Genomic DNA, 144,179 nt, shown 5'->3' with positions numbered 1-144,179 from the left:
GTTTGTCATCGTTTAGCCAGTTAGTCCGGTCTGTCTCTCAGAAGAAGGAGTATATTAAGAAAGACATTTGAGACGGTTGTTTAACTGGGAATAAAGGAGAGCTGTGTTGTCATATCTTTGACATCCCAGAGATGCTCTTGAGGATGGGGCTGTGTCTGCAGCTGATGTACTGGCCTTGAGATCATATTGCAGTGACCTCCTGGAGAAAATCCTCTAGGATGAGTCAAAGAGGCTTGGGGACCATGTGGTCTTCTTGAGTTTATACAACTCCTGACATTAATAGTAATACAAAAAGGTCACATGACCAGAATGGCCATGGCAGGGATTCTGAAGGGAGACTTGTATGGCTTAAAATAATGTAAACGATGTCTCTTACTGAAATATGTAGTAGAAAACCCATGAAAGATTCACATTATTTAAAAAATCCATGACATATTTGGACAATGGGCGGCACCATTTTGTTCAGATGCACAGTCAATGACGTCAAATGGTTGAACTCGGTGAGCTACTGACACTACCCTGTTGCTATTTTTACTGCAACACAACTCAGAATATAATATACAATGCCACATTGTGCTGCTTTTGGTTGTAATTTCCAATCGAAGGCAACAAGAGAAGCGATGCAAGTCTTCAATGCTTTACTAGCGATAAGAGGAGAAAAGAATGGGAAGTTGTGAAGACTGTGAACGAATAAAACTTCCTAAAGAACCACGTCTTTGTTCTCTTCACTTTAGCCCTGGTGCCTTGAGGCTTTTAGCAGACCACACCTACTGAAAGAGCTTACAGTTGCCGATGGAAATAAGGGTGGGTTTAACCAAATGCTGCACCTGTCATGGAGACTGACGAGGGCAGCCCAAAACACATCTCGATTGAGACAGACTGCCTCAAAGCTTGTGTGTGCTGTGATGCACAAGATATATCTGTGATAGTATAAAAACAGCAGCATCTTCTCAGCATGTTTAACCGTGTGTAATGCATTGACATATCAGACGATTTTTACACATCAATCATACAACAGTTGATTACACATTACACGTCTTCGATGCTTTCATCCTCACTAATTTTGTGCTCTGGCTCAAATCGAAAAGGCTGATCAGGTTTTAAAAGGAACCCCGTGGATATTAAGACTTTGTATGCGTTACTAGATTAACATTACTCCAAAACATACAGATGAAAAGTATCAAAGGCATCAAGGATAAAGTGAAGAGAACAAAGACACAGTTAGGAAGATTTATTTAACTTCCCATTCTTTTCTTCTCTTCTTATTGCTAGTAAAGCAGTAATGAGCATCGCTTCTCTTGTTGTCCATCGACTGAAAAAATTACAACCAAAAGCTGCACAATGTGGCATCGTATATTATATTCCGAGTTGTGTTGCAGTAAAAATAACAACAGGGAGGTGTCAGTAGCTCACCGAATGTAACCATTTGACGTCATCGAGAACCTAAACAAAATGCACCTAAACAAAATGCCGCCGCCCATTATCCAAATATGTCATGGATTTTTAAAATAACGTAAATCTTTCATGGGGTTTCTACAACATATTTCAGTAAGAGACATCATTTATGTTATATTAAGCCATACAAGTCTTAATACCAGGGGTTCCCTTTAAATCCGGGTTTAGCTTGGGTTTAGAGTAGCTCAAACCCTGATCAAACTCACCTACCTGTAACTCTGAAGACATTGACTAGCTAGTTCAAGTGTCTTTGATTAGGGCTGGAGAAAAACTCTGCAAGGCAGATTTGAGGAACCCTGGTCTATGAATTTGGTGGCATTGGATTGGCTATTGAAAGGTTATAGGTTCAAACTTTGCTAGGAACGCGCCTTGGGCTATACCAACACTATATCCTTAACCTGAGGTTTTTGGACATATATACTTGGTGGGGGGTATTTAATAATCAGATGTCGGCAGTTTAACATTCTCAGCACTGCTGCTCCACTATTACAGTGGAAGACAGTTTGTATTTATTCATTCTATATAGCCCCTTGTGGCAATGATGCTTGTGTACCTAAAAGTAACTGTGTTCTCATACTTGCGTAAAGTGTGTTATTTTGGCCTCTGATGCATTTCTCTTTTTTCTTCCTGTCAAAAGGGTGTAAAGAAAACTACAAAATGACTGAGTAAGTATAACAACCATTCAGTATCTAAAGAAAAAAGGCAGGAGTTCTTTGCCGGGAAATGCAAAATATCTCTGGGGAAGTTTCTCTGAGGAACACAAAAGTTTTGCAAGGGAAAATGTAAAAGCATTGCAATATAGTAACAGATTGCATGTAATCTGGATTACGTAATCAGATTCCAAAAATCAAGTACTTGTAATTAGAGTAAACTACTTTTTAAAATACTCGTAATCAGATTACAGTTACTTTTTATGGATTACATGATTGCATATTATTTACACAATGGCAGTAAGCTGTTCACAATTAATTGATTCTTCTAATTTTTAATTTTTTTAACGTTTATATTTTTTTCATAATAAACCTGCTGCTTATTTATGTTTGTGATCTTCAAGTTTTTCTGCCGGTGAAGGGGAGAGGTGTGGAATCGTGCACAGAAATCAGCAACAACAAGAATATTTGTTTTTGTAATGTTGCTGTTTTCTAAATTTACATAATTTTAAGTAAATATGTTTTAAAATCATAAGATATGATTTTGTTTTATTCAGCGTTACTATCAGCAAACACTAACAGGTACATTAGTGTTAGTGTTTTGAAATATTAACTGTCCATACATTGCACTTTAAAAAGAATCTGTTGAGGCTCTTGTTGGTGAATAGAATATATTTTTTCTTTGTATCTATCAAAATAGTACAAGATTATCTTACAATATATATGACATCAAATAAGGGTTAGCACAAAAGTAATCTAAATGTAATCCAAAAGTAGTCAGATTATGTTACCAAAAATGTGTACTCTAAGAGATTATATTACTGATTACAAATTTTGGCATGTAATTTGTAATCAGTAACTGATTACAATTCATAAGTAATCTACCCAGCTCTGTATATACAGTATATATATATATATATATATATATATATATATATATATATATATATATATATATATATATATATATACAGTACAGTCCAAAAGTTTGGAACCACTAAGACTTTTAATGTTTTTAAAAGAAGTTTCGTCTGCTCACCAAGGCTACATTTATTTAATTAAAAATACAGTAAAAAACAGTGATATTGTGAAATATTATTACAATTTAAAATAACTGTGTACTATTTAAATATATTTGACAAAGTAATTTATTCCTGTGATGCAAAGCTGAATTTTCAGCATCGTTACGCCAGTCTTCAGTGTCACATGATCCTTCAGAAATCATTCTAATATGCTGATTTGCTGCTCAATAAACATTTATGATTATTTTCAATGTTGAAAACAGTTGTGTACTTTTTTTTTCAGGATTCCTTGATGAATAGAAAGTTCAAAAGAACAGCATTTATCTGAAATACAAAGCTTCTGTAGCATTATACACTACCGTTCAAAAGTTTGGGGTCAGTAAGAGTTTTTATTTTTATTTTTTTTGAAAAGAAATTAAAGAAATGAATACTTTTATTCAGCAAGGATGCATTAAATCAATCAAAAGTGGCAGTAAAGACATTTATAATGTTACAAAAGATTAGATTTCAGATAAACACTGTTCTTTTGAACTTTCTATTCATCAAATAATCCTGAAAAAAAATATTGTACACATTAAATGTTTCTTGAGCAGCAGATCAGCATATTAGAATGATTTCTGAAGGATCATGTGACACTGAAGACTGGAGTAATGATGCTGAAAATTCAGCTTTGCCATCACAGGAATAAATTACTTTGTGAAATATATTCAAATAGAAAACAGTTATTTTAAATTGTAATAATATTTCACAATATTATTGTTTTTACTGTATTTTTAATAAAATAAATGTAGCCTTGGTGAGCAGACGAAACTTCTTTTAAAAACATTAAAAATCTTAGTGATTCCAAACTTTTGGACTGTACTGTATATCCTGCCATCTCATATTTTTGCCATCACCATGTCTCCTTTAGGTGCTCCGCAATAAAGACAACCATATAAAATGTAAAAGAATATAAGAATATAAAAGAATGCAAATATGTTTTGAATGGCTAATATTCTATATAAGAAAATGGGAGATTCTTCAAATTGTAATCTTAAATGTCTTAAAAATAATCTAAGGGGCTGGAATTCCCTATGAGACTTTTGCACAGATTTTTGGCTTGATTTGCAGCCAAAAAAATGTGGTGCTAATGCGCAAAACACTAAAAAAACAGCAAGATGCATTGCAATAGCCAAACATTGCAATCTAATGCAATGCAATCTGATGCAATGCAATCTAACAAAGCACAAATATTACTAAAATTGCACAATACAGAGGTGAACATCCTAATATAAATTATGTCCTTGTGTCTCCTCTTTATTAGAAAACGAATGTCTAGTAGTAAAAAACACAGCCTGAAGGTAAGAGCTCATGTCTTATTAGCTGAACAAGCCAACATCAAAAAAGTTCCATTTAAAATTACAAGTATACTAGGATTCTCAATGAATCACATTTTCTTGTAGAGCTTGATGCTTGTGGTTGCAAAAGACTTACTGGAAGCAGAGCAGATCGAGAAGAGGGAGGAGAGGAAGAGATACATGGAAGAAAACTGTCCTCCATTGTCATACCCAAGCTCCAAACAAGAACTACAGGTACAATCCGGTTATTATTACTTCTAGAAGGTTTTTTGGAAATTCAAAGCTTAAGTGTGAATTTTATTCTGTCAACAGGAGCTCTGCAAAGAGCTACATGCAAAAATCAATGTGATTGATGAGGAGAGATATATTCTTGAGCACAAAGCCATCATGGTCGTTGATGAGGTAAGATGTTTCTCGTGTATCTCCTTCTATGTGGTCCATCATCGAGGTGGTCAGCTAGATTATTTTTCTATGTTTCAGGTCAAAGACTTAAATATCAAAATCGTTGACCTGAAGGGCAAGTTCAAGAAGCCTCCTTTGAAGAAAGTGCGCATGTCTGCTGACGCTATGCTTCAGGCTCTGCTGGGCTCCAAGCACAAGGTCTCCATGGATCTGAGAGCCAACCTGAAACAAGTCAAGAAGGAGGTCAAAGAAGAGGTGATTACAAATGATGATCGAATTTTCATTTGTAGGTGATCAGGTCTTCCAGATCACTAGATAACTCTTTTTCACAGGATAAAGAACTGCGTGATGTTGGAGACTGGCGTAAGAACATTGAGGATAAAGCTGGTATGGGTGGCAGGAAGAAGATGTTTGAGACTGAATCTTGAAGACGATGATGAGTAATCCACCATGATCTTTTCCTGACTTAGATCTGAATAAAATGTAAAGGTTCTGCAGGAACTGTTTCATTTATAGTTCATAAAAATACTATAGATTGACTGTTTGCCAAAATCATGCCTTTTCTAAATAAACAACCTAACTGTAATAATTGTTGCTCTCTGCTTTATTTATTTATTTATTTATTTTATTTATTTTTTAACTATTACTATAATCTTTTATTTAATAGACAACAGACTTTCTATGTCTTATTGTAAATGATTCGTCTGTGAATGCTGTCAAAAAGAAACTTGTATTTACTAACTCCACCTCGGTTTTGGTTGACATTACCAAGCCCTCTCATCAAACCACAATTGTCAAACCACCTGATACCAGTTTTCACATCTCATAAAGTCCCACCCAACATTATTTTTTACTAAAGTAAAAGGGGTACCAATAAGTTTTAATTTTGACCTTACTTAACTATAATTCAATATAACTAACTTAAATTCTAAATCAACTGCTGCTTGTTGTTTTATCATCAAGGTAAGACTCCTTCCATTTTTTCAAATAAATATATAGTTCTGTCATGAAACTCTAGATGGCACAGGCTGATAGGTCCTTAACTCAATCTGCTTGCTATCACCTCATTCTCTTATAGGGCACAGCTGATTGCTTCCTTTTGTTTCAGTAGCCAATGAGCTTGCATGCTCAACCTTCATATATTTGGTCAGCATTTGCTGTAGCAATTGCAGCGTGCTTTCAGAAACCCTCCACCTTCCCCAGCTCCACCTGTATAGATCTTCTACAGGTAATTCATGTATGTATATTGTATAGCAGTAGCATGTCTTGCTCACAGCAGTGTGTCGTGAATGTATTGGAAGTGGCAATTGACCCTTTGCCGAGAGTTTGATTGACAAGCGATCTAACCAATCATAATGCTGGATCTGCCATTTTGTCCGACAAAGCAGTCAGGAGTTAGAAGATTAACCTTGGTGGACTTAAACTTGAAAATGGTGTGTACTGACGTCTTTCTGCATTTGAAACAACTTTCCTTCTGATGTTCATTCATGTTTATTTGATGCTATAAATTAACTAGTAAGAAGAGATGATCGGTTCACGAGCCTCTTGAGCTGAGGCACTACAGCAATCTGTCACGACACATTAAAGAGCCACAAAACGTTTTTTATTGTTTGAATTTTTATTGTTCGAATTTTCTCTGTCTAGTCTGTCAGCGTGTTGTCGGTGTCCTCTTTGCTCTCTTTTTTCACGCTGTGTGGCATGACAGCGTCATGGCTTGTCGGACAACTATGCAAAGGGTCAACAGTAGCAGCAGTGTAGCAGATCTATATCGCCAAGACCAAACATTGTCATATCCATTGCCATGCCAAACACTCCGAGAGTTGTCATGGCAGAACTTTTTTTGTCTTTAAAAGGTTAATATCCAGTGTGAGGGTAAATTATAATTATAATATTTTATAATTCTTGCAGAATGATGTCCCTTTTATGTCTTGATGGATCATTGGGTGAGTAATTTCAAGACCCACACATCATCTGCCAAAGCATTTGCTGGTGTTTTTCTATATTTAAAATTGTATGCCCCCTTATTAGCTTAATAAGTGAAAGTCGGCATTACTAGCAGTGGTGAAAATTCTACAAATAAGTAGCAAATAAATAATATATAAAAAAGAACATCTTTAAAGGGTAGGTTATTTTTAAGAAAGGAACATGGAAGGTATTTGTGGTGTGAATTTCAGATGTGTGCTCTGATCCACTGGTCTTAGCAACACAGCAGTTCCTTAAAGAGAAATCTGAGGTTTTGCTGAGCCATCAAAGAATGCCATTTTAAAAACCCTCATTGCCTGTCAACAGCACGTGTGAATCCTGCTCGCCACCTTCTTCTTTGGGTGAGCACTTCTTGGTTGATTCCCCTGAATCTTACCTTGGATCTGAAGGATTTAACATGCACCTTCTTTACTGGACCTAAGGGCGAACACCTGCTTTCTGGATTAAACCTGTAATTCCGCTATTAATCTATTTAACTTGTTGAGAAGAGCAAAAATTCGCCATGTTATCTGAGCAGGATTATTAATGAACCGTTAAGTGATTTACTACTGGAGTAATAAATGTTTGGTAGGCATGTGATGATTCAAATATTAAGTATGCAATAATAAAAGTCCTTTATTATTGCATTTGTAAATGTCATGCAAATGTGTGCATTTCAAATGTGTGTGTTTTTGGATTTTACATGATGTGATTGTTATCCTAATGGCATTACTTAACATGCCATTGTGGCAATTATATTTAGTTAAGTCTACTATGTAATATGATTTTCATAGTTATGAATTGTGAATGTAATGAGCTGATCTCTCATAAGAATAAACGTGCAACCTGGTTTAGTGCAGCTAGTATGTTGCTCGATGACTTATGAAGTGATGATTTGACACCTAGAAACCAAATCCTTCTGTGAGGAGCCAATTTACGATATTATTTCACTTGGTTTGCATTTGCTCAAAATTTATGTATGCTAGCATAAAGTTTATAACAAAATGTACAAAAAAAGAGATAATATATGTCCGTCTTTGACTGTTTTCCCTACACTATTAAGTGTTTTTTTTTTTAAGCCATGATGCATTCATGTATCTGTTATAACATCATAATTATGAAACCAGCACTGATATGAAGACCATATACATATACATACCATATGCATATTAGATATACAAATCCTCTAGTTTTCATGCAATTTACTTTCTTTAGTGTTCTTAATGGTGGTTATTAGTATATTACTTTTTAATACTGTATTGCAATGATTATGTCAATATCAATTTCAAATGGCAGGATTGGTAACAGGTCACAGGGTCAAAACAAATCCAAGACAAACATGTCAAAGGGATTGAAGAAGATATATGCCCCTGATTTATAGGCAATGCCAGACTATAAAAAAGTATATATATATTATATATAGTATAGTATATATATTGGTATTGGACGTCACTTTCATCAATTAAAGGCAATTAATTTATTATGCTCTTAATGTACAGTAAATAGGCTATAACATACAGCCTACAATATATAGAAAAATATAGGAAATTAAATATAGATTTTTTTTTTTAAGCTAAACAAGTAACAAGACATTTTTTGTTAAAATAACAAAAAAAGTAAAAGAAAAAAAGTATCAGACCACAGTCCGCATGTATTCACACAGCTTGGAGGTGGCACTCTGCCTGCTTTAACTTATAGCATGAGTTTGGTGCGTTAGTACCTTATGCTTGGAGCAATGGTTTGGGTGTTTTTAATATAACCTTTGATTTTTTTAATCTAGACTTTTGATTCTTCTCTTCAGGGATTAAGGATGAAGGTAATCAGGAAAAGAGATGGATGGAGAGCTGCAGAAGTCTTTAGCAATATCTACTGGTCATGGTGGGAACTGCAGGTAATCTGTATCTTCAAACTGTAAAAAGATTTACATGACCATGTGTTATTATGCATAATACTACATAACATGAAATTGATACAACAGGATACTGATTACTATTTTTTGTATTCAATGCAATACAGTAGCATATGCAATGATAAATGTGTCAATTTTAGTATTCTTGTTGATACATAATACATAGCCTCATTACATTAATTGTTTAATTAAGTCAGTTGAGTCCAGTACCTCTTTAAGTCCTCTTTAAGTACATACTGTGTGGTTATTTAAATTTTTTTCAGTCCCACTTTATATTAGGTGGCCTTAACTACTATGTACTTACATAGTAGTTAAGTGATACGATGCACTTATTGTGTACAAACATGTTTTATGTTGTACTTATATTTTAAAAATTACCTGCATATAATTATATCTGTAATTTCTGTAATTACATTTATAATAACACTGTTGACCCTTCTCTTACACCTCAACCCATCCTTAAACCTACCCATACCACCAAACCTAACATAACCATATCCCACCTCAATAGCAGAAAAGGTGTTTTGCAATAAAATATGAACACAATAAGTACATTGTACTTATTTTTTGATTAAAGTACATAGTAGTTAAGGCCACCTAATATAAAGTGGGACCCTTTTTTCTTCCAATCATGTGTATAAAATTTGGTTTGGTAAAGAGGCAGTTGATGTTACTTTAGGTTCATGTGAATGTATAGTTACATTGAGAGCTTTGCATTGTGGGATACAGTATTCCATGCAGCATACTGCAGTAATTATTCATACAAACAAAAAAGTAGCATAGTAGGCACAGTATAAGTACATATTTATCATGCTATATTGAGTGTAGGGCTGCACAATTAATCACGATTAATCGTTTGCAAAATAAAAGTCTGTGTTTACGTAATAAATGTGTGTGTTCTGTGTATAATAATTATGTATATAAAAATACAAACACATACATATGTATATTTAAAAAAATGTTAATATTTAATATATAAAAATATTTAATATATAAAATATTTATATTTATATATAATATAATATATATATATATATATATATATATATATATATATATATACACATGCATATATTTCTTACATTTATACATGTATGTGTGTGTATTTATATATACATAATTATTATACACAGAACACACACATTTATTACGTAAACACAGACTTTTATTTTGCAAACGATTAATCGCGATTAATCGTTGTGCAACCTTGTTGAGTATGCTGTTCCAAACATACAACAGCCTTTGATAAAGTGTGAGCAAAAATATGCATGACATTACTTGGTTGTTGTGAAGTCTAAAGTGGTTTTTACATTGCTGAGTTACCAAAAAAAATTTAATTAATTAATAAGAAAAAATATATAATTATTACATATATATATATATATATATATATATATATATATATATATATATATATATATATATATATTTTGTTTCACTTGCTGATTCGACACTTTTGGTTCTGGAATAAATTACTAATGGGCAACAAATTGCACCATTATCAATGTTTCACTTCTTGATTCGACACTTTTGGTTGTGGACAATTGTCTTGGAATTTATACTGCCATCTGCTGATGTGGATGCAGTTTTATTCTCGTGTAGCCAGACCTTCAGACGGATGGCTCCAATAGCAGCTTTCATTGGTTACATTGGCCAAGGACCGACCAAGAGACCACCTCACTGAGCAACCAGTCACAGTTTGTTTTGTTCAGTGTCATGTTTAGGGGAAAATGTTAAGTCAATAGGCTTGTTCAATAGGCTTGTGCTGCACAGACCGATCGGCGTATCACATCAGAGTACCACAAGACTGATTGGAGAGCAGATGAATCCTTATGCTTTTGAATCACCTTCGCGGTACTTTGATGTCATAGGACGATCGGTCTGCGCAGCTCCAATGCATCTCGAACAAGCCTAATGTCCCTACGATAACAGACTGGCATGTCAAACTCTTGGACGTCTTCTAAAGAGTCTATGCTATGAACATACTTCCATACTTCCAGTGTTTAGTTGATCCCGATAAGCACTCGTCACAGCTGTAAACATGACAGCTTTCTTCTTTCATGAGGTGGCTTTGTGTCATGATGGCTTTGTTTCCAGACAGACTATTAAGCCAGGGACACATTTAATGACTAGCTGAAACATTCAAAGACTGAGCTCAACACACAAAGACTGTTTCCTTCGACTGAAGCATATTTAAATACTTACACACGGAATTTAAACACCGACTGTAATCACCGACTGAACGCAACTAAAGTCACCAAAATCAATGCTGGAAGTCAAAGTTGTTCGACACGCAGCTCTTAGACAGTGTAAACTACAGAGCAACTGGCTCTGACTAGACGTGTTTGAGCACAATCAGTCATAAGTATGAATTTACATTCGTAATTGGACTTACAATCGTTAAGTGTGTCCCCGGCTTTAAAGAACGCAACACAGATTTCTCCTGGAAATCCTATAGGATTCAACCAATAGGATGGTGACTTCAAAACTCCCAAAGTGTTTCCGTTTTGTTTGTCTTATTCATCAGACGTTCGTTCAGCGTGACGTCTGAGGCCGAGACTAATGCAGTTTCAAGAAGTTTGCAGTTATAGATGCGATTGTTTAGTTATCCTATTTACAGGTAACTTTGTTGCTCGTTAAAGGATTAGTTCACTTTTAAATAAACCCCCATGTCATCCAAGATGTCCATGTCTTTCTTTCTTCAGTCAAAAAGAAATTAAGGTTTTTGATGAAAACATTCCAGGATTTTTCTCCATATAATGGACTTCAATGGGCACCAAACGGTTCAAGGTCCAAATGACAGTTTCAGTGCAGCTTGGATGACATGGGGGTGAGTAAATTATCAGCAAAAGTTTATTTAAAAGTGAACTAATCCTTTAATAATTTATCCCACAGCTACTTAAAAGAGTGTCTGAAAACAGGGGAATTATCAAGATAAAGTGAGTAGTGTTTAGCTGGTCATGTGATTTCAACATGGGCGACCTGCCCCTAGTAGAATAAAACAGCTATTTGTGACTGGAGTCTTCATCTCCTGTAATTAAACGTCAAATTACCTATAAAAAACTTTTAAAAACTTTTTTACAGCTAACAGAGCTATGTGCTGTCTAGATGCCTCAGTTTCTGTTTGATTCAGTTATTGTAACTTTTACAGAGCTGATGATAGTCGGCTACTGATAAGAAGAACATGATTTCATCAGTGGAAATGGTCCAAAGTAACCATGTTTCCTCCTCTATTAAATTTGAAGTTCTGTAAGACACCTTGAAGATGATGGTAAGTTCAATGAGTCTGCTGCTATTTGTTTATGATTTGAAAAGTATTCAGAGCCAATTTGTTTTGTTTTTTTGGCTAATTATTCAAGAAAAGAAGAGCCAAGAGCCAAAAGAGCCATTTCTTTCAGTCCAGTCTGGATAGAACACGAGCTTGAACAAGCAGTTGTGTAGCATTCTCCTATAGGAAGGGCAAATCTGCAGGACTGGGCAGTTGCAATGTGGTCTGTTAAGTTTATCTGACCATCAATTACAACTCCAAGGTTCCTGGTGTAACCCCTCAACCAGGTCCTACTTGCCACGCTTTGCGTGGGCCTCGAACCTCTGGCGTGGGAGTCTGACGCTCTAACAAAGAGGCTAAAGGCTGCAGTCTCTAGCGTCAGTCACTAGAGCATCTCTTGAGATCAGAGGAGTGAGATTACACTCACCCCCCTAAACCTCACTCCCATCCGGGTCAAGGCACCACTGTAACCCCTCACCCAGGTCCTACTTGCCCCTCTCTGCGCAGACCTTGAACCTGGGAGTCTGACACTCTAACAAAAAGGCTAAAGGCTGCAACCTCTAGCGTCAGTTACTAGAGCATCTCTTGAGATCAGAAGAGTGAGATTACACTCACACCCCCTAAACCTCACTCCCATCCGGGTCACGGCACCACTGTAACCCTCACCCAGGTCCTACTTGCCCTGCTTTGCGCGGGCCTTGAAACCGGGAGTCTGACGCTCTAACAAAAAGGCTAAAGGCTGCAACCTCTAGCGTCAGTTACTAGAGCATCTCTTGAGATCAGAAGAGTGAGATTACACTCACCCCCCTAAAACTCACTCCCATCTGGGTCACGGCACCACTGTAACCCCTCACCCAGGTCCTACTTGCCCCGCTCTGCGTGGGACTTGAACCTGGGTCTCCCGCATGGGCGCTCTAACAAAGACTGCAGTCTCTAGCGTCAGTTGCTAGAGCATCTCTTGAGATCAGAGGAGTGAGATTCCACTCACCCCCTAAAACTCACTCCCATCTGGGTCACGGCACCACTGTAACCCCTCACCCAGGTCCTACTTGCCCCGCTCTTCGTGGGACTTGAACCTGGGTCTCCCGCATGGGCGCTCTAACAAAGACCGCAGTCTCTAGCATCAGTTGCTAGAGCATCTCTTGAGATCAGAGGAGTGAGGTTTACTCGCACAGCGACTACTAGCTGGCCTTCATTACACTGGCTGTCTTGGATTGAGTTATTGTTGACAAACCTAGCTGAAATGGAGAAGTTGTTGTAATGAAGTGTTGGGTTGGCTGAGACCACAAGCAGTTCTGTCTTTGCAAGGTTAAGTTGAAGGTGGTGGTCCTTCATCCAGCAAGACATGTCTGTCAGGCAGGCTGAGATGTGAGCAGCTACCGTCAGATCATCTGGCTGGAATGAGAGGTAAAGTTGTGTGTCATCAGCGATAGGAAAAACCATGTTTGAATGACAGACCCTAGTGATGCCATGTAAATGGAGAAGAGAAGTAATCCAAGCACTGAGCCACCCCAGTAGCCAGATGTTGCGCCTTAGACACCTCACCCTCACTTGCGTATTCCACGACACCCTGAAGGACCTACCTGAGAGGTACGACTTGAACCACTGGAGAGCAGTTTCTGATGTTCCCTTCATCATGAGGGTTGACAGAAGGATCTGGTGGTTAACTGCGTCAAAAGCAGCGGACAGATCTGTTAACTGTAGAGTCTAATGAACGTGCTATTATGTCATCTAAAACATCTGAGGATGTGGAGAATTATTCTCAACTGAAAATAACAACATTGCAATTTGATAAAAATAAGAATGTAAAACATTACATAATATACATCATATCCTGTTGGCATGGATTAATGCTAGTACCATCTCTATGACCAACACAAGATGCAGTCTGAGAAGGTTCTGAAAATAGTACACTACCAGCTTAACAACTGTGTAAGTATTTGTAAATGATCTTATGTTTATAATCACTGCTGACTTTGCAACCTAGAAGATCATGTTAAGTCAAAGCAGGGGGAGCACCACTTTGAAACACAATAAATGAGTTGTTTCATTTAATTAAATATATAAGAAACTCAAGATCATTACAAGGCAGAAAAAGTTTTTTTTAGTTTATAACCAAAAAAGGAACTAATGTAACAAAGAAAAACATGTTATTCTCCAACACCCTGAATCTTAATTAATTAATTTGGTAGATGAGCGACTCCTGGCAGCCCTCATCTGATCATATCCAACAACCACCTTGACCTAATTTTTCTTGTTAGTTTAATTATCCTGACATCTGGAAATTTGTCTTCCCATTAGTCTATTTTAAGCAGTGTGATTGGCAGGCATTAGAAGTGGATATTTCAAGAGGTTGGCAAACCAACTGTGTTTAGTGCCTTACCATAAAGAGGGGAGACTTATGATGATGCCAGCCTTATATACTCAAGCGCAGTCCTGCTGCTAGTGGTCTGCTTCCTTCAGACATTCTTCTTTCAGGACTACGCTGCTTAACTTTCTCATATAGGTGAGGACAACGTCTACATTTTTATGTTTTGATTCCATTTAGTCTCACTGAAAGATGATTTTTTTTCTTGCTTGATTTGTTTTTGAGGTGTTGTTCACTTGGAATTTACTGAACTCAAGCTTTGGATCGTCTTTTTTAAGATGACAAACGCATTTCTGTGAGCAATTTATAGCGATTTGGAACTTTAAAATAAATCAAAAGTGATATAAAATATTTTATTTTATTAAGTGATTATTTTAGCATTTATTTTGAAATTAATTGTTATAATAATATGTCATTTTAGAGCATTGTGAACACATTATTTAACCCTAAATTGAGATTTTATTTTCTTGCTTTACTGAATTATATGCCAGTTCAATATCTTGCAATGCGTGTTGGATTGCCAAAATGAGCTTGACACAAAAAATGACATTTTAATGACTGTATGAACATGAATATTCATGTAGTGACATAATTGCATTTCACATTTATTGTTTATAGCATGAAAGGGATAGTTCACTGAAAAATGATGATTCTGTCATCATTTAATCACCCTCAAGTTGTTCCAAACCTGTATTAATTTCCTTCTTGTGCTGAACACAATGCTGTGCTTATATTTTCAAGATAAATTGTGGTTGCTGGTCCTCATTGACTTCCATAGTATAGAAAAAAATACCTTTTTGGTTATCAAACATTCTTCAAAATATCTTCTTTTATATTCAACTTAAGAAAGAAACTCATACAGGTTTAGAACAACTTGACAGTGAATAAATGATGACAGAATTTTCATTTTTGGGTGAACTATCCTTTTAATGCTAAACAATAATTTGCGGAAAAAAACAAAACAAAACAAAACAAAACAAAACAAAACAAAACATCAGCAACAAAAACTCTCCCTTAGATATCTGTCAAATCATCCTAAGCTTTGAAGGGATCTGTTATGCAAGACATCTGAATACAGCAAAACAAGATCTGTGTGATTTATACAGCTGTCTGCATAGATTGTTCCAGAAGAAGGCAGACTGGGATACTGGATATCAGAGGGGGGATCTTCACACCCCTCCCTCTGGATTGCAAGATATTTCCAAGATTCAAATTAGAATGCGGAATACATAGCCAACTCAATATGACGCAGTCTCTCTTAATGTGTATATCATTTAAGAACCTTTGAATTAATCATGATTAAATATTATATACCATACCATATTATGCATTGTTTAAAAAAAGTAAATATATAAAAGTTGTTTCATCTCTCTAAAATGTTTTCTCATTTGTTTGCTCTGTTTGTATAGGGGTAAAGAAAACAGAGGTCCAAAATGTCTGAGTAAGTATATGAATATATCTGTTATTTATATTTAACATCAAAGAAATGGGTATCTATTTTTGTTTTATTAAATTTTATTTCCTTCATCATCCCATCACAGAAAAAAGATGACATCGAGCCGCCGGCACCATCTCAAGGTAGAATAAATAATGCCTTTGATATTATATCATATATTATAAAATATTTATTCAAGACCACATGAAGTAATATTTGACTTTTGTGTCTTTTATAATATAATATAATATAATATAATATAATATAATATAATATAATATAATATAATATAATATAATATAATATAATATAATATAATATAATATAATATAATATAATATAATATAATATAATATAATATATCACAGTAGTAGTCATGCAATATCGTTCTATATCAGCACGGCCTGCGGCCTTAGCATCACAGCCCTACTGATATAGAGCCTTATCACATTTCTACGATTGTGATATTGTGTTATACAACAGTTCGACGGCACAAGTTTGTAAATAATATAAGAAACAACAACGGATTGTCTTTAAAAAAAAAAACTCTTTTGTGAGAAACTACTTCCTTCCGCCACAGATTCAAATCTCAGGTTGACAGTTTAACAGTTGAGCTCAAGCCTCTGTTGCTAATTCTAAAACGTCAATTTAGAACTAGCAACGAAGGAATGTTGAGTCGCTTCATTGAAAGTCACTGTAATATGTAGAGTATTATGAGAGAGAGATCACATGAGAGAGTCCATTACCTGCATCTAGCTGATTTTGTTCAAGTCAATCTTATATTCATAATCACAAAATCAGTTTGAATGTCCGCTAAGGAAAGCGATATCTTTGTCTTTATCCTTTTAACATTTAAAAGAGGATTTCCCATGACAGCGCTAGTCGATGCATTTGTCAGTTGGGTCTCGTAAGATGTTGTTTAAAGTGAAAACAACGTCCTTGTTTCCTTGTTTCAGTCCATTTCAATATAAAAGTCTTTGCGACTGACTCACTTATTCATTCATAAAGACATTCTTTACCGTCATCTAATGGAGTATTAATGTAACTAACAAACTCTTTCTCAATACCAAAAAAAAAATATGGCATGTTATTTATAGAAAATATTTATTAAACAATAATATTTAAATTAACAACAATAGCAATTATAACAGTATGGGAAGTAAAATAGGAAATAAACACAAGCAAAAAAGTACAAAAGCAGTGCTCTAGTTAGTATAGGATTTAATTTCAAAGTAAATATAAAGTTATGAAACTTAATATAGCCCTTAAGCTAACTCTATTAGCTCTGGAACAAGTAATAGATTAATAAGACCAAAGATTGCCTATTTGATATATCCAAAACGAATTATAGGCAAATGAGGCAAAGAGCCAGCAGCAAATCCGAAGATCTGGCCGAGATGAAGCTGTTCTCTGCGGGTAGATGAGCGATGAACTGCCACTGACAGCCTAGAGCTCACATCTCTGAAAATGTCTAAACAAATGTTCAAATAGGCGCTAGGTTTAAATAGCATATCTGAGGTCTAAACAACTATACTCGTGTGTAAAAAACTGGTGAAACGGTTCCTGTGGCGATATTGGTAGAATATCGCATGGCTGGAAAGACCTCTCAGCCAATCAGATTCGAGAACCAGAACGAACTGTTGTATAAAGTTATATAAGTTATATATATATATGTTGTATAATATAATATAATATAATATAATATAATATAATATAATATAATATAATATAATATAATATAATATAATATAATATAATATAATATAATATATGATATGATATAAGCTATTAAAGACCATTTTTGTAATTATTAAAGACTGCATGAAATAAACTGTACACAGTGCAAGCTTTTCAATACACACAGCTATAGAAATATGACATGGTATTTACTAGGGATATGCCTGAAGCCTAAATCCGAATTCGGGAAAAGTCATGGAAAATGAGTAATATAATATGATAATTCCCAATATATATAATTTCCCAAATATATAATTGCGAGAGCATGCAAAAGCATTGAAATATATTTTTTCCTCCCATCTCATATTTTTTTCATCGCCATGTCCCTTAAGGGGCTCCGTAGAATGCGTCATTTCCTTTCCGAACATAGTATTCAGCTTCGGCACATCCCTAGTATTTATTGCTAATGTTACTATTATAATCCTTACATGAAATATTGGGTAACATAAGGGCAAATAAGTCACTTTTATAGAGGTTGTTTTATAGTGTTTAAGATGTTTTTCATTACAAATACTATAGTTTATTATTAGTAATATTATTATTGTTGTTATTATTATAGAAACCTTGTTAAAGATACATTTTTTTTTATAATACTAAGTATTCCTGTGGTAGAAAATGTTGTGGCACCAAGATAGGCTACTATTCTTAATGCAGGCCTGGTCCCACCCATACTTCCTGTTTAAGTGTGAAAGAAAACATGACACGGCATGTACATGGGGTCTTTACAAATAGTGTCTTTTTTCTGACTGCTTTTATGTTTGTCAGTATGTGTGTTCTGATATAAGCACAACACTGTAATGGTGTTGTATGAAATTCAGGGTCTAACTGATGTATTTAACTGATGTATCTAACAGAGTTTGGTGCTGAGCATTGCAAAGGGCATTATGGAGAAAGAAGCCGCTCAGCTCGTTGTAGATAGGCAGGCTTACTTGACAGAAAACTGCCCTCCTCTGTCCCTGCCTTCATCTACAGCGGAACTGCAGGTCTGTTACCACATTCACCAAATGTTCAGTATGCTAAATGAATTAAAAGTCCTTGAAAGTACAGAAAATATGATTTTACATTCTTTCATTTGTTTACATTTTCATGTGGAAGATGGATTTTTTTTTTTTTTTTTGTTAGATTATTTTAAGTACATTCCTTACAAAAGAAGTAATTTGATGATTATATCATTACCATACTCATGATCTCCAGGGTTATTATCATTACCTAAAACTAAAACAATTGAAAACTTAAAAATACATAAAATAAAATAAAACTAAAACAGAAATAAAAATGGATAAAGACATATATATATATATATATATATATATATATATATATATATATATATATATATATATATATATATATATATAAAAAAGAACACTAAGAAAAATGCCAAAACACAGCAAATTTACTAAAACTTAAAGCATAAAAAATATATAAAAATCCCCAGAAAAATAAAAATTAAAAAGTAATTCACAATATTAGTATTTACAATAATATCAATAAAAAATATATAATAATACTGATGCACTCATGGTATTTACATGAAAACGCTTCAAGAAAAACATAGTAAACATCATAGTAAACATATGGAAAACCAATGGAATATATTTAGATTTTGCTCAAATGTTTTGATGTTACAATGGCATTTGAGATTTTTTTTTTTTTTCTTGACATTTATATTTGTGAACAAACAATGTTTATTAGTGTTTGACTTTTGTGGCTTAATATAATGTAATATAATATAATATAATATAATATAATATAATATAATATAATATAATATAATATAATATAATATAATATAATATAATATAATATAATATAATATAATATAATATAATATAATATAATATAATATAATATAATATAATATAATGATGTACTCATGGTATTTAGATGGCACTCTAAAGTACTTCAAGAAAACCCACAGTAAACATCCAGAAAACCAAAGGAATGTATTTAGATTTTGCTAAAATATTCTCTTTTGGATGTTAGAATGGCATTCAAAATATTTTTTCTTTACATTTATGGTTGTGAACAAACAAATATGTTCTTGGTACGTAGGTCTATATCAGTGCTGTCTAGATGTTTCACTAATGTCACATGCGCCTAGGGATGATGAAAGTTATATTTCATACTCTTGAAACATTATGTTATGAAAGATGGTTAGAAAAGAGAGCTTGACACTTTCAATGTCGCCGTTTAGGAACTGTGCAAGAAACTTCACCAGCAAATCGACAAGGTTGATGAGGAGAGATATGACTTGAATGCTAAAGTAGAAAAGGCAAACAAAGAGGTAACATATATAAACTATAATACTCAACATACCTTATTATGATGATGATATATGTGATGTTATATTGGGTATATGTGACCGATGCTGGAAAAATGAGTCGGAATGTGCACGGGCTAATTTCGAGGCAAAACAAGTGTCAATTTTGGTCGAAATTGAGTTTATCACAAAAATTTGCTCATTAAGTCCTCGTCTAGCGATCTCAATGCTTCAAATAGCAATTAAACATCTAAAAGTATCTTTATTTGTACGTTTTCTGAGAGAAGTACCTTTTCTTTGACCATGAAAAATGCTGTTTTTCTCTGCTCGCTTCGGACTACTGGCGCTTCTCTAAGCATAAGTTTGGTATCGTTGTAAAGCGCGGCATTCCAACTTTATGAATATCATTCTTGATGGCATGAGTCTGAACCAATGAAATGTGATTTTCATATTCATAAAGATGTAAACAAAATTATCTTACTCGCGTGGACAAACAGATCCTAAGTGTGTGCACAAAGACGCCTCAGAAGCGCGCAATTCCGTATCTACACAGTATTTAAGAAAATCTGTCTTGGCGAGTATTCACTCAAACATTATCTGTTATGTCTTAAGTGAACAATTGGTTAACTGTTGGGGAAAAACATCTGATATGTAACACTATATTAGAATTAGATCAGTGTGATACAGTATGTCTTAGTATATAAGCTGTCTGTTTCATTAATGTTAATCAAACAATTGTGGAATCATGGAAAAAAAGTTGAATATATATATTTTTCCAATAGATATCGTTTTTTACTTGGTTTGGTTACTTGGTATCGACTTCAAACTGGTGTAGCTCAGTCATTTTTGTCGGATTCCAACAATTTATTTAATAAATAATGTGAGAATAACAATAACTAATTTTTGAAAATTTGCTAATTGCGACTCATTTTGCCAGCATGGGTCACACACACACACACACACACACACACACACACACACACACACACACACACACACACACACACACACACACACACACACACACACACACACACACACACACACACACACACACACACACATATATTAGGTTCTCTGAGGTCCGTTTTGACTGATATGTGTATAGATTGAGGATCTGAAGATCAAGGTGGTCGACCTGATCGGCAAGTTCAAGAAACCCGCGTTGAGGAAAGTGCGCATGTCTGCCGATCAGATGCTTCAGGCTCTGCTGGGCTCCAAGCACAAGGTGTCTCTGGATCTGAGAGCCAACCTGAAACAAGTCAAGAAGGAGGCCAAAGAGGAGGTGAGTGAAATATGATGGTGTGACTATTCCTTTGTGCTTATAATACAGAGCAGATATGAATAGTTATGGATCTAAATCATAATAACCACGAGAGGCCATGCATTACAGAGATTTTACCACTTGTAAAACTCTGGCCTCAAAGTCGTTTATTGCGTGTTGCATGTAGGTGAACATGTAAACAATAATATAAATACTTTAATCACTTAGTATCACTTATCACATAATTATAATAAAATAATATTTATCATTGGAGGCTGTTATCAACCCTAAACCATGGTAAAATTACACTAATATGCGACCTTTATATGCTTTAATAAATATGTTTACTGATATTGATAATTCATAAGTGGTTAATAATGTGTTTTTGTTTGTGTCTCCCTTTGGTTTATATGTCAAGTCACATTTATTTATACAAGTGACATTTTATTTATACAATACAGATTGTTTCAAAGCAGCATTAACAAAAATAACAGTGTCAAAGGTGCAATGTGTACATTTTAAGAGGATCTATTGACAGAAATGCAATATAATATACATACCTATGTTTTCAGTGGTGTATAAAGATGTTACATAATGAACCGTTATGCTTTTATTACCTTAGAATGAGCCATTTCTATCTACATACACCACGGGTACCCTTACATGTTAAGTCACCATTTTGCACCGGCATATTTCTACAGTAGCCCTAAATGGACAAACTGCTCTACAGAGCGTGTTTGCTTGACTGACTACTCTCTGCTGTCTCAGACAACGACATCTTTGGCCTGTGTTGGCCACCGTAAAATTTATGCACTGCACCTTTAATGTTGTCAAATTCATCAATTATGAAACAAATTCAATTTAAGCTGTAAAGCTGCTCTACAGTATACAGTGATATATAATAATACAGTGCCTACAGAAAGTCATCATACCCTGGAAAATCTTTACCCTTTGTCACATTGCACTCTGGAAAATAAGTCTTACTTTTTTGATCTGTATGTACATCATCAAAGTGAAAATAACATTTTAAAACATTCTGAAAGATTATTAAAAATTAATTATAAACTTGCTCAGGTTCAATTTCCAGATCAAACACCAGGCTTATTGCCCCACCTGACATCAATTGTAGTGGTTTTGATTACTTCAGAATAAAACCAGCTGTTTCTTGAAGATTCCACTGTTAGTAGTGCATGATACTGCAAAGAATACACCATGGTTAGGAAAGTGCTTTCAAAGGGCCTCTGGGATAAAGTTTTAGAAAGGCCCAAGGCTCCAAAAACATTTCAAAGGCTTTAGCTATCGTTCTGAGTACTGTTCGGAGCATCATTAAGAAGTGGAAAGCTTATGGCACCACCAACACATTGTTTAGATCAGGCCTTCCATCCAAACTGGATGACCGAGCCAGGAGGACATTGATCAGAGAAGCTACCAAGAGGCCAAAGGCAACTTTGACTTACAAGGCTTTATAGCTAGGACTGGTCAGTCTGTCCATGTGACAACTATCTCACAAGCTTTACACAAAGCTGGCCTGTATGGCAGGGTGGCAAGAAAGAAGTCTTTCCTGAAAAAATGCCACACTCACTCTTGTTTGTGCTGTGCAAAATCACACCTGGAAGACTCTGATGCCATCTGACAAAAGGTGCTATGGTCTGACGAGATCAAAATTGACCTTTTTGCATTGAACTCCAAGAGCTATGTTTGGCGAAAAGCCCAAAACCCAGCATACCACCCAAAACACATCATACCTACTGTGAAGCATGGTGAAGGATTGAATGATGCTGCCAAGTACATCCAAATTCTTGAGGAAAACCTGTGTCCCTCTGCTGAAGATCTGGACATTTCATTGTTTAATTATTATTAAAGAACAACGCAATGGCTTAAGGATCGGAAGGTGAATGTCCTTGAGTGGCCAATTCAATATCTGATAGAAAATTTGTGGATGGGCTTGAAGAGAGCAGTCCATTGGCGCTCAACACAGATTCTGCAAGAAAGAATGGGCAAATATTCCCCAATTTAGGTGTGCAAAGCTAGAACAGACATATCTAAAAAGATTAATGGCTGTAATTAAAGCAAAAGGTGGCTCTATAAAGTGTTAAATCAGGGGATTCATGATTTTTCTAACCGTTATTCTAGTTTTTCATTTTTTTTTATTAATTTTTGAGAACTGTTGCCTTTTTTTCTCTTTTTTTTTTTTGTTGTTGTTGTAAATAAAGCTGGAAAAGGTTTTTTGGAATGGGTTTTGATTTCAGGCTGGATGACAAATAAAGTAACTATTTCAAAGGGGTATGATTTTCTACAGGCACTGTATACACTCATACAAATACACGCAACATTTAGTTTCATTTAAATACCATTCCTTCACACTCAATTCCTCTCTCATAATGCAGGTTTCAGATGTCGGTGACTGGCGTAAGAACGTTGAGGACAAGGCCGGTATGGGAGGCAGGAAGAAGATGTTTGAGGGCGAGGCCTAAATTCCTGGACATTTCATTGTTTAATTATTGTAGGAATTTGTCAGTGCTACGCAAACATTGATCTTTTTGCAATAGGTTTATGTCTTTAGCTTAAATGCCTCAAATGAGCATTTGTTTCACGCAGTATGTACGTCCTGAAAGAGAATTGTGTATCATCGCAAAGCCACGACCATTAAATGAATGCTTCTGAGGAAAAATCCTTAGTTTTATGTTTGTTTTATTATGCATGTTTTGGTTCTTTCAGTCCCTTCCATTCTTGTTTTGACTGGAATAAATAAATACTGCAGTGCTGCTATTACAGCAGTCATTTCTTCTTTCTTTATCAACTTCATTGCTCTATATGTATTAATTTAATTTAATTTAATAATTAAAAATTAAATATTAAATTTAATTTAATTTTGGTGGTACACAACATCCAGAAGAAATATGGGTGGCATTTCCAATCTCCTCTTTTGCTGTATGGTGAGTTTTGTTGCTGAAATATCTCTCATTATTTTGTATATCACATATGTATATTGGTGTCTTAAGCATTGCTTCCGTTTACAGCACACATATATGCGTCTTGAAGGGAGGGAAATTTACGAGTCTTGCCGAGGATGGGCTCGGGATATTTCAGGAGCTCAACGGCCTATTGGTCTGAGCTGGAACCCACTTCCATAAACAGGACTGCCAAGATCTGCTGAGCCATCAGAGTACAACGTATATATCCTATTTAATTTTTCTCTCTCTGAGGCTCACCAGTCTTTCCAGTTCTTCTTCCAAGTGTGTCCTGCCCTCTTCTTCTCTCATAGGTGAGCGTCATTCCAGAACTCTATCTAGATCTGTATGTAAAGGACAAAGGCACGTTTTTTGAATGCAAACATCTGAGCATGGATTTAGATACTGAAACAACGACGGATCTTTAAGACATAATGTGCTTTTGATTTTTGCATCCAATAGATGTCCACACACATATTGTCTATGAATATTCATAAGCAGATAGAATATGTTGATAAGTGTGCTTTTAAATGTAGTTGAATGTAAAAGTTATAGAGAATTTATACAAATATTTTCATGATTTGTTATCACATTTTTTCTTTTGTCAAATCAACTTAAATCATTCATGTAGTTAAGATAACATAATATTTTGAATTTCTGTTGATTAAACCAATCGCCTTCATTGAATTAACTCAATTTTTTAATTTCAATGAACTCAAAATTTTAAAGCAACTTACTTTTTTTTTTAAGTTAAACCAACAATTCTCTTTGAGAGAATTTTAAATGTATATATTGAAAGGAAACAATATTTAACTACAATACAATTTCTTGAAAAGTTAAATATTCTATTTTAATATCCTCTAATTGATATGACAGTCTATTTTGTTTAAATCTGCTGTCTAAGAAGTGCTTAAAATGTATCTTCTACAGTATAGTATAATCTTTAATTGCATTTGTCTTATAGCTTATGAATCTCTGGTATCATGTTTTATGACCTTTGGACTAAAAGTCAAGTGTCAAATGAGCTGTCGAGCATCTCAAACTGTTGGGCTAAACTTATAGACACAGGTGTCCCTGATTGAATTTCATTTCTTACCACACTTTACCAATTTAAAACCATGTAGAAGTGCATGTCCTGGATTATCTGATTAACTCAACTGCCAATATATCTAATGACCAATTTATTAATCTTTGTTAATGTTAATTTCAACATTTACTAATACATTATTAAAATCAAGAGTTGTATTTGTTAACATTAGGTAATGAACTGTGAACTAACATGAACAAACTATGAATAGCTGGATTTTTATTAACTAACGTTAACAAATACAGTATTGCTCATGGTTAGTTCATGTTACTTTAATATATTAACTAATGTTAACTAATGAACCTTATTGTAAAGTGTTAGCTGATTAACTCAACTGCCTATATCTAATGACTAATTTCTATCCAATCCAGGGTGAAAACACACTAAACCACCAAGATGTCAGAGTAAGTATTCTGATTCTGATTGCTGTGGGTTCTTTATAGGTTTAGAACATACTGTAAAACCCTATAGACTACATATGTTTCATTTTAGATGAAGTTATGTTTGTTTTGAATAGAATAATTTATAATAGAATCCCTTGGCACTCACTGTGAACTTGTTTTCATAAACAGAAAAAAGATGACCTCCAGCCGTAGGCATCATCTGAAGGTTAGACAATGTTACTGTCATGTCATAAAACACGTTATGAATTCATGTTTTTGAAACGTGTTTTGTTGATTGTTCTTCTGCTAACCCCTCAGAGCCTGGTGCTCTCCATTGCCTTCGGTCTCATGGAAGCTGAAGCCAAGCAGATTGCTGCTGATAAGGAGGCTTACATGAGCGAACACTGCCCTGCTCTGGATATGCCTGGATCCCAGCAAGACCTGCAGGTGACTACATTATTGTTATTATTTTCACCTGTCAGAATAAATGTTGTTATAAAATATTTAATCAATAATTATTTTGATGGTCCACTAGACATTATACTAAATATAAGTAACTTTGCCAACAGGCATTCTACTGACTAGAAATATATTTATTTATATTTCTGGTCAGTAGAATGTCTGTTGGCGGAGCATCAAACTAACATGTATATGAATTTTAAACTTAAAATTCATATATATGTTAGTTCACAGTGCATTAACATACAACACTCTAAAAATGCTGGGTTAAAAACAACCCAAGTTGAGTTGAAAATGGACAAACCCAGCGAATGGGTTGTTTTAACCCAATGGTTGGGTTAAATGTTTGCCCAACCTGCTGGGTAGTTTTATTTAACTCTACTATTGTTTAAAAATTACTATGCTTTCTTACAATTAACCCAAAGTATGTTGGAAATGAACATTTATTAATATGTTTAATAAATGAACATTTATTAATAAGTTTATTGAATAATTATTGAATAAATTGCTTATTAATAAATGTTCACCCTTTCATTACTACTGTCGCCTCTAGTAATTATGTGTCTGATTTTTAATTTCCAACCTTTTTTGGGTTCATTTTAGTAATTTTTAAACAATATTGGGTTAAATAAAACAGCCCAGCTCGTTGGGCAAACATTTAACCCAACTGCTGGGTTAAAACAACCCAATCACTGGGTTTGTCCATTTTTAACCCAACTTGTGTTGTTTTTAACCCAGCATTTTTTAGAGGAACCTTTTGACATTAAAATGTATTAGTAAATGTTGGTATTAGTCTACTAACAAGACAAAGAGAAATGTGGTTTTGTTTATTAAAAAAGTATTTTTTAATGTTATATATAAGTTAACATAAGCTAATAAAAAAAAAACAATATTTTTTAATAAGCAAAACAGCAATTCTTAGTCATACTAACTTATGTATATTTAATGTATATAATGTATAATATACAATTATATATAATTAAATCATATATATAATTAAGTGACCACATAATCATATATATGTATTAAATGTAATTACATAATTTTATATTAATATAATTTGCCACCTTGGAATTATTAGGTTCTTTCTGCATTCTGAGCAGTTTTGAGACACTGAGCTTCAAAGCTTCAAAAACTGTAAATAAGTTGTCACAGAATAAGAACATGTGAATATTTGACAAAATGTAAGATAGAACCTTATAATTCCAAGGGGACGAATAGTTTATAAAAGCTGGTAGCACTTTATTTTGATGGTCCACTTTAGACATTCTACTAAATATAAGTAACTGCATGTCAATTAACTCTCATTAAACTATTAGTATGCTTAATATCTGCTGACACTTTATTTCGATGCTCCGCCAACAGACATTCTACTGACTATAAATATCTTTGCAAGTACGTCAACTCATTCTACTAACCCGAACCCTAACCTAACAGACTATTAATACTCTTATGGGAGTTAGTTGACATGTAGTTGCAAAGTAACTCATAGTTAGTAGTATGTCTAAAGTGGACCATCAACCTAAAAGTTATATAAAGTTACATTGCATTCAATGTACATGTTTTTCAATTGTTTTACTTGTGAACTGAAGCTACAGGAAGGTTAAAGAAGGCATACATATAGTATTTTTTGATAATCAATATCATGTATAATCTTGTTTTGCCCTTTCAGGAACTGTGCAAGAAGCTGCACCAACAGATTGACAAGGTTGATGAGGAGAGATACGACTTGGAGGCAAAGGTTGCCAAGACAAACAAGGAGGTAAAGACCACGACACCTCAGCGTCATCATTTGTTCAGCGATTCATCCATTTATGTGTTTCTCCGATCATTAATTCTATTACATAATAATACAGATTGAGGATCTGAAGATCAAGGTGGTCGACCTGATCGGCAAGTTCAAGAAACCCGCATTGAAGAAAGTGCGCATGTCTGCTGACGCTATGCTTCAGGCTCTGCTGGGCTCCAAGCACAAGGTCTCCATGGATCTTAGAGCCAACCTCAAACAAGTCAAGAAGGAGGTCAAAGAAGAGGTGAGATTCTTGAGTTTCTAATCTCCAAGTGTAATGTATTTGGGCCTTATGTCAGCACACTGTATTCATGTCTGGTGTTTTTGTGTTCCACAGTCTGCAGAACAAGTTGGCGACTGGCGTAAGAACATCGAGGATAAGGCTGGTATGGACGGCAGGAAGAAGATGTTTGAGTCCGAGGCTTAAGATGTATCATGTTTGTTCTCCCTTATGTCTTACATTTTCTCTGCCAAACATCTTTCTATCCTGTGAACCTCCCGTTCCAATAAAAATATTTTTCCTGGACTATTTTGCACATTGTACATTGTCCCAGTGTTGAATGGCATGGCATTAAAGATTAGTATATTCATTTGCCTTTGTGTTTTTGCTCAGCTCTACTGAACAGCCATAGTATTAGCATGAACACTACCATTCAAAAGTTTGGGGTCGGTAATATTTTTTCATGTTTTTTAAAGAAGACTATTATGCTCATCAAGGCTGCATTTAAAAATATATATATATAAAGTACAGCATACTGTATTATTGTGAACTTTTGTTAACATTTAAAATAAGTGTTTTCTATCTACATATATTTGAAAAGGTAATTTATTCAGAAGTCTTCAGTGTCACATGATCCTTCAGAAATCATTCTAATATGCTGATTTGAAACATTTCAGATTATTATCAGTGTTGAGAACAGTTGTGCTGCTTAATATTTAGTTGGAATACCGTAAAACGTTTTTCAGGTTTCTTTGATGAATCGAAAGTTCAAAAGAACAGCATTTATTTGAAATATATACATTATAAATGTTTTTAGTCACTTTTGTTTAGTTTAACACATCCTTGCTGAACAAAAGTATTAATTTCTTTTTTGAAAAAGGCAACTTTTGAATGGTATTGTAGGCTTCATGTGAAATTTAATACAAATGCCTACACTAAATTCACTTTCATGTATTAAAAAATAACAGAATTATCAGAGTTATTATGGTATTGTGTGGTAATACAATGGTACATTTTCATATGAAATGCTACTAAATAATTACAGTACCATTTTCTTTCCATGGTCCCTCGAGAATACTATGGTAATACCATAATATCATGTCCATATTACATGTTACATTTGGTATTTTTTCTTAATTCAGTCAGCTTTTGAAAACTTTAGTGAAAACACTTTAACCACTAATGTAAAATATTGATAGCGGAAACGGTTATTAATATGCAGTTATACTTCTTGTTAAAATGACTCTGCTACCATGGTACTGTGATGGTAATACCATGGAATTCAGATACTTCTAACTTGGAATGAAAATGAATTACTATGAGGCCCCCTGGTTGAGAGCCACTGATTATAATATAATATAATATAATATAATATAATATAATATAATATAATTAATATAATATAATATAATATATATATAATATAATATAATATAATATAATATAATATAATATAATATAATATAATATAATATATATAATATAATATAATATAATATAATATAATATAATATAATATAATATAATATAATATAATATAATATAATATAATATAATATAATATAATTAATATAATATAATATAATATAATATAATATAATATAATATAATATAATATAATACCCTAGTAAGCTTTGTTTTAGTACATTGTAAAAAATAATACGCTATATGTATTCCATAAAATTTTGGCAACAGATTACAAGCAATATTATTAATTAAATTCAACAAATAGAATAGAGTTAGAATTAATCAAATTGTTTCTTTAAATGTCAACCATTTAAAACGAGTAACATTTAAGTAAAATTTAAACAAAAATATCTGAATAACAGACGTCAAAGATTAATTAAGAACTCTTTATTTTTTATTACCAAAACTGAAGACACCTGATGATAACAAGCTGAATCACTGAAGGAAAGAGAAACACAGCAATGAACAGAGGCTTAGATGTTGAATTTATTGAAAATGTGTGGTCACCATTATTGTGATCAGTGTTTCGTTTATTTGTGTAGTTTGATTCTTTGCTTTTTATGTCAGTTTGTGGTTTTTGAAATGGTGTTTGCTAATTTTACATATTTTAAATTGTTGACTTTTAAGCAATTCATTTGATTAATTCTAACTCAATTCTTATATGTTGAATTTAATTAATAATATTGCCCGTAATCTGTTGCCACAATTTTATTGTGTAGATAGAGCGTATTACTTTTTACAGTGTATCATTAGTCTGTGTATAATTATTGTGAATTTATTAGGTTCCTTTGTAAACCTGAGACTTTTTAAGTATAACTTATGACAAATATTTAGATTTTAAAAATAAACTATCCATCTCATTCCTCCCAGCTGTTCTTACTTAGAAATACTGGGCCTTACCATTTCATTTTTCACAAAGACAACAGAGGAACTCCCAGCACTCTCGCTACAAGACCCTAAGCCATTTCAGGCTGGCACTTTCACGCCCAGCCCACCCAACATCTCCTGTTTCTGGATCCAGGGGACTCATCGCCACCATGTAAGGTCAGGGCGGTCTGTATTTAATGGCTCGGTCCATGTTCAGGGTCCCTCTTAAGTTTCTCCAAGGAGCTCAAGTGTTCAACTGCAAGGAGTCGACTTGCTAAGTATATCTCCTGACCCTGCTGCACTAAATGCAAGAAGATGCCAAACTATGTTGAGGGCGCATAATTTCCACTGGCACTTAGAGAGACACCCTGAAACCTAAAACAAGGGTTATAACATTTGGAAATCTGCAACCGTGAGATCTGGTGTCCTTTGGGACCATCTAGGAGACTGAATTTCAGTTTAAAAACAATTATGTATACTATTAGTAGGCCTATTGTCATCAATAATTTTTTTTTACCCCTCTGAATATTGCATTAGAATCAAATGCAGATGGTAAGGGTAAGAGTTTTTTTTTTTAGCTAATGAGATCCTGATTCCAGGCACTCCTGTGACATTATTGTGTCAGTAATGTCATGACCCATCTGCGCTCTCTGGTCCTTCTCAGTCACGTGAACTTATGAGAAACAGCTGTCTTTCATTGGGACATACAGTATAGGCAACATGCTCAATTCAGGGTTTAACACAGGACTATCACAGCTACTGCACTGAAGTTTTGCAGTAAGACCAGTTCACACCATAGACAATAACTATAAGGGTAAAATGTAATATTCATTCTATGAGAATAACAAAGTCCACACCGCAGCTATAATGATAACGACAGAGGTATGGAAGCCTAATTCCGCCACATTTTAAAATGCTGTGGTAAATTAGAATTATGATATAAAAAGTTACAATAATGACATACTAAGTCATATGAGTAGAAAAATCAAAATTATGAGGTTGCAATTATGACAGTCATAATTATGACATTTTTTTGACATAATTTCGTTTCAACTAATTATTACTTAGTATGTCAGAATTTCAACTTTTTAATCTATTATGATTCAGTGTCATAATTTTTAAATCAGAATTATAAAATAAAGTCACAGTTATATCATAATTATGACCAAAGGTCGAAATTATTATATGAAGTCATAATTGTGACAAAAATTGTTATAATTATGACTTAGTATGTCACAATTGCGACTGTCATAATTTCAACTTTTTGTTATAATTATTGCTTCTCATAATTTTTACTTTTTGTCATTATTATGATTTTATCTCATAATTCTGACTTTGTAACTCATTTTGACTCATTTATACAGATCACAATTCTGACTTTTTATATAATAATTTAGAATTTTTGTCATAATTATGGCTTATCTCATAATTCTTTACTTTTTATTTCATAATTTCAACTTTTTATTTTATAATTATTAGAATGCCAGAATGCCATTTTGACTTTTTAATCTATTAATTATGAATCAATGTAATCATTTTCGCTAAGTCAGAATTATGAAATAAAAAGTCAATCATGAGATGTCATAATTGTGACAAAATGTTGAAATTACTATATAAAAAGTCATAATTATGACAAAATTGGCATATTTATGACTTTGTCACAATTGTGACTTTCTGTTATAATTACTTAATCATAATTTTTTCATTGTGATTTTATCTCATAATTCTGAATTTGTAATCTGTAACTTTACAGTTCAGAATTTTGACTTTTCATATCTCAATTGTGAGTTAGTATTTAATCATTTTCACTTTTTATGTCTTAATTCTGACTTCTACTGTTCTAATTATGACTTACCAAAGCGTGATTTTTTCTTATGTGGTAGAAACTGGCTTCCAAACAGAAGAACAATATTATTGGAATCACTTTCAGATTTTTGTTGTTGTTGTTGTTGATCAACAATATCAACATCTTAACATCTTAACATCTTGATTATTTAAAGCAGCAGACAACATAACGGTAGACAATATAACAATAATATATATTGTTATTTTACCAATGTCCTTTGGTGTGAATGTTATTATAGTTATCAAGCCTTTACAAAGACTAACTGTTGTCGGTTTATACACTTGATGTTATCAATTCAAAATAAAAAATAAAAATGAAATGGTAGACAAAAATCTTTTAACGGATTCACATTGAACGACAGACCCTGAATCGTATCCAGAGACCAGAAAATCCCCAAGAACATCCTAGCAATGTGCTAAAATCCACTAAAAGTGTCTTGCAACAACATAGAAATGCCTTAGAAACATGTCAGAACACCCAAGAGAGAACAGATTTTGGAATGAAGACAGAATTGCAAATGTGCAGTAGTGTAGTTTCAATGACCGCTTCCACTGGACTGCTGCCTGTCTAACTCTACCACCATCTGGTCATTCACAACACAGACATCAGATCAGGAAATTTTCAGCACAGCATGTCATAAGAGGACAGAACCATCTAAACACACCTGCACTGTCTGTTCTGCCAATGGCAACATTTGTCATACTTGTCATTTATTGGTTCGTATATAAAACCAGAAACTGGAAATCCAGTATGTCAAAGGCAAACACATTTATTACAGACGCAGCTTCCCAAATCCAAAACATTATTCTGCAGTTTGAGTGTGCCATCATGCAAGGCCATGAGAATGTCACCTTGTGTCTTGCTTGTGGATATTGCACTTGCTGGGAATCAAAAAATGGATCTTCTGTTCCCATGGAAAATGGGATTGGGATTACATCAGCGCAACAGGAATGTGCCTGGGTCTCATCTGGTGTTTGTGTATTTGGCCATTAGAGGGCAGATTAAGTCATGTCATATATTTGTGTGTTTTTGTTACCACATATAGAAGAGTCAATTCAAGATTAGTACAAATGACATATTTTTAACCTTAGTAAAATAAAGCAGAGGCGGCAATAGTATCTACATTTTTCCATTCCTAATGTGTGTGATGACATACTCTTTTCTCGTGAAGAGGGAGTGTGATTACGTCACTTTATAAGATGTCAAAAAAAAAAAAAAAAAACATAATTTATGCATTTTGAGCAAAAATCTATTTTATTTCTAGGTTGTTGGATAAAAGTTAATATGAATGAGATGCTCATACTTTCCAAGAAATATATAAGAAAACAAACACGTTTTTTCCTCATATTGATTCTCAGACTATAAATATATTTTAGAGTTTAAACTGGGGCATCAAAGAATGATAAACATTTGAGGGCATTCAGAGAGGGTCTGAGAAAATAAAAATGTCATGGGACATTTTTTTTTCTAAATTATTTTTATTATTTTATTTCAGTCATATGGTGGGAATTCAAGTACTTATTCCACATTTCCTTGCCTAAAGCTGTTGGGTTAAAGGTGCTAAAGAGGATGTTTTGTTTTATACATTTTTCCAATATTACTTGAAACTGTCATTACTAACTGATAAAAGACTATTTATTAGGTGCACTGAAAGGAATAATATTAATATACATCATCTGTGCACGAGGTAGGGCCTTAAAACATCAGCCAATCATTTATGCGATCATCGCGTAAACGATTGGCCCTCTGGCTTGTCAATCACTGCCATTACGTTCCTTGTGAAAGACGTGCGCGGATTGGCCCTCTGGCATGTCAATCACTGCCATGACGTTCCTTGTGCGAGACGTGCGCGGCTGCGCGCTCCAGTAACTTTCCACACTCCACAGGCGCCGCATGCGATGTTTTTGTCAGTAGACAGGAGTAACAACTGCAGATTATGAGTTACCTGCGGTGAGTCCGACATAATGAATCCACTAACACGACACAGCGAATGCCGGTGGTAAACACTCGTGTTTCCAATACTCGTGCATAAGTTTTGGGAGGCGTTCCCTCGAAATGAGCTGTGAAGGAAGGGGGTTGTTCTTACGCGTGCGCTCATTTCAAAAACTCACTAACATTCTTTGGATTCTCAGTCGACGAAAAGATCCTCTTTAGCACCTTTAAGTAAGCTATATCCAACTAGACAAGCAAACAGGTGAAAAATAGATTCATGTTTGAGGTATAAAAATGTCCAAATTATGTTAAATAATTACTCACCCTGATGTCATTCCACACCCATAAGACCTTCGTTCATCTTCGGAACTGCATCACCAGCAATAACGCTCCCTTTTTCAATGTCCATAAAGCAACTAAAAACATATTTAAAACAGTTCATGTGACTACAGTGGTTCAACTTTAATATTATAAAGTGACAAAAATAACAAAATTATGGAAGAGGATTAGAGCCAAGCAATAATAAAAAAAATAAAACCATCTCGAGATTAAAGTAGTTAAATTTCGAGAAAAAAGTCGAAATAAAATGTTGAGAATAAACTCGTTAAATTACGAGAAAAAACTTGTTAAATTTCGAGAAAAAAGTCGAAATAAAATGTTGAGAATAAAGTCATTACATTACGAGAAAAAAGTCGTTAAATTACGAGAACAAATTCGTTAAATTATGAGAAAAATGTTGTTAAATTTCAAGAAAAAAGTCAAGATAAAATGTTGAGAATAAACTCATTAAATTATGAGAATAAAGTTGTTAAATTATGAGAAAAAAGTCGTTAAATTATGAGAACAAATTCGTTAAATTATGAGAAAAATGTTGTTAAATTTCGAGAAAAAAGTCAAGATAAAATGTTGAGAATAAACTCATTAAATGACGAGAAAAAAGTCGTTAAATTATGAGAACAAATTCGTAATTTATCTCGACTTTTTTATCAAAATTTAACGACATTTTTCTCATAATTTAATGACTTTATTCTCAACATTTTATCTCAACTTTTTTCTCGAAATTTAACGAGTTTTCTCGTAATTTAAAGAGTTTATTCTCAACATTTTATCTTGACTTTTTCTCGAAATTTAACGAGTTTTTTCTCGTAATTTAACGAGTTTATTCTCAACATTTTATCTCGACTTTTTTCTTGAAATTTAACGAGTTTTTTTCTTGAAATTTAACGAGTTTATTCTCAACATTTTATCTAGACTTTTTTCTTGAAATTTAACACGTTTTTTCTCGTAATTTAAAGAGTTTATTCTCAACATTTTATCTCGACTTTTTTCTTGAAATTTAACGAGTTTTTTCTCGTAATTTAAAGAGTTTATTCTCAACATTTTATCTAGACTTTTTTCTTGAAATTTAACGAGTTTTTTCTCATAATTTAACGAGTTTATTCTCAACATTTTATCTCGAACTTTTTCTCAAAATTTAACGAGTTTTTTCTCATAATTTAACGAGTTTATTCTCAACATTTTATCTCGAACTTTTTCTCGAAATTTAACAACTTTAATCTCGAGATGGTTTTATTTTTTTATTATTGCTTGGCCCTAATCCACTTCCGTACTAACTAGCAACTTTATTCCACAATAAAAGCTGCTTCATGAAGCTTTACGAATCATTTTTTTTCGAATCATTGCATGGTTCAGAGCGCCAAAATCCCATGATTTCAGTAAACGAGGCTTCGTTACATCATAAGTGTTTTGAATCTTCAATAGTTCACGTGACTCTGGCAGTTTGATACACACTCTGAACCACTGATTTGAAATAAAAGATTCGTAAAGCTTCGAAGCTTCATGAAGCAGTGTTTTGAAATCACCCATCACTAGATATTGTTGAATAAAGTCGCTATTTTGTTGTTTTTGGAGCACAGAAAGTATTCTAGTCACTTTATAATATTAAGATTGAACCACTGTACTCACATGAACTGTTTTAAATATGTTTTTAGTAGCTTTCTGCGCATTTAAAAAGGGAGTGTTATTGCTGCCGATGCAGGCCTTACTGAGCCATCGGATTTTATCAAAAATACCTTAATTTTTGTTCCAAAGATCAACGAAGGTCTTACGGGTGTGGAACAACATGAGGGTTAATTTTCATTTTTGGGTGAACTAACCCTTTAAGATCACCCATGCTTGCCACCTTGCTACGTAAAGAACTAAACTATGTTTTCATCAAACCTCAAGAATCTGACAATGAAAATACCCAGAATCCTGACCTTACATGCTCTCTTCTTCTCTTAGAACTGACTCCATCAAGCCAAATATGGTTGTTTTTATTCTTTCACCAAAACTCTGGCTTTTTCAATTGCCAAATATCTTACACAGGTTTGGCATTGGCCTCAATCAGCAAGCAAATTGTTGTAAACATTCACTGACGTCAACCCCATTTGCACCCATTTGCCCACTTGTAAGACGTGAACCACATGGCATGTGATTACCCCATTACAAAAAAGTATCACCTCTGAGCTGTTATCTCAGTCTATTGGAATGCGCTGCACGCTGTTTCTATTCCCAAAACACAGCAGGGTTAACAACCTCTGGAAACTGAATTCCTCATAGTGGGGACAGATTATTGGGGCATTAGTCTGTCAGAACATGATGCTTTGCCTTTGTGCTGTAGAGACAACAAACTATTGAAAACAGGTAGAATCATAATAGAACTACTGCTGTTTGCATTGTTTTGCCCTATTGAATGATATTCTGAGAAAACGGTGAATATTATAACCTGATGTAAAGGTGAATAGGGCTAATTAAATTAGGAAGAAAATTATAACCATGCAACTGTCTACTACAGTATTGCATCTGCATTGTAGTGTCCCTGAGGAAAAATTTCATTCATTTGTTGCTATAGGAGAGGAAGAATTGTCTAAACTCGTTAAAGGGTTAGTTCACCCAAAAATGAAAATAATGTCATTAATTACTCACACTCATGTCGTTCTTCATCCATAAGACCTTCGTTCATCTTCGGAACACAAATTAAGATATTTTTTGATGAAATCCAATGGCTCAGTGAGGCCTGCATAGACAGCAATGGTACTTCCTCTCTCAAGATCCATAAAAGTACTAAAAACATATTTAAATCAGTTCATGTGAGTTCAGTGGTTCTACCTTAATGCCAAACCCCCCCCCCCCAAAAAAAAATAACAACTTTTTAACAATATCTAGTGATGGGTGATTTCAAAACACTGCTTCAGAGCATTACAAATCTTTTGTGTCGAATCGGTGATTCGGATCGTGCATCAAACTGTCAAACTGCTGAAATCACATGACTTTGGTGCTTCGAAGCACTGATTTGATTCGTAAAGCTCCGAAGCCTCATGAAGCAATGTTTTGAAATCACCCATCACTAGATATTGTTAAAAAGTCATTTTGTTCTTTTGCCGCACAAAAAATATTCTCGTCGCTTTATAATATTAAGGTAGAACCACTGAACTCAAACTGATTTAAATATATGTTTTTAGTACCTTTATGGATCTTGAGAGAGGAAGTACCATTGCTGTTTATGCAGGCCTCATTGAACCATCAGATTTCATCAAAAATATCTTAATTTGTGTTCCAAAGATGAACGAAGATCTTAGGGGTGTAGAACAAGTAATTAATGACATTATCTTCATTTTTGGGTGAATCTACCCAATTGAAATCTACCCGATACTAACTAAGCTACTGAAAGAGATGCTTCCAGAGGTCATAGATCCTTTTCTTAATAATATTAATTTATCTTTGTCACTAGGACACGTACCGAAAACTTTTAAGCTGGTTATTATTAAAGCTCTTATTAAAAAAACACAACTTGATCCTAGAAAATTAGTCAATTGAATCTACCTTTTCTGTCAAAAATACTAGAAAAGGCAGTATCCTCACAACTATGATAATTTTTTATAAAGAAATGGTATCTGTGAGGATTTCCAGTCAGGATTTAGACCGTACCATAGTACTGAGTTGGCTCTCATTAGAGTTACAAATGATTTGCTCTTATCATCAGATCGTGGTTGTATCTCTCTTTTAGTGTTACTGGATCTTAGTGCTGCATTTGACACTATCGGTCACAACATTCTTTTGAATAGACTCAAATTATGTTGGCATTAGTGAAATTGCATTGGCATGATTTAAATCATATTTATCTGATCGTTATCAGTTTGAGATGTCATACTGATCACAAGTTCAATATGGAGTACCGCAAGGCTCAGTACTAGGACCGTTGCTTTTCACTCTGTACATGCTACCCTTGGGAGATATCATTAGGAAGCATGGTGTTAATTTTCACTGTTATGCTGATGATACACTCAAATTTGATATAATTTTTCACGCCCTGATGAAACTTACCAATTCACAAAATTAACGGAATGCATGGTGGATAAAAAAATGGGATGACTAGTAATTTCCTTCTACTAAGAACAGAGATTCTAATTATTGGACCAAAAATCTCTGCACGTAATAACCTAGAATACTGTCAAGGAGTTGTTTTTTGTATAAAATGCGTTTAATTAATTCATTTGATTAATCAAAGGTGTGATTTAGCATATTTTATCTTTTCATTGAGTCTTCATGATCAGAGTATTCCTTTGACACATGACTGTGTTATGCTTGGAGTCTCTTTTGAGATTGCAGCTCAAGTTGATGGCATGGCCTCTGGTTTTCACTCTATTATAAAAGGCTATAAAATTGTCCTGCAGCTTTGTCCAAACAAGCTGGAATTTATGGAAAAATCAGAGCAGTTCTGTGAAATGTGTCATGATATTGGCCCACAAAATCTGAACATAAAGTCATTGATGCATTGAAGAAAAGAGAGATGCTGAAGTGGTAGTGTGGTGTGCTGGGCTTGTTTCAATCCCTGCTTGAGCTATATCACACTGTGGCCTTGAGCAAGGAGTAAACCCAGTAACCCTACTTAACCCCAGGTTGCTCCCGGTTGATTGCCCTATAATAAAAATATACAGAAGGTCAGTGTCAGGTCGTCAAATATCAGAAAATCTTAATCTCCTAGGGCTCTATCATACACCCAGTGTAATGCGGTGCCAGACATGATGCAAGTGTTTTTTGCTAATTTCAGCCCAACGCAGTTATCATTTTCACATCCTGCGCCACGTTGTCCCCTTTGTGCACCCATGGGTGTGCTGGTCTGAAAACGAGGTGTGTTCAGGTGCATTGTTGGCGTGTTGCTATTTTGAGGCAACTGAAATAGGCTGCACCATTGACCAACTGAAACCTGGTCTGAAGTCAATGCCACAATATTTGTTTTGTTATTTAAGGAGCATGTTAAATTAATATGCGCCTATATGCGGGTGCACAACGCGCATTCACTCTGCTTATTACACACACAGGGATGCGCAGCAGCACACAAACATGTCAAATATTAAACACGCCAAATATTTAGACCACGCCGACCATTTTTCCCATCTTTAACCTAGCAAAAGTGGATTCGGAACACGCCCTAAGTGCGCTTTAGACCATACACTTAGATTGTTAAAATAGGGTCCATTGTGTTAAAAATATGGCTGTAATGATAAGTGTTTGGATGTCATTGATCCATAAATGACTGGCATCAAAACCTCACTGGTGTTATTGTACTTTATCAAGGGATAATAAACCAGGTAACTATTCAGGCCTGTTTTATAATTATTTGCCTTCTATCTCCAAAATCTAGGCTAGTTGTGTCACAGTTAAGGGCACAACTGCACATTTGCTGAGGGGTATGCAAGATCAGTGTTAAACAGAAGTTAAATAAAAATTTTTCCTTTCATAATTTTACATATCATTTTTGATTACAAAGTTTTAAAGGTGCCCTAGAACTTTAAAAAAAAAGATGTAATATAAGTCTAAGGTGTCCCCTGAATGTGTCTGTGAAGTTTCAGCTCAAAATACCCAATAGATTTTTTTTTTCACTGCCTATTTTGGGGCATCATTATAAATGAGCCGATTCAGGGTACGCTGGCCCTTTAATTCTCGTGCTCCACGCCCACGGAGCTTGCGCTTGCCTTAAACAGTGCCTAAACAAAGTTCACACAGCTAATATAACCCTCAAATGGATCTTCACAAAGTGTTCGTCATGCATGCGGCATGTATGCGTCGGATTATGTGAGTATTGTATACTGTTATATTGTTTACATTGATTCTGAATGAATTTGAGGCTGTGCTCCGTGGCTAACGGCTAATGCTACACTGTTGGAGAGATTTGTAAAGAATGAAGTTGTGTTTATGAATTATACAGACTGAAAGTGTTTAAAAATGAAAATAGCGACGGCTCTTGTCTCCGTGAATACAGTAATAAACAATGGTAACTTTAACCACATTTAACAGTACATTAGCAACATGCTAACGAAACATTTAGAAAGACAATTTACAAATATCACTAAAAATATCATGATATCATGGATCATGACAGTTATTATTGCTCCATCTGCCATTTTTCGCTATTGTTCTTGCTTGCTTACCTAGTCTGATGATTCACCTGTGCAGATCCAGACGTTACTGGCTGCCCTTGTGTAATGCCTTTCATAATGTTGGGAACATGGCTGGCATATGCAAATATTGGGGGCGTACACCCCGACTGTTACGTAACAGTCGGTGTTATGTTGAGATTCGCCTGTTCTTCGGAGGTCTTTTAAACAAATGAGATTTATATAAGAAGGAGGAAACAATGGAGTTCGAGACTCACTGTATGTCATTTCCATGTACTGAACTCTTGTTATTTGACTATGCCAAGATAAATTAAATTTTTCATTCGAGGGCACCTTTAATAAAGTAGATTTTCAAAGAATAATTTTGGTACAATGGCGCCCCCTCTGCCCCTATGCACTGCATACTCAGGTGAAAAAAAGTACACTTCTATAATGTACTTAAAGTGCTCTATTTTTACGCACTAATTTTGTACTTAATATTCTAAAAATTCTTCTTTAGTACTTCTTAAGATAATCTTAAGAACATCTAAGTGTGCTCAACTGTGCTATTTTGAGACACCATGAAATATGAACTAAAATGTGCTTTAAAAATACTTTCTCTGTATGAAAAAAAATATTTTGTTACCACTTGTTGTACACAATGGCTTCAAGTGTACTATAAGTGGCAACTACATAAATTTTTTTAAATACAGAGATAGTATATTAAAAGCACATTTTAGTTCATATTTCATGGTGTCTCAAAATAGCATAATACTATCTCTGTATTTAAAAAAATGTATGTAGTTGCCACTTATAGTACACTTGAAGCCAACAAGTGGTAACAAAATATTTTTTTTTCATACAGAGAAAGTATTTTTAAAGCACATTTTAGTTCATATTTCATGGTGTCTCAAAATAGCACAGTTGAGTACACTTAGATGTCATTAAGATTATCTTAAAAAGTACTAAAGAAGAATTTCTAGTATATTAAGTACAAAATTAGTATGTGAAAATAGAGCACTTTAAGTACATTATAGAAATGTACTGTTTTTTTTTTCACCTGGGTATACTGCATACCCCATTTTTGAGCCACTGGTCACAGTAATGACTGAACATAAACTTTTTTTCTTTTCTTATTTTGTATTTTCCACTGCATCACTTTGTAGAGCTCCGGTCATGATACTTTGACATTGTGTTCTGGTGATGTCATATTGTGAGTTGTTGTACATAATGTTTAAAAGATTGCAACCTCTTTAAAATACTGTTGCCAAAATCCTAAAAGGGAACAGATGACGGACCATCACACCTATTCAGAGAGAAAAAAAGCTGAAAAGCATATCCCCTCATTCCACTAATATATGACTCGTTAAAAGGTTACTTCACCCAAAAAATGAAAATTATGTAATTTATTACTCACCCTCATGTCGTTCTACACCGGTAAGACCTTCGTTCATCTTCGGAACACAAATTAAGATGAAATCCGATGGCTCAGTGAGGCCTCTATTGCCCGCAATGTCACCGAACCTCTCAAGATCCAGAAAGGTCAAAACATATTTAAAACAGTTCATGTGAGTACAGTCGTTCTACCATATGCCCAAAAAAAATAAAAAAAAATAATGACTTTTCAACAATATCTAGTGATGGCCGATTTCAAAACACTGCTTCGAAGCTTTACGAATCTTTTGTTTTGAATCAGTGATTCGGATCACGTATCAAACTGCCAAACTGCTGAAATCATGTGACTTTGGCATTCCGAAGACAACAAGTATTCTTGTCGCTTTATAATATTATTGTACAACCACTGAACTCACATGAGCTGTTTTAATTATGTCTTTAGTAGCTTTCTGGATCTTGAGAAGTTCGGTGACATTGCTGGCAATAGAGGCCTCACTGAGCCATCGGATTTCATAAAAAATATCTTAATTTGTGTTCTGAAGATGAACGAAAGTCTTATGTGTGTGGAATGACATGAGGGTGAGTAATTAATGACAGAATTTTCATTTTTGGGTGAACTAACCCTTTAAGACATTGGAAGCCACTGAGCTCAATAGCTTAGAAAACTGAATCCTCAATTTTGTCCATTAAATGAATCTATAATTAAAGAAAACAAATGCTTCAGAAGCAAAAATGAGAGCTCATTTTTATTCCTGCTGAGAAACATGTATCGTGACAATTACATTTGTAGAAACTATTGGTAACTTCATTTACATTTTTACCATTTTTTTTTATTTTTTATTTTTTATTAATGAATTATGTATGGATTCATAGAACAACTCTTTTTGGTAACTCAGCTATTTGTCCATTGTCCAAATTCATTTATATTGTACAGTTTATTCTTAATTAAATTATCAACAAATAAAAGTCAAATAAAAGACTTAAGACTATTTATATGTTGTTTGCATGAATTATAAGTAATTAAATAACTGGCACATTTTACAATTTCTTTATTCTCTTTTTGGCCTCATAACTATAAACTATAATCCTTGATCAGTGTCATGAATAGTGTATTTCACCAGCAGAATTGGTTAATATCTCAATATATTAAAGGTGCCCTAGAATCAAAAATTGAATTTACCTTGGCATAGTTGAATAACAAGAGTTCAGTACATGGAAATGACATACAGTGAGTCTCAAACACCATTGTTTCCTCCTCCTTGTGTAAATCTCATTTGTTTAAAAGACCTCCGGAAAACAGGCGAATCTCAACATAACACCGACTGTTACGTATCAGTCGGGATCATTAATATGTACGCCCCCAATATTTGCATATGCCAGCCCATGTTCCAGGCATTAGACAAGGGCAGCCAGTATTAACGTCTGGATCTGTGCACAGCTGAATCATCAGACTAGGTATAGAACAATAGTGAAAAATGCCAGATGATCCATGATTACATGATATTTTTAGTGATATTTGTGAATTGTCTTTCTAATGTTCTAATGTTTCATTAGCATGTTGCTAATGTACTGTTAAATGTGGTTAAAGTTACCATAGTTTCTTACTGTATTCACGGAGACAAGAGAGCCGTTGCTATTTTCATTTTTAAACACTTGCAGTCTGTATAATTCATAAACACATCTTCATTCTTAATAGATCTCTCCAACAGTGTGTAATGTTAGCTTTAGCCACGGAGCATAGCCTCAAACACATTCAGAATCAAATATAAACATCCAAATAAATACTATACTCACATGATCCGACGCATGCATGCAGTATGCATGACGAACATCTTGTAAAGATCCATTTGAGGGTTATATTAGCTGTGTGAACTTTGTTTATGCACTGTATTATAGTCGAGAGCTTAGGGGGGCAGGGAGCGTGCGATTTAAAGAGGCCACAGCCTGAATCGGCGCATATTTAATGATGCCCCAAAATAGGCAGTTAAAAAAATTAATTAACTCCCTGAGGTCTGAAAACGCGCCGGCGCGTTTTGCAGGATTTTTTTCACATTGCAGCAAAACAGACTTAAAATACTCCGTCATTTCTTGTCATAGAGACATAAGTAATATATCAATTGAAACTATAGAATGTCTTCTTTTATTTGTGTACAGTCAGTACACAATGTTGTGCTTTTTGTAAAATAAAGAAAACTAACATGATGCGTGATCTCTCCTCTCTCTCTGAACGAAGTCCAATCTGATAGTTCTCAGAAAATGAACTGTAACATATGAATACTAATGACAAAAAAAATGACATTTACGACTAAAGAAACGTTGAAATGTCAGGCTTTAAATCGTGCAAGTCAAATCGAAAACAAACATTTTGTGTTTATGTAATCTGTATGAAAAGAGAGCCATGTCAGAAGTCCGAGATTCAGCTCATTACCCGCTAATGCGGCCACGCCCACGGAGCCAGCGCTATTCTGAAGCAAATACTGAGGCAATACATGCATTCATCGTCTCAATCGTGTATTTATTGTCTTGAAAAGTGTTTATTTGAATGTTAAAGCAATGGTTAGTGATCTCTAGAAGACATGCCGTTAGTTCCTAGTTCCTTTTCTTCTTTATATGAATTTGTGGCCTAAAGGTGTACAGAGAGCACCCTCCGGCTGCAAGTATGAATTGAAAATACCATTCCTGAAATGTCCTCTTCTTCTTTAGAATAATTTGTGGACTAAAGGTGTACAGAGAGTGCCCTCCGGCTGCAAGTATGAATTGAAAAAACAGTATCCAGCACTCATATTGATGACAATAAATATTACTTCTCAGTATAGAAAATTGACATAAATATATAAGAATCCATCAATATTTCTCCAAATGTGCATGCTTTTAAGCTAAAAGCCTATATGAAGTGCCATAGAGGTAACATAATTGTTCAGACACTTTGCATCACAGAAATACATTTTATTTTAAAGAATATAATAGAATACCATTATTTTAAATTGTAATAATAGTTCACAGTATTGCTGTTTATGATGAGCTGAGACATTATTACAGAGTTTTTTTTTTTTCACAGCCTTCCTGACTGAAAGGCCTCATTAATATACAAGTCATTTCAGGTCATTATTATGTGATTCTTTTGTCTTCTCAGGTGTAAATGGCCCATTATTCATGCAGAGTCACGCCTCCACGCATACTGTGTTTCTTGACAAAAAGTGTCTTACAAAAACTAAATCAATATATTGTTTTATATGAAGGAGTATGCAGCATAATTTTTACATAATTCTGAAGCAAAAACTCTAGTCTACAACCTCCAATACCCAAAAGTCTTGTGAACACAGATTTAATATACTTTTTTTGGCCTTATTTCAGTGACTTAAGTTTTTTGTTTTTTCAATAACCACGCATAAACATTATTCCTTCAAAAATACAAACATGTACATACATGTTCCTCACATATTATTGTAGCCTAGTTTGTGCTGAATACAGTGTAATGACACTTTTGTCATTTATATGTTTATGAACAACTGAAAAAAGCACAAATGTCAGGGCATGTCAAAACTTCTCCAAGCCCCAAATCAGCCTCAGACTCCAGAGGGTTAAAAAACATCTATGGGGTATTTTGAGCTTAAACTTCACAGACACATTCAGGGGACACCTTAGACTTATATTACATCTTGTAAAAACTGGTTCTAGAGCACCTTTAATGAAAAGTAAAAAAAAAAAAAAAAAACCTAAGGTATGAATTGTAAATTAATTTGTCAAAAACTAGTTATTTCATGTATCAAACATTATCATGTCAAAATGTATTCTCAAACAAAGGCAAAACAAAGCTGTTTTGGCTAATCAAAGAACTTTTGGACAGGAATGAACACTTCACGGGGCAGTGCCACAAATCTGTCTGACCTTAGAATTTATGGCACAACCTGAGAGCAATGGAAAAAAGTAATATAGTCCTCTGAGTCATCTGTTACCCTGAAGACCTCAATTCTTGTCTCATCAGGACAGAGAATGTTTTCCTCTTGCTCCCAGGGTCCTATAAAGGCCATTTGTCAAACTCCAGGGGGCTTGTTATTAACCTCTCTCAAAGTAACTTACATCCAGCCACTCTGGCATAAAGAGCTGATTGATAGCATCCTGCTGAGATGGTATATCTTCTTGCAGGACCTCCTATCTCCTACTACCTGAAATTAAACATATATAAGTAAGGCATAATATCTGGACAGTCACTCCCAAGATGGCGAACATAACCGACCAGTTCATATTTTCATGGGTGTCCCCCAGGGTTATGTTCTGGGCCCTATCCTATTCTCCCCACAACTAAAAATGTCTGGCTCCAAAAAAAAAAAAAAAAAAAAAAAAAAAGTGTTTTCAACAGAAAGATATCTAAAAGTAAATATTATAGCATTTATAGAAAAGTCAATATTATTTGTTTTCTATTTTATAGCATTATTTTTCATGTGCTCATGTAAAAACTCATAGTCACAAGAGTGCTCTTGGTGGCTTTCAAGGTGTTGCTATAGAGCTGCTAAACTGTTTGAGGTGGTTTTGGGCATTGCTAAGTGGTCACCAGGATGATCTGAGTGGTTGCTATGTAGTTACTTATTTGCCAAAGAAAATGTAAAACCACAGGACTAGTTTATGTGTGTTTATGTGTATTGAGAGTGCAGGACAGTAAGTGGGAGACAACAGGAATGTGGGTAATTTCTGCATTTGTGTGTGTGAGGGAGTGCAGAACTCTGCATTCCCATGGTGAGTCATAGGTCAGCCCTTAGTCCTGTGAGATGACTATTTCCTATTTCCTGTAATTATTAGCATTTTATTTTTTATCTGTTGTGGAGATAAGCAAAAAGAGAAAGGTCGAGCGAAAAATACATGGTCTGCTTTTGCCCTGACACCCAGTAAAACCACAGCATCACTAGCTCAAAAACTGTATGATGTTCCATACAAATGTGCTATAAGATATTTTTATAAATCCCATGCAATATTCCCACTAACTGAAATAGGTGTCCAGGGAAATTTTAGTGCACATGTTCTCCCAGGTATGGTTTGTGGTCTAGACTCTTGACTGAGTTCTCTGCATAGTCCTCTCTATGGAGTTGTATCTTGAAGCTCAAGGCAGATGCTGAAGTCTCTAGCATACACTATGAGGATTATGAGATGCAAAGGTTTCACTGCAGCAGTTTATTATTGTCAGACCGCTGATGTGCTTCAACTTGGCTAAAATCAGACATTATGCTGAGCATGGGCTGGTGAGAAAACATGTAGAAGTCCTTACCTTGGCACAGAGAGTTAATATTCTATTTGTAACATGCAGATTTTAGTTATACCCATGCATCGCAAATTCCAACAGCTTTTATACAACAGGTTGATGAATAAGAAATTAATATTAAAGCTGCAGTCCGTAAGTTTTGCCTCTTTGTCGCCATCTCTGTTTGAAACCTGCAATTGCAGTTATTTGTGGAAACATCATCTTTACGTGGGTTGTGCATCGGCATGGTTCCTCAGCGCGGATGAATCTAATGTTTGCTGTCAGTGACCACATCGGTGTGGATACTGTACTTCGGAATCACAGATTCTACATCTTGGAAGTATGACCAAAATAAGAATTTTCACAGAAAATGTCATCTGAATAAGTAACATGTATGCTACTTTTGTTCTGACCAACTGAGAAAAAAAGCATTACAATAAATCATGCTACCAATGGTGATTAAAGGTGCAATATGTAAGAATTTTGCAGTAAAATATTCAAAAACCACTAGGCCAATGTTATATCTTTTGTTCTCGTTAGTACTTACAATATCCCAAATGTGTGCAACTATTTGTAAATCGTGAGAAAATTTAAATTTTATCCAAGGCTCCGGGACGTGTGAGGAGTCACCTGTCAATTGCGTAATACCTGCGTTACCCTCAGTTTCTGGTTTTATTTTGTAGAAACCATGGAAACACCAAAGATGCTTTAATATTTACATGTTTTAATAGGCAAGGGGACAACTGTTTTGATATATTTATAGACAGAAAACTAATTATAGTTATTTAGCTCAACATGTTTAGTCTTATAGTTTCCATCATACAATACGTTTTAAAATTAATTGCATGCCATTTATCAACACAAGCCACCCGGCATTTCATGTGATATTCTAAAATCGATCTAGCTTACTGCAGTGTGTAACAAGTGTCTGGCAGAAGCCACCGAGCGAATGCACAGAGTAACGTTATAACATTTTCAACACACTCAAATGTATCTAATATAATAAACAGAGCTGTGTTACCTCATACTCATGACCGGAAAAGCGGAAGCGGCGCCGGCGACTGTGTCATAATAAAAGTTCTGCTGCTTGCTGCGTGTGTTGCACAATCGCTCCAGCAGTCAGCTCCCACAACACTTGGTCCTGCTCTGCTTCATACTACAGTAACGTTAATAATCGCATCCATGAACATGATTTCTTCCTGAGTAATATCCCAATTCGTTTCCACCGGCCGTTGAGGGGAAGACCACATGTCCCAAGTTTCTGCGCTCAAACTTGGCATCATCAAGCTACGCCTTTGTTTTGAAAAGGCCTCTAGCGACCTCTAGCGGACAGAAAATATTACATATTGCACCTTTAAATCTAATGATTGCTTAGCTTGGATCAAGTCAAACCGTGAAAATTATTATCATTGTTATACTTTGTTCTCAAATTGTTAATGTTAACAACATCATTATTGCATGACTATGTGTATTTAGTGTGTATTAGCGTTACCTGTAGATTTCAATTTCTGTAGCCACTCCGCAGTCCGAAGTCTTTTGCTTTTGACTAAGGGTGAATCTCCAGTTTTCAATGATGATTGTCATTTGGACCTTTCTGGATTACAATCCGCTCTCAAAATGATAAGTTTAGTTATTCCAGCTGCTGTGAGATAAGGCTATAAATTATCCGCTACCAGCAGCATGCCATATAGTCTACTAGCTGACTCCTTCTATACAGATGTGACTTAATGACATAAAGACGAATGGCGGCATGCTTGAATTTCCCACAGAAACCTCCCAGTACCAACCTAATTAGAAAACATCATTACAAGCTTACTGTTGTGTATCGAGCTAAGGTAAGGAGATAGTTTTGAACACTGCCGGGTTAAGTACTTGTTCAAAAATTTATTTGGGATAATTTTTAACCCCAAAAAGTTACGAACTGCAGCTTTAAGATTTTTTTTTAGTCATTTTTATATACTGCTCTGTCAATTAAAATAGTTTCAAGATGAACCAAAATCCGAACAGCGGCAACCTAGCTGTGGTGTTTCATTCCTCAGTGAATCAGCGTTTTTTAACAAATTGGTTGAATGAATGATTCAATGACTCATTCATACAGACAGACACATTTTTTAAATTAATCATTGGTTGAATGATAGTGAATGACTCTATGTCTCACTCATAAGACAGTCACTTGTTGCCACCTTGCGTAACAATGTAACCTTCAAAAAGTCTCTGAAAAAACCCCACCTGTACAAAAAACTATACATGAATGTATGTGTATGTGTAGTATGTCCGAACTGAATAGTATGAATAGTATTCATAAAACACTAGGCGAAACGTACCTAGGTGGCCTACAACTTCTGCAAGATTCTTAAGTGTGCATCCAGTGGACACTTTACTGTCCCATGAGGCCACAGGAGTTGTGAAGAGCAGCTGATGCTGTTTCTTTTATTAACGCTCACAAAGTAAGTTCTTCATCAAATGTAGTACATACCTAGGCAGCATACGATTTCCTATGCAGTGTTCACTTGAGGGCTGCAAAAGACTTGATTTACTGCCTAGTAATTGGCCTCTGAACTTCTTTCGTCAAAGAATGATTTTCTGTTTCACATAACATGACTCATATTTACAAGTCTGCATTAAGACAGCTGTGCTGGTGTGAGACAGTATTGACGTGTTCGACGAGATCTGGGCTGACATCCTGGAACCAATCGTAACTTTTGTGTCAACCTGTCTGGTTTCTGTTGATGTCACTGCATGTGTAAAAATACAGTATTTAGTACTGACATGAAAACCAACAATTACAGAAAAAATCAAGAGTGTTTCTCAGCCTTAAGCAATTAAAAAAAAAAAACTATTTCTTCAATTCAAAATATCAACACAATCCTACAAGGCAACTATATCTACAACAGAAACTCAAATAGAAACTGAAGGACTTTATTTCTTCCTGATGTCCACAAATTCCCCTTTCTCTGTGTGGGCTTTTGGGCCAGTGTTTAAGTGAGGGCCGGACTTGTTAAACAAGGCTCAGTAAAGTGTTGAGGACTGCAAATGCTGAGTGGCTGTATTGTCTGGAGACAGACCTAAACAGTCTACAGGCCTGAATGGTGTGTAGTTTACCATAGTAACCGGGTTAACAAGGCTGTTGCTCAGTAGATTAAGACAGCCGTGTGTTTATGTGTGTGAATGTGTCTGTGTGTGGTGAACCAGGGAGTAAATGAGAGCAGAGAGGGTGTAAACATGTTGATGTGGATATCTGCTTTAAGCAAATGAGAAATAAGCTGATTAAGTGAATTGTTTTTTTTTTTCCTGCTTAAAATGATAGCTTAATATGCAGAGAAAACTATAAGTAAGCCATTCATATTTCTTGAAAGGTGTAAACACTGTGTGTCTGTGGTGGTTACAAAACATTGCTTTGTTTGCTTGAGCGACCCTACATAACACTGGCTGAACCAATTGCATTAGTTTGGGGCAGGAAAACCTGCTTGTCTGACCAATGGGAAAATTACACATTTCACATTTGAAGAATGTATCAAGCAGTGTTTTGTTTATGTCTGATAAGGTGAATGAATGTTTTAGGGAAATTTTATATTTATGAGCTGTGACTGGTCACCATTTCTCAAGTTTTCACTTTCTAGATCATCGATAAATCTAAAAAAAAAGTTTTTTCACATGCCGTGTAGTCATAAAAAAGTGTCTTTTGAAACTTTTCATTTGTAATTGTGTTTCTTAAAATGTGGGCATTTTGATCCTCTCGGCTTTTAAAAAAATAATAAATGTCTTTTTATTTTAATAATAAATATTTCCACCACAAGCTCAAATTATTATTATTATTATTTTGTGTGTGTGTGTTTAATAGTATTCTGTGGCGGAAATGACAGGACTTTTTGTCTTGCTAAAAGTTATCACATCTAGCATTTCATATACTAAATAAGCATTTATCCTAAATAATTTGACAAACTTGCAGAATGGTTGGTAACACACACAAATAATGATATTTCTCTTTGTTTTGTTTGAATGTTTTGGTCTGAGACAAGGGTCCTCTGCTGTAAGTCGCTTTTGATAAAATGCTAAATGCATTAATAGAAATGCAATGTAAATGCATAATAAAAAGCTTCTAAGACAGTTTTAAAGGTGCAGTATGTACATTTTAGTGGCATCTAGGTTGCGAATTGCTCAGTCCACCGCTCACCCCTCCCTTTCGAAGCACATAGAGAAGCTACGGTGGCCGGCACAGGACAAAGATGTCGTTGTCTGAGACAGCAGAGAGTGGCCAGTCAAGCAATGAGGTTTCTTCTTACTTCTAACAAAGAACGGTCTATGCTTCTAATAAACTAGACGATGACAACAACTACTTCTTCTTCTTTATTCAACATAGTGACGATGCAAGCTGCCTCTAAAAACACCAGCGAAGAAGAGGAAGAACGAGATATATAGTGATGAAATGCACTCTGTAGAGCAGTTTGTCCATTTAGGGCTACTGTAGAAACATCTCGGTGCAAAATGGCGACTTAACATGTAAGGGGTGTATGTAGATAGAAATGGCTCATTCTAAGGTAATAAAAACATTAATACACCACTGAAAACATAGTTATGTTGCATTTCTGTCAATAGATCCTCCTAAAATTGACACACTGCACCTTTAATGTTGACCTTCATTTAACAAGAAGATAAAAGGTGAAATCTGTTTTAGTAAAATGGAAAAGTGCTCAGTTTGGGGTCGGTAAGATATTTTATATTTGAAAGAATTCTCATCAAGGCTGCATTTATTTGATGAAAATGCAGAGAAAAACTGTAATATTGTCAAATGGTATTACATTATAAAACAATGGTTTTTGATTTTAATATACTTTAAAGTGTAATTTATTCCTGTGATGGAAAAGCTGAATCTTCTGCACTTATTCTTGCGGAAATCCTATTTTTTTCAGGATTCTTTGATCAGAACAGCGAAGAACAAAACAGAAAGTTCAAAAGAACAGTGTTTATTTGAAATGTAATCTTTTGTAACATTATAAATGTCTTTGTTGACACATTTGATCAATTGAATGTATCCTTGTTACATACTGACCCCAAATATTTGAACAGTAGTATAATTATGTCATCATCAAGAATGACTGATACTGCAAGTATATGAGAAAAACAATAGGAAGAACCAAAATGCTTCCTGAAGTTTGTTTGTAAGCATGTCTGAGAGCTTTGTTACCAATGTAAACAGAGTAAAAGAAAGGCTGAGTTCTGGGTTTGGGACGGGGGTCATGTGGGGGGCTGGTTTCATAGCATGGGGTGGGGGTATCAACTTACATTTTCCCCTGGGACGCCCACATGACCCTGGAAAAGAGGGAAAAGATGTTAGGTTATGGTCTGAGCTCTCTCAATGAGAACCACATGCAGGAAAGTGAAAAAAGAAAAAAAAAAAAAGGGAGGAGAGGAGGAGGGGACAGTGTGTGACTAAAGCCAGTCTCTGAGACGAGACAGAGTGCCGCGTGGATCTCTCCTCAAAAGCTGAGCGTCCAAGGAAAGAGCGTGAGGGAGTCTTTGTGAATCAGATTCCACGGAATTCAAAACATCCCAGAATTCCAAAAAACTAGGAGAAGAAAGAACAATGTCAAGTGCAATCATGAGACGAAACTCCAGCAAGCAAGGCTTGCAGAATCTCCTGAGGTGAGGGATTTGTATGCCAAACTTTCACATCAAATTTAAGGTTTATTGCTGGGATCTCAGGTGTGATGATGGGAATATATTTTGTTTTCTTTGTTATTTTGCAATTGCTAATGTCAGTTTCATGGGTATTGATACAATATGTGTTATTCTTGTTTGAAATGAAGGTAATTCATGTTAATAGTTAATGCTGTGTATAACAGTACAGCTTATTTAAATGCCATGCGTTTTTTGAGAACCTGTCATCCTTTGTTATGAGAAGACATTAACTTTTTACATTTGGGGAAGGGAAATGTCTGTATTTGGTTATTTGACATATAACATTAAGATTTTAGGTTAAAATGTATATATACATATAACGGAAACTGTATTACTTAGGTCCTTTATCTCTTAGTTGTTTTTTTTTTTTATCAAAATAAGCATCAAATAATTGTTTTAATCACTGAATTGTCTTTAATAGTTCAATAGTTCAATTTTAAAACTATGAATATTCCCTCAATTCACAAATCTCTCTCATTTACTATTAGCTCAACTCTTAAATTTTGCAATTTTGCTAAAACGACCCGTTTTGTAAATACCAACATTGTTATTATGATCGCTTAACAAACATGTTTTCACCAAAACAAAACCTGAACATGTACTAGGATTGTTTTACAGTACATATAGTATTTAAAATTCAATAATTAACTCTCAGCACATTTTCCTACAATTTGTCGCACATTCGTGCCTTGTTGTCTTTACAGAGAAATGCATGATGTGTGACTTTTATAAGCTGGAATTTTGTCAGGGTTCCAAATGAGAGTTTATTGTTTCTTCCAGAGGTGCTGTGGGATTGTGGATAGAAGATGGGACAGGAGAAGGGAGGAAGGGAGGGTTGAGGGCACCTAATTAAAGATTTGACCTGTTGACATTCATTGGCAATGACACACATTGATATAACCAGTTATCTGTAAAGGTGTTGCAAACCAACTATAATTTTGGGTTTGTTTACTGTAAACAATGAAGCTGCCATTTCACAGTGTACTACTTTAAACATCAAAAACTTGAGTGGTGAACTACCCAACTGTGTTTTCCCACAAAAAATAAATGTGTCTATTCAGAATTCTTCCAAAAATTAGTCAGAAAAAGTTCAAATGAAACTTTGTTTACCCCTCATATCTTTCAAAACCCGTATGACTGCTTCCGTGGAACACGAAAGGAGTGGTTTAAAGGATAAATGATGACAGTTTTCATTATAAACCAGCATCTAAACAACCACACACAATTTATATGTATATATAAAGACAAAAACAGCATAACCTCTCAGGATGTGTATGCAGTATTCATTTCTGTACGGACAGGATTTGAGGTGGATCAGGTGTGCTTTGTCAAAAACAAACAGGTTGCATTAATGGCAGACAGGATTTATTTCCCCAAGGCTTTTCAGAGCTGCCAAAAACAGCTTTTTCTCACACTCAGCAAGTTGCTTTCTCCATTAATGGCCTGGATTCATCAGAACCGCACCGGATATGTCAATTACAACACTGTGTATACAATATTTTGTCACAGTGTTTTGAAATCCATTATAACCTTCACAGATTGTACAGTACACACAGTACGTCACACTCACACTTCAAATCATTCTACCAAACCGTTTTAGATTTGGAAGGATGTAAATTTTGGCTTTTGTGGTGTTGATTCTGTAAAAATTTCACAATAATGTTTTTATCTTACACAAAACATCTTTCTCATTGTGGTCAAAGCCATGACCCCCTGATCTGTGGACTTTACGTGAGCCGCTCTTCTATTTACGATTCTCTGATAAGAGCTGCTGGAATGCAGAAGGCTTAGCCATTTGACTGAATGGGGGAATAAACTTTACCATCCCTGTGGCAGTATGCTTTTCCGAAGGTTTCGAAGGTTTTAGGCAGCAGAGTAGAATAAACACTGAGGGCACTGTGTTATGTTTAGTTAAGCATTAGAGACGTATATAGGGGGAGTGGGGTAAGATGAGCCATTAAAGTTAGGCTCTAGGCAATGAGAAATGAGATGTAAAAGATGTACAATTCAGGTTATTACTGTATATTTCAGGATTTCAACAAGCTGAAATTAGAAGAAAGTGTCTATTTATATAAACTATTTGCTAATACAAAATCCCACTCTAGAGCCTGTTATACACATTTTCATATACCAGCTACACTCTTAAAACTAAAGGTTCTTTTTTGGCATCTATTGTTCCATGAAGAACCTTTAACATCCATTGAACATTTCCATTAAACCAAAAGGTTCTTTATACTCAAAAACTAAAAATGTCCTTCACACTAAGAAAAAAGAAAAAAAAGTTTCTTTGGGGAACTAAAAACATTTCATCTATGGCATTGCTGTGAAAATTATGGAAACTTGTTTCCACTACTGAATAAAAAATAAAAAAGATAATTGCAACTTTTTATCTCACAATTTTGATTTTTTTCTCTCAATTGCAAGTTTACATCTCACAATTCAGATTTTTTTCCTCAGAAATGTGTGATATAAAGTTGCAATTGTGTGTTATAAAGTCCAATTTTGAGGAAAAAAAATACTGACTTCTCAAAATTGTGTGATATAAACTCGCAATTGTGAGTTATAAAGACAGAATTGTGTGATATAAACTCAAACTTGTTAGTTATAAAGTCAGAATTGTGTGATATAAACTCGCAATTGTGAGTTATAAAGTCAGAATTGTGTGATATAAACTCAAACTTCTTAGTTATAAAGTCAGAATTGTGTGATATAAACTCGCAATTGTGAGTTATAAAGTCAGAATTGTGTGATAAAAACTCAAACTTGTTAGTTATAAAGTCAGAATTGTGTGATATAAACTCGCAATTGTGAGTTATAAAGTCAGAATTGTGTGATATAATCTCAAACTTGTTAGTTATAAAGTCAGAATTGTGTGATATAAACTCGCAATTGTGAGTTATAAAGTCAGAATTGTGTGATATAATCTCAAACTTGTTAGTTATAAAGTCAGAATTGTGTGATATAAACTCGCAATTGTGAGTTATAAAGACAGAATTGTGTGATATAAACTCAAACTTGTTAGTTATAAAGTCAGAATTGTGTGATATAAACTCACAATTGTGAGTTATAAAGTCAGAATTGTGTGATATAAACTCAAACTTGTTAGTTATAAAGTCAGAATTGTGTGATATAAACTCAAACTTGTTAGTTATAAAGTCAGAATTGTGTGATATAAACTCACAATTGTGAGTTATAAAGTCAGAATTGTGTGATATAAACTCAAACTTGTTAGTTATAAAGTCAGAATTGTGTGATATAAACTCAAACTTGTTAGTTATAAAGTCAGAATTGTGTGATATAAACTCACAATTGTGAGTTATAAAGTCAGAATTGTGTGATATAAACTCAAACTTGTTAGTTATAAAGTCAGAATTGTGTGATATAATCTCAAACTTCTTAGTTATAAAGTCAGAATTGTGAGATATAAACTCAAACTTGTGAGTTATAAAGTCAGAATTGTGTGATATAAACTCGCAATTGTGAGTTATAAAGTCAGAATTGTGTGATATAAACTCAAACTTGTGAGTTATAAAGTCAGAATTGTGTGATATAAACTCAAAATTGTGAGTTATAAAGTCAGAATTGTGTGATATAAACTCAAACTTGTGAGTTATAAAGTCAGAATTGTGTGATATAAACTCGTAATTGAGTTATAAAGTCAGAATTGTGTGATATAAACTCGTAATTGAGTTATAAAGTCAGAATTGTGTGATATAAACTCGCAATTGTGAGTTATAAAGTCAGAATTGTGTGATATAATCTCAAACTTCTTAGTTATAAAGTCAGAATTGTGAGATATAAACTCAAACTTGTGAGTTATAAAGTCAGAATTGTGTGATATAAAGTTGCAATTGTGAGTTATAAAGTCAGAATTGTGTGATATAAACTCAAACTTGTGAGTTATAAAGTCAGAATTGTGTGATATAAACTCAAAATTGTGAGTTATAAAGTCAGAATTGTGTGATATAAACTCAAACTTGTGAGTTATAAAGTCAGAACTGTGTGATATAAACTCAAAATTGTGAGTTATAAAGTCAGAACTGTATGATATAAACTCGCAATTGTGAGTTATAAAGTCAGAATTGTGTGATATAAACTCAAACTTGTGAGTTATAAAGTCAGAACTGTATGATATAAACTCGCAATTGTGAGTTATAAAGTCAGAATTGTGTGATATAAACTCAAACTTGTGAGTTATAAAGTCAGAATTGTGTGATATAAACTCGCAATTGTGAGTTATAAAGTCAGAATTGTGTGATATAAACTCAAACTTGTGAGTTATAAAGTCAGAATTGTGTGATATAAACTCAAACTTGTGAGTTATAAAGTCAGAATTGTGTGATATAAACTCGCAATTGTGAGTTATAAAGTCAGAATTGTGTGATATAAACTCAAACTTGTGAGTTATAAAGTCAGAATTGTGTGATATAAACTCAAAATTGTGAGTTATAAAGTCAGAATTGTGTGGTATAAACTCAAACTTGTGAGTTATAAAGTCAGAATTGTGTGATATAAACTCGTAATTGAGTTATAAAGTCAGAATTGTGTGATATAAACTCACAATTGTGAGTTATAAAGTCAGAATTGTGTGATATAAACTCGTAATTGAGTTATAAAGTCAGAATTGTGTGATATAAACTCACAATTGTGAGTTATAAAGTCAGAATTGTGAGATATAAACTCAAACTTGTGAGTTATAAAGTCAGAATTGTGTGATATAAACTCGCAATTGTGAGTTATAAAGTCAGAATTGTGTGATATAAACTCAAAATTGTGAGTTATAAAGTCAGAATTGTGTGATATAAACTCAAACTTGTGAGTTATAAAGTCAGAATTGTGTGATATAAACTCGTAATTGAGTTATAAAGTCAGAATTGTGTGATATAAACTCGCAATTGTGAGTTATAAAGTCAGAATTGTGTGATATAAACTCAAACTTGTGAGTTATAAAGTCAGAATTGTGTGATATAAACTCAAAATTGTGAGTTATAAAGTCAGAACTGTATGATATAAACTCGCAATTGTGAGTTATAAAGTCAGAATTGTGTGATATAAACTCAAACTTGTGAGTTATAAAGTCAGAATTGTGTGATATAAACTCGTAATTGAGTTATAAAGTCAGAATTGTGTGATATAAACTCGCAATTGTGAGTTATAAAGTCAGAATTGTGTGATATAAACTCAAACTTGTGAGTTATAAAGTCAGAATTGTGTGATATAAACTCAAACTTGTGAGTTATAAAGTCAGAATTGTGTGATATAAACTCGTAATTGAGTTATAAAGTCAGAACTGTATGATATAAACTCGCAATTGTGAGTTATAAAGTCAGAATTGTGTGATATAAACTCAAACTTGTGAGTTATAAAGTCAGAATTGTGTGATATAAACTCGTAATTGAGTTATAAAGTCAGAATTGTGTGATATAAACTCGTAATTGAGTTATAAAGTCAGAATTGTGTGATATAAACTCGCAATTGTGAGTTATAAAGTCAGAATTGTGTGATATAAACTCAAACTTGTGAGTTATAAAGTCAGAATTGTGTGATATAAACTCAAAATTGTGAGTTATAAAGTCAGAACTGTATGATATAAACTCGCAATTGTGAGTTATAAAGTCAGAATTGTGTGATATAAACTCGCAATTGAGTTATAAAGTCAGAATTGTGTGATATAAACTCAAACTTGTGAGTTATAAAGTCATAATTGTGTGATATAAACTCGTACTTGTAAGTTATAAAGTCAGAATAGTGTGATATAAAGTTGCAATTGTGAGTTATAAAGTCAAATTGTGAAGGAAAAAATAACTTTCTCAGATTTGCGAGTTTATATCGCAATTCTGACTTTTTTCTCAGAATTGAGTTTATATCTCACAACTTCACAACATGCAATTGTGAGTTATAAAGTCAGAATTGTGAGATATAAACTCGCAATTTTGAGACAAAAGTCTTTTTTCCCCCCAGAATTGGACTTTATAACTCGCAATTGTGAGTTTATATCTCACAATTCTGAGAAAAGAAGTGAGATATGCAAGACATAAACTTGCAATTGCGAGAAAAAAAGTCAGAATTGCACGTTAAAAAGCTGCAATTATCTTTTTTATTTAGTAGCAGAAACAACCTTCCCTAGAAAACCCCCTGTTATTTTTAAGTGTGAGTAATTTAGGAATCTATTCTCTCCTTTTGAAGTGTGCTAAGAAATAAATCATTTTTAGAGCTGTCCGATTAAATGACATAATTACAGATGTTACAGTCCTCATGATTCATAACGGCGCACTTTCCACAGCTTAGATCGGTGCTTTGAAATTTCTTCAGCCATTTAGGGAACACTGAGAAACGTTTGCGGGGTTTGCAGTGATTTGACCACACACTGACAGCAGGAAGATACTAACATGCCTGGGAAAATAACTCTCCTTTGCTCTTTAAATCTGTCGTTAGGATGACATCATCTGACTCGCAGAGTCAATAAACCTCACAGCTGCCCTTCAATGCAGACATAAAATGAGAGAGGAGGAAATAACAGCATCCATCATTCAGATCTCAAACGGCAGGATTTGCTTCCCTGTAAACAAACACAAAACAAGTATATGCTTCCCTGTACATGAGAACAAAAGGGAACATTTAAAGAGAATCAGGAAAGAGAACACAGTGGTACAGCAGGAACTTTTTTTACCCTTCACATTTTAGTCTGAGATACAAAAACACATTAAAATAGATGTTAGTGTGTAACAGATGTTAGTGTGTGATCGCTGGCTCCAGTTCTATAAACTCCTGATCACACTGAAAGCGATTTCTAATGCCACTGTTTTGCTGACGTCTTTCCTCAGTTGAAACACTGATTAGCCGATTACACCAGTAATACATTTCAGGTGATATATTTCAGTAAGTTGTCCTGAATATTTTAACATACCTTTTTATTAATTCAATGTTTATTTGTGTTATAACTAGTAGTAAAGAGGTTCATGTGAGCTTCACGTGTGCAGCGATATCACTCCACATTAAATAGTGCCAAAACAACATTTGTTGTTTGAATTTCATTATAAACGATTGTATAGAACAGTGAAGACCCTGTAAATCAGTAACATTTACCTGATTGCTATATTGTCTTGTCTTTTATTGAACAATGAACAACTTCCAATTGTTTTGTCGTTACTAGTCACTGTCAGTGTAAACTAGGGGTTGCACCGACTAATCAACTAATCGACTTTAAAGGAACACTCTTTTTTTGAAAATAGGCTCATTTTCCAACTCCCCTAGAGGTAAACAGTTGAGTTTTACCGTTTTCGAATCCATTCAGCCGATCTCTGGGTCTGGCGGTACCACTTTTAGCATAGCTTAGCATAGTTCACTGAATCTGATTAGACCATTAGCATCTCGCTCAAAAATGACCTAAGAGTTTCAATATTTTTCCTATTTAAAACTATTATATTATTTAAAGCAAAGTTCCTTGATTATTACGCCAGAATGAGAGTATAGTTCCTAGCCATATCGGCCTAGAAAATCGCAACTTTTCATTTTCCGTCGGTCTTAGTATACAATGTAACTACAGAAGAGTCAAGTTTTAAATAGGAAAAATATTGAAACTCTTTTTTGAGCATCATTTTTGAGCGAGATGCTAAGCTATGCTAAAAGTGGTACCGCCAGACCCGGAGATCGGCTGAATGGATTCGAAAATGGTAAAACTCAACTGTTTAACTCTAGGAGAGTTGGAAAATTAGCCTATTTTCAAATAAAAGGGGAGTGTTCCTTTAATGCTCTGCCATGACGCTTTAAGCATGACGTCGACTAGTTGCTGGTCATGGCCTATAGAGGGCGCAACAGGATAAGAAATCTTTGAAGTCCACATTTAAGCTCCTTATCCGACAGTTAATGACAAAAAAAATGCATACTCTGAGAGCGCCCCACAAGATATGTTTGATTGTAGCATCTGGATGCTCAATATTTAACGTTTTAAACAGCTTATTATACAGGAAAGTTAGTCACCGTACTAAACTGCACGGCTACATAACACACACACAGATAGTAGCGTGGAAGAGGGAAAAAAAAACGCATGGTCTCAAGATGCGTTTTTTAAAAATTGAACTGATTTGAACTTGAGTGGCACATTTTTTGTGTCATGCACGAGACGGACAGTATAGAGTACCTCAGGGATGATGTGTTTTTGTAGGCAAAAAGCGAGTTAGCATTTTAGGACTTCCGGTTCCATCGCCCTGAAGTCTATGGGTTTTTTGAACGGGTTTTTGCTAAATCGCCTGAAATAAGGTCTGTGGTTAACAAAGCCTCTAAATATCTTCACGTTTTGATCTATGACATAAAACACACCAGTTATAACCCGCTTGTGATTTTTTTAAACCTTTATTGTGTCTTAAAAACGGCGGTTGCTAACAAGTTGCTAAAAGGGACTACTTCCTTTGGCGGCGACTTTAGACGCCATCATGAAAAAAAGGACATTTGGACAGCATTTCTCATGAAAAGTGGATAAGTATTCATTCACAGCGCAGATCATAAACAGCAAGCATTTTTTAAAATAAAGTTGTTTTTTAAAAAAAGTTTGAGGAAGCTTGGTGGTGGTGACGTTGATCCGCAACCATGGTTTGCTGTAGTCTGTTTAGCTTTTTATATCTGACGATTTTATTTAGGCTTCGAAATGTATAAATGTAGAGTTATCTTGTAAGGATTATCTTGATAGACAAAACATGTAAGTGTCATATTAGCTTTATAATATGTTTTTGTTTGTCATATTGCCTTTATTAGCTTATTTTTTTGCGATTTTCCAAAAGTCTATGGGAAAAATGAATAGGCTTTCGATCGAGGGAACCCGTGTGCCGCTAACTTCCGGGTTGGCCAACAAAAACACGTCATCCCTGAGGTACTCTATAGCACGTATATACATAGAAAAACAATGAAAAAAGGAGCACATTGGAATGGAAAAATGCGTTCTGTGTGAACAGCCCCTTATTTGTCCATTAATGACGTCATCATCGACTTGTCGCTGTCAACTGACTTTAATCACTTAAATGTCATTCAACCCCTAAACAGGGCTTATTTAAACCATAAAGGAAATCTCTGGCTGCACTGAAATGTATATACTTCTCTACTGTATAGTAGGTGGAAACCAGAGTATGTGAAAAAAGTAGTATGTCTGAATTAATTTATAAGGCAAAAAGTACCCAGATGACTCAGATTGCACTTCTGGCAAGATTCTGAAGTGCACACCCAGGCTATGGGAGAGCATACTCCCACTCACACCGCCAGAAATCGCCAAATGCAACTGAAAATGAATGACTTACAGTTGCTTAGTTGCTGGTGTAAACAGGGCTTTAAAGGGGGTAGCTTATCCAAAAATCATGTTGTTTCAAACCTTTATGCTTTTCTTTCTTCTGTGGAACATAGAATGTATTTTGAAAAATGACTTAAAACATGAAAAATAGGTTGTCTTGGACCCTTTTGACTTTCATTATATGAACAAAAACTGTTTAAAATACTTTCTTTTGTGTTCCACAGAACAATGAATGTCATACATGCCTTCAATCAATAATGAAACCCTTTATGGAGAGCATGTATGAGACAATTGGCATTCACTGGTTTCATTAAGGTTAAGAGCAGAAAAGGGAAACTCAGGTCAGAGGTCAACTTCCATGTGACCCATTTGTGGCTGACCCATGTAGCTCATCCTGTGCTCTGCAAGACCAGACTTGGCTGTGGCAAATTAGGGCAGGCAACAATGACGAAAAACATTTCCCAATCCGTCAAGCCTTCCAAATCCTTTCTGCCCCAGGGCACCAGGCTGTGGAAGTTTAGTCAACACATTGTCAGGGGAGGTGATACATGCTGAATATAAGCCAGGCTCTTGTTTTCTTTTCCCTTTCTTTCTCTCTCACTTTATTGTTTCCATTTAATTCAGAAATGGGTCTGAGAAACATTTTGTCAGTCTGTGTTTGACACTACGCTCACCATGACTGAAAATCTGTTTTCACTTCTATAACTCTTGGAAGACGGTATTTCCAGACTTAAAGGGAAAAAAAAGAAAAGCAGGCTACATAATCAGACTGATAGTGGTAAATAAATCTGATGTTGAATGACATCATTGGCAGGATTGACATCATTCAAGTAGTTCCTGCCAAAAAATGAAGTAATCCTGTCTCAGTGATTAACAGCCTATAATAATCATAGGCACGGGAACTGTGTGTGACAGATCAGATCCTGCCATAAGCCCTTTGTGAAACTGTACTGGTTGGTTTTAAGATGTGGTTTGCTCTTTAAACTGTAGTTGGGTTATGCACAGAAACTGGTTTGTTCCAGTATTGCTACAGGACGAGTGCCACAGGTAACTGCAGCCATTCTGATATATTCAGTACACCTCGATTGCAAGTATAATTGCATCAATAAATAAGAAACTATTATCTGTAACTTGTATTTGAAACTAAATTCAGCCAGTTAGATTGTATATTTTACTATTGTACTTTGCTAGTGAAAATAGTTCCAAAAGGACAAATTCCTAAATTAAAAGTAAGATGTTTGCTGTAGCAAATCTGCAGGTCAGCAGAACCTTCTGAGAACTTTCCAACGGTAAAGGTTCCTCAATGAACTTCCTCAGTGACAACAAAAACGACTCTTTAAAGGATTAGTTCACTTTCAAATTAAAATTTCCTGATAATTTATTCACCCCCATGTAATAAAAGATGTTCATGTCTTTCTTTCTTCAGTCGAAAAGAAATTAAGGTTTTTGATGAAAACATTCCAGGATTTTTCTCCATATAGTGGACTTCAATGGAGCCCAAACGGTTGAAGGTCCAAATTACTCAATTACAAATTTTCATTGCAGCTTCAAAATGTTCTACACGATCCCAGACGAGGAATAAGGGTTTTATCTAGAGAAAAAAATCGCTCATTTTCGAATATATATATACAATAATGCTCATCTTGAACTAGCTCTCTTCTTCTTCTTCTTCTCTATTAGAATTCCAGCAGTGTAGACACTGCTAAGTGTATTACTGCCCTCCACAGGTCAAAGTTTGAACTAAATTGTAATTTACAATATGCTTGTGCAAGTATATAACAGTTAGTTCAAACTTTAACCTGTGGAGGGATCGTGTAGAACGTTTTGAAGCTGCAATGAAACTTTGTAATTGAGTAATTGACCTTCAACCATTTGGGATCCATTGAAGTCCACTATATGGAGAAAAATCCTGGAATGTTTTCATCAAAAACCTTAATTTCTTTTCGACTGAAGAAAGAAAGACATGAACATCTTGGATGACTTGGGGGTGAGTAAATTATCAGGAAATTTTAATTTGAAAGTGAACCAATCCTTTAAAGAGAGTTGAAGAACTTTTGTAGGGTTTGTAAGGTTCTTGAGTTAAAAAAAAATCATGGTGTTAAAGGATTAGTCCACTTTCAAATAAAAATGTCCTGATAATTTATTCACCCCCATGTCATCCAAGATGTTCATGTCCGTCTTTCTTCAGTTGAAAAGAAATTAAGGCTTTTGAATTTTTAAATTACAGAAAAAACGGAACTGGTGCCTCGTTCGTTCCGTAAGTTCAGTAGAGAAGGTGTAGGACATACAGCGTAAGCTTTTTGAAGAATACGGTCTGGCGGAAGCACTTGTGAGGCGATCATTTGTGTTTATAAAGCATATACATTTTTATTTATAATTTTTTAAAGACCCTTATTCCTGGTCTGGTATTGTTTAAAGCCCTTTGAAGCTGCACTGAAACTGTAATTTTGACCCTCAACTGTTTGGAGGCCATTGAAGTCCACTATAAGGAGAATAATAAGGTTATAAGGTTTTCTGGATCTTTACATCATTCAATATCGATCATTCAATAAAAAACTCGAAATAAGAAGTTGTGGAACCTAAAAACTTTCACCAATGGCATCAGGCTGAAAACATTTGGCTCTAATTGGAAGCTCTTTTGAACGTTGACAAGACAATACTAATCAGTCGATATGCTTTTACGGCTATTTGTAAAGCCATTGTAGCCACCTGTGACCTCAGATGTAATCTGGCCTGAAATTCTTCTGAGGCTCATTGGTGACCTGTGTTCACCCTTAATTGATCCACAATCCAGACTGAGTGCCTAAAGGGATAGTTCACCAAAAAATCATTTACTAACCCTCATGTCCTTCGAGACCTTTGTGACACAGAAAAAAGATATTTTGAAGAATGTTGGGGTCTACACAACTTTGGACATCCATTGTATGAACAAAAAACAAAAAAACACTTCAAAATGTCTGTTGTGTTCCACAGAAGAAAACGTCATACAGGTTTGGAATGTGAGTTAAGGATTATAGAATTTTAATTTTCAGGAAACATAGACCCCCTTATGATCTGGGAAGAGTTCCTACTATTAACTATTATAAGAAATTTAGCAATACTTTGCATTAGTAAATAAAGCTTCAAGTGTAAAATGAAATCAGTTTGTTTGGCATACTTTTCCTAGTGTTGGAGACATGAAGAGCATGTTTGTGTATGTTTATAGGCTAGATATACACAGAGATGCCTCAGTATCTTGAATGTGAGTTTGCATGGGCCTCCCATCTCTGTCACTCAAGCATTGGCGGTGTCGAATGCCAGAGCAGATGTTCCACCGGCTCCAAGCATCTCAAGCAAGGGACTAAACAAACTATTGTTGGAGATTTCTTGAAGAGGTCCATGTATCATAGTCAACAGTACTCTTCTGGGCTAGGGGGTCATTCATCATTCGACCACGATTCTCAGCTGGGTCGAGAAAGAAAAATGTATCCAGTATAACAAGGGGCTCATTCTCACTTCTTTTCCTGCAGAGTGACGGCCCAGCGAAGTATCGAAGATGCTGAGGAGATCGAGAGAGAAAGGCGACGTCGGGCCCGGGAGGCCTTCCGCAATCAACACAGCCTGTCTAGATCTGCTGGGTCCCCTCAGGACAGTGTGAACCCACCTGAGGCTGGCCTGTAAGTGTGATCGTCATCCTATACTCCACACTTCACCTGGTATTTGTTAAGCTTCTTTTGTTTCCTGGCAGATTTCCATACGAAATATGGAAATGTGGACTTGCAACATGTCGGGTTCTCATTGCAGCTTATTCTGGCCAAGAGCAGTCCACTTAGACAAAAGGAGACATCTGACCAACATATAAACAACTAACCAACTTCAGTTTCTGTTTTGTTTTTTGGGTCAAAAAAGAGTGTCCATGATAAAGAGAAGGAAAAATCTAGTTTACAACAGAAGGATCATGTTCTTCGAAATGTAGTCTTTGTATTCATGTTGGTTTCATGTGGTTTTGAAAAAAGTGTAACCATCAAGTAAAACGTATATGCAAGAGGTCTGCTCCTGGAGAACCACTCTCATGCAGAGTTTAGCTCCAACCCTAATTAAACACACCTGAAGCTGCTAATAAAGCTCTTCAGGAGTGCTTGAAAATCACAAGTATCTTCGATGCTTCGCTGGGCCGTAATTTGGAAAGTTATTTGTTATGTTACTTTTGGGTTACTAGAATGAGTCAATAGATTATCAGTCTTACTTCTAAAACATGATTTTTTTTTTTTTTTGTCTTACCCTGATTTGCTATGGTAAGCCTATTATAGGGTATTTATATGTCACCTGCCCGTGCGTGTCTCGTCATATCCATAAATAGAGAAAAGTTGCTCCAGCTACTTTGACGCGTGCATGGTGTGGGAGTGGCATAGGTTTGTTGTCACAACAAATGACAAAGGTTGACATGGAGCACACTAAATCTCAAACTTCCAGGGAATCACCCTTTTCAAAAAACATTGAACAGGGGAGAGTCTGTTGGCAAAAAGAGAACATGACAGAGCTCGTAATAAAACAAGAATCAACATTGACTTGGCTTTTCAGAGATGGCGAGAACTGAGGGATTTGAAATGTTAAAGTGTCGCAGAGATGCCGTTTTTATTACTCAACGAGAGTAAGCTATATTATTGAACAAATAAATTACCATATGTAGGTCTTTGCTGGAATTTATTTTCAAGGAAGTACCATGTCTTTTAATAGCTACAGTAACATCTTCAGATAGTCAGCTTGAGATCCTTTAATAAATTTACATATCTGAAAAAAAAGAGCATCATGTCATTGATTTTAAGGTTGGACGTTTAAGGTCTTCTTTTCTCTCAACCAAACACACGTGCATATGTACAGTGGGCGGCACAGCTGTTCTCTCATCATTACCTAATCTCTGAAGAATTTTCAGCAGCGCATGCCTTTGGAACAGGATTTATGTCATATCCCACACCATAGCGTTTTGCTTTTAATCAGAGGAACATTATGGACCTCACACACATACCACATATTTTATATGTGTGAAGTTAAACACAGCTGTCTGAGTCAACCTGTTCAAAGTTAAAAGGTCGTCTAGGGCCACTTTGTAATTTTCCTTGATCAGAGAAGATTTAGAAGCTCGCTCTTGGCTTAGATACACATGAATCATTTTTAAGACTTTTTAGATCGGTTTAACATGGAAAGAGGTTTTTAGTAATGCCTGTGCAAGGGTTTTTGAATTACACTCATACAATAAGCTTTTGGTGTGGTAAATAAGCATTCCGATTTTTAACTGGGCTATTTTGCATTGAATTGTATTGACTGATTGTTGATGTTCAGATGTTATGCTTTTCTGAAAATCTGCTTAATAATCTTGTGGAATGTGCTTTACATTCCTTTCCGGCAGCTCCTGGGCAGATGAAATAGACTTTAATTCAAAGCTTCATGATGAGCAGAATATAGTAAGAGGTGCAGATGGTGTCTGTTAAAATAGCCTCTATATACCTATTTTTAAATTTTCAAGGGCGGGTGTGTGTGTTTAAAGTTTTTGTGATTCCCTTACACAAATAGACCTTGTTAACAATAGTTTTCACTATTAGTGTATATGGGTCAGTGATGTGATGCTCATTCAATCTAATTTAAGCAAAAATACATTAAAAATGCAATACATATACAATGACAACAAATATATATGTTTTTTAGTTTTTTTGGCGCACAAAAAATATTCTTGTCACTTTATAAAATTAAGGTTGAACCACTGTAGTCATATGAACTGTTTTAAATACGTCTTTAGTAGCTTTCTGGGCATCTGAAAGTGTTAATTATCTTGCTGGCAATGCAGGCCTCACTGAGCCATCGGATTTTATCAAAAATATATTAATTTGTGTTCCGAAGATGAACAAAGGTCTTACGGGTGTGGAACAACATGAAGGTGAATAATTAATGATATAAATTTCATTTTTGGGTGAACTAACCCTTTAGGGTTCTAAATAGAACCCCATAGAACCTCTTCCCATCTAACAAACAGTGTAGTATGCAGTAATAAAATAATCCATAATCCAACATAGGATGCATTTTTGCATTCCATCTAAACAACTTTTTTAATACTAGCATATGGCTTACTGTCTATTTTTTTTTTTTGTTCAATATTATGTGAAACAGACTGCATTATGCAACAATTATGCATTTCATAAAAATCCTCTGGTTGCCCATGGCAAATGAAAGAAAACAACAACAAACAACCACCTGTCAGATCATCACACGCACCTTAAACATCTGTTTCTGAGGAGCGCGTTTGAAGTAGGCCTCTCGTGTTAATAGGCGGGCACAGTGACTTCAGCGCATAGTTCCTTTCATCAAAGTAACACCATCACAGGTGTGTGGGCTCATGCGGTGCTTTCACTGACTGGAGCCATTCATGCCTGACTGACTGTTAACTTGCCCAGATTCCCTATGAATGTGATTATATAGGTCTGCCTCTCATTGCTGTAAAAAGTTCCAGTGTCTCACTCCAAAATAATGGAGTCTAAATCATCTTAAAGAAAAGAGCAGGTTTTTGTTCATTTTGGGAGAGCATGATCAAGTATAATATATATATATATATATATATATATATATATATATATATATATATATATATATATATATATATATATATATATATATATATAGTCAAACTAAAAATTATTCAGACATTTTTGATATATTTTTACTAGTGGGTGCAGGGCACTATAGTTCATTTATGTAAGTGAGGATAGCAAAATAAAGTAAACTGTGACATATTATACCCAATAATTCCTACAGTGGACTCTCTCTCTCTCTCTCTCTCTCTATATATAAATATATATATATATATTAATGTAAAATTTATTGTAATTTTAATGGCAAAACACTGTAAATACCTGTTAATGGTAACATGCTAGCAATGTGCTAAATCATAAATCATGCTAGCAACTGCCATGTGCTGGCTAGATGTGATGTGTCATAAAAGAACGATAAAAACATTTAATAAACACTAGGAATGATGAGAAAAAACAGTACGAAACTTCAACACAAGACAAAGAACAGAAGATAACCGAGGGCATAAATCCACAGGATGATGGGTAACAGGTGAAACACTAATCAATGAAACAATGAATAACTATGGCAACTAAGGAAACAGGAACTAAACACAGGCAATACAATACAAAAGAATACCAAAATAAGAGTTCTTGAACAAAGAAACATATCTGCAATGTGCAAAATCATGTTAAACATATTAGCATTGTGCAAGAACATATTAATAACATATTATTGATATGTTTGTGTAAAATCTTCAAACTTTTCAAAGTTATTTCAAACTTTGAAAAGTAAATTGACATTCTCAGAATTCTCTGTGCGACACCAAAGTCCCTTTAATGTCGGGAACACATTTAACGACTGTAATTATGTATGTAATTTGATACTTGTGACTGAGTCAGAGCTAGTTGCGTTCAGTCGGTGTTTAAAATCGTGCAGTGCGCTGTGCCTAAAGATTCTAGTCTTACAATTTAAGAAACAGTAATTGCTAGTCCTCACAAAGATTTTTCTAAACACGTTTAATATCCTGCATTTTTTCCTGTTTTTTTTTTTTTTTTCAACAAATGGAACTGCAGATAAGTTCAGTCTTCGAATGTTTCAGCTAGTTGTTAAGTGTGCCCCTGGCTTTAGGCAAGTCATTTCACTCAGTGGCCATCTTTGAAATGCCTCTCGGGCAGCTGTTTCAGTCATGCAAGTACAGCTTCTATCTCTTTGAATGGGGAAACATCAAAGCCATTCACCAAGCTTATGATTACATTTCATAATTAAAATCACCAATGAAACCTGACAACAACTGTCTCATAAATGTTGTTTCTTATGCTCAAATAGTGTTTAAAAAAAGCTTTGCAGGCTTTACCAGCCAATGTGCATGTAATAAAAATAAATACACATTTTTTAGACTCAAACCTTCGTTTCTCACATGAGCACCACAGCTCATTGCACATGTTTTTATTCTTCATCAAAGAAGATTTTATATTAATAAGTGTCTTTTTTTCAGCTACGAAAGTGAACTTAAACCCAGCAGTCCTATTGCTATGGATGAGGATGAAGGTTTCAGCGATTGGACCCAGAAACTGGAACGGAGAACACGACTCAGAATGGAAGAGAACGGCAGTGGAGAAGAGTCGCAGGAGGTGGAGAAAAATGTGAATGCAAGATCTAGACAAAGAGAGAAAACCAGCTTCACCACCTCCATACAGTCTCAGCAAATTCAGGACCGGGAGGAAGAGGAGAAAAGACCAGAGAGACGAATGGAGATCAGTGAAAGGGTGAGCAGTCAAAGACCAGAGGAATGGCAAGATGACACGAGAGACAGCAAAAATCAACAGGAAATAAAACCACCAATGGAGAACAAGGTGCCAGGAGAATTGTTGCAATATTAGTACATCTTACCATGTATGTTACTATGTCTAAATCATAACCATCACTCACAGATAAAAGAGGAGAGGAAGGAGATGAAGGTGTCATACACATCTAAAGTCTTCCTACAGCAAGACAGAATTCCTAATGGCAATGGAGAGGCAGCTGCAGAGGAAATTACATCACATCTTGTCAAAACCAAAAGATCACCTAGGTATCTTGATTCTACACGCTTTCTTACCCGTAGCTTTTTGGGTAAATCTTATGAAAATAATGCTGCTTTCATGCCATGTCGCACTTACCATAATTGCCAACCCGGCTGTTCACATCCTCGCACTCAGAAGTATGCGTTTCTATGACAATACTATTAACGGCAATATGAATCTGCAAGTTGGCGTGTTCACAAAATTCCAAGTTTACAAGTTGTAATTACGAGTTCTACAAAGATGTGAACACAATCTCGTAACATGGCGTGAACGTCCAGCCCAGGTCACATATCACCCAAAATCAAAAGAAAAAACAACAACAACAAAATTTGTTTTGTTTACAGAAAAATTAAGCCTGTTTTAGAACCATTACTATTTCCCCATTGTGAGATTAATTTCATGACAAATAAACACACTTTTTTTGGAATTCCTATTATCATATATCACTGTGTTGCTGTATTCTCATTACAATGATACAGTAATTTTTAAAGGATTAGTTCACTTTCAAATGAAAATGACCCCAAGCTTTACTCACCCTCAAGCCATCAGGTGTATATGATTTTCTTCTTTCTCATGAACACAATCGGAGATATATTAATAAATATCCTGATGCATCCGAGATTTATAATGGCAGTGAACAGGGATCACGAGTATGAAGCTGAAGAAAGTGCCTCCATCCACATCCATCTATCATAAACGTGTACTCCACACGGCTCCGAGGGTTAATAAAGGCCTTCTGAAGCGAAGCGATGGGTTATTGTAAGAAAGATATCCATATTTAACAAGTTATGAAGTAAAATATCTAGCTTCCGTCAACTTACGAAGAAAGTGTACAACTCTCGCAGTTCAAAACGCTTATGCTACGTCCTACATGTAAATTTTGATACATTTTATTCAGGGTTATTTTATCAACAGAAAGTTCTATTTATTTTAAATAGAAATCTTCAAAAGAAATCTTATTTTATTTTCTTTTGATTAATGTCCTTGCTGAATTTCATTAAAAAAAATCTTACTGATCGCAAACATCTAAACAGTATTGTATATATTGCATTACACTATTGAGAAAGCAAAAAAAAAAAAGTCTTTATTTTAAAAATACAGCCTGTTTTAACTGTGAGAGACAAAGAGAAGGAAAATTATGTATTGACTAAATAACTGTTTTTGATTAAAGGTGTTATTTATAGTTTTTTTTTAAAAAATATATATAAATAGTGACTGTATTTGATAAATATTAAGTGTTTAAAAAAAAAAAAAAAAGTAAACTTTACAAGTTGACTTTAGGGGGAAAATAAATGTAGAATCTGGTCGTGTTAAATTTAGAGGCTTATGTCATATGTGTTATAGACGTGACCTAATATTGTAGCTGCCAAAAATTCTTGCCAGGAAGTTTCTAAAAAGGCTGTTAAGGGAGTTGGTTAATATATAGTCTTGGATACCCAGACCTCTAACTAACACCGTAAGGTCTGGCCCATTCAACTCCTTATTTTGGACAAGAACTATCCACTTCGACAGAAAGAGACAGTCCGACTGACCAACCACAGTTTGTTCTATATTTATGTGCTGTTTAAGGTTATCTAAGATATATTCATAATAGACTGTGTAAATGTAATAATCTCTGCAAACAAACACAAAAAAAATAAATTAAAAAAAATGGAGGAAATGTGTGACTGGATGATCAGAATGTCTGCCTGTCCAAAAGCAAGTACTGACTGATTCACAGAAATAAAAAATATGCCATCTTGAGACTAACCCCTTTTTTCGGTTCTTCACTCTTCTCCAGCAGGACTGCAGTTGTAGATCAGGCCTTTGAAACTAAGAAAGACATGCATGCTGGTCTGGAGACAGAGCTGAAGCTTGAGAAGATTAGACGTAGCCAACAGGAAAAGGAGAGCCAGGAAATGGAGCACCTACGGCAGCGTCAGGCCGAGGCTGAGCTGGAGCTAGAGGAACTGAAAAAGAAGAGAGAGGAACGCCGCAAAGCTCGTGAAGATGAGGAGCGGAGGAGAGAGGAAGAGGAACAGCAGAAACTAGCCAAAAAAGAGGTGGCTGAGCTAATTTAAAAACACAAACATTGTGTTTTGGTTGTGGGAATGTTAAACTTCTTCCAGTTGTAGAACAATATTTAAAGGTTCAATTTCATTTTGTATCAATAATTACAGGAGGACAAGAGACAGATGAAGGAGGACATTGAGAAGAGGAGGATGGAAGCAGCAGAGAAGAGAATGAAGAATATCAACATCACTTCCACAGATGGTGATGACCCATTTAACCCTCTAAACCCCATCAGTCCAACTTTCAAGGTAACTCTACATGTTTTCATAAACATTCTTAACCTTTCCTTTCAAAAAAAAAGTACTATAGTTGTACCATGGTATAGTGATGGTGTCAGATGGTAATGCTATGGAACTTAAGCCATATACCATGGTAGTGAATGAGAACCATATTTGTTTATATGCATTGTAGTGTATATGGTAAAAGAAAATGGTAATTCCATGGTACACTCTTAAATATAACAGTTACTTATTATCATCTATGGTTATATGAAGAACCTTTAACATCCATGGAACATTTCCATTGCACAAAAGTTCCTTTATAGCAGAAAATGATTCTTCAGGATTCTTCACACTATGAAAAAATGGTTCTTTTAAGAACTATATCTGAAAGGATCTTTGGGGAACCCAAAATGGTTCTTCTATTGCGTCGCTACGAAAACCCCCTTTGGAAACTACAGAGCCCCTAAAGGGACCTTTGCAAAAATAAAAAAAATATACAGACTTTCAAGTGCTCACGAGTAACTTATCACGCGCTCACAAGAAACTATTGTGTGCACACGTGAAAAGTTTCTTGTGCGTAAGAAACTGTTCATGTGTGAACGGGAATTTTTTTGCGTGCTCACGCATTACAATTTCCGGTTTATGTGTATTATAACCTATTTCCTTTGTGCACCATTTTACTTTGAAGAAAACGAGAGTATGGATGCACATGAATTAATAGTTAGGGCAGTATAAGCTATCTCTAATATCACAGCCTTATGTCCGCTTTAACACATCCTGGCTGAGAAACCACAATGTGAAATGGGCTGTAATACGGCTGTGTGCATTGTCATATTTGCCAAGTTCAATTGTCCATAAAGCCAAGTTCAAGGGTCCAGTATAACTTTAATGTCACAGCTTCATGTCCACTTTAACGCATCCTCTGTGGTGGCCATGAAAACTGAGCGTGAAATAGGTTGATTGTGCAATACAGTTTTGTGCATTGGGTTTTGTTAGAGCAGTTTGTCTAATACAAGGATGAATCCGGCTACTTATTTGTTTGTCATTGTTTTGAAAGCATGAGCCTCCCTTTATATCTAAAGTCCGTTATATCTGGCTCTGCTTGCAATAAGTACTGTTAGAATTGAATGAAGAAAATAAGCATTTCTCTGCCACCTGTAAGTATGCATTAAATCTTGATCTTGTGAAATTTGATATTTTAGTACATTTTACTGTTCCAATAATTTTTATTTGGGAAAATATAAATATACTGCCCTAATGAAATCCAAATTTTTATCATTTTTTACTATACCAATGTTTTTTCATGAACCATTAAACTTGGCATATGACAATGCACACTGAGCCCACAGAGTTAAATCTGTTAAAGTGGACATAAGGCCTTGAAATATGACGCACTGCCCTAACGAAAGCCAAATTGAGCATTTTTTACTGTATCAGCCTTTTATGGACCCTTGAACTTGGCAAATAGGACAATAAACACAGTCGTATTGCGACTATTGCACCATCAGCACATTTCATGACAGTTTCTCGGCCGTCACAGAGAATGCTTTAAAGTGTACATAAGGTTGTGATTTTAGAGGTATACTACCCTAACGAAAGCCAAATTTAGAGCAAACAGATATTTATTAATTCATGCGCATCCATATTATTATTTTCTTCATGGTAAAATGGCAGTGACAAGCAAAGGAAATATGTTATAAGCCTGGAACACACCAAGCCGACGGTTGGCAGACTAAGTTTTTTCAGTTCCGCATCGTCGGCTGAAGTTGGTCCTCGTTGGCTTTTTTTCGGCCGATTCGACGTTACTTGGTCGTCTGGTGTCGTGCATCAGTTTGGTGCGTCAGGGCAACTTTGGACCCAGACGCTTCTGACGTGAGCCAGATGTTTGAAGATGTTTCACCACTTATTTGAGTGATTTTATCAGTTCGGACACAACCGATGAGTTGAATTTCATGAATGAATGGAAAAACACAAGTTCAAAGGCTCCAGAATAAATTCTACATTACATTTTGTGATGATTGAGCATTTGCATAGACAAAGTCATTATTGAACTGTCTTAGATTTTCTAAAAAAAGCATCCAGAAGTTGGCCTAAAATGGAAACAGCATAATGGTAGATGTCATAACCAGTGATGCTTACACATCAATCAAACTCCTATCCTTAACTAGAGACCAGACTATCACAGAGACTTGTGGCATGGGCAACCACCAAGAAACCAACATCTTAACAACCGCATAGCAATGCCCTGGCAACTACCCAGCATTATGGTGGTGAGGTTGCGCAGGCAAGAGTTCTGCAGACTCTTTAATGTCTAAAGGGTATCGGTCTCTAGTCAAATCTTACCAACATAAATAGAGTAAGATTACTCAAACCCTTAGTGGCTCAGTCTAAACACAAACTGTAGGTCATGAGCCTAGAACAGCTGGAATTTATAGCTAGGCTGCCTTTTATCCACTGGTATCCAAGGTCAGCCCGCAAAGATGCAGAACATAGTGTGAGGAGCACAAAACCTGGACCCCTGAACAATGGAAAACAAGTAATATAGCCTTACGAGTCAGCTTCCTACAATGCAAGATCTTAAAGTCTTAAGGCCAAATCATCTTCAATCATCAAAAACAAGCTCCCAAAGATGCCAACGGGGGTAATATGATCCGACAAAACCTGATGAAGTGTCTGTTGCCGTCTGTCAGTGCGGTGTGAATTGGCCTTATCTGAGTGACCATATCTGAACATCTTAAACCTTTATGGGAAGTTCGTGAGGACAAAGCAGATTACACATCTTGATCTCACAAACAACAGAAGGCATTTCTTAATAAATTGTGCAATATCTCTCAGGAGTTCAAGAGTGTATTACTGCATTCCAAACACTGGAAAATAAATAAATAGTGAAAAATAGTGGAGCAATATGAGAAAGGAGTTTCTCAGAGAAAAATTGCAAAGAGTTTGAAGTTATCATCATCTACAGTGCATAACATCATCCAAAGATTCAGAGAACCTGGAACAATCTCTGTGCGTAAGGGTCAAGGCCGGAAAACCATACTGGATGCCCGTGATCTTTGGGCCCTTAGACGGCACTGCATCACATACAGGAATGCTACTGTAATGGAAATCACAACATTGGCTCAGGAATACTTCCAGAAAACATTGTCGGTGAACACAATCCATCGTGCCATTCGCCGTTGCCTAAAACTCTATAGGTCAAAAAAGAAGCCATATCTAAACATGATCCAGAAGTGCAGGCATTTTCTTTGGGCCAAGGCTCATTTAAAATAGACTGTGGCAAAGTGGAAAACTGTTCTGTGGTCAGACGAATCAAAATTTGAAGTTCTTTTTGGAAAACTGGGACGCCATGTCATCCGGACTAAAGAGGACAAGGACAACCCAAGTTGTTATCAGCGCTCAGTTCAGAAGCCTGCATCTCTGATGGTATGGGGTTGCATGAGTGCATGTGGCATGGGCAGCTTACACATCTGGAAAGGCACCATCAATGCTGAAAGGTATATCCAAGTTCTAGAACAACATATGCTCCCATCCAGACATCGTCTCTTTCAGGGAAGACCTTGCATTTTCCAACATGACAATGCCAGACCACATACTGCATCAAATACAACATCATGGCTGCGTAGAAGAAGGATCCGGGTACTGAAATGGCCAGCCTGCAGTCCAGATCTTTCACCCATAGAAAACATTTGGCATAACATAAAGAGGAAGATGCGACAAAGAAGATCTAAGACAATTGAGCAACTTGTCTCCTCAGTCACCAGACGTTTGCAGACTGTTATAAAAAGAAGAGGGGATGCCACACAGTGGTAAACATGGCCTTGTCCCAACTTTTTTGAGATGTGTTGATGCCATGACATTTAAAATCAACTTATTTTTCCCTTAAAATTATACATTTTCTCAGTTTAAACATTTGATATGTCATCTGTTTTATTCTGAATAAAATATTGAAATTTGAAACTTCCACATCATTGCATTCTGTTTTTATTCACAATTTGTACAGTGTCCCAACTTTTTTGGAATCGGGTTTGTAGTATAAGGTAGGTGTTTGTTATTTTGTCCATTACTTGTTTGTTTATACATTGCTGTGGTATAGTATTCTAGCTACCCAAGATGTTAAATCAACTGTGATAAATATTAATGGCTTAACACCAAAATATGTTAGGAAAACACTATTTTTTGCATTAACCGTGTACAATACCAGTCAAAGTATTGTACCAAATCATCATATTAGAATGATTTCTGAAGGATCATGTGACACTGAAGACTGGAATAATGATGCTGAAAATTCAGCTTTGATCACACGAATAAATTTATTCAAATAGAAAACAGTTATTTTCAATTGTAATTCTATTTCACAATATTTTTACTGTATTTTTTGATCAAATAAATAAAGCCTTGGAGAACATAAGAGACTTCTTTCAAAAGCATTAAAAATCTCAATTATTCCAAATTTTTGACTGGTATGTCAAGGCATCAGGCTGAACAATTTCTCATAAAATTTGTCATAAAGTATGTCGTTGGGTCTTCACTTACACACTAAGTCAAATCCCAAAATTATTCAGGAAGAGACTGTCTGTTTTGTATTATGTGCTATTTAGAGGTGAGGCTATCTAAAATAAATGATATATCTATTTTGTAGTCTGTGTTTTGGGGACCCTGAGATTTCCAGTGCTTGTCTGTGTATTTACAGAAGAAAAAGTAGTGATTGACAGTTGAAAGTACATTCTTAGTGAGCAGAGGTTAAAAAGTCAGCAGGCTCCACAGCAACACAAGGGATCCTTTTGTGGGCTTGAACCAGGAGCCTATTAACATGTACACTGTTAGTTTGAGGAAGTGAGAAAGACTGGAATGAAACATTATTACAATCCTCAAAGGAATTCATATTTACACCGGCACTCAATAATTTGGCCTCATTCTTCATTCTACCACAGCCAATAAATGTATCAAAATGACATTTTGACCTCACAAGTTTTTAGTTCATGCACACCTGTATGACTTTCTTTTATCCTTGAAGCAAAATAGTGACCATCTGCTACAAAAATGACAAAAAGTACCCAAAAAGTGTATTAAAAAAATATCATAAAAGTGGCCTTTTTTTCTACCGTGTTCTGAAGCCATATATTGTAATGAGCAGACCTATATTTAAATTCTTACTTTGCTGATTTCCAACTCACTTTGTATTGTTACAATGGTAGTCTATGTAAATGAACAATGTTTCTTCGTGTTACCTGGAGTCTTTTGACAGCTCCAGGGCTTTGTGAAAACTACAGATTACACTTTCACATTTTTGCATCCTCGCCCACGGACAGTCAGATCGATAGAGGGTTATTAACTATGGAAGCTTGTTTCCGCCACTGAATAAAACAGGTAATTGCAACTTTATTATTTCACAATTCTGACTTTTTTCTCGCAACTACGAGTTTACATCTCGCATTTCTGATATTTTTTTTTTCTCAGAATTGCGTGATATAAACTTGCAAATGCGTGTTATAATGAGAAAAAAAGTCAGAATTAGATGTAAACTGAGAGAAAAAAGTCGCAAATAAAATGTCGCAATTATCTTTTCATTTTTTTTTATTCCATGGTGGAAACAAGCTTCCATAATTAACAGAACATTTATTGGTTTATCTCTGAAAATTTTTACCGTACTCTGTCTACTCTTTAAACAGCATTATGGTAAAAATGAAACTCTATGGATGCAACGGCGTTTTGCTTTGGCGGAACTGACAGAACCGCAGTTTCTTTTTAGTTTTTCCCTTCTGTTTGGCCTGAAACGGTGTTCGTGGTCATCCAGTTTGATAATGTTAACAACAGACATGGACATTTTTCAGATTTTCCTTTGTGGTATTATATTCATATTTGTGATTCTATTAATTTTGCAGCCTGGAACAATACAAGTCGACACCATTATGACTAAAAGTATGCAAAGAAGTATTTCTTATTATATTACCTTATATTACTTAAAGCAAGGTGGTATTTGACTCTGGTAAGTGTATCCAATAGGAACAGACTGGTGGGAGTGGCCTTGAACAGTAACGTGCCCAGTGCATTATGGGTGCTGAAGTTTTCTTATCTATTTAGCAAAAGGGAAGACAACAGATTTTTTCTCTGTTTTGTCTAGTCAGAAAAATTCTTTCACCTTTCTACTGTATAGGCATCCAAGGTTTATTGAAAGCACATTTTGCCAGCAGTTAAGTAAGTGAGTAGACTTAAAAGTCTAGCGATTCTTGAGGTAACAGCTCACTGGAGGGGAAATGACAATTTTTTGTTGCTCAATCACTGCTGTTAGATTTTTTTCCAACTCTGCTTACAACTTTTTTAATATCAAACTTTTTCAATTCCAGATCACAGAGAGAACAGAATCATTGAATCGATCTTTAAAGAAGAGGTGAGTTTATTCATCAACATAAAATCATAATAAGACACAGCAAACAAGCATGTGGTCAATGTACAGTACTTGACATTCTTGGCCTCAGTGACTTTGCTATAAATGGCAGATTCTTGACAAAAACTTACAAGTATGTCAGCAAAATGACTGTTGTCTAAAAGTAAATATTGACATAGGTGGCATAGGTCACTATAATACTTTGTTTGTCCAACCGCCTTGTCAGCAATGATTTATGGGTCGGCTAACTTTAACCAGATGTGGAGTGTACTGTATGCTTTTCCTGATGTCTAGTAAGATACTGTGTTGGATTGAAATAAGACTTATGACCATATACACAAAAAAGTTCAGGACACTATGTAAATAATAATAATAATAAAAAGTTACACCTTTTTTGTTGCAATTTAGTAGCTTTTAAATGTATTATATTTACAATATATAGTAGATTTATACACATTATAAAAGATTGAATATGTTTTATGCATTTTTGCCTGCATTTCAGTGTTATTTTAGTATTATTTATATACTGTTATAGTTTTTATAAATATTTTGAATTAGCTATATATATATATATATATATATATATATATATATATATATATATATATATATATATATATATATATATATATATATATATATATATATTCATTTTAATTTTAGTTTAAGTTTGTAATGTGCATTTGTAATTATTATTATTATTATTTTAAATATTTCTATATAATTTTCATTTAATTTTATTTCAGTGTTAGACATTTTATTACTTTAACTTAAATGTATTTTTAATTCGTAAGTTTTTAAAAAAAAATCTAATATGTATGTATTTTATTTCAATTAAATTATTTTTTAATATTCTAGTTAACAATAACAACACTGGTTCATATGCACCAATCAAGAATTTTTGTTTTGAAAACAGTAACAGTTTCAAGAAGTCCCAGAGACCCGTACTCCTACCCAAGATTGATGACAAACTGGAACAATACACACAAGCAATTGAGGTTCAGTTTACAGTCTCATCTTACTATATGTTATGCTTTCATGTACTGGTATATTAGATTCTAGTCAAAGTGTGCACAGTAACTTCTTATTTTAGTATCTAATGCCTGGTTTCAGAACAGTCAGTTAGTCAAAGCATTATTTAGAGCTATCAGGCCTGTCTCTGGCAGCATATAAATGCATTTGATGATTTATATTTGTGATTAAATAGGATCTCTGCCTCCTGAAACAGTCTATTGTTATATTTGCAATATTTCCTCAGTAACAATTTATCACTCTGACTTACTGAGTCCTAATGTGTTTCAGATCTCCTCTAAAGAAGCAAAGATGACTAAGCCAGCAGTAGTGGACATTCCATGTGTCTCTGCTCCGGTGGCCTCCAAAAAAAATCTGTTTGAAGCAGGAGAGGCCTGGAGTCAAACCAGCCTAAAAGGAACACCCTCAAAGGTCAGAAATCAGAAGGTCATTTATTGACTCTCTCTCTCTCACACACACACACACACACACACACACACACACACACACACACACACACACACACACACACACACACCAAAACAAAAGAAAAAAAAAGAAAAACTCTGTCACTTCACTTACCTTCATGTAGTTTGAAAAAATGAGACACTCTGAATACAGTATCTTGGCATTCTTATAGTAAAATGAAAGGGAAGATTTCAAGATACAAGCACGATAAAATCATAAAATTGTTCCAACAACTCTTATGCTATATTTCAAACATGCATGGGAGTATTAGTATGTCTTTGTGAAGGAAACATTTAAGAAAAAGACAAACTAATAAGAAATCAGCTATTTCATGTCACATCTTTTAAACATTAACAGTGATGTCAGGGCACTTCTATTATTATTATCAGATTGTGCAAGTATGGAGGAGGTCATGCAAGTATGGTGGTGTTGCAGAAGCGTGAGATAGGTCATGTAGTGTAGAACAACATCTGTTCTTTACACTTTCACATTCAAGCACACACTATCAGTTGGCCAGAGTCTGACACCCAATTTTTGGTTAATAGCCAAATCAAAACTTGACTTTTTTTTTTTTTTTTTGGTAATTAAATTTTGCTATAATGCAAGTGTCCTCATTTTTTTTTTTTTTAGGATACAGAGATTGTGAAAGTCGGAGTAGCAAACCTGATCAACCATTGGGTGAAAGGAAGTCCAGAAGGGGGGAATAGACAGTCTCCTTCCACAGCATCTGTAAGTCTATTAATGAACCTGGGTAATGTTAACCACTGGGCTGGAGAGATAAATGTATTTGTCCCATGGTGAAAGACACATACTAATTGTAAAAAAAACAAAAACAAAAAAAAAAACCAATATATATATGTATATAGTTATATATATACATTTATAGTGCCCCCTTGTGGCAGAATGATCTACTGCAACTTGACTTCTTTGAGATGGTCCTCACTGCAGAACACAAGATCCAGGGGGCGAGGTTGGATCCAGATCCAACTGCTCCCACTTTACATATCCCTAAACCTACCAATCTTTGCCCCCTGGATCTAAATCTACCCATCTCCACCCCCTGGATCTAGATCCAACTCCTCCCACTTAATATATACCTTAACCTACTTGTCTCCGCCCCCTTGATCTCATGTGTTCTGCAGTGAGGGGCTACTGCCTATTTTCACAAAACCCAGATCATCAATCATCATATCCTATGAACTGCAATATTCTGTGATGTGGATATGTGGTTTATAATTTTAGCGGGTAATATATAAAGAAAAAACTTTTAGATCATTACATCCAAATGTAATAAACATTGTTTCAATCAAATGTAAAGGCTTTTGAAGAAAAATGTTGCTTGCTTGTTTCTTTCTTTAAAAAAATAAATAAATAAATAAATCATTAGGCTACACAACAGCATTTTATCTTTGAATCATTAACAAGTGATGCTAAAATACATTTACGTAAACTAGATTATGTAACGTCTCTTTAAGTTTACTGTGACGATCCCTGGTTTATGTTAAAAAAAAAGGTTCACCCAAAATGTGTTTACTTACTATCATGTTGTTCCAAACCTGTTTGATTTACTTTCTTCTGTGGAACACAAAATGAGTCATTCTGAAGCCTGTACTTGTTTCTCTTTTCCATGCAATTACAATGAATGGGGATGGGAACTTTCCAGCTTCTAAAAACACACAAAAGCAAAAGTAATCCATACGACTATATTAAAAAATTCCTTAAGTATTCAACTTTTCAATGAGTTGGTTAACCTGGTAAGAATGACTTGACAAATTAGACTTTTCTGGTTCTCTTTCGAGGGAACTCTATGCAGCGTCAGAATGTTGATGCTATGGGAACGCTCCAGCATAATTGTGTCTGAAGCACGTTAAAACACTCCAATCTCATTGTTGCATGTCATCCCGTGAAGTGTGACAGCATACTGTGGAAGCTATAAAGGATACCCGGAACACAACAGTGTCAGCTTCTGTGTCTCCAGTAAGCACTCTTTGTCAAACTGTCTTGTCTATTTGGTTCTGCTCTGCCCTGCTGGTGTTTGGATCCAGAGTTTTCCCCAATGGGGTAGTTTTGGTGTGTTTTTATTTCTTTAATAATAAAAAGCCCATTGCTCTCTGCATCACTGAGTCCACGCCTCATCCCTTTACCCAACCCTGACAATCATGTTCTTGTTTGTTCAGATAACACATTAGTAGTCTCATACATAAATCATCAGGGGGGTCTGTGGAGTCTTTGCAGACTGGCACACCAGATCCTCCTGTGGGCTCAGGGTAGGCTGCTCTCCTTGAGAGCAGTTTACATCCCTGGGTACCTGAATCAGGGAGCAGACATCCTGTTGACGCAAGGCTCAGGGAATGGAGACTCCACCCCGAAGTGGTGGAGTTGATTTGGAAGAAATTCAGCCAGGCAGAAGTGGACTCTGAGGAGACAACGCATTGTGTGTTCTTGTTTTCTCTCACACATCTAGCTCTGCTGGGGTTGGAAGCCATGGTGCAGATGTGTCTGAGGCTACTTCTGTATGCATTTCCACCAATTGCTCTACTCCCGGGAGTTCTAGAGAGAGTTTGCCAGCACAGGGTTTGTCTACTGTTAGTAGCCCCATTCTGGCCGGCCCGAGTATGGTTCACAGAACTGTTGTCTCTCCTGGACGGCTCTCCTTGGAGGAATCCCATCAGGAGCTTTTATCACAGGCTGGGGGTACAATCTATCATCATGTGGAAGTTGTGGGTTTGGCCCCTGAGGGACCCGTCAGCGGACCAAGAGAAGCTTAATTTGCTTTATCAAGTTAGGGCTCCTGATTTTTATGTCCACTGTTAGATTGATCAAATGTTGGTATGCTATGTTTCACCCAGGTAGCAAGTGTAACAACAACAATAACCAGGGCGTTGGCACCCTCTGCAGGCATTTGATATATTATATAATAGGGGTGTGACAAGACACATTCACACTGTCAGTCCAAATCCAATTATTTATGTATCTGATTGGAATCTGATCTAAAATGATTGATGTCCACACTATGTATCGCAACTGTTCAGATCCGATTTGTGTGTCTATGCCACTCTTTCGTTTTCTGGAATATCTGCATGGGTTTCTATGGCAATGATGTTGCGTTGGTAGGCATATGCCCAAAAAAAAAAAAAAAAAAACACGCAACATGGAGGGGTTTGCAATACAGATGTCTTTTTTACAACAGGGAAATGTGTATCCACTGGGCTGGACTACTGCGTATTCTGAGGCAGGGGTAGAAACGGAGGCTGGCTGGTATGCATTTTCTGCTCATCCGGCACTTTGCAACAACATAACATGATTTCTTCAGCGACTTGCAGCATGTTTCCTATAACAACTTCTGATGTTTACATTTTACATGGCATGAAAAAGTCACAAAACAACTCGCATTGCGTCCAAAGACACTTTGGGGAACGCCTTGGCACGATGATGTCTGAAGTACGAGTAAAAACGCAACAAAGTCATTGGCCTGCGACAGCCTGTGACATCACTCTAGTGTGACTGTGAGTACAAAAGGAGCACCTGGAGTACATGCCATCAGCTTTTTTGTCTTCAGGTGACCCTTTGTTTGACGTGTGTGTAGGCGATTATCACTATGGATTCTTCCTCTGACAAGCACTTCAGGAAGTGTGTTCTCCCGTGTCCGTGCTACCTGACACTGGATGATACACACAAGATTTATGTTTTTTGTCTTGGAGAGGATCATGCACGTTCTGTTCTCGAGGGAGCAGAATGCGCAGATTGCAAGGACTTTTCTATGAAAAAGCTCAGATCGCACCTGGCCCTTTTCTCAAGGGAATCAGGGCAGGAGTCGGTGCCCAGGGGATCAGGACCAGCTGCAGCTGAGGCACAGTGGAGACTGAAATCTTGGGGCTCTCAGGTCGATAAGTGGTCGATAAGTTTAGAGAGGTGAGGGTGCGGTCCGCAGCCTATAAGAAGCTTATACCGCACCGTCCCAGGTGCACGCCTTAAACCTGTTGCCTCTTGAGCTCCTCCTCCTGATAATAGGAGTAAGTCCCAAAGGAGGCAGGATATTATTCTGATGGTTCAGTGAAAGCCTGTTTGTAAGAGTATGGAAGGAGTTTTTGCTATGAAAATTGGGATGGAGCTAGTTTTGTGTGTTTGGCCTCCTCTCATCAAGAGAGCTGCTCTGTTTAGGCTTTCACTTACCTGAGCTCCAGCTTAACGGTCTCATCGAGTGTTTGGCCCTCTGTAGGCTGCCTTGGTGAAATGTTTTTCATTTTTGAGTGTGCTTGGCTGAGGCCTCTGCTCACTGGAGTTTCAGTGAGACAGTGACATCAGGTGTTTGGTCCCCTTGTGGCCGCCTTGGTAAGTTGTCTGTAAAGTTGAGTTGGTCTCCTCTCATTACAGAGTGGAATTTTTTTGAGGCCTTCACTAACTTAAGCTCCAGCTAGTCAGCAATGTCAGGTGTTCGAACCTTTTGGGCCACCTTGGCTTTCGGCGAGTACGGTTGGCTTTCTAGCTATAAGAGTTATTCTTTGAGGCTTCCACTCATCTGAGCTCCGATTAGACGGAGACATCAGGTGTTTGGCTCTCTATAGGCCACTTTGATAATTGTCTTTGGAGTTGAGTCATCTGAGCCCTAGTTTGATAGCATATCAAGCATCTGTTAGGTCGTCTTGATAATCAGTTGTTGGAATCGAGTGTGTTTGTGCCTTCTCTCATTTTGAGAGTTATTTTTCTGAGGCCTCCACTTGCTCTAGCTCCAGTTAGACAGGATTAAGTGTTCATTTAAGCCCCAATTAGGCTACATATCAAGGGTTCAGCCTTCTTTTGGCTGCCTTGATAAGTTGTCTGTTGAGTATGCTTGGCCTCTGCTCACTATTAGGGTCATTTTGCTGAGGCCTCTGCTCATCTGGGCTTATGTCATACAGCGACATCAAGGGTTCGGCCTTCTGTGAGGACGCCTTGGTAAAGTATCTTTGGAATTGAGTGTGTTTGGCCTCCTCTCATCATAGAGAGTCATTCTGCTGAGGGTTCTGCTCATTTAAGCCCCAGTTAGGCTACATATCAGTTGTTTGGCCCTCTATAGGCCACTTTGTCTATAAGAGTTGAGGCGATGCCGTGGTGGGTACCGAAATGTAATGTAAACATAGTGGTGGGATATTTTATGCTAATTTCACCCTCACACTCGTCATGGCGTTATCGCGAGACAGCTTTTCACTCAATGAGAAAACTCGTCACATTTTAATATTGCGAGATCTCATAGTACACTCCTATTACATAATGAAGTTGATTAAGTTTATATTATGTACATTACATTATGTATTTTAACAGTGTTGTTCAATAAAACCAAATAATTACTTGCTTTTGATGTTTTATTTGAACCCATTATTACTTCCTCATTGTTATTATATATGCATTTTAAGTCATTTTAAAGGCTATTGTTCACTTAGGTCTATTTTTATTACCACACACACACACAAAAGACCTGATTACTCGATTAATCATCAAAAAATAATCAATCGATTACTCGATTGCCAAAATCATTAGTGAAAGCCCTAGACTTGTTAGAAGAATATTTTTTAGAGAATAAAGTAATTCTCGGCAATGTTAATTGTTCCTTGTAACGTTCATTCACAGGATGTTAAACCTGGAGATGTTCTGCAGAAAAAGAACATGTGGGAAATTATTGGAGAAGGTTCTACAGCTGAGAAGTCAGGACTGGGAGGAAAGGTAAATATTCAGATAAGAATCTTGTACTGATAAAACTCAAAATCATAAAAATGGTTTGAGAATGAGTCCCTTGCTTAATGTCTCCCTCTCAGCATTTCTTCTACTCACCTTTTATATTTTAGGTCTCCTCCTCAGGTAAACGGTACAAGTTTGTTGTGACAGGCCATGGCAAATACGAGAAGATTTCCACTGAAGGGGATCGTTACTGTGTCTACCCAAATGGAAAATCAAGTGAGACACATTCTTCTATTTTACTCAATGTATCCCAAATTTTAAAGCTTTTTAAATTACCAAAACAGTTCTGTTGAAAATTACTCCTTATGAGAACATGTTTAAATAGCACAATATGATTCTGCAAATAAAAATGGCAAAAAACAAAAACAAACAAAAAAACTCTGTGGGAGCATTAACAGTTGTGGTGAATTTTTGCAGGTGTGTGCTAGGTAATATTATCTAGTACCAAACTAGCTACATAGCAAGCTAACTAAGATTAGTTTAAAAATATTGAATGTTGTAGCATTAGAGGATAAAATATACTTTGAAAATAGAACCCCATTCCCAGTGCCTTATGGGATGATTTGCATTTCCTCAAAAGTACACTGACACTCAAAAGAACTGACACTGTTCTTTTTTAATGAGAGCCCTAAATAGACTTTTTAAATTCATCTCACTCACTAAACTCACTTATTCTTTGTCAAAATGTTGTTGAAATAAGAATATAACAAACAGTTAAGGAGACAAAAACTAAACTGTGGAGAGATAATATAATGATTGTTAAAAATAGGCTATATATGAAACCACCTGACAATTCTTTTAACCTTTCTGAGTCTTGCAATCTGCAGGGTTTTCATATGCCTGTTTGATCATGTATTTGATGCTTATAACTCAAACAAATCACAGCAAGCTGCTAACACAATGCACATGTTTTCATTCAATGGCTAGTGTAATTAAAGTGATGTCATACAAAAGAATAATGATATAATCTCTTAAAACAGGTATTTTATTAGAAAAATATATAAAATAACATTAAATCTAGTACAGTGCAGCTTAAAATGCAAAGCATTATACACATCACTGTCAGTAAAGAGAAAATATTCTCAGTCTGACGGTTTCTGCAACAAAAGACAATCATGCAAAAAAAAGGCCAAGCCTACAAACTTAACATCACCTAAGCCTGAAATGAGAACATGCATGAGTTGACAATCAGCATTCACTGTTATTCATCTAATCACATGGAAACACCAGAGCATTTATATTTATGGTTTGTAAAGCCCATTTGAGGGCTCCATCAGTGAAAGCTATTTGTCAACACTGAGCACCAAGTATGCAATTTGCAGAGTGTGCCATGCCTTGCTTTCAGTACGAATAAGGCATACTTACTGCATACATCTCTTTCTTATACTATCTCTTAAAACTTTCTTCCACGGTTAACCACTTCCAATGTGCCCACCCACCTAAACCTTGCACTCAATTGTTCATACCTTCAAAAACATACAATAGCACTTTGTCCCTTGACACCATGTTTTCTTTAAAGATCAACAAGAAGAATTACAAAATTTATGTATATGTATGGCTTATATTCACAAAGACTTTTTAAACGCCATTTTACATAAAATCTATCCTTCATTAAAGGGTTAGTTCACCCAAAAATCTCTCATTAATTACTTACCCTTATGTCATTCCAAACCCGTAAGACTTTCGTTCATCTTTGGAATGCTAATGAAGATCTTTTTGATGAAATCTGAGAGATTTCTGTCCCTTCATAGACAGCCTATGCAATTTAAACTTTGACACTTCAAAAAGTTCATAAAAGATCAGAAAAACTAATCCATATGAATTGAGTGGTTTAGTTGAAATTTTCTGAAGAGACTCGATCACTTTGTATGATGAACAGATTTAATTTAGGCTTTTACTCACATATATACATATAAACAAGCGCGTTTGAGCTTCCGTAAGAGGTTTGTTCTCTTGCAGAATTCAGATTCGGTTGAGCTAAACCACTCAATTGACATGGATTTGTTTTCTGGGGCCGTATTCACAAAACATCTTAAGGCTTAAAGTAGCTCCTAACTTGCAGATTTAGGAGAAACTCTTAAAAATAATGGTAGTGTCAGTCCTAATTTAAGGAGTCCTAAATTTTTGCTCTAAGAGTATTTCACAAAGCATTTTAGCGCTAAAACTAGCTCCTAAATCTGTGAGACATTAGGAGAAGTCAAGAGGACTCCTAAGTCACTAAGACCAAATCACAAACAGTCCTAATCCAGCCAAAGACACTGTACACCATTGAGGCAATAGCGATAGAGCCTTGGGTGCTGAACCTTTTCTTCATAAATGCAATACATTTTGATTTATAAATTTGAATCTACAATGAGATGCCAAAAAATAAATCTTTAACAAATAAATAAATATTGTCTGATTACCTGTGGCAATGGTTTTCATGAGTTCACACTTACAAATTATTGAACAGACTCTGTTACAGAGTAAAAAAAACAAAACAAAAAAAACGTATATATAGATAATAATAAGCGTATTTGGTGTGCTGTCCAAGGGGATTGAGGGCTCAGAGCTTGGAATTTAGCCCAAACCCAAAGTTCTCCCCATATCCCCAGCCGAGAGTGAGGAGCGGGTTGGCGGAGGGATGCAGAAAACTGTCGAAGTAACTGTAGGCGAGTCGGCTCTCGTCTGTGTATATATTCCTCCTCTCAAGCTGATTAGAAAGACCGTTTGAATGTGTTTCTCCTAAACTTTGTTTATAAAATGTAATTGTCGCTTGAATTCTGCATTCTCTTGAGATGAAGACATCCAAGAGGTGGAGAATTAACTGTATATACTAGTTTAATTAGTGACATTAGCCTACATTTTAAAACCTTTATGGCAACATTTTATTTTGACTGTGGCAACATTTTTATTCATTTTATTATATTTATTTGAATAGGGCAACCTTTAATGTAATATGGAAACATGATACCTCATTCTACAATATTTCTATGATTAAATCGCTGACTCCTCCCCCATCAGCCAATCACTGTGTGTATACTCCATAGCAACGAGGTCAACCCCGCCCTTACTCTTAGCTTAAGACTTCAGTCTATTCCTTAGTAAAAGTTTGTCTCAGCAGCTTTGTGAATAGGTTTTAAGAGAAAACTCTTAGCTAAGAACTTTTACTGCTATTTAGGTGCTGCTATTTAACTCTTAGTGGTGAGATAAAATGTTTTGTGAATACGGCCCCTGATCTCTTTATGAACTTTTTGAAGCTTCAAAGTTTCAATTGCATAGGCTATCTCTGGTGGGACAGAAAGCTCTCAGATTTCATCAAAAAGATCTTCATTTGTGTTCCAAAGATGAACAAAAGTCTTACGGGTTTGTAACGACATGAGGGTGAGTAATTAATGACAAATTTTCATTTTTGAGTGAACTATCCCTTTAAGCACCATTTAGCTGTAAAAAAAATTGCTGTGAAAAAGATTGTGTATTTTACTGTAATATATAAAAAAAGAGTATTAAAAAAAGAGTTTACTTAAAGCCTTAAGGTAACTTTATATTTTTAGATGACTAAAACTGCATATATTTCACATTTTCATCACCACCCCCCCTTCAAAAAAACCTCTTGATTTTTGTTAGATTTTGTGTTACATTTTGATAAATGTAAGTATTATCGAAATATTACTGTATTTAACATGCTTATAAAATGTCAAGATGAGATTTGAAAGTCTTAAGCAAAAACTCTTTAATTTAAGTTTCAAAAATATATTTTTTTTATTCATTATTCTTATTAGCTTAAATGGTTAATGCAAATTGACAAGTGGGCAATTACTTTAGTACTGCAAAATGTTTTTTTTTTGTGCATTTACCAGCTGACCTGTTATAAAGTTATAAAATTAAAAGTTATAGGTAAAGAATTGGATTAGATAATAAACACAACTCTACTATCGCAATGACAGCTAACAACATCCTTGCCTATTATTTATATGTTATCTAGATATGCATCAGTGTTTTAAGAAGTACTGAAGCCTTTGGCTGTTCTATTAAAGTCTTTTGGTTCTTCGTCTTTATTTTTGCGGCCTATGAGTCCCATTTCAAAAACTGTTGAAAACTTTGTTGCTGGTCTAGAAGCTGCCTCTCTTAGTCGTCTGGCATCAAACCGTGGGCTGTACAGGAGAACTGGCAAGCGATGCGCAAATGAGGGAATCTCTTGTGGCGCCTTCTGTTCTGCCTCCATTTTCTTTTGCTCCTCGGTTTTATTGGCTTCAATTTGTTGCATTATGTTCTCTTTGGTGGAGAACATTTGGAAGAGGACAGCATCCCACATTTTTGTTGCCCTAGGGGAGTCTTTACTGTCCTGGCTCTCACTAAGCTTAGCATCATCTTCAGACATATTTTGCATTTCACTTGTATTTTGATCAGCGCTGGCAGGGACGTCTTTCTTTGACCCAGGCTCTGCCTCAGGAAACTTGGGTTCCTCTGTTTCGACCACCATGTGTTTCTTAAGGCGAGACCAGCCACTGAGTTTTGACTTCATGCCTTTTGGTTTCTGCATCACCTTCAAGAGAGGCTCTGCAGGTAGGGAAGGGCCTTCACCCTCCTCCTTCTTTTCCACTGTAGGCTTGATCTCCTGTTGGGGACTTGCTTTTGTCTCTCCTCTTTCAACCTTTTCAGGTTCAGTGTCCTTTATTTCAATGTCCTTTTGGTCTTCTTTTGGTTTAGCCATAAGCTTAACCACATCTTTAACTCTCCTTTTTCAGGAGGTTTTTCAGAAGAAGTAGGTGCAAGATTCTGCTTCTTAATTCTTTCTAACAAAGACATTTTTGCCTCTGTTGGCTTCTCTGGTACTTTGCTTGGTTTAGCATTAACTTTACCTTCCGACAGCTTTGAAAGTGCTGGCTTTCCCATGTCTTGGTTAGATAATGACACAGTCTTACTTTCAGGTTTCTGAGTTTTCTGTGCAGTTGGAGGGGTTGGTGTCATTTGAGAAAGTCTGGGAGATCCATAGGTTGGAGTTCTGACTCTTGGTGTCACAGTACTTATTGCCTGTGCTTTTGCTTCTGATGGTGGTGTGTCAGCTACAGATACCACAATGGTTGGAATTTTAACATCAGGAATTTTTGCTTTTAATTCTGGCACAGGTTGCTTGGGAATGTCCCCTACAGAGTTTGCTTCTGGCTCAGATGCTGCCTTTGGAACCTTTGGAGGTGGAGCAACCACAGCAGTTTCATCTTTAACAACAACAGTCTGAGGTGGCTGGACTTCACCTTGCTCTTTAGGTTTTACTTCAGACTTGTCATTTGTCATAGTCACATTATCATCAGGTTGAGGTACTACTGGTTCCTGTTTTGGGAGATGTGTTGCCTCTACACTTGGTAGCACAGTTGGTGTAGAAATACTAAAACTTGGTGAGTAACTCTTTATTCCTCCATAGGCAGCATATTCAGCAGGAGTCAATCCATAATATGATGGCTTGGATTTAGGTGCTGTTGGTGTTTTGGGTCTTTGACCTGCAAATGGAGGAACTCTAGATAACGGCCTTTGACAGCCAACTGAAGACAAACCAGGCTGTGCAAGTTCAAATTTGGGTTCTGTTGGGGCTTCAGGCTTTGGATGTTCATTTTCATTAAGTTTTGGGCTTTCCTGTATTTGAGTCTTTGGTTTTGATGACTCAAGGGTTTCTGAAGTGGCCATATCCAGTTTTTCTTTTAAGGGTTCAGTTGATTTGACATCTATGTCCCCATTTTGGAATATTCCTGAACGATTGGTGTTATTCACCTGATTTGAAATTTGATGAATTTCATCATGTGGACCAGCCAAGCTTGAGGTTGGCGTTTTGGATCTTCTGCCCTCCATGTGCACAGGAGAAACAGCAAATAAAAGTGGATTTGGTCTTGAAATCTCAATCACAGATACTCTGACACGTGACACATGATCTGAGGGTGTCTTGGGTCGCCCTGAAGATGTTTTTGTTGAGGTAAAGTCAAATGTTGGTGTTTTTACTCTAGTTGGTGTTGCAACCCCCTTTATCTCAAGTGTTGGAGTTGTACCTTGTTTTGTCTCAAGTGTCGGTGTTGCATTTTGTTTTATCTCTGAAGTCGGAGTACTGACCCTCTTCATTTCAGAAGATGGAATTGTCTCTTTCTTGATTTCAGAAGTTGGAGTTTCGCTTTTCTTAATTTCTGAAGTTGGGGTTATCCTTTTTATTTCAAATGTCGGTGTTTTAACCCTTTTGATCTCTCTGGTTGGTGTTCTGTCTCTTATTTCCGCTGTTGGTGTCACTATCCTTCTAACCTCAAATGTTGGTGTCGGGCCTCTCAGTAACTCTGCAGTAGGTGTTTTACTCCTGGTTGGTGATGCATAAGGTGTTCTCAAACCTGCTGACTTTGCTGTATAATTGGTGATTTGAGGAACTTCAAACAATGGTTTTGCTGTTCTAGAAACATTCAAAACAATTGGCTGAGGGCTTGGAGATTTAGAGGTAATTACATGGGTGGTAAGAGTTGAGCTGACTTCCACTCTTTGTGCAGTTTGTAGAATAGTGATAGGAGCTGTAGCATGTGTGTTAACTCCAGGTACTGGTGAGGTTGTGGATGGAAATGCTGGAGCTAGATGCTGAGGAGCGGTGTGGCCCACAGCCACATATGGTTGTGGTGAAAATCTTGTCGTCTTGCCATAAGTGAATCCTCTGTGATGAGGATAAGGAGATGCTACATGCTGATACAGTGGTCGGACGTTAAAACGTGGGTGTACCGTGCCAATGTATAAAGGTGTCTCTGGAGTCTTAGGAGGAGTTGAGTGATCACTGTGCTCCAGGTCAGGGCTTGCTTCATTTACTGGAGAGAGGCTTGAGCGGAAGGGGACCGATGGTTGTGAGGCCTGGGCAGCAGCTTTTTTCTTTGCTGTCTTCTTAAGTAGTTTCTGGAGCCGGACATTTTCTTTCCCAGGTTTGGGAAGCAAAGGTGGTGGGTACTGCTGGGAAAGCAGGCCTGCCTGGGCAGCATTGCCAATATTGACAGCCATAAAGTCTTCAACCCCCTGAAACAAATAAATAATACATGTTGTATACACTGAACATGAAAATAATGATTGTTTTTGATATTAATGTTAACAAAGTGCAAACCATTCCAAAAATAGACAATTGAATTAATTAAAATATCAGCTAATTCACTATTACTGTTGTTTTCTTTTCTTTCAGGTGAATTATCCAGCGATGATTTGTGAAGAATTTAATTCAGCAATAACATCTTTTCTGATCCACCAAGATGATTTTGATCTTTGATTTTTGATGATTGCTTCATTTTTGACTGTTCTAATGTCAAGTATTTTGGAAATTTTCTTATATACAATTTAAAAAGCTTCTCTGGATTTTTTATTTTATTTTTTCCCCAGTATTTTTCTGCAGTATTTGTGCTGATATTATGCTGTCTTTTAAAAATGTATGAGTATGAACTGAATGTGAACGTCAAATAGATATTTACGATTTTTGTCAATTTTTGTTTTTATATTGATTATCTATGCTATTTTTTATACTCTGACACATTGTTACATTTATATAGACTTGAAAATAAAAATAAAAAAAGAGTAGATGCATAGTAGAAAATCCAAAAAACATATTGCAAATTCCTGCAGTGGATTCATATGCATTTTAAGTCATTACCAATTTGTTTTACTCCTTGGTTTTATATTTTATTACAAATTTGAAATTGATTTTCTCACCTCTCTGCTATTGTTCATTGTTTTGATTAACGCATAATTGACTACACTTATTGGTTTTCAAGAAAACACTGGAATTAGTCCATTTATCATATTTATAATATTAATATAAACCTGTTACACACTTTTTTCTACCCAATGGTATCATGGTTAAATTAAGAATGTGATTTATAGTCCATTACCGCTTTTCAATTTCAATAAATCTGATATTTTGTATGATTCTTTAATTTTGATTTTGGCTTATTCTCAAAGTAAAATGCAAATTTAAGAATTTTTTTTTCACTCAATATTATTTCTCACAAGTAGGACTCAGTTTATGACACGTTCACATGCAGTAAACTTCCACAACACATCTAGGATGGCTTCTTGGCCTAATTTTAGGGCGAAAGCAAATAAGCAAGTAATCTGCTCTCTGTCACAGAGTGTGTTGCCACTCTCCACCCTCACTGTAAACCAATGCCTAGTGATCTGGGGGCAGTCACTGCTTTAGCCATAGGTGGGACAGCTACATTAAATTACATAATAAATCACTGAAAATTTACTACCAATCAGATTTAGTGGTGTCTGTTGACGCACAAAGTTCATAAATCAAAAAGCTGCTTTTTTGCTCTTTCATACTGTATTGATTATTACCGGACTATTAAAAAATTGTATTCATATTCATTAAATACTCACAAACCTGGCTAATTTATGCAATAATATAGGTAAGAATATATCTCACTAAATGTAATTATATTTGAAAAAACAAAACAAAACTATTTGCCATTGGGGGTAAGAAAAACTGAATTTTCAACATAAGAAATTTCTTATTCATAAGTAAATGTATGTTATTTAAAGAGTGTTACGATATTTGACTACAAAATACAAAAACTAAGAAATTATATTTTTTACAATGTAAACTACTGAGCCAAATGACTTATTTTGTGTCCGTATAACACAATCTTTTGCAATAGTGCAAATGTAGGCCACCTGTAAGAGCTTGTAAAAGAAGTCTCCAGCCCAGAGTGACACATAGAACCATATGAGAGGAGGTCATCCTTTTAAGGCCCTGGTAGGCTGGGCAGTTTGGAGAATTTCCAAGATGCAAGTTCAAAAGAGGAAAGGGCAAGAATAGCAAAGCAGTAAAATCATGCACTGCCTAATTGCTTCTTAGCAAACACCTGGTGAAAAAAAGGTAATTGTACATGTGAAGACATACAGTCTACAGCAATATACGCACTTACATGTATGTGCTTAAAAAACTTACCAAGAGATGACTAACAGAAGACAGATGAAGAGACTTCAGACAAGGTCCCCTATAAATATAAACAAGCATGAATTATGCATGTCTTTGAAAATAAGCAACTGCATTTTAATGAAAAGGACATGCATAATGTAGACACAAAATATGGTTGCATTGAAACAAATACTGGTAGTGCTACTTTCAGTTTAACAGTGTTATATTACACTCCCTGATGCAGAAACCTTCAAAGACTGTCAAGTTAACTTGCTACAAACTATTAATGCCTATTCCCAAAGGACAGACATGACATGCACTTCTACACTAGGCATTCATATAATAATAACCATAAGACAGAAATATCAAATTTCAAGCGGTTTTCCTGTGGTTTTATACCTGCGTGTCTGGTGTTCAGGGGTGTCCGGCGGCTGCCTGCTTGTCCCAGCTTGGACTGTCAGAACGGGAGACTCATGTTGAGTTCAACTATTCCCCCTTCCTTCAAATGGAAGGCACAGGCTCCATAGCAGTCCAAAAATAAAACCCTGAGTCCGTTACTCAGAATGCACACTGAGTGGTGACGGTGTAGAGGGAACCGTCAGCGAAGCAGGGGGGATCCAGGTCACCTTAGATATCACCAAGTGCCCCCCTCCCCCATGACACCAGATGCACAACCTCATTTACACATCTATAAGCACAGCACCCCCTAGAGTTAAGAAGAAGCATTTGTTTCTTTTGGAGGGTTACTTCAGGCTAACTCTTTAAAGTCAGCAAGAAATCAAAAAAATAAAATGTATGTGCCCTCGTAATCTTCAGTCAAAATAACTTCCCCTCCCACTTGCAGTGACATCTCTTCTCTGGTGATGTTTCTCATGGCTTGGGGGTGGGTGGGGAGGGGGGACAACCTGTCACATGAGATTGCAGCAATAGCAAATCTACAAAGATTCAATGATCCAATCAATTCCTGATGGACAAAAAAAAAAGTCCTGCCCTACTTTTTTTTCTTGTTCAAGAAGCCGTTTCATTGGGGTAATACATCACAATAGGAAAGAAAAGGCTATAGCAACTTCTGTTGATGCTGACTTTAAAGTAGTCCCCTGTGAATTGTTGGTTGCAAGACATTTCACTTTCTTAAAGGATTAGTTCACTTTCAAATTAAAATTTCCTGATAATTTACTCACCTTCATGTCACCTAAGATGTTCATGTCTTTCTTTCTTCAGTCGAAAAGAAATTAAGGTTTTTGATGAAAACATTCCAGGATTTTTCTCCATATAGTGGACTTCAATGGAGCCCAAAGGTCAAAGTTACAGTTTACAGTGATCCCAGGCGGAAATAAGGGTCTTATCTAGAGAAACTATCGCTCATTTTATATGTTTTAACCATAAATGCTCATCTTGAACTAGCTCTCTTCTTCTTCTCTATTTGAATTCCAGCAGTGTAGACACTGCTAAGTGTATTACTGCCCTCCACAGGTCAAAGTTTGAACTAAATTGTCATATACAATATGCTAGTGCAAGTATATAACAATTAGTTCAAACTTTGACCTTTTTTTTTTTTTTTTTTTTTTTTTTAAGAAAATGAGCAATGGTTTCTCTAGTTAAGACCTTTATTCCTCATCTGGGATCGTGTAGAATGTTTTGAAGCTGCACTGAAACTGTAATTTTGACCTTCAACCGTTTGGAGGCCATTGAAGTCCACTATAAGGTGAATAATCCTGGAATGTTTTCATCAAAAACCTTGATTTCTTTTCGACTGAAGAAAGAAAGACATGAACATCTTGGATGACATGGGGGTGAGAAAATTATGAGGAAATTTTAATTTGAAAGTGAACTAATCCTTTAAGATATGTGAAACAGAAATGTTCTGATTTCATATTGACTGGCAATGTTGTAGTGTAAACAAGTGTGTTTAAATTTTTAAGTTAAACTTTTCTTCAACTTAAATTGAAACTTAATCCTGTGAACAAACTAAACAGCCTCTGACAAGGAGTAAGGATTGGAAACTGATTTGATTACACCAATGAACCCATGTCTTGACAGACGTCAAACCTTCAGATATACAGGTACATGATTAAGTTGACATTTACACTTGTGTACTTTATAAGAGAACATTGTGACTGACTTTTTACCATCTTTCCAGTGTGAAACTTGTTCATATGTAAATGTATTATTTTACATATTTAAATTGTGATTAATCACACCTAACATTAAACTTTTTAATATATTTTATATTGTAATACTTTCACATTGAATCTCAAAAATAATGTAGAAACAATATAAAGTATAGCCCTATTTTATTTAATATTTTTATTTATTTTATGGCAACTTGCACCATGAATGAAGGCCAGTATAACTGATTCCAGTACTGATACTGATGTCTCTATTAAATGGATCTTTTTTCTCAGCTTTAGCCATTAATTATAGCCATTCAACTACAGTTATTACAATATAATTGAAAGCTATCAATTTTAACATTTAATAGGCTTTAAAAAAATTTAATTTATGTGAACTTAAAACAATCTTCACATAAACCCATTATAATAAATGTCACATTTAGCTGTGCATTTAATATATCAGGGCTTGATGCTAAGTTTTTTTTTTCTATGGTTCAGATTTTTACCTGCCCAGCTAAAATGCACAAAAAGTTATTGTTTTCATTGTTTTTGACCCATGTAACCTTGTAAACAGTACTTTAAGATTTCAGGTAGGTCTAACAGGTAAATACAGTCTTCACAGTGCAAAGTCTTTGCTGTATAAATTATAAATTGAATAAAGATTAGTCCTTATTAAACCTACAAAAGTTATTCAGTCAAGAGCAGTGAGTGATTTTCTCTTTGTCTTTTGTTTTTTGATTAACATTAATGACACAGACAGCAGCAGGTTTATTAGGCTGCTGTCACTTTAAGATCTGATCCTATTTCTCACAGCTCTTTGTGTTCATGTAACACTTTTTAACTCATTTAAGACAGTGTTTATTAAGGTACAATTTTGTGTGTTTTTGTCCTTTCAAGATGTTCTCTAAACCAATACGCCTATATAGGTTGTTTGTCACTTCCCTGAAATGCGACCCATAGGAGCGTTTACTAAAGTTGCGCCCCTATCGACAACAGGACACTTTCATTTTAATTCATGAAATACGACCCATAGGAGCATTTGCTAATGTTGCTCCCCTATCGACAACAGGACACTTTAATTTTAATGCATTGTTCCCTTTTATCTGCATCATATTTCGGGTTTTGCGTAGCTCAATTGGTAGAGCATTGCTATAACAATATGCAATCATGTGATCATGCGATCGTGGGTTCGATCCCAGGGAACACATGTGCTCATAAAGTGTATATGCACTGTAAATCACTGAGGGTAGGTTTAGGGGTGGGGTGGGTGTAGTCGTTAATAAAACAATGAGTTTTGCTAAATGGAAATAGGACAAATGGTGTAAAAAGTCCACACATTGCATTTAAATGAACATGCGTTTTGATTGGTAACGACAGTCGACATTTCATGACGACAGACGTAACACGACACTGTCGTTATTTTTACGCCAGCTAGAGGACGCATGACTTTAAAACGTAAATATAGGTCATAATAAGGTAGTTGAAAAATGACTTATAGGTTCGTATTTTTTTGGAGGATAGTCTCCGTTTCAAGCATGGAAGATAACACAATGCAGCACTGACGTGCTGTCTGTACAGATTTGAGTTCTTTTTTTGTCTTATCGCGCTTGAATGGTTTAATAGCACTTGAATGAATGATAGCATGATCATATACTGTAGCGCAGCCAAAGGATGGAAAAAAATGAATTCTGCATCAATTGCGTTAAAAAATTTTAATGCGTTAAACTGAAAAAAATGAATCGCAAAATGAACGTTAATTTTGACAGCCCTAATTTAAATATAGTATTTATATTTCTATAAATTTTTTCTACAAAGTTTTAATTAATTTCTACAAATTAATTAATGTTGACAGGCTGGAATGGCTATGAATGTAACATCACTGAATTTGTTTTAACAACAGAAAATAAAGCTTAGATATACTAAGTTCCGCCTAATAATTGAATGCAATTTAAAATCATTTACAAAAATGAATTAGTGACCTCTAGACATATTAGTGACCTTTAGTCATTTATAATGAAAAAAGGTAAGGTGTTTGTAATACAACATATGTGGACTTGGGAGCGAGCCCTGGGGGACACCCCAGAACGTCATCTGAAGCATCAATCCATTATGTTGAAAATAACACCAAAAGCTAAGCTCATCACACTCACGTTCAGGCCATTCAGAAAATGTGTTAATTGTGCTTACGTAGTACCGCAACAAATATAGCAACAGAGGCTGGACTCACTCCTCCAAACTTATGCCTCTGTTACATTTCCTCAAACCCTCAATCATCTCCTTATTCAGTGCCTGGGCCAAGTTCTGGACCTTCCCTTTTTAACCCTTCCCACTACGGAATCTCCACCAATAGGAGATTTCCACAGATCAGGTGTCACTATAACAGAAATGAATGTTTGCTGAACTTTACAGCCAGTCTCCGCCAGCAGGGAGCTCACTTCTTTCAGCTTTTCTGAGGTAAGGGTGTGAAGAAGGGCATGAGTGCAGTGGGTGAGGAAACTGCGAAATCAGGAAAGATTGTGTGTAGTTGTGAGTGACTTTAGACAATTTGTGATAATTAACGTGTGAACTCAAAAAAACAGAGTTCATATAACCTAATGTATTTAGTTAAAAGATGATTCATGGATACTTAATTATACATTTTTTATATAAAATAAAGCTGGATCGCTTTAAATTAGTTTAAATTTACATTTCATTTATTTTAAGTTGTCTGAATGATCTCAATCTATATGATCTAAATGTTCTCTGTCCAAATATAGAAGAGAAAAAAAAAAAAAAAACTTGAGATGGAACTTGGAAACTGGATCCTGAACAATGTTTGGGCTTATTAAGTGCAGCTGTCTTGTCTAAGTCAAATTCTTTTTGACCCGAGATGCTTTTAGGCATTGCTCACATCCATTTTCTGATTATTATTCAGAGGTTAACAACTGATTGATTTGTATTTTTAAATTCATCAAACCCTGAAATTATTTCAGATTTTGTATAGATTCTTTACAAAATCCTGATAATATATATATATATATATATATATATATATATATATATATATATATATATATATATATATATATATATATATATATATATATATACAAATATTAGTTCTGAAATTGGGAAACAACACAAAGCACAAATAACTATATTTTCAAAGATATGTGTTTGTCTACTCTAAAGATGTTCTAAAGCACATGTGTCAAACTCCGCTCCTGGAGGGCTGCTGTCCTGCAGTTTAGCTCCAACAAGCCTCAAAACACCTGCCTGGAAGATTTTAGTAATCCTGAAGACTAGGACTACACTCTGCAGGACAGCGGCCCTCCAGAAACTGAGTTTGACACCCCTGTTCTAAAGGAAAGTGCCTTACTACTGACCTTTTCAATGACTTTTAAGGTCCTGACAAGACCAGTAATCTATGAGGCAAAGTGGAAAACAAACTTTCACATATAAGTATGGGTAAGGGCATTTATGATAGATAAGGTCAGCTAATAATAAAATTTGGCCAATGCTTAGCTAAAATGACGTCACCCATCATATGAGAAACTCAAAGTGAAAAACATAGCAGACTACTATGAACAAAAATGTAATTGTTGCCTTATAATTTAATGCAAATTCTAGAATACCATCTACATAACTTTGTAGAAACAGGAAAAAATTGGAGGAGTATTTGCATCCTACGTTTGTCTTCACCGACAGTCGTGATTATTCGTCTTAACCGACAGTCGCCCCAGTAGTCCAGATTATATATATATATATATATATATATATATATATATATATATATATATATATATATATATATATATATATATTATATATATTTTTTTTATATATTTTATATATTTTTAATATATATATATTTTTTTCTCAATATGTAGAGAGAGACTTTGATTTTGTTAGTATTCATTAGACTCACTGCAGTCTACACTGGAGGTTCTGATTTGTGCATCATTTTTTTTTTTTAGTCTCAAAGTCCACTATCACCATGTCAGACACTGAGGACGGTGTAAGTATCTTAAAGTTTGTCATTTTGTAGTCCAACTTAACTTTAAAACATGCGTTTCTATGCATATTGAACTGGATTTGTATGAAGTGCACTAAAAGGGCATAATCATTCTGTTTTTTTTTGTGTTTTTTTTACAGTGAGCATTTGGAGGGTGAGTACAATTTTTCAATGTTTTCTTGTAAAATCTTACTTCCAAATTATAAACAATGTAGATATTTGCAATGTATTTGTTCACCATTCTTGGAAGAACATGCTGAAAGAAGGCAAAACTATCCAATGCGTGATACTGCAGCACTGGTCATACGAATTATTATTATTACTATTATTGCATGGATGCAATCTTCATCTGTTAGTAACATCTTCTACATATGTAGATATGCCTACATCTATCTAGAACATCCTGGTCTGCATTCTCCATCTTTGAGTTTTTATTTTTACATTGTATTTGATTGATTTTATTACACAATAAGCTAATCAAATTAGCTGTTATTTATCTTGGCACTGAATCTGTAGTGTATATATTGTATACAATGTGGAGTGGAAAACACACCCCTCATTACCATACAGATAACTATAATGTAGAAATAAATGTAAAAATAAATACAATAATAGAGTTAAAATTGCTTTTTAAAAATGTTTATAAATCCATTTATTTTTAATGTTGGCAGATTCGGTCCCCCATAGTATTGTAGTTCCTAATAATATCTATTCTGCTCTTGTTTTCTGTTCTTGTTTAATGCTTTCTGTCATTGAAGGGGAAGGTATGTTGATTTCAAATGTACTTAATCGTGTTGAAGGGACTACTGTGTCCCTTGTTACAGTTGTCTGCAGTCTCCTCCTAGTGGACAACATCTATAATGCTGTCCCTTCTCAAGGGTGGCATATTAGAGCAAGACTGCAAAAACTGAAATGAGTGGCTACAGTCCTCAATATTTCCAAGCAAACCATATTCTGAATAATCCTAGGCAATAACCTATTCACAGATTAGGTTATGTAATGAAATGGGTAAAATAATCTAAAATGATAACTGTGCAGTGACACACTGTTTGAGTTTGCTCTGCATGGCATGTACCGAAAACTGACCAACTCATTTCAAGAAGCAGCTGCTGTTTCAGAAGAAGAAGACTCATCAAGAATTTTTTTTTTTTTTTGGTAAAAAACTTTTGAATTAGACACATTTAGCTCAAATAAATTATATATATATATATATATATATATATATATATATATATATATATATATATATAACTTTTTTCTTTACTAAATTATTTAAATCTATAATAATATTTAAATTCTTCATTTATAATAATATTTAAAATCTTCAATTGGGATTATGAAGTCACAATTTCATGTAAAAGGTGTTTCTGAGCATTATGGCTGTGCTTGGATGTTTGTTCTGAAATCAATGTAGATATTTAATTTTAATATTTTAATAACTTTATTAACAATAATTTAATTTTTGAAATGGAACAAGAATTTTGGAAGAAAAAAACCTTAACTTTTTAACAATGTATTATTAATCTATTAATTATTTTCCTTCTAGTATTTTGTACACAAAATAGTAATTTTTGTGAAAGCAGTGCAATAGCAGCGTTTTAACATTGCTGTGTACCATTAACTGTATTAATTTCCAATTCCCAATAACCCATGTACTTGTCTCCTCTTCACTCTTAATACAGAAGAGAAACCAAAGTACAAGTAAGTATTAGAAACATCTTAGCACATTACTGTATATCAAATGATTTTATTGAAATAATTTTAAGATATTATGCTCATTTTATTTCTTTCACTCCAGGCCATCAGCACCCAAGATCCCAGATGGTGAGAAAGTGGACTTTGATGTAAGAGTTTTTTTTTTTTTTTTTTTTATCTTTTGTGCTCAAATATGCACAATATCTAAGATTTTTGGATTAAAATATCCAAAAACCACTAGAACAGATTGAGATTTGTGTACTTACATTATAGCAAATGTTTCCAAAAATGTTTAAATCCAGAGAAATAAGCAATTTTAACCAGAGGTGACACGGACATCATACCCGCATTATCCTCGATTTCCATGATTAACCATGGAAACACCAACGATGCTTTATTATATTATGTGTTTTATTAGACAGGTGAGCAACTGTTTAGATGGATAGATTCATCGACAGAAAACTAATCATTGTTATATAGCTCAACACAGTCTTTTTGTTTACAATATCGTTTTCTTGATTTACAGCGAGTACCATGTTTTGCCATGCCTAATATCGATCTAGTTTACTGCAGTGTGCAACATGTGTCTCGTAGCCACCGAGTGAACGTACAGGGGTGCGTTTCCCGAACAACGATGTAACTCGCTGCTGAACTACCATAGTGCGATGCATCGTTGAACAAATCAACTAGCTAGTCACGACTGTTTCCCGAAACTGTATTGTCGCAAACCTTTGTTTTCAACCACGTTGGTGAATGACGTCACGCAGATGGTGGAGTAATAACTTCTTTAAATGAATCCGTTTGAGATCGAATTAATGCTAGAATTTCTCCTATAAATTACAGACATGGCTAGGTCTGGGCGATGTATCGAATGCTTTTGTCACGCGCGTTTCTTCAGTAAAGCCGGTTCCCTGATTACCGCTAAATCGCCATCACCTGCTTTCAAATGGAGCGGCATTTAATAGACAGAGTCTTATCAGATCACTGATAAGCCACGCAATATCGCGTTCAATATCGACGGTGATACATATCGATATTGAACGCGATATTGCGTGGCTTATCGAAATAAGAGATATACATTGTACTTGATGTCAGCTTGCTCAAGCTTTTCTTTCTTCAGTAAAGCCGGTTCCCTGATTACCGCTAAATCGCCATCACCTGCTTTCAAATGGAGCGGCATTTAATAGACAGAGTCTTATCAGATCACTGATAAGCCACGCAATATCGCGTTCAATATCGACGGTGATACATATCGATATTGAACGCGATATTGCGTGGCTTATCGAAATAAGAGATATACATTGTACTTGATGTCAGCTTGCTCAAGATAACAATTTATCAAGTTCACGTCATAAAAACAGGAAACTATGCTTCTAACCACAGGTCAAGAGCTGTAGCTCCAACCACACAAGTTTGCGATGCATTTTGAGAATGTTCGTTTGAACAATGGTTTCGGGAAACACCAAATTGTTGAACTATGTAAGTAAAGACGGAACTTGCGATGTTAGTTGGCTAACGATGCTTTTGGGAAACGCACCCCAGAGTAGCATTAAAACAACTTTCAATACACAAATGTATCTAATATGATAAACAGTGCTGCGTTACTCCACATACGAATGACTGGAAGAAGTGGAAGCGCTCATCTGCGCATAATAAAAGCTCCAATGGTCTCGAACCGTGTGTCATGCTTGTCTTTTATTAGCAATCGCTCCAGCGGCCTCGTTCCACTCTGATTATTTTCCACCAGCTGTAGATGTGAAGACAACACCTCCCATGATTCTGCAAAATCAAGGCGTCATCAAGCTATGCCTTTGTTTTGAATAAGCGACCTCTAGTGGCAAAATCTACATAGTGTGCCTTTAAAATGGCCGTGTAGTTAGTTAGTGAGATAACCACATTGTTTCTTGTGTATCTGAACTCAGGACATTCAGAAGAAACGTCAGAACAAGGATACACTTGAGCTGCAGTGCCTCATCGATGCTCACTTCGAGCACAGGAAGAAGGAGGAGGAGGAACTCATTGCCCTCAAGGACAGAATTGTGAGTGAACATCGCCAGAGAAGTAAAACGGTTATCGCCTGATCTTCTTCAGAAAGTTTTAAATGAACATGTGAACATTTTGTCTTCAAATAGGAGAAGCGCAGATCTGAGAGAGCAGAGCAGCAGAGGATCCGAGCTGAAAAGGATAAGGAGCGGCAGGCGAGACGCGAGGTGTGTATCACTGACCTTGTGAGGCTAGAAAGTATCCATCTTCTTGCAAAAGCATCGACACTAGTGGTCAACCGATGTTTCACCATTCGCTAGGTTTACCAACTTCAGGAAAGGAAAATTTTGGTTCTCTGTAGGAAAATAAGGGACAGAAATTGGGCACAAACTCAAAATATTTGTACTGTACCACACAGTGTACATCATTTCAGTATCTGTAGTTAAGTATGTGTATGAAAGATGTAAAGCTTCTCAGAAATAAACATATTTGGATCATTCCGTGTCAAATCAACCAAATTTCAGAAACTTTCCCTGCTCAAAATTTTTGATTTTATTAATATAAGATAGCCAAAATATGAACCTTTTCCCATGTAAGTTTAAAATATTCTAGCTGACCCCCTAGTGTGAGTTTAAAGCGACCGTTTCACCTTATTATTTCCATGGCGACGTGTCATGCTTGTCATGTGACACACCACAGCCACAATAGCACTGTATGGCAGATGTATCTCTTTTATTCAGTTTTTCCTTTTCTATTCAAAATATTCACAAACTTGTTAACTATGCCATCAACTTCCTGATATTCCGATTACCAATTACATGTAAGTGAATGTGTTTTGACGTTTAAAAACCTTTATAATGTTAATGTTAGCTGATCTATAACGCGGGATGGGCGAAGCCATGTACGTTTGCACCGCAATTCAGAGAATTGTCTTGGATTTACAACACGTAAATTCCTCCTCTTCTCCCGAAATACATGAAAGTAAGTGACTGTTAGATCAGCATAGCAGTCAATAAATGGGACAAAGGAGGTCACGTATCGGACAAATCAATTAAGCCCAATATACGGGAAGTCCCGGCTAATACAGGAAAGTTGGCAACCCAACCCAACCCTATATAATTGTTGATCCTGGAACCACATTCCCATCAACCAATCAGATTTGAGGGACAAGTTTACCATTTATGTCAAGTTTGGGCTTACAACCAGGGTTAGGTGCTTCTACATCAATGTTATTCACCTATCATTTCCCTCTGATTCCCTCACCTATCATTTCCCTCTGAAAGTTATGGGTAGGATTAGGTTTAGGGGTAGGGATATAGTTATGGTTAGGACAAAATTTTCATACAGGAATGTTGTTCCAGGATCAACAAAATATGTTGATCCAGGAACATGTCTGACTTGGCAAAATCACAGTGACCATATTGCCATGGCCAATATTATTGACTGATGTTTGGCATTTTTAAATTATCAGGTTTTTTGCTTGGTCAATGTGTCGGAAGCAAGACTTTTGTTTTGACAGAGCTGAGAACACCAGCACCTGAGCACACAGAGCTCCCACTTACCATCTTCATTAAATTACTGTAAATTATTAGACAGAAGTCCACGAAAGTAGACAGTATACAAAAAAAGTGTTATACTGTTTTTAATAGAAAAGCAAATGCTATAATACTTTCTTATCTAATGTCAGCATTAATCAAATACCTATTTTTATCATTTAAACAAGTATTTGAATATCCAATAAACATTTTACAAATCTTGCAATCTCTGGTGAATCCAGCAGTGAGATTTTCTGAAGTGTGAATAGACTGCATAACGTGTACTTTTTGCTTAACAGTGGGTCTGGAGAGTTTATATGTCACTGGACACATGATCAACAAACTTTAAATTGATTTCAAACTATGCTGCGCTATATCCAGTTGGTCGCTGTATTATATTCATGCCAAATATTATGTGTGCTGTATGTAAATTTAGTGCTATCCTTGTCTTTATTTGAAAAATGATGATTCACAGACTTACAGAAAAGGATTAGGGCCAAGGCATAATAAAAATAAAACCTTTTCAATATTAAAGTCACTATAATTCGAGATTAAGCTCATTAAATTTTGAGGAATACTGAAATATTGAGGAATTCAATGAGTTTATTCTCGATATTGCAAATATCGCAATATCGAGAATAAACTCATTGAATTGTGTTGAGAAAAAAACTCTTTAAATTTCAAGAAAAATGTCTAAATAAAATGTCGAGAATAAACACACAGTGTCATGTTCATTGCATTCTGATAGAGGACATTACAGAGTTGGATCTAGTCAAGCTATATTTTAGGCTTTCTTTCAATAACAAAGAAATACTATGCTTTAGCTAATTATAAAAAAAATAATAAGTAGCATACAAACTTAAAAGAGAATTTGCAAGTGGCTGGGTCTTTTTAGAAGAAAAAAAAAAAAAAACAGTAAAAGTTGTGTGATGTATTCGCAAGAAACCGAGACATCCTAAAATGCTTATTATTAAAAGATCAAATTCTGTACACACCTTATTAATAAACCATGCTATGTGCAGATAAGCATAATTACTTCACCCTAGGCTGGAAAAGTGTGTATAGTCATTTTTCAATATTTTTTCTTTCTGTATTAATAAAGTCTGTGCTTATGTAGAGATATAGGCTAATATAGATTGTCCTTTCTGTTTCCGTTTGCACATCTAGCCTACAGTGAAACACATCGATGCCCTTATGGTGATTAGATTCACTGTTCTGCATTGCCGCCCTGAACTTAATAACATGATGCGTCTGGTTTGAGGCATATGGCGCTTCATCCATAGTGCGCACACAGAGAGCGCACAAATACTCTTCTTGCGCTTGAACAGACAAATACACATAAACGTATGGCGAGAATTGTTAAATTTCACTGGTATCTACAATTTTGGTAGCTTAATTATTAGAATACAATGTTACTTTGGTCAAAACAATAAAATCAAATACATAGGCTATTACAACAATATATTCTTTCGAGTAGCTCAGCCACCTCATATATAAAAGTCTAGTTCCGCCACTGCTTCTCGAAGCATTTCGTTCGTCGATATTCCACACTTGAGGTGTATGATCTCCTAGGATAGGTATGGTATCCCAGCTGGGAAACCCAAAACCTTGATGAATCACGTATAGGTGAAGCCAGCAATAACCTTGCATTTGTCCACTGGTTGTTATTTCATGTTGGACAAAAGCAAGTACATTGCGCAAATAGGACTGTTCTTTTTCTTCTAAATAGACCCTCACTTGCAAATTGTCTTTAAAGTTTGTATGCTACTTATTATTCGGTTATAATCAGCTAAAACTGATAATACTATTTCTTTGTTATTGAAAGAAAGCCTAAAATAGGCCTATAGCTTGACTAAGTGATCCAACGCGGTCATGTCCTTTCAACTTTTTTCTCGAAATGTAACAAGTTTTTCCTCAACACGACTTTTTTCTTGAAATTTTATGATTTTATTCTCGACATTGTATTTCAACTTTTTTTCTCGAAATTTAATAAGTTTAATCTCACATTATAATGACTTTAATCTCAAGATGTTTTTTGTTTTTTTTTGTTACTTGGCCCTAACCCTCTTCCGTACCAGATTACTGTCAAAAAAAATAATATCAGTCAACCGCTTAACTGACACAGTGTCTTGATGGTTCCCACAGGAGGAGAGGCTGAGGAAAGAGGAGGCAGATGCTAAGAAGAGAGCAGAGGAAGATGCCAAGAAGAAGTCAGCTCTGACCAGTATGGGCTCCAACTACAGCAGCTACCTGCAGAAGGTCAACTCTATTTAAAACAGTTCAAATTAACTGAAGAGAATGAATTGAAACAACACACTGCAAGTCGTAATGCTCACATCCGATCTTTTGACCATATCCGATTTTTTTGGACGACGTGCTTACATTTCTTTTAAAAGTGACCTATATCGGATGTCTCCTTTTTACACTGCACTTGGCGAAACGTACCAAAAATAGCCTATATGACGTCACAGATCAATTTCAATGGTACATTGAGCTTAATTTATTGACATGAATTCATATAGAAACCCTTTTAATGCAATAGTTACATCCCTACATAAAAATAATACAAATTCTTCACAACAGATACGTAGAGCTCCGCTGGAGCGTGTGAGTTGAATAATACTCGAGGGGTAGAATTCACAGCTTCATGGGCTCGAATCCGCCATCCTATACAATTGTTTTTTGTTTTGTTTTTTGTCATTAAAACAAATGCATTCATCAGTGATTGTATATCAAGGGCAGTTGCAAGTTTGTGTGCTTTTTATTTTGTGGTTTCAATGGAACGAATAGGGACTGAAGCGCGCGTCTGTGCACGAGCCGTCGTCACTGACAACAGCGGCAACGAGCACTCAGTGTGATTTCAAGAGCAACACATTTCAACGTCGGATCGCCTTTTATTTAACACAAACAAATTAAATTAATAATCTGCCAGTCAACTAGAGATGTTCCGTTTGTTATAGCTATGTCTGTACCGCAAAATGTTAAAAAACCCTCACTTTTCAATGACGCAGGAGTCGCATTTACAGGGGAACATCCGATCTGTCCGTTTACACTGCAGGCGCAAACGCACGTATCCGATTTATATCTGATTTATGACCACATATGAATGAGGCCTGAAACCGATCTGTGAAAATCGGAATCCATGCGCTTTTTTCCTGCTTACACGGTCGTGACTCATATCCGATCTGTGCCACATGGGAGGAAAAAATCGGAATTGGGTCACTTGAACCGTGCAGTGTAAGGCCGCATTTACACTGCAAGTCTTAATGCACAGATCCGATCTTTTGACCATATCCGATTTTTTTGGACGACGTGCTTACATTTCTTTTAAAAGTGACCTGTATCGGATGTGTCCTTTTTACACTGCACTTGGCGAAACGTACCAAAAATAGCCTATTTGACATCACAAATCAATTTCAATGGTACATTGAGCTTAATTTATTGACATGAATTCATATAGAAACCCTTTTAATGCAATAGTTACATCCCTGCATAAAAATAATACAAATTCTTCACGACAGTATACGTACGCAGCTCTGCTGGAAGCGTGTGAGTTGAATAATACTCGGGTACGGGTAGATATTCACAGCTTCTTGGGCTCGAATCCGCCATCCTATACTAGGTTTTTTTTTTTTTTGTCATTAAAACAAATGCATTCATCAGTGATTGTATATCAAGGGCAGGTGCAAGTTTGTGTGCTTTTTATTTTGTGGTTTCAATGGAACGAATAGGGACTGAAGCGCGCGTCTGTGCACGAGCCGTCGTCACTGACAACAGTGACAACGAACACTCAGTGTGATTTGAAGAGCAACACATTTCAACGTCAGATCGCCTTTTATTTAACACAAACAAATTAAATTAATAATCTGCCAGTCAACTAGAGATGTTCCGTTTGTTATAGGTATGTCTGTACCGCGAAATGTTAAAAAACCCTCACTTTTCAATGACGCAGGAGTCGCATTTACAGGGGAATATCCGATCTGTCCGCTTACACTGCAGGCGCAAACGCACGTATCCGATTCATATCTGATTTATAACCACATATGAATGAGGCCTGAAACCGATCTGTGAAAATCGGAATCCATGCGCTTTTTTCCTGCTTACACGGTCGTGACTCATATCCGATCTGTGCCACATGGGAGGAAAAAATCGGAATTGGGTCACTTGAACCGTGCAGTGTAAATGGGGCCTATATGGGGCCTAACCATAGGCTCTGTTGTCCTTCAGGCTGACTCCAAGAAAGGTGGCAAAAAACAGACAGAGAGAGAGAAGAAGAAAAAGATCCTGGCTGATAGACGCAAGCCACTCAACATTGACCATCTCAGCGAGGACAAACTGAAGTGAGTTATTCTCCAAACTGTTAAAGCAGCCATGTAAACTGTCATGGCGGGTCTTGCTTACTTATGTCTTGTGTTCTGCACTTCAGAGAAAAAGCACAGGAGCTGTTTGAGTGGATAAAGACCCTGGAATCTGAGAAATTTGAGCACTCAGAGAGGTTGAAGAGACAGAAGTATGAGGTAAGAAAACAAATAGCAAAATAAACAAGAGGACAAGAAACTATGAACCTATACATCACATTGTTATCACTGGTATATATTCCCTTGAGGTTACTTTTTAGGTCACTGATAAATCTCTGATCTTCTACAGATTACTACACTGCGCAAGAGAGTGGAGGAGCTCGGCAAATTGTAAGTTGCAGGATACTTGAATATCATGGCGCCCCCTGCTGTGCATGGCCTGTATGTTGCTGCTTCAGTGCATATCTTCTGTGATGGTGAAAATGAAGTGAACTTAACAAGCAAGAACACTACACTCACTTTCTGTTCATTGTTTCCCTATCGCCCACCAAGAGCAACTGCCTTTGCACGTAAAGCTATCCATAAAATACAAAGAGTAACATACTTTGGACTGGATTAACATACTTTGGACATACTTTGGACTGGTAACATACTCTGGATTAGTTTCTTTCTTCAGTTGAAAAGAAATTAGGGTTTCTGAGGAAAACATTCCAGGATTTTTCTCCATATAGTGGACTTCAACGGCTACCAACAGGTTGAAGGTCCACATTACAGTTTCAATGCAGCTTCAAAGGGCTCTACATGATCCCAGATGAGGAATAAGAGTCTTATCTAGTGAAACGGTCATTTTCTAAAAAAAAAAGTACATACTTTTTAACCACAAATGCTCGTCATGCACTGCTCTGCGCAACGCATTACGTAATCACGTTGGAAAGGTCGCACCTGAAGCAGAAGTACCGCAGTAGGGCGAAAAACTCATCTTATTTTCTCCACCAACATCAAAATCGTCCAACATCGTTGATTTACCTTTTTTTGTAAAGGACGTTTGGCTTATTCTTTGCACGTTCGCTTTGTAGACACTGGATTGTTACTTCCGCCTATGCAAGATGAGCATTTGTGGTTAAAAAGTATATATACATTTTTTTTTTTTTTAGAAAATGACTCATTGTTTCGTTAGACAAGACCCTTATTCCTCGGCTGGGATCATGTCAGCTCGATCTCACAGCAATTCGTATGAAATCGTACAAATTACCTACCCCTAACCCCACCCCTAAACCCGCCCCTAAACCTACCCATCACTGGGGTTTAGACAAATCGTATGAATTTGTACGAATTAGCCACCACGTAAAATACATACAAATTGGTTGTAAGATAGTGTTAGATTGTGAAGAGCCCTTTGAAGCTAACTGCAATTTGGACCTTCAACCCATTGGACCCTGTTGAATTCCACTATATGGAGAAAAATCCTAGGAATGTTTTCCTCAAAAACCTTAATTTCTTTTCGACTGAAGAAAGAAAGACATGAACATCTTGGATGACATGGGGCTGAGCAAATTATCAAGAATTTTTAATTCTGAAGTGAACTAATCTTTTAATGTCACAGACAGCATTATTACTTCTTATTGTAAAAATGTCATAATTTTTTTTCATATTTTTTTTAAATATATGTAATTACTTACTTATTGATTATTATTATTATCATTAACTTACAATTATTATTATTATTAGCAACTTCATTTCAATCAATCAATCAATCAATCCAATTCATTCAATCAAATTCATTTTTGATTGGAGCTGCCAATTGAAAACAAATAAACAAAAGAACATATTATGATACTGTAACAGTAAGTGACGTCTGGTTTGAAGTTGAACAACCTGGTGCATGCTGTGATGTGAAATGTGGTGTATTTTTTTTTTTTTTTTTTTTACAACGCTTAAGTTAACGTAAGTTAAATAAAATTAAAAAAAAATTGTTAACACTTTACAATAAGGTTTATTAATTAACGTTAGTTAACTACATTAGTTAACATGAATAATGAACTGCACTTCTACAGCATTTATTAATTCTTGTTAATGTTAATTTCAACATTTACTAATACATTATTAAAATCTTGTTAATATCAGTTAATGCACTGTGAACTAACATGAACAAACAATGAACAACTGTATTTTCATTAACTAACGTTAATACATTAACTAATGTTTAACTAATGAACCTTATTGTAAAGCGTTACAAAATAGGCCTATTTTTGCTCACTGCTATGTTTTGACTACTCTGGCATTGCAGCAGCAAGAAGGGCGCCGCCGCTCGTCGCAGAAAGTAAGTGCGTCGTCCTGCAGGCCAACACCACCACAATGATGATGGACAAGATACACCCCTCTTTCTGTGCTGACCGCACAGGACCCGTAGTTGTTGATCAACCCTCTCTTCATCGTCTTGGACTGTTATTTATGTCATGTAAATAAAGTGTGACTTAAAGCCTTTGTCAGTACTTGTTCTTATTGAAACATCAATAAAGTCGTTGTTTTTAGATGTTGTCACCCAAGACCATTTCTTTTCTATTTCCACAAGGAGGCCTGAGAAGAAGCATGTTCCAGGTTCGGTAGAAAATTCTGTCGCGTGAAATTCGCGAATTTTATTGCACGAGGATAAACATTAAAATTCACGGTTTCTAGATAATGTTAATGTGTCCTATTTAAACATAATAAGTGAGATTCTTACCTTATTATCTGTGCAAATATTCAATTTTCAATTCCTGTCACGCCGGTAAACTGTAACTTTGACAGGCGGAAGGATACGAGTGACATTATATCCACCCCCAAGAACACGCGTATCTAGAAGTTCATCCGCCTTCGACAGTAGTCCCAACAAAATAGTCCCAAGTTTCCAGCATTCAAAATGTCTTACTCTGTAGACTTAAGTGTATAGTCAGTTTTAGTTTGTTTTTAGCTTACCCTACACGCTGAGATACACGTCGAAAATTAAATGCGTTAAATTATTTTGATAAGCAGGCCATAGACTTTACTTGGGCAGGACGCCCAGGACTCCAGGTAAATTTGAAGACACATTTTTGCTTTTATTATTTTTATCCTCTTACAGCTACTTTTGTATCCATCCAAGATTACCTAGTGGAAAATCTCCCCTTGCCCTACGCGTTTTATGCTCGTTTTGTACCCGAGAACTGCCTACTCCCGCTGGCATTCCCACATAAGCTGCAGAGATGCGGTGGATATTTCACAAAGACAGGACTGGACAGTCCAGGCGCTCCTGTGTGCAAACTGTAAAGGCCAGAACACACCAAGCCGACGCCGACGAAATAGTGGCAACGAAAGCAGACTGTGGGGTTGGCTCACGTCGGCAGCGTCTGTGTCCAAAGTTGCCCTGACACACCAAACCGACGCTAAACAGCCGACGGCCAAGTAGCACGTCCGTTCTGCGCCTGCGTGAGATGAAATGCCTTTCCGTACCAGCAGGCGGCAGTATCTGAACAGCCAATCAGAATGATCAGATGGCCCGACGGCAGACCGTCGGCTTGGTGTGTTCCTGCCTTAAGATGTGCATTGATTATTAAAATTCAAAAGGCTATGATTTCATGTAGGTAAACAAGAGCACTGCACATTGCAAAGTCACAGTGCAGCATTGTTGTGCGAGGCTTCAGACTGCTTCAAAGTGATTCTCAATTAGCCATGAATCGCACATTTATGCCAAGCAATGAAGTCCAGTTGATGAATTATGACAATACTTTATGGCCTTTAAATAATATATGTTTTAGACTGTTGCAAGAATGTATATTTTATCTCTCTCATCTGAAGTAAGCCCGCAATAGACCTTTCAAAATAAGAGTCCCGGTGTATTTCAGGCTTGTTTATAATTAAGTGTCACACGCTAAGTTTTTTTTTTTCCTTCTTCTGGGCATTATTGGTATTTTGGTTACACAATAAATTGTATTTAATTTAATTTCCATTTAATTCATAATAAATTATTGTAGTTTCTGGCTGGGATGCTTCCCCACAGGAAGAAATGTTATTTGACACATATTATTCTATACATAGATTTTACTAGTATCAGTAAAATCTGTGTCCCATTCATTGAGAGACACTATATGACATAGCAAGGAGAACTCTACCATTTAAATGCTGTAAGTTTGCATAATTTACAATGCATAATATAAGTAATTAAATGTAATGGTAGCCTATGTAATTTCTATAAATAAAAATGTGGTTAAAAAAATCACTCATTATTTGTTGTCACATGTAGTAGACCATTTTTGTGCCGTGGGTAATATGATTTTCCACCCGGCTACCACTGCAAGTAGCTATTTTAAACCTGTGGGAAGCACTGTACACTCTAAAATAATGCTGGGTTAAAATGGGTTAAATGTTTGCCCAACGTGCTGGGCAGTTTTATTTAACCCAAATATTGTTTAAAAATTAAAATATGGCTGGCTTAAAATGAACCCAAAGTATGTTGGAAATTAAAAATCAGGAAATTAAAAAGTACAAAAGGCAACAATAATAGGTGAACCTTTTGAGGCAATCAAAAGGTGAACATTTATTAAGCAATTTAATAAATGTGTATTGTTTAATTACTATGCATTAAACGTATTAATAAATGTTCATTTATTAAACATATTAATAATGTTCATTTCCAACATACTTTGGGTTCATTAAGCAATACAGTAATTTTTTAAATAATAGTGGAGTTAAATAAAACTACCCAGCAGGCTGGGCAAACATTAACCCAATTGCTGGGTTTGTCCATTTTCAATCAAACTGGGTTTTAACCCAGCATTTTTTATATAGGCTATTATATGAAATAACCTATTGCTCATAAGTTTTACAGTGTGAAAAAATGTATGATAATGCGTTTGTTTATTTATTTAGGCCTATTAGTATTAATTTCTTACGCTGAAAAAAAAAAAAAAAAAAAATAGGCCTATAAATAAGCCTGACATTTATTTCATTAACATAGGCTAATCAAACATTTTCCTAGCCTATTATATCGGCAGCATATGCTAGATCTACCCTAGGCCTATAGTTTAAACAATATTCATATTTGAATGTAGCCTACATTAATTGAATAAAATGAATTATGGATTATATGCTGAAGCTTTATCGAAACTCGATCTAGCAGGGTAAATTCCTGTAACTTTTATGTTTAGCTTTAGCTATTTAGCTATTCCACATGACTAGTGCCAAATAATTTGGGAGAGCTTCGAGAAAAAGATTAAATTATCTCAACTCAAGTTGCCAGAATTCCCTGGAACTGCATGGACAAACTGTAGGCTAAACATTAAAATAATAATAATAATAATAATAATAATAATAATAATAATAATAGCCTAATAAATTATGCGTAGGCCTAATTTGTTTTTGTATTTTTCTTAAAAAGACCCAAATTCACGTTCGTCTTTCCCCGTCACGCTAAAGCAGTTTTGTTTTCATGGAATAAATCACAAAAATCCCATCAAATATTTGAGTATAAATAGTTATATTTTTATTAATCCGACATTCACTCGTTTAAGAAGTATAAATATAAAGTTTAACACAAGACACAACAAGCTAGTGTTTCAAACAGGCATCATTAAATACAATAATATGTTTGTTCGTTTTCGTCGCTTTAACAAAACAGATCTTATTTACACATATACAAAAGTGGTCCTACTATCCGTATCTGGATTACGATTCTCTCGTAAATAATTAGGAAATAAAAGCTGATGGTGACAGAAAATATACTCACAAAGGGGAAAAAAATATGGTCACATTTTCACATGGATAGCTACAATAATATAAATAAGCGTAGTTAAGAAACTCACTTGCCTTTTTCATAAAGGAATTAGATTTTCCACAGCATAAAAAGAAAGAAAGAAAGAAAGAAAGAAAGAAAGAAAGAAAGAAAGAAAGAAAGAAAGAAAGAAAGAAAGATCATTCGTTCCTAGTTTCCAGCAGTGGATCGAAATAGTCTTTCTTTTGACGTTAAGATCGGATTTGTCATTTTTCTGTTGAATGCTTCTTGATTCAAATTGTCCCTTTCGATTTGTTTTGAAATGTACCGGATCTTTAAAGCACTTGATAGATGGGATCCTGAGCCTGCTGTTGAGGGCAGTTGGTCGGGGACTGTGCAGGAGCCCCGCTCTCACTCAGGACGGACCCCTCCTGCGGAGAACACGGACTCCCTTCGTGCCCCTCCGGTACTGACAGCACGGGACACGCGGGGGTCTCTGTGGAAATTCGCTCCACGATACTCGACAGACAATCCAAACTCGACACCACTGAGCTTTTATTATTCCGTGCGTCAGCTGTAAAATAAACAAATAACAGATTTTAACTTCAACTGAAATGAACTAATGATTTTAAGGATTTCAGTCAGTCGATATGTGTTTATTTATTTCGACGCTTGACGTACCATTTGGCGTGTCGTTGAAGTAAGAGCTGTCATAACTGTTCCGTCTTCTCGACTGACATGTAGGGCCCATGAAATCCATCTAGAAAACACCAGAAGAAGAATACTTACTATGAAGAAAGATCATTAACAAAAGCACATAAACAAATAATTTAATTTGGCCTGTAATATCGATTCATTTATAAAAGCTATAACGCTAGCCTATTGAATGAAAAATGTCACGTGTTGCCAAATTATAATAAAATAAAAACATAGAATAAACCATTAATGAACGATATTGGCTTTACAATAAAATATATTAGGCTATTATAAAAGCATAGCAACAGTATATGAAGTTCTCAGCTTCTCACCATGCCATCAGAGCAGTTGGATCTCGGGCTGGAGGCATCAGAGTCTCCGCTGTAATGCTCCAGAACAGGGTAGTAGTTTTCCTCTTGACTCCTGAGCAGCGCCTGCAGCGACTCAATGTAACTAATGGCGTTTCTCAGAATCTCCACTTTGGGCAGCCTCTGGTTCGGGTTGGTGGACGTGCATCTCTTGAGGGTCTCGAAAGCGTCGTTGACTTTGCTCAGTCGTCTCCTCTCCCTCATGGTGGCGGCTTTGCGGCGGTCAGCGTTGGTTGTTTTTCTCTTGCAGGCTTTGCATGCCCACAGCAGGCACCTGCCGGCCTGATGATGCCCACTGGGTGCCCTTACGTGCTCGTCCTCGATGTGGTGATGGTCGTCGGGCTTGAGCAGGCTCACGTGGACGAGCCTGGGGTCCAGGTCTTCAAAGAAGTGCATGTCGTTGGTGTTGAAGCAAGGGTCGTCGTAGAAATCATCAGCTGATGAGATGGGGAAGGGAATATCCGACAACTCCATCTTTATGTATTAAGGTAAAAATGGCTTATAGCTACTTGAATGCTTCTCAAGTAGTAAAGTTTTGAAGGACTTAGGAATATTAAGACAAATTCCTTCAGATCCTGAAACAACGTATTGCTCAAGACAACCGTTTAAAAACCGCAGGTCGTCAAAAGGTTTCTTTGCTTGTACCCTTCAGGTACTTGTTGCTGGTGAGAGATCACGGCCTGTTTATATACAGCCCAGCCAGTCCGGGGGCGTGTCCTGCAAATGACAGTTTGACCAATGAGCATGTGCGCTGAGAAAGAGGGCGTGGTTTTGACGGCCTGGCACTGCAGCTAATGACGGCGTCATAAAAATGTTAAAATGATGAATTCGTTTATAAATAATGATATAAGTTGGTCTTACTGCTTTTGTCGCTTGTGTATTGGACTTAAATGTCTTTTATTTGTTTATTTGTCATCAAATAACAGATTTCAGCTTACAATTAATTACAATTTCCTGAATTTTCCTATAGGAAAAATTCGAGGAAGGACTTTCTTTTAATATTTTCTTAGGGGATCTTTCAACTATCATTTGTTTCTTATTAATATATAGGCTATATTAGTATATAACTGTATTTGATAAGACGACAAACAACAGGGATCTTTTTGACTAATGTAAGAGAAAAAAAGTGCTCCATGGGTAAATATTTTCTTCCTAGTGCTCCATAAAAAAGCACTATAAAATGCTTCATTCATTCATCGAAAATCTCAAACAAACGTAAATAATAGATAAATAAAATGTCGTTAAGTATGAAATTAGGATACACATTTGAATAATTGTTCAGAATTAAATATAGGCTATTGAATGTTAGGATGCCTATCAGTAGGCTATAAGTTGTTCAGAACTGAAAAAAACAAAAAAAAAACATATATTGAATTATTTTTTGTTTAATGAAACACTGTATCACTAGTACAGATATTAAACTCACAAACTAGCACAACATGGACAGGTTACAAATGTTTTTTTATTATTATTTTAATTAATCAATTAAGTAGTTAACGAATTAATTAATTCATTAATTATTTACCACAGAAAACTACTACTAGGTAAAGTTATTTTAGTTCATGATCTGTTTATGATGCGACCCATTTTATTTAGCTTTCCTTACAATAGCTGCTAGACGCACAACAGTCCACCAATAGGGGGCGTTAAAGAGCCAGATGAGAGTTAAAAGCTTCAATTATGTTTGAAAAGTACCAAATATGCTGTTTTTTTATCTGTCTTGTGTTAGTACTTGTTGCCTGAATACAGGCTACTGGAGTTCAAGTAAGATTTTATGTTAAAAACCATACAATTATAACTCCGGACAACTATGTGACAAAATCGTATTGTACTGGAAAACATTTCTTTTCCATGCACCTTTTATACTGTAAAGAAAAATACACAATTGCATATGAAATGTGGACAAATGTTTATTAAACCCACTGCAGGATAATATGCAAAAGTCAAAACTTCAGAGTCAAGGAGTGTAAAATAACATTTTCATTTGAAATAACGTTCACAAATCTAATACATATGCAAATATAATATATATATACTTTTAACTTGCACAAATAAAGGCAAAATTTTGTTTTGAAAAAATGTGTTTCATATATAAATGCATCTAAATTTATGGTCTGAAGCACTAATACATGAAGAGAGAGACAGAAAAGTTTAAACTCTTATCTAAACTTCTTATTTCAGTCATTGAAGAATACCTTAATTTTACTGGAATGATATTAAAATAATGGAAACACTTTAGATTAGAGAACACATATTCACATATTTTTCCTCAATAAACTCCTAATTATTGTTTATTGATAGTAAGTAAGGAAGTTGTTGTAGTGGTTATGTTTAGGTTTGAGGTAGGGTTAAGGGACCAAGAATATGGTCATGCAGAATAAGGCATTAATATGTCCTTTATAAGTACTAATAAACAGCCAATATGCTAGTAATATGCGAGCTAATAAGCAACTACTTTATAGTGAATATCTGTTTTCTAATCTAAAGTGTTACCAAAATAATATCTAGAATTGGAGTGACTACTTGGAGTTGCATACAAATCTTGCACCATTGTGAGTGCATCTCTGCACTTTAAAGGGTTAGTTCACCCAAAAATGAACATTCTGTCATTAATTACTCACCCTCATGTTGTTCCACACCCGTTAAGACTTTCGCTCATCTTTGGAACACAAATGAAGATCATTTTGATGAAATTTGAGAGCTTCCTGTCCCTCCATTGACAGCCTACGCAACTACCACTTTGACATAAAGAGTTGTTTATATGTGAGTAAAAGCCTAAATTCAATCTGTTCGTCATATAAAGTGATCGAGTCTCTTCAGAAAATTTGAATTAAACTGCTCAATTCATATGGATTAGTTTTACGATCTCTTTATGACGTTTTTGAAGTGTCAGCGTTGCAACTGCATAGCTGTCTATGCAGGGACAGAAATCTCTCAAGATTTCATCATAAAGATCTTCATTTGTGTTCTGAAGATGAACGAAAGTCTTATGGGTTTGGAATGACATGAGGGTGAGTAATTAATGAACTAACCCTTTAAACAGTCTATCCATCCATTCATCTGTTGAAGTGTCATATACACATTCTAAGCGTTCTAAATGATTCCGAAGAGGAAGTCTAGGCAGTAGTCAGCGTCTCTTGTAGCTGGTCGATGAGGTACTCGCCGAAGCCTCCTGCGCTATCACTGGTGCAGCCCACTCTGTGAGCGCTGGTCAAGAGGTCACCGACGAGCTTGACCTTTGGGACGAGGGGCTCGATGAACTGACTTTTGATTACACTGGCGGTGTGTGGATCTCCGTACTCGCGAGCCAGGTGATTCAGCTCCACCATGACGCTCATCTCCTCCTTCCACTGGTTAAGCATGATCTCAAGAGCTGGAAGGACGGCGCACACATTTTTAGTGCCTGGCCTCTGCGCACAAATATATAATTAGTCATCAACCTAATGTTTTAAGTTGAAACCCATCACACGCATACGAGCCGCTGTGTGTTAAAGGGTTAGTTCACCTAAAAATGAAAATTCTGTCATTTATTACTCACCCTCATGTCGTTCCACACCCATAAGACCTTCGTTCATCTTCGAAACACAAATTAAGATATTTTTGATTAAATCCGATGGCTCAGCGAGGCCTGCATAGACAGCAATGACATTTCCTCTCTCAAGATCCATAAAGGTACAAAAAACATATTTAAATCAGTTCATGTGAGTACAGTGGTTCAATATTAATATTATAAAGTGACAAGAATATTTTTTCTGAAATTTCCGCTTTGCAAAACAAAAATAAATTTCAAGAATATCTTTTGAGTCGAATCAGTGATTTGGATCGCGTATTAAACTGCAAAACTGCTGAAATCACGTGACTTTGGTGCTCCAATCCACAGATTTGATTCGTAAAGCTCTGAAGCTTCATGAAGCAATGTTTTGAAATTGGCCATCACTAGATATTGTTAACAAGTCATTATTTTTTTTATTTTTTGGTGCACAAAAAAATATTCTCATCGCTATATAATATTAAGGTAGAACCACTGTACTCACATGAACTGATTTAAATATGTTTTTAGAACCTTTATGGATCTTGAGAGAGGAAGTACCATTGCTGTCTATGCAGGCCTCACTGAGCCATCGGATTTCATCAAAAATATCTTAATTTGTGTTCTGAAGATGAACGAAGGTCTTACAGGTGTAGAACGACATGAGGGTGAGTAATAAATGACATTATTTTCATTTTTGGGTGAACTAACCCTTTAAGAATTAAAAGTATACACTAAACAGATGTAAATGTTACATTATAAAATGAATATTTTTGGTCTTGGATGCTGAGGTCAGTACAGAGTTCCAGCACCCTTCTGAAATCTAAAGTTGTGTTTACACTTGTAGTTCAGTTCTCTTGGCTCTTTTCGTCTGGACCAAAAAAGAAAATGATACATTTAGTCCTGGTTCACTAAGAGTTCACACTGTCATTTTTAAGACTGAACCTAAAGATACAAAAAAAAAATAATTATATTATGCAACAGAACTTTCAAAACAATGTTGTGTTCTGGGCTAAATGTGCTTGTTATGTGTACATATGATGGTATTTTGAACAGCTGAGAACTCGTGAAGAGCTTAATAAATGTGTTAAGGTGTCAAAACAGCGGTAGGAATCCCTCCGTCACACACAAACAAAGATCTGCTGCAAGGACCGAAGTGTAAATGACAAGAAAAAACATGGGAAAGGGTCCCATCTTGTGACCTCACATCCTGCTTTTGGTTTGTCTTTGGGCCGTGTTGCGTTCATATTTCAGTTGAACCGCACCAGAGTTAGTTTGGAAGTGGACCGAGACCCCGTGAAAAGATGGGTCTCGTTCCACTTGTTTGGTGTGCACCAGGGTTCGGTTGGTGGAGCTCACACTTTTTCAAATGAACTGCACTAGCAGAGCAATCGCACCAAACCTGCCAAGTGTGAACACACCCTAAAAGCACCCTACAGGCTTGTGGACTTTACAGCATTCAGTGAGAATGCAGGTCTATGTCAAGTGTGCCATTTGGTACAAGGCCAATATAGCACAGCCTTGAGTGTCATTGAAGTTACATGTGATTTTCTCAACTAAATTTTGAGTCTGGCCAATTGGTTTGATAGTCATCATGTTAGAATCACTGCAAGGCACATTTTTGGCCAATGGCAAATAAATGTATCCAATCTGTCCATTATATAGTAGGGAAGTATGCGATTTCGGATGCAGCCTTTGTGTTTCTTATGTTCATTGTGTGAACTTGTCAGTTTGAGATGTTCTGTTCCTGTTTTTTTGCATCTAGCTTTTCTAAGAAGTGTATTTTGAGTTTGTTATCATTAAACCTTCACTGTTTGAGCTTAAATCCAGCCCTTTATTTTGAGTTATTTCAACCAATGCATGACATTTTCAACATTGATAAGAATAAGAAATGTTTCTTGAACAGCAAATCAGCATTAATGAATTCTGAAGGATCATGTGACACTGAAGACTGGAGTAACAATGCTGAAATTTCCGCTTTGCAAAACAAAAATAAATTTCATTTTAAAACAGTTATTTTAAATTGTAATGATATTTTGAAATATTGCTGTTTTATTGTATTTTTGATCGAAGAAATGCAGCATTTTTAATGTATTTTTGAATAAAATAGCATTTAAGTCATTTAAATGACTTTAAATATAGTTTCAAGAGCTTTGATAAACAACTAAAAAGCTATCTAAATGGATCAATCCTCATATCAGTCAAATTTGAATTAAGCTACAATTAACAAAGACAGCACACAATAGTTTCCAAATGTGCACAAGCATCACCCAGCACGGAGGAGCGGATAACAAGGTGTTCAAAATCGCTGCTGATGGACCCTCACCAGTCCCAGTCTGGATCAATTTTACACGAGTCGTAAAATCAGGGAAGGGTGGATAGTAAAAAAAAAAAAAAAATAGAAAGAAGAAAAAACAGAAGAGAGGACGCAGTGTAAAGTGACAGCATTGCGAGTGCCATGGAATCCATCTGGAACTACAATTAATGCACTGTCCTTCCGCCTTCACATTAATCTCCCCAATTTTCCGGAACTCAGGGGAAACGTATACCCTAACAGGCATTAAAGGGGAGATCTCTGCAAAACCCCCCACCAGTTTACCCCCATCGCTCTCTTTTTCTCTGCACCCCACCCCCCTTAAGAGCTGCTGCCCCATTCATACAGGGGTAAAAGGATATCTTTAGGTTTTGGCGAAAAAAAAAAAAAAAAAAAAAGGTTTATGATTAATAATTTGTTATGGTCTGAGTTTTTCTATTTTGCATTTTAAACATGTGCTTCTCTCCCAGCTAACAGGGAAGGTTCTTAGAACTTTGGCTAACTTTCTGGCAAGGTTCTCTCAAAGTTATGAACAAACGTTCTTCCAGTAACATTCTCAAAACATTAGCACAAAAATGTTATTTATACATTGTTTATACGAAGTAACATTCCCAAAATCTTTGCAGAATGATAAAACGGAATCATGTTTTATTAACGTTCACATAACCAAGAAAAAACCTTTTTAAAACATTTTAAAAATTGAACGTTTTGAGCATTAAGAAATAAAGTGTTCATAGCCAGTGATGGGCAAGTTACTGTAAAAAAGTAATTCATTACTAGCTATTAATTACATCTTCTACAGTGTAATTACATTACTGTATAAAAAGCATTGCATTACTTATTACTTCCTAAATCCCATATCAACCTCGAGTTGAACAATACAAAGAGAGACATGAAACTGCTCTTTTAATTCAATCAAATAAATAATATAAAATTGCATAAATTATTCTTGAAATGACCAAAGTATTTAAAGGTCCCGTTTTTCGTGGTTTTTTGAAGGTTTGATTGTGTTTATAGTGTGCAATATAACATGTGTTCATGTTTCGCGTGTAAAAAAACACAGTATTTTTCACATAATTTACTTATCTGTATACCGCTGTTTCCACTGTCATAAAAACGGGCTGATGACTTCCTTGTTCTATGAAGTCCCTCCTTCAGAAATACGTAACGAGTTCTGATTGTGCCAGCGGTTCCTGTGTTATGATTCGACAGCAGCTTAGCGAACCTTGCCCGGAAAGGTCACGCCTCTTACCATAACGTGGAGATGCACGCGCTCAGTGTTATTGTAAACATGTCTTTAATTTTACCCTATCAATTTGAGCCGGAATCAGACCTGGTGATTGGACTGCGGGATGAAAATAACAGCGTTTCGACGACATGGCGACAAACACACTCTACAAACGCAACTCTTGTGTATTCCTGTGGGCGGAGGTTAGTCAAAAAACTGTTTTAGTGACGTCATTAAAGAAGGAAGTAGAGGGATGTAGTCCAAACTGGCCGTTCGATGTAGGCGACTTCTGTTAAATAAAATATCTCGCTTGGCATTGAACTTTGAGCTTTAAAATTTTACAGATTTTATTTATACTCTAACAACAACATTACACACTAACTAAAGTTTGAAACATGGGATCACGAAGAACGGGACCTTTAAAGGGAGAGGGTTACATAGAATTGTTCCAACATGTTCTTCAACATGTTTAACGCCTATATAGGTCGTTTGTCACTTCCCTGAAATAAGACCCATAGGAGCGTTTGCTAAAGTTGCGCCAATATCAACAACAGGACACATGTGCCCTTTTATCTGCCTAATATTTTGGGTTTCGCATAGCTCAATTGGCAGAGCATCGCAAAATCAATACGCAATCATGTGATCATGCGATCGTGGGTTCGATCCCAGGGAACGCATGTGCTCATAAAGTGTATATGCACTGAGGGTAGGTTTAGGGGTGGGTGTAGTCGTTAATAAAACAATGAGTTTTGCTAAATGGAAATAGGAGAAATGGTGTAAAAAGTCCACACATTACATTTAAATGAACACGCATTTTGATTGGTAACGAACAGTCATAAGTCATTTCATGACGACAGACGTAACACGACACTGTCATTATTTTTACGCCAGCTAGAGGGCGCATGACTTTAAAAAGTAAATATAGGTCGTATAAGGTGCTTTTTTCGTGCGTCGCCTATCAATGACATCATATCCGCGTTATCCTCAATTTACTGTTTTATTTTGTAGAAACCATGGAAACACTAAAGACGCTTTAATATATTATGTTTTATTACACAGGTAAGCAACTGTTTAGATGGATACATTCATAGACAGAAAACTAATCATTGTTATATAGCTCAACACAGCAAGTCTTATTGTTTAAATCTCGTTTTCTTGATTTTCCACGAGTACCATGTTTTATCATGCCTAATATCAATCCAGCTTACTACAGAGTGCAACAAGTGTCTCATAGTAGCCGCCGAGCGAACGCAGAGTAGCACTATAATAACTTTCAACACACAAATATATCTAATATAATAAAACAGCGCTGCTTTATCCCACATTTGCTTAACCAGAAGAAGCGGAAGCGCTCGTCTGCGGCATAATAACAGCTCCCCTCACAGCAAAAGAACTCTGTGGCGGATCGGCCGCGGAGGTATCGCGGCTTCTGGAACGTATCCGCGAACGGACCCGTATCGGCGTCTACTTGTGCGCAGTGACGGATCCGCAACGAAGGCGGATCGCGGACCCGCCGTGGCTCCGCGCTGCATCTGCTCCGCATCCGCGATTAAAAGCTTACCTCCACGGCGGGTCTGTTTGGGACCTGCAAATTGATACAACCATTACAGTAAAGTTGCGTGCGCGTCTGCGGATCCGACAGTGCCCAAGGAAGTCGACCGGAAGTTGAAGTCGGCCGGGTGCCGCCATCTTGTAGCAGAACTTCACTTGCGTTAGCATCCCCATTGACTCCCATTCATTTTGGCGTCACTTTGACAGTGAATAACTTTACATCTGAGGCGTTTAAAGACTCCATTTGTCCATTATTTATTTCTAAAGATACACGACAATGTATAAAGGGCTCCATTACCTTCTATGTTACATTATGGCCCCGTAGATACAGTTTTTGTAAAAATAGGCTAACGATTGCGTCATAACCACTCGACTCTCTGTCGCACAGTAGAGAAATTACCGTACAGACAGGAGGAGAAGCTCGCAGGCAATCGGGGAGATGTCAAGAGAGATGGCGTACTGGCGTTACATTTTAAAATACTATACAAAATAATTAATCAGAATACTTACTCCTGCTTACTCACGCCAAAGAACTCCCCGCTCAAGCTCGCCGTCTCTGCAAGATTAACGATGGCAGTTTTCACGCACAGCTACTAGAAGATTTACATCTGTCAGACAGGTTGCGGACGTCATCAAGCTTAGTTTGAGTCTGCGCGTCAGAAACGGAAGTGCTAAAAATCGCTAAAAATGGGCTTCACTTGTCTCAATTGAGTTCCAATGGGGTCGCTGTGTCCATTTCTTTTACTGTCTATGGGATCCGACATGGGTCCGCTCAGGATTCGCTGATTGATAGTAGAATTTACGGCGCCGCCCGGAGGCGGAGCTGATCCTCTGGGCGGAGCCAAAACGAATGTGACAGTCATGATGCTCCCGATGTGCTTCATACTACAGTAATGTTAATAATCTCATGATTCCGCGAAATCAAGGCGTCATCAAGCAACGCCTTTGATTTGAATAAGCGACCTCTAGTGGCGGAAATTTACATAGTGTGCCTTTAATGGAAACATTAACAAAAGTCTGTATTCTTAGAACATATTTATTAGCTGGGCTGTCCATAACTAGGTGCTGTTTCTTTCAAGGAACAATGGGTCACTTCTACAAAGTCTTTTGGTTAACATGTTAGTTACCTGAATGTTCTTGCCACAGAATTTCCCTCCCCGCTGGGACAGGTACTGCAGCATTGCCTCTGCCCGTTCTAGTTCTTTCACTGATTCCTGATGAAAATACGCAGCCACTCTGGGTAAAGACAAATCACTCTGCTCAAAGATTTTGGCCTAAAACAGAAAGGAAGACAGATCTGATTTAGAACGAAGCTAAGTGGAAGACAGTGTGATGATTTTGGGAACCACAGTTTCCTGTAAAGTGAAGAAAATGGGTCAGTCTGCCAGTCAATAGTTTCTCCGTTCTGAGCATTTATTTACATGTTTATTTTTTTTTTTTCAAACCAATAAAATAAATGTCATTGAGGACTATGAATACATATTTATTGACAAATCCATTGACATACCATACTAAAAGATTTACAAATGTTAGATACACTGAAAAGTGGCAAAATATGAAATTTATTATTGTTATTATGTATTTAAAAAGCAGTTTTGTTTTTAAAAAATGGATATTCCATTCGATATTTTATGTCATGGAATAAATATTTTATTGCAAATATAGGATGCATGTTTTTCAAAGCTCTAAAAAACCAACATGGCATTTCTAAGAACTTGGCATATAAAAAAGTAACATTTTAAAAGATTGCTATTTTTTTTTAAATCTCAAACATCCTATTTGTCATATACAGTGATGAAATCCAGTGTTTTCACATTAGGGCGTCAATGATTGGGTGGGGGTTACTTGACGTCAACCCATATTAACTTTCCCATAAAACTTAGTTAACTAACGCAGTTAATTCTATAAATATAAAACTTTATAAAGCTGTAAATTAATGCAGTTTAATTCTGCAATAGCCCACCGCTACACTGATGATTCGGGGTGTCATAGTATAACTGCGCATGTTTACAGTAGAGTTCTTACCAGCGCTTCCAGTCTGTATGAGACCTCCATAAGAAAAGTGGAAACTCCACACAGACTTTCCTCCACAGCAGTCGGGAAGTTTTGTCTGACCTGACTCCCAGCAGAATAGAAATGTGTTTTACAGAGCGGGAGGCACGTTTTTATTCGCTTTACTCTCGGTTCCGACATGTTTACGCTGTAACGGACATCAATACTGAATGTCCTCAGTGTCTTCGGTGATTTCAGGCGTTTCGTATATCCTCACATGACGCTACTATGTCGCATTTCCGTATTGTGAAGAAATAAGTGTAGTTATGTACTAATATTCAAAGTCAACAGCTGCTGGATAAACGTAGATGCAGGAAGACTAAAAATGCGAGCGTTTCCCGTTCATTCTGTCAAGTTCATCCGGTATTATGTGGGTGGATGTGTAGTCAAGCTGCCCTACTACTATTTAGGTTACTATAGCCTAGTTTTACCAGTTTACTGTTATTGATTCCATATTGATACAAAATGATATGGAATGAAGGAATAAAGCGTTATTATTATTATTATATTAATAGTTGTATGGCTGTTTCCATGTTGAACAGCCAATTGGTTTGCTGGTCTTAGCTGCACTTGTGGAAAAAACGCGCAATAATAAAAATTTTTTTGAATGTGCACGTGAAGATAAGAAAAAGTAGGCTGTACATGCTTATAATATGAATTAAATAAATCACTTAAAGAGACTAGGCCTTCACTTGTTTCTTAACACATTTAAGTACACTTTTAAAAAGTCAAATCAAAAATTTACATGAAAGTAGCCTACATTTTAAAATCATTATGTTTCAGTAATCTTTTGTCATGCTTTAAAGTCCCCATGAAATCAAAATGGAAGATTTTTGACTTTTAGTATGAATATGTTAGCCTTACTGTTATCTATAAGCTAGTGTGCTGCAAAACAATGACAAAATTAAGCATTCATAAGCATTCAAAATGTACAGTCTCTCACTTCCGCCAATATGGATCAACGATTCTGATGACATCACCCTCAGCTTCTCATCAGGTTTTCTGTCCAATCAAATGCTCTCTAGAATCGAAAGTGTCCCGCCCCCTACACTGTAAATAGATGCTGAAGCTGTGGCTGAGATTGGTCACTTGTTTTAATATTGTTTACATGGTGAATGCCACATAGCACAATATATAGGGCATACGGAACAATTCAAACAGTGTAAATATGCTTTCCTTTGGGGTGAATGAAGTCTGGTTAGTGTCACACGAACCGCTGCAGCGCGCTCCTGTCCAGAGGCATGATAGCAAAGAGTGGATCATATGCGGGAGTCGGCACAGACCACAAAACGTATCGGACCCATTTGAATGCTGTATTTGAAAGCAATACGGAGGAGATTAGGAGGAGAAACGGTTAGAGATTAGGAGGAAACTGTGGCTTGACTGAGCTCAACGGGTCTGACCGTGCTGTGATATAAACACAACCCTATTGGCTATTTTAAAAAAGGGGAGGAGCTGTTAGATATGTCCTGCCCTGTCTTCCTATTTCAGTGGAAATTATGTCAACACACTGAATAATGCTACGTGTTTCAAGGCACTTCAGTGGGTCTTTAAACTACACATATTTTGAAGTGTTGTTAATTTGTAAATGACATGCAATTACTTGTCTGCATTTAGGGTACGTTTACACAACACTCGTGTACTAAATTAGAAAAGTTTTTCCTTTGCATTTTTTGTGTACAGACGACACCATTGTCAAAATGATCCCCGTTCACACAAATCCACAAAAACGACTAAAAACACTGTATTATGCTGTCAGACCAGTAGTTGGCGATGTCACTTTGTAAAAAAAACGCTATGCACCTATAGACTGAACATGTAATACGCATGTGCATGATGCCACCATTTTTACAAATTCACTTTTTTGTAGTTTACACGGAGATGATAACGGTATCGTTTTTAAAAACTTGCACTTTGAAACCTGTTTTCAAAAGTTTGCTTTTTCAGGCCCCAAAACACCACTGTCGTGTAAATGAACGGCCAAAAAAAGTTTTACGCAACAACAATGTGCTAAAAATAGAAAAGTTTTTCCTTTGCCTTTTTTTTTTTTTTTGTGTATAGACAAAATCATCATTTTAAAAACTTGTACTTTGAAACCTGTTTTCAAAAGTTTGCTTTTTCAGGCCCCCAAAACACTGTTGTCGTGTAAATGAATGGCCAAAAAAAGTTTTATGTTTTTTGTTGAAAACGGTGTTGTGTAAATGGCCCCTCATACCATGTCTACAGCAGACGCGACAGCTAAAAGCTGTCTACACTGAAAGTGACAAGACAACCATTGGAAAGCACTCGGACTACATCAGAAATAGAACGGGGAATCTGTTTACTGTCTGGAATTTGTCGCACCGCGCTACATCCAGTGTAGACAATATCATGGATTATAATGGGTTCTATTGTCTTTTGAAGCATTGTGTTGCACAGCACGCGTGTGTAGACATGGTGTAAGTCACACTTAAGTACATTTTTTTCTGTAATAAGTACTCTTTTTTAAAGTGTGCTTAAGTGTACTTCTTTTTCGCAAGGCTGGTTTAAGCTTGTCTCCCATGCCTGGTCAAGCTGGCGCTCAACTGTTTTAGCCTGTCTTCAAGCTTAAACAGCGCAAAAGTGCCCGAAACCTTCTAAAACCACCTAAAGGAAAAGCTGACTGGGGTGGGAGACCTGCCTAACCAGGGAATAGTCTGTGTGTTTATAGGCTACTGTTTTTCATGATAAATAACATGTGTTATGATGTAGGGGATAATGTAGAGGATATTTTAAGGTGTTTTTAAGGAGAGGAAGCTTTACATTTCAAACAAAGAATAGTAAGATATAACTGATCTTTTGAGCGAAGAGCCATTTGATCGATGCAGACTGATTAAATCAGAAATACTCAGGTGCTAAGCTGTGCAAAGCTTTGAATACATATAACAGCCATTTATAATGAATACTGTAATGTACAGGTAACCAGGAGGTTTGATTAGTACAGGAGTAATGTGCTCTCTCTTAGTACCAGTTAGAAAGCCTAGTAGCTGAATTCTAAAGCTGTAGGTGAGAAGGAGGCCTTCCTCACACCCAAATACAATACATGACAGTCAGCTCAGAGTCAAAAATGACACCAAGGATTTTTACACTAGAAAGTTTTTTTCGCTGGAAGCAACCAGAAGATCATTAACACCCCTTCACACATCCCTTTTTACCAAATAAACTCAGTCAGATGTTCATACAGAGACTGAAGAGAAAGTTCCTCACATTTCAATGGTAGATACAGTTGCAGAATCTGTGAAAATGTACAAAAATTTTAACAAAATAAGAGAGATCATATAAAATGCATGTTATTTTTAATTTAGTACTGTCCTGAGTAAGATATTTTACATAAAAGATGTTTACATATAATCCACAAGACAAAAAATAAAAAAAAAAATAGCTGCATTTATTAAAACGACCCAGTTCAAAAGTTTGTGAACCATTGATTCTTAATACTGTGTGTGGTTACCTGGAGATCTATGACTGTTTTTTTGTTTGTGTGCGTGTGTGTGTGATGGTTGTTCATGAGTCCCTTGTTTATTCTGAGCAGTTAAACTAAGCTTTGTTCTTCAGAAAAAATCTCCAGGTCCCAAAAATTCTTCAGTTTTCCACCATCTTTTGCATATTTGAACCCTTTCCAGCAGTGACTGAATGATAACTGAGGGACTCAAACACAATTATTAAAAAAAGGTTCAAACATTCACTCATGCTTCAGAAGGAAACACGATGCATAAAGAGTCGGGGGGTGAAAACTTTTGAACAGGATGAAGAGGTCCAAATTTTTCTTATTTCGCTTGAATATCATTTTTTTCCATTTAGTACTGCCCTTCAGAAGCAACAGAAGATACTTTGCATGTTTCCCGGAAGACAAATTAAATACAATTTACCTTGATCTTCAAATTCCAAATGTTTTCACCCCCCATCTATTAATGCATCATGTTTTCTTCTGGAGCATCAGTGAATGTTTGAACCTTTTTTAAAAGTTGTCTTTGAGTCCCTCAGTTGTCCTCAGTGTGAAAAGACGGATCTCAAAATCATACAGTCACTGCTGGAAAGGGTTCAAATATGCAAAAAATGCTGGAAAACTGAAGAATCTGCAGGACCTGGAGATATTTTTTTGAAGAACAGAGCTCAGTTTAACTGATCAGAACAAACAAGGGACTCATGAACAACCATCACAAAACAAAAAACAGTTGTAGATCATCAGGTAACCTCACACAGTATTAAGAATCAATGGTGCACATACTTATGAACTGGGTCATTTCAATAAATTTAGCTTTTTTTTTTTTTTTTTTTTTTTTTGTCTTGTGGATTAGATGTAAATATCTTTTATGTAAAATATCTTACTCAGGACAATACTAAATAATAATAATAAAAAAACATGCATTTTGTATTATCTCCCTTATTTTGTTAAAATTATTAACATTTTCACAGATTCTGCAAGTGGTTCACATACTTTTTCTTGCAACTGTAAATCTGAGAATCGTCAGCATACAAATGATAATGAATGCGAAGCATACCTAACGTAAGCATATAAAGGCAGAACAAGGTCCCAAAATTGGAATCCCACAAATAAGGGGACTAACTGAGAATGTCCTACATTGAAAACCAATCCAAGGCTAAACCCTGAATGCCAACCTGGTCTCTAAGTTGATCAATGAGAATATTATGCTCAACAGTGTCAAATGTTGTAATAGAACAGTAATAGAACAACACAACTTCCAGATTCAACACCTAGTAGGATATCATTAGAAAGCTTCAAAAGAGCCACTGTTTTGTCCTTATGTGTTTTACAAGAAAAACATTTCTGTATCAAGTCTGGTTCCTCTTTAATGAAGGAACTTTGCCCAACACCAAAAAGAGTCATGCAACGTGTATGACAACATGCTCCTTTTTTTACTCAAACCACATCATTCGGTTGTCTTTGGGGTCTTCACTGTGTCCCCCCTCCCTTCTTCCCTGGTGGACTCGTCTCTTGTTTCATCAGTGGCCCGTGTCATTGCGCCCACCTCAGTGCGGATGACTGACACGAGGGACTGGGAAATCCCCAGGGGCCAGTTGGGTCTGGATGGAAGAAAGGGGAACACTCAGCGTACATCGAGCATTGGCTCAACAGGACCTGCACCCTTGACTTGACCTCTGCACCTCTCAGACACATATACAATGACCTGAGCTGAACTTAAGTGTAACAAATTACAGACACACTCTGGGGGAACAGACCCGGATCAGGCTAAATTTCAGTTTGAATTTGGAATTAAGGTTGCAAGTATGATTCGCATTTCTGAGTCACAACATAGGTCACAACCTGTGGCCCTTGTACAACGTGGTGGGTATGTGTTGTATGCCTTAAGATAACGATGTAACAGAGTTGTCATACATTTGGGCAGCTTGCTGTAGACCTCCTTCAAGGATACCACCTGCCTTTTGTCCATGTTTTGTCTTTGTCTGTGAGTTTCTTAGTGCAGCTGTCCAAAAACACTCAAGCCTTTCGGTCTTGTTCCTGCTCTTGTTCAACGCCTCACCTGAAATATTCTTCATACATTCTTCAAATGTTATTTTGACTTCTCTTAATACAGTTGTATAAATCCAGTGACCACAATGTGTGCTATTATTACAATTTAAAATAACTGCTTTCTGTTTTAAAATGTATTTCTGTGAAGACTTTTAGGATTTTTCCAGGATTCTTTGATTAGGACATCATTTTTTTGGCCTATTTAAAATCTTTTGTAACATAAATGTCTTTACTTTCACTTTAGACCAATTTAATGCATCCTTGCTGAATAAAAGTATTAATTTATTTTTTAAAAAAAGAAACTTTAGTTAGTGTGTAATGTTGCTGTTTCATCATATGCCTGCAAAGTTACAACACTCAAAGTTTAATGCAAAGGGTGATATTTTCTTTTAAAGAATTCTCTGTTTAAGGACTACAACAAATGGCTGGTAAGGACTACAATGAGCTTCTTCCTGGGTTATTGACATCACTAACCCTAAAATTTACATAAACCCTGCCCCCAAGAACACGTAACAAAGGGGGTGAGGGCATGTTGGGCTGCTTTAGAGAAGAGGAGTAGTTGTTTTAGTGGAGAGTTGTTGCCATGCCATCATTTTATGCCGGACTGCTTCACAAACGAGGGTCAATTCAATGCTGGATTTGCACAAAAGATGAACATGACGGCACATGGTAAGTTGATGAGTTGAATCAACTCCACAGCAACTACATAAATTTATCCAATAACTGTTCAGAAACGTCCAGATGCATTCTAAAAGTTGTAACTTCTTCCTGAGTCTCTCCATCAGTGTCCGACTCCGGTTTGAACAATGTAAGGCTGAACACCGTTACTGACAATCCTCATTTTGGCTGCGTGAGATTCTCCAGCTTTGTTGTTGTTGAGCAACCAAAGCGAGAGATGTTAAAGCTCCGCCCTCTTCTGGAAAGCGGATGGGAGCAGCAGCTCATTTGCATTTAAAGGACACACAAAAAACGGCATGTTTTTGCTCACACCCAAATAGGGGCAAATTTGACAAGATATAATAAATAATCAGTGGGGTATTTTGAGCTGAAAATTCACAGACGCATTCTGGGGACACCAGAAACTTATATTACATCTTGTAAAAGGGGCATTATAGGTCCCCTTTAATGTAAGTTTTGCTCATGTTGGCTCTATAATATAATTATACAAATTTCTCTTATGACACCAAATGCAAGTATCATCACATGGAATATTAACTTCCAGCAATCATTTAAACATTAAGCACATATTCACATGCGTAGGCCTACAAATGCTGCTCTGATGCTTGTTGGTGATGGGACGAGTGCTTTCCACACCTGCTTTGAGCTGTAAAGATGAACTGCCCTGATGAGACATTTTTTTTACAACAACCCTGACTCTGTGTTTGGACAGGCCCAGTGCTAGATTACATTACCAATGGATTACACAATGGACAATGAGTGGACAGAGGGTTCTGTTGAACATGTGGGCTTGGCCGTGTTGCAGCATTACAGGGATTATAGCCCTAAAAACAGATTTATGAATATGTCATCCAGGAGTCAGTCATAGTCGCTGCTTGTCTTTCCTAACTTCAACTCTGTCGGCTTAAAGGGACGAGGCCTCTAGCTGCAGTGTCTGGTCTTGTTAAAGACTGAGTATTGTCTTTACTTATTGATAGTCTAGGGTGGATCATACTGGCTAGACATCTCCCCCTTCATGTTACCCAAACGCAGCAGAGGCTTAACTGTTTAACCCAATGGGATATCATTTTCTGTCCAAGCAGAGGACGATTCATGCATCCTTTAATGAAAATGTGTGTGGTGGTTAGCATGAGATAAAGTATTTTAAAGATTCATGATGATGCTAATTATCTTCCAGTTGTGATCATTCTGTTATTTTTAACAATGGAGACACATTTTTGATATTTGGTGTAAAAGGTGTTTCTCATTGTAGCTTATTATTTGCCTGTCAAGGCCAGACTGATATATCTTCTACAAGATATATCAGACTGGTCAGTCCGCCCTCCATCGCAATTCGAGTCAACTCCAAACTGTACCGTGCAGATTCGTTTCTTTCAGTGACGCAAACAGCTTCACTCTAGTGTGGCGAAAGTCCCTTCAATATCAACAAAGATTGCACACTTCAGACCCGAGAGTTTGTTCTATTCAGCTGTGAATTCAGTTTTAAATGACCAAAAACAATTATTACTTTTCGCTCTTGACTCTCTTGTCGCTTTGCTAACGTCATATGATGTGATTGGTTTACTCCGCTTCCTGTTTGTTCGGATTTGCTCTGCCCTAGAAATCGAATTGATTCAATGGCCGACCAGACTCATCTGCTGATATATATAATGTGTATAGGCACGACGTGAAGCATTTATTAGATGGCGGCAAAGACTGTCTTTACAAGTGTGTCAGTCAGTAGCGAAGACTTATATAACTGATAAATGCTTTGACTAGAGCTGTCAGTCATGGGAAAACCCCTTAACTGTTAAAAGGACAAGATAATACAGTACATCCAACATTAACAGATATATACATAAACAGATTTTTTATTATAAACATAGGACTGACATGAAGGAAAATGCTAAATCTGAATGCACATAATAAACTCGCTTACTTGATCTCTTTCTCACTATACTCTTCTACATAATACAGTAAGCTTCAATGAACAATGTCAATTGAAAACACACAGTTTACGTTGCTAAGAGTGGTTGCTAAGGGTGTTGTGTAGTGATACACAGAACCGTTGGGTGAAGCGGTCATAGCCACATTTTATCATGAATAAAACACAGCTATTGACCAATCAGAATCAAGGACAGGAACTAACTGTTTTATAAATATATTTAATTCATAGTTAAACATTCTGTTTAAAACATATTCAGTGTATACTTTTATATGCTAAGCCATATGCTAGTATTGCAGTTTGAATAGCACACCTAGTTCTGTTGTACCATCCCAAATCCTGTTAGTCACAGTAATTACGGGATGTCCTTTCAGAAGTTTTCCTCTTTGGATGTCTAGAAGGGCTGCCCAGTTTGGTCATTATGCCCGCTATGTTAATCCACCCCGTTTTATCAATTACAGTCTAAATTGTTAACGGATATTGTCTCATATTTCTAATACATTCTTCACCCCAAAAAAATCACCCAAGTGTTTTCTTTCAGATTAATGAGGGTGTCTGCTTCTTTATAGTTTACCATCTCATTTGTGGAGCTATTTTTGTGGTTGTTGATCCTGGGCATTGGGGATGTGTGTGTGTAAATTCATACTGCATCAGCATCGGAATGTGGCCTTTTGCTTTTAATGCCCATCTCTCATCACACGACTCAAAATATAAGAAGTAACTCCTGCTCATCTGAGACTTAAGAATTTATCACAGTGCCTTGGCACTTGTTTTTAACAGAGGAGACACATTAACACATTGGATGTGACTCATATTTATAGGTTTATTTTGACTGACTAAATCCAAATGGAGAGGAGTGTAGAACTGCATCCAGCAGCAGTTTTGTTGTCACAGAATTGTATTTATTTAAACATTAATCTCTTAATGGGGGGGGGGGGGGGGGGATATAGCTTCTGGATATAGCTTTGGTTTCAAGCTATATCCAGAAACCAAAATAGTAATAAAACGTGGAGTAGGAATTGTTTGACTTAAGTCAGTAAGCAACCAGCCAAAACATTCTAGCATCCAGTGCTAATTTTCAATTGTTTGTTTGTTTGTTTGTTTTAATCATAGTTTTTTTGTGATTTGACTCAAAAAAATCTTTACATTTGGTCAATATTTCATTTGTCATATTAAATAATTTTAATACATTTTAAACTGGTCTGTGATTTACACATTTTGACAGCATATAACTTGTGAATTGGAGGATAGGTGAGTTAATTAACCTGCTAGCAAAGTGCTTCAGTGCTTCAGCTCCAGCACACACAGCTCAAGCCCTAAATGTATTTGAATTACTTGAAACACAAAATAAAGGATCTTAATATTTTTGTCAATAGAATGTTTGGTAACACTTTATTTTGATGGTCCATTTTAAACATTATTCTAACAATAAGTAACTTTGCAATTGCATGTCAACTAACTCTCATAAGACCATTAGTAGATTCATAATTCCATAATTTACTCACCCTCAAGCCATCCTAGATGTATATGACTTTCTTCTTTCAGTCAAACACAATCAGAGTTAAAAAATATTCTGGCTCTTCCAAGCTTTATAATGGGAGTAAATAGTAACTGATAATTTAAAGCCCAAAAAATCACATCCATCCATCCATCATAAAAGTAATCCATACAGCTCCAGGGAGTTAATAAAAGCCTTCTGAAGCAAGGTGATGATTTTTTTAAGAACAATATCCATATTTATAACTTAATAATCACTAGCTTCTGGTAACGTCTGCTCGCACATTCACAAGAGAGTCAAGTTCCGCCGTATGATGTAGGATGTAGGAGTAGCGTAAGCTTAGGTGAGAGTAGACGCCTCTCGCGGTTCAAACAAATAGGGCTTGGCAACAAACTCAAGCTCCTCAACATTTGTCTTTAAAAAATCTCGTTTTAGACTTCTAATTCATGACGGGTGTTTTGTTTTGCTCTATCCTCTGCGTTTGTCAATACATCATGCATCAGGTCAAAGTTCACTCGTGTATGGAAGCCGGTGATTATATGGATATTTTTCCACAAAAACTTTGTTTCACTTCAGAAGGTCTTTATTAACTCCATGGAGCTGTATAGATTTTCATTTTTGGGTAAACTAACCCTTTAATATCTGCTAACACTTTATTTTGATGATTCTGCAATAGACATTCTACTGACTAAAAGTAACTTTGCAACAACGTCAGCATTCTACAAAATAAAACCCTAACCTAACAGTCTACTAACAATCTTCTACAGTGTACTATACTCTACTGAGAGTTAGTTGACTTGTAGTTGACAATTTACTTGTAGTTAGAATGTCTAAAGTATACCATCCACTTAACCGTATGTTTTAATTAAAACTGTTTAATTATTGTCATGATTTTTCGTCACATCTTTGTTGTTGTTATTGAAATTTCCTTTGTCTGTCAGTAGTTTCGTCGACGAGACTGACACTGTTAGCAACCGGCTAGCATTCCTGGAAACCACCCATAACATCCTAGCATTGTGCCGGCTAGTTTTACCCTGTAACGCACTCATAGCATAGATGAATTTGTTCAACCTATTTGCCTAAACATATTTGCCAAATGAATACGTACTGTGTACATTTATTGTTCAAAATTAACGGACAAATTGTCAATGCTAAGTATGACGAGCTAAATGAGGGGTCACTCTTCAGGTTCGACAGCTCTTGACAGAGTAATGGAGGCAGGCTGTAGCTTACAAGCACAGCTGGTGAATACATCAATGGACCTTAGCTTTTATCGGGGCCAGCAGCTGTCTATAAACAATACTCGGTAACGTCACCCGCACAACTTGGCCCAGCCTGGCAGCTCACTAATTGCCATCTAAACAGGGTGGAAAGAAGGGCAAAGAAAAATACAATGGTGGATCATAACACTCCAAAGCTAATCCTTTGGTCGGCATGGTCTTTCATAGCTGGCATTTGACACCATCCCTAAAGTCATCACCGGTGGAAAGACTCTGTTATGGGGGCCTTTATGGTTGTGCAAGAGTGCGTCTCCAACTCATGGCTGTCATTTGTAGTGTTGGTAAAGGTGTAGTTAAAAGCACAGTGAGTCAGATGCATGCCGTCTTGTTGACGTCCAGCGTACGTTATATGGATATATCTGTGCTCGCGAGGGGGTGTCCAGGCATGGTTGTTCTAGACACAATGATTAGGCTGAAAGCTCTGTGGAATGCTGGACCCTCATTAAAGAGACAAATATAGAGTAGAGCATTTCAGTGTGTGTAATGAAATCCTCCACGTTACGTGCTATGAATTAAGGAATGATAAATGGTGACGGTAGAATCGGAGGAGATCTCAGGTGATCAGACGACTTGCTGTTTTCAGTGTTATCAGTTACTACTAACTAACTCTTTATATAAAATTGCCATTGAATGCTGAATGCTACATTGTCATTAAATTGTGCAAAAAAAAAGAAAAGCTTCTTAAGCAGATCTGTTTAATCGCTAGAGAAGTGTTCAGTTTTTTTCGCTTGCAAATTCCGCCATGTAAACAGCGAATAAACAAAGCCTTCCCTGTTAGCTGGATTTTTCAGCAGGGTTAGCAAGACCCACTACTAAAAATTTGCATTTAAATAAGTTGCATCCCTCACTGTACCAGCTGAGACAGAAAACTCAAAAGTATACCTTTGTTCCTTGAGGTTAATTCCTCATTATACCAAAAAATGTAAGAATTGACTTCAATAACCATGAATCACTGATGCAAGATATCACGGTTGCATGTTAGAGGTGCTACATGAACACGTACACCATTCGTTTGGCTGTAAAGTTGTACGAAGACTCCAGCTCTCTGACGTTGAGTAGAATGTGAGTCATGCTGAATGTTGTGGAAGCAAAAGTTGGCCTGGGCCAGGGGGAATGTTTGGGAAGGTAGAGCTCTGGCACTGCTGCCCTGATCACAGGCTCAGGTTTCAGTAGAGATTCTGTGAATAGTGATGATGACGTCTGTACCATATGAAAGTCATCTCAGCTTCATAGCTGTTCCATCAATGTATTGTGTGGCTTTAAGCCGATCACTTCCTACTTATGAGTTTCAATATACCTTGCTTTATTAGTGACCATGTAGCCACTAGCTTAAAATGTGTTATGTCTTTCCAAAATTGAAACACCTCTAAATATTATGGAAATTACTAAGCAGTCATGCTTTTAGTTGAAGTTGTTTCTCATTGATTTTGCAACCAACATTCAGTCAAGAAAGCTGAACAAGAATACAACATACTTCAACAAACGTTTTCTCCCTGGAACAAGAATTTGGCAGTGCCCAAAACTTGTTTCTTGTGTCCATTAGACTTAAAAGTAGTTGTGCAACAGGGAGAACACATGATAATGGACTTTTAAAGGTGTATAAAGTGTCATGGTGTGGATGTATATTTTTCAGATGCCTAGAGACTTGAACAAGTTGGGGGAAGGGGAATTCAGTAGGACTTTAAATGGAAACTCGATGAGATACAGGAATGAAACTGAACACTTTGGCAGTTGAAGATGTCAATAACTAGAAATGTGGATTGGCAATGGGGTCCAAAGCTGCCCTACTTGACTCTCTGTGTGTGTCCCTGTGTGTCAGAATCCCTGGTGCTCTGTGCCCAATCTTTGGCACCCCTGTAAACATGTGCTTTGAAGAGGAGCCCTATAAAAACAACTCTAGTGGTCATCAAGGTACACCTTCAGTTTGGCCCACCCAGAGATGAGTTCTGCTGGGAACTGTCATAGGTCACTGTTTTTGCTATGTCTCTGTTCATCCAGTTCAGATAAATAATTCCAGGTTGTTGACACAAACATCATGTGCATCATTGTTTGTCAATGTAAATCAGTTACATCAGTGGTCTAGTTTTGGTTTTACTTATCTGGCCAGAGAGAATACCTTTTTGATGGCCTCTGTAATGAGGTATGTTACTCATGCCGATCTTCACCACGGGACTAGACGACAAGAGGGACTTTGTACCATATAAATCACACCAAATATTCCAGAATATTTTAATGAGAGTTATGTTACATTACAGGTTAGGCACAAGGTCATTCCAGTGTGTGGTACGTGTGAAAGAGAGAGGAGGCTTTCTGTGTGGTCTTTCACCTCTCAATGGTTCCAAAGTCCTCCAAAACTCTTTATACCAGCTAAAAAATAACCCAGATAGGGCACATCTTCTCATTTATACTTGAAATATCAGTAAATTGCTGATACGGATCACAATGAAAAAGGAATATTCTTGTTTGAGCATTCACCTTTTATTGGTTTCTTTACCTTCATGTGTAATATCTTATTGTATTAAAGAGGTTAAAGTTGAATCAGTAACAGCATTTACATGCACAAGAATATTCTGATATTGATTAGAATTTGGTCATTATGTATGCATCACATTAATGCATTATTCTGATTGCCAGACATCTGGCAATGACAAATCAGAATTTTGGACTTTGCTGAGACAGCAATTTCAGATTATCACGAAAAATTCAGTTATATCTTCTACATATGTGTCTTTGTCGAAATGCAAGTAATTTTGGGTGGTGGGATACTGGCAATTGTGAAAAGGCAATCCATTGAAGAAACACATTTTTTAAGTGTTCACACTTGGCACGTTTGGTTTGATTAAAATAAACTGATTGCTCTGTTAAAGGATAAGTTGAAGGGTAGACAGTGTCCCCAGCAGAGAGCCACTACTGTTATCAGTATCTTACAGGAGAGTTGAAAGATGCAAAGCTTGAATTGCTCTTTTTCTTCCTTTCTATTGCTGGAGATTATCAGTACAATCATGTATTATAGTGCATTTTATGCACATGAAAGTAATGACTTCCAAAATGTATGAGACTGGTATGTTTTTGCCCATCGGTATCTTGATTTATGTTAGATCTGACTAAGGGTGGGTTTAGAGTTGTAGTTCAGTTCGGTTGGTTCTTTTGGTCCAGACCAAAAAAAGAAAATAATACATTTATTCCTGGTTCGCTTAGCATTCACACTGTCATTTTTAAGATCGAACTTAAAGGGTTAGTTCACCCAAAAATGAAAATAATGTCATTTATTACTCACCCTCATGTCGTTTTACACCCGTAAGACCTTCGTTCATCTTCGGAACACAAATTAAGATATTTTTGATGAAATCCGATGACTCGGTGAGGCCTGCATTGCTAGCAATGTTACTGCACCTCTCAAGATCCATAAAGGTACTAAAAACATATTTAAATCAGTTCATGTGAGTTCAGTGGTTCTATCTTAATATTATAAAGAATACTTTTTGTGTGCCAAAAAAAGAAATAACGACTTTTCAAAAATATCTATATGGGCTGAGTTCAAAACACTGCTTCTGAGCTTTACGAATTGAATCAAAGAATCAGAGTGCCAAAGTCGTGTGATTTCAACAGTTTAGCTGTTTGATAGGAGATCCGAATTACTAATTCGAAACAAAAGATTCATAACGCTCAGAAGCTTCATGAAGCATTGTTTTGAAATCAGCCTATATAGATATTGTTGAAAAATTCATTATTCTGTTTTTTTGGCACACAAAAAGTGTTCTTATCGCTTTAAAATATTAAGATAGAACCACTGAAGTCACATGAACTGTTTCAAATATGTTTTTAGTACCTTTATGGATCTTGAGAGGTGCAGTAACATTGCTGGCAATAATATCTTAATTTGTGTTCCGAAGATGAACGAAGGTCTTACGGATGTAGAACGACATGAGGGTGAGTAATAAATGACAGAATTTTCATTTTGGGTGAACTAATCCTTTAAGATCGATCTTAAAAATGACAGTGTGAACACTAAGCGAACCAGGAATAAATGTATTATTTTCTTTTTTTGGTCCGGACCAAAAGAACCAACAGAACTGAACTACAACTCTTAACCCACCCTTAGTCAGATCTAACATAAATCAACATACCGATGGGCAAAAACATACCAGTCTCACACATTTTGTAAGTCACTGCTTTCATGTATGTGCATAAAATGCACTATAATACATGGTTGTACTGATAATCTAATGCAATAGAAAGGAAGAAAAAGAGCAATTCAAGCTTTCCATCTTTCGACTCTCCTGTAAGACACTTCTAGCAGTAGTGGCTCTCTGCTGGGGACACTGTCTACCCTTCAACGGTCTGACTAAGATCACAGCACTTCAATATTTTCATAGTGTCCTCTCTTTGATCTCCCTGTGTTAGCTTGTGTCCCATGGTGAGAGTCGTGAGGAACACACACAGAGACTCTTCCCTGCGACAACAGGACATTAAAACATAAGAGTTTGGGACCTGGATGGTGACAGGGTGACAGGTGTGAAAACCAGCCTGAAGACACACCGACTTCTGCCAAATTTAGCTACTGGAGGCCAAGAATGAGGAGGAGATGGCCCAGAGTGATGTCTCTGTTGTAGTTAGCTGCCGTCACCTCCACGGCTTTGTTGCTTTTGTCTTGGTGGTCCATTTTGCAACATTTTTTGTCACATGCAAATGGTTGGAGATGCATGGTGGCCCAAATGTAGTCTTTAGGTGATGCAAGGAATGTGTATTACTACCAGTGGCAACTTCACTCA

At 36.0% G+C, this 144,179-nt stretch overlaps 8 protein-coding genes across 10 annotated transcripts in view; 5 read left to right on the top strand and 3 right to left on the bottom strand.

The window, feature by feature from the left end:
* Positions 1-5,455, top strand: part of tnni2a.2 (troponin I type 2a (skeletal, fast), tandem duplicate 2) — a 6,771-nt gene extending 1,316 nt beyond the window's left edge. The window contains exons 2-7 of the mRNA XM_048158156.1: positions 2,093-2,120; positions 4,431-4,467; positions 4,570-4,698; positions 4,777-4,866; positions 4,945-5,121; positions 5,199-5,455. Of these exons, the coding sequence (XP_048014113.1) occupies positions 2,113-2,120; positions 4,431-4,467; positions 4,570-4,698; positions 4,777-4,866; positions 4,945-5,121; positions 5,199-5,294 (537 nt within the window). The 5' untranslated portion in view covers positions 2,093-2,112 and the 3' untranslated portion in view covers positions 5,295-5,455. The remainder of the gene's footprint in view (positions 1-2,092; positions 2,121-4,430; positions 4,468-4,569; positions 4,699-4,776; positions 4,867-4,944; positions 5,122-5,198) is intronic.
* Positions 5,456-14,388: 8,933 nt separating this feature from the next.
* Positions 14,389-25,514, top strand: LOC125246993 (troponin I, fast skeletal muscle-like). The gene is made up of 8 exons (XM_048158158.1): positions 14,389-14,511; positions 15,783-15,814; positions 15,915-15,951; positions 18,400-18,528; positions 19,743-19,832; positions 20,917-21,093; positions 23,460-24,337; positions 25,482-25,514. The coding sequence occupies exons 2-7, from the start codon at positions 15,807-15,809 to the stop codon at positions 23,544-23,546; spliced, it is 528 nt and encodes a 175-aa protein (XP_048014115.1). The 5' UTR covers positions 14,389-14,511; positions 15,783-15,806; the 3' UTR covers positions 23,547-24,337; positions 25,482-25,514.
* Positions 24,233-28,331, top strand: tnni2a.4 (troponin I type 2a (skeletal, fast), tandem duplicate 4). Its single transcript, XM_048158157.1, has 7 exons — positions 24,233-24,337; positions 25,482-25,514; positions 25,683-25,719; positions 25,812-25,940; positions 27,625-27,714; positions 27,809-27,985; positions 28,079-28,331. The coding sequence occupies exons 2-7, from the start codon at positions 25,507-25,509 to the stop codon at positions 28,166-28,168; spliced, it is 531 nt and encodes a 176-aa protein (XP_048014114.1). The 5' UTR covers positions 24,233-24,337; positions 25,482-25,506; the 3' UTR covers positions 28,169-28,331.
* Positions 28,332-52,558: 24,227 nt separating this feature from the next.
* On the top strand, positions 52,559-94,441 carry lsp1a (lymphocyte specific protein 1 a). Of its 3 annotated transcripts, none has more exons than XM_048159296.1 (13): positions 52,559-52,763; positions 65,586-65,732; positions 70,112-70,469; positions 70,548-70,687; positions 72,463-72,721; positions 72,839-72,979; positions 79,300-79,343; positions 80,257-80,338; positions 80,643-80,798; positions 81,450-81,548; positions 86,427-86,519; positions 86,642-86,750; positions 93,700-94,441. In XM_048159296.1, exons 1-13 carry the CDS (start codon positions 52,705-52,707, stop codon positions 93,723-93,725), a joined length of 1,713 nt encoding a protein of 570 aa, XP_048015253.1. In that variant the 5' UTR covers positions 52,559-52,704; the 3' UTR covers positions 93,726-94,441. The 3 variants fall into 3 exon arrangements, with proteins under 3 accessions (XP_048015253.1, XP_048015254.1, XP_048015252.1); XM_048159297.1 differs by having other exon boundaries at positions 52,560-52,763; positions 72,460-72,721; positions 80,643-80,783; XM_048159295.1 differs by having other exon boundaries at positions 52,560-52,763; positions 72,460-72,721.
* On the bottom strand, positions 91,019-96,045 carry prr33 (proline rich 33). The gene is made up of 3 exons (XM_048159294.1): positions 95,833-96,045; positions 95,464-95,512; positions 91,019-93,539 (listed from the first exon to the last, which is right to left on the bottom strand). The coding sequence occupies exon 3, from the start codon at positions 93,522-93,524 to the stop codon at positions 91,188-91,190; it is 2,337 nt and encodes a 778-aa protein (XP_048015251.1). The 5' UTR covers positions 93,525-93,539; positions 95,464-95,512; positions 95,833-96,045; the 3' UTR covers positions 91,019-91,187.
* A 5,634-nt stretch (positions 96,046-101,679) lies between these two features.
* On the top strand, positions 101,680-113,583 carry tnnt3a (troponin T type 3a (skeletal, fast); the record flags this gene model as incomplete). Its single annotated transcript, XM_048158165.1, has 11 exons — positions 101,680-101,695; positions 102,300-102,305; positions 103,224-103,242; positions 103,340-103,385; positions 105,159-105,275; positions 105,369-105,446; positions 108,900-109,013; positions 110,982-111,094; positions 111,181-111,271; positions 111,402-111,442; positions 113,340-113,583. Coding segments are annotated over 11 exons (678 nt in total), but the record flags the coding sequence as incomplete, so codon positions are not given.
* Positions 113,584-116,524: 2,941 nt separating this feature from the next.
* On the bottom strand, positions 116,525-119,071 carry myod1 (myogenic differentiation 1). Its single transcript, XM_048159298.1, has 3 exons — positions 117,806-119,071; positions 117,459-117,537; positions 116,525-117,351 (listed from the first exon to the last, which is right to left on the bottom strand). The coding sequence occupies exons 1-3, from the start codon at positions 118,313-118,315 to the stop codon at positions 117,113-117,115; spliced, it is 828 nt and encodes a 275-aa protein (XP_048015255.1). The 5' UTR covers positions 118,316-119,071; the 3' UTR covers positions 116,525-117,112.
* A 1,520-nt stretch (positions 119,072-120,591) lies between these two features.
* zgc:172145 (Ferritin light chain, oocyte isoform-like) lies at positions 120,592-128,885 on the bottom strand. The gene is made up of 3 exons (XM_048159170.1): positions 128,489-128,885; positions 127,591-127,737; positions 120,592-121,251 (listed from the first exon to the last, which is right to left on the bottom strand). Exons 1-3 carry the CDS (start codon positions 128,654-128,656, stop codon positions 120,958-120,960), a joined length of 609 nt encoding a protein of 202 aa, XP_048015127.1. The 5' UTR covers positions 128,657-128,885; the 3' UTR covers positions 120,592-120,957.
* Positions 128,886-144,179: the final 15,294 nt, after the last annotated feature.

Source organism: Megalobrama amblycephala, linkage group LG15 (assembly GCF_018812025.1).
Source record: "Megalobrama amblycephala isolate DHTTF-2021 linkage group LG15, ASM1881202v1, whole genome shotgun sequence".
Taxonomy (NCBI): domain Eukaryota; kingdom Metazoa; phylum Chordata; class Actinopteri; order Cypriniformes; family Xenocyprididae; genus Megalobrama; species Megalobrama amblycephala.
This window is presented reverse-complemented; position numbering and strand designations above follow the sequence as displayed.

Bases quoted from the DNA above. Each gene is read 5' to 3' on its own strand.
- LOC125246993 (XM_048158158.1), top strand. The intron at 18,529-19,742 runs GTCTGTTACCAC...GTCGCCGTTTAG, and splicing joins CATCTACAGCGGAACTGCAG to GAACTGTGCAAGAAACTTCA. The intron at 21,094-23,459 runs GTGAGTGAAATA...CTCATAATGCAG, and splicing joins AGAAGGAGGCCAAAGAGGAG to GTTTCAGATGTCGGTGACTG.
- tnni2a.4 (XM_048158157.1), top strand. The intron at 25,720-25,811 runs GTTAGACAATGT...CTAACCCCTCAG, and splicing joins GCCGTAGGCATCATCTGAAG to AGCCTGGTGCTCTCCATTGC. The intron at 27,986-28,078 runs GTGAGATTCTTG...TGTGTTCCACAG, and splicing joins AGAAGGAGGTCAAAGAAGAG to TCTGCAGAACAAGTTGGCGA.
- lsp1a (XM_048159295.1), top strand. From the start codon at position 52,705: ATGTCAAGTGCAATCATGAGACGAAACTCCAGCAAGCAAGGCTTGCAG. The intron at 52,764-65,585 runs GTGAGGGATTTG...CTTTTCCTGCAG, and splicing joins GGCTTGCAGAATCTCCTGAG to AGTGACGGCCCAGCGAAGTA. The intron at 70,470-70,547 runs GTGCCAGGAGAA...CATCACTCACAG, and splicing joins AACCACCAATGGAGAACAAG to ATAAAAGAGGAGAGGAAGGA.
- prr33 (XM_048159294.1), bottom strand. From the start codon at position 93,524: ATGGCTGTCAATATTGGCAATGCTGCCCAGGCAGGCCTGCTTTCCCAG.
- myod1 (XM_048159298.1), bottom strand. From the start codon at position 118,315: ATGGAGTTGTCGGATATTCCCTTCCCCATCTCATCAGCTGATGATTTC. The intron at 117,538-117,805 runs GTGAGAAGCTGA...GGTGTTTTCTAG, and splicing joins CCAACTGCTCTGATGGCATG to ATGGATTTCATGGGCCCTAC. The intron at 117,352-117,458 runs GTACGTCAAGCG...TTTATTTTACAG, and splicing joins CTTCAACGACACGCCAAATG to CTGACGCACGGAATAATAAA.
- zgc:172145 (XM_048159170.1), bottom strand. From the start codon at position 128,656: ATGTCGGAACCGAGAGTAAAGCGAATAAAAACGTGCCTCCCGCTCTGT. The intron at 127,738-128,488 runs GTAAGAACTCTA...TTTCTGTTTTAG, and splicing joins CATACAGACTGGAAGCGCTG to GCCAAAATCTTTGAGCAGAG. The intron at 121,252-127,590 runs GTAACTAACATG...ATTTGTGCGCAG, and splicing joins TCTGTGGCAAGAACATTCAG to AGGCCAGGCACTAAAAATGT.